At 42.5% G+C, this 144,179-nt stretch overlaps 2 protein-coding genes across 3 annotated transcripts; both read right to left on the reverse strand.

Annotated features, from left to right (window-relative positions):
• Positions 1–2,697: 2,697 nt before the first annotated feature.
• Positions 2,698–19,049, reverse strand: FAM8A1 (family with sequence similarity 8 member A1). Its single transcript, XM_050941639.1, has 5 exons — positions 18,630–19,049; positions 15,299–15,419; positions 5,307–5,430; positions 4,106–4,245; positions 2,698–3,565 (listed from the first exon to the last, which is right to left on the reverse strand). Exons 1-5 carry the CDS (start codon positions 19,000–19,002, stop codon positions 3,421–3,423), a joined length of 903 nt encoding a protein of 300 aa, XP_050797596.1. The 5' UTR covers positions 19,003–19,049; the 3' UTR covers positions 2,698–3,420.
• An 8,221-nt stretch (positions 19,050–27,270) lies between these two features.
• CAP2 (cyclase associated actin cytoskeleton regulatory protein 2) lies at positions 27,271–118,898 on the reverse strand. 2 transcript variants are annotated; one of them, XM_050941603.1, is made up of 13 exons: positions 118,623–118,898; positions 107,624–107,748; positions 103,936–104,036; positions 79,130–79,207; positions 57,708–57,851; positions 57,123–57,208; positions 55,011–55,116; positions 36,828–37,017; positions 35,637–35,812; positions 34,112–34,235; positions 33,807–33,889; positions 31,011–31,151; positions 27,271–29,091 (listed from the first exon to the last, which is right to left on the reverse strand). In XM_050941603.1, exons 2-13 carry the CDS (start codon positions 107,745–107,747, stop codon positions 29,008–29,010), a joined length of 1,437 nt encoding a protein of 478 aa, XP_050797560.1. In that variant the 5' UTR covers position 107,748; positions 118,623–118,898; the 3' UTR covers positions 27,271–29,007. The 2 variants fall into 2 exon arrangements, with proteins under 2 accessions (XP_050797560.1, XP_050797561.1); XM_050941604.1 differs by lacking the exon at positions 118,623–118,898 and adding an exon at positions 118,519–118,609.
• Positions 118,899–144,179: the final 25,281 nt, after the last annotated feature.

Here is a 144,179-nt window from a genome sequence, read left to right on the forward strand (position 1 = left end):
AATTCATTTTTGAAGGAAAAGCATGTGCAAAATACACTTTTTAATGCTAATGATTTTTCCCCCCTAAAATAGCAAGCCTATCACCATTTGTTTGCAACGACTATAGTGTAAGATAAACCTATTACTTTTTAAATCTTGTCGTCTTAGATTGTAATTTCTCTGGACAGGGATCATTGGACTATTTGCACAGTGCCATTATAATTTGGGGGGCAGGAGGAGAGCTGCTCTTTCGATAGGTCAAGGTTTGGAAGCTGGGTCTCCAACTGAAAAAGGTTTGGTCAGTGTCCTGATTTTAGATACAGGTAGAAGGCTGCCCGTCAAGTCAAATAGCCACCCCATATCGCAGGGATGGGCAAACCCTTTGGCCTGAGAGCCACAGCTGGGTGGGGAAATTGTATGCAGGGCCATGAACATAGGGCTGGGGCAGGAGGGGTTGGGGTGTGCAGGAAGGGGCTCAGGGCAAGGGGTTGGGGTGCAGAGTGCAGGGGGAGGCTCAACATAGGGGGGTAAGGGGCTCAGACATGTGGGTACCGCCCCCAAAGCTCTCATTGGCTGGGAACAGGGAACCATGACCAATGGGAGCTGCAGGGGGCGGTGCCTGCAGTGCACAGAGCCTTCTGCCCTACATGGACCTGGTGCTGGCTGCTTCTGGGAGCCGCACAGGGCCAGGGCAGACAAGGAGGCTGCCTTAGCCCCGCTGCACCATGAGGCTGGCAATCCCACAGGCCAGACTGAAAGCCCTGACGCACCAGATCCTGCCCGCAGACCATACTTTACTATATCTGTACTGAAAAGCAATGGCCTAAGCAAACTTAGCCCATCATCTCTATCTAGCAGTAGTTCATATTCACTGTTACTGTATGCAAACCTGTCATTCTCCCAAAACCATTTAATTTACTAGTATGACTAACTCAGCTATTTGAGTTTGTGGTGTAGGCTCATCTTTGTTGTCTAACCTATTCACGCTAGTATTGTATCTAAATGTCTGTGCTTACAGCATGTGCAGAACAGGAACTGCTTATGAAGGGAAGGGGCGGGGGGCGCACCACACACCCTGTGTTGGTGAAACCTGCCGCCCTACCACACAGTGAAGCCAGAAAGGAAAGCAAAATATGGTAGTCTTTATACTGTGGCTGAACGTAGTGTTTACTTCATTAGCTCTAGGAATGAGTATTAGCTGAGGTTCAAATTTTATACAGTGGCTCTGCAGTTTAACAAGTCAGCAGCTTCTAATCTGATCTGCAGTTAGTAGGCAATACTTTAAAATTACCATGTGTAAGTGGAAAACAAGTTTACAAGAAGCAGTGAGCTCACTCCTGCCAGGGGTGGGGGGAAAGGGGGGAGGAGAGAGAGAGAGAGACAGTGTGTGTGTGTGTGTGTGGGGGGGGATCTAATCATGCAATGGTACATCTCTCTAAAGCAGACATTCAACCTTTTGCTAGTAACCAAAAAAACAGATTAAACACCATTGTAGTGAAAATCAGTTTAGCTTCATGCTTCCTTAGATCAGAATACTCCCTCAGGAACACTCCAATACTTAGCCCTAATGATACACCACTTGTTAAAATGCTAAATTATTGGGAAAGAGAAATAATTTAGGAACTATCAGTAAAAATGCTCATTCTATGTTTAAACTGCACATTTTAGAATACCCTCCCACAACACCCTTTGCACAAAGTAGATGATAGTCAAGAGTAACTGCTGCAACCACTTGTCAATATTTAGTCCTAAAACAACTACAGACAGTAATGTGGAATTCCAATTCATTTAAAAAAAAACCTGACACATTTAATCAGGTTTTAACAAAGAGTTGGCACTGTTCTTCAGAAGCTTTCACAGTCAATATTACATGAAGAATAAATATAAGTTATCAAAGCTATGTAATCATGCAAAATATTAGGTTTCTTTATTCATCAGTAGGTATCCAACTTATTCTGCATATAGCAGTGATTAGGCAGAATTTTAAAATATAAAGTGAAAAATAATTTTTGAACTTATCTATAAAGTTAGCCATAATTTGTGTTCTGGTTGATATTTTCTACATGCTGCATATAAACTCCATCTATCAGTTTCCATAGTCTATATGCAACAATTTGAGGGAAGTAAAAACTTTCCTTCCCCAACAAACGGAAGCAACCATATTCACTTTTTGTTACCATGATCTATATACTGTCAGGGCCGACTGCGGGGGGCAAGAGGGGGCACAAGTGGGGCAATTTGCCCCGGGGCCCTGCAGGGGCCCCCACAAGAGTTTTTGGGGGCCCCTGGAGCAGGGTCCTTCACTCGCTCCAGGGGTCCCAGAAAACTCTCGGGGGGCCCAGGCCCCCACAAGAGTTTTTGGGGGCCCCTGGAGCAGGGTCCTTCACTCGCTCCAGGGGCCCCAGAAAACTCTCGGGGGGCCCAGGCCCCCACAAGAGTTTTTGGGGGCCCCTGGAGCAGGGTCCTTCACTCGCTCCAGGGGCCCCAGAAAACTCTCATGGGGCCCGGGCCCCCACAGCTTCCTCCACTCTGGGTCTTCAGCAGCAATTTGGCAGCGTGAGGTCCTTCCACCACAGGACCTGCCGCCAAAGTGCCGGGTCTTTGGCAGCAATTCAGGGGCGGGGGCCCCCGCTGCCAAAGACCCCAGGCCCCCTGAATCCTCTGGACAGCCCTGTATACTGTTAATTTTATAGCTCTGAAGTTATTTACACAAACCTATTTCACAAATACCACAGTAATTTATTCTTCCCACAAAGTAGTAAACTTATTTATTTCATTAGGATAGACAAATAGTAAGTGACTTAATGCTTAACACAGTCATGCAAAAAACCTGTCACAATACATGTTTAGGTAATACATTTAAAAAGTGGTAAAGGAATACAATTCTTGAAGTGAAGGAGTTCACTAAGCCTTTAAGGGGTTGATAATACCCAACCACCGCACAATGCATCAGTTTAATAGAAACACATTAGCTATATTTTTGCCTCCATCCCCCCAAGAAATACTGCAATCCCTTCTAAGGGATAGTTTCTGTAATGTGTTTTGTAAACACCAGCGTAGACCACAACTACATTCTCCAACATATTTTTCCCATAAAATAATCAAGTTGTAGAACTAGTACTTCTTACGATGGCAATATTTCCAGGTATCTCCTTTCTGGAGATGGAGAGAAACTTTCCGTTATGGCGAAATATAACCAGTTTCCTTCCTGTCAATCTAATGTTAATACTTTCAAATTGAATATACTATTTCTCTGAAATGTCTTTGGCATTTAAGAAAAAGCAACACTTTCAAGATAATCACTGGCACCATACTGGAATGACTCATTGTTTAACATCTGAATCTGTCTCCAGTTAATTTGGGCAACCAATACTGATGGTCTTCTTTACTTTGTTTTTTAGGAGTTAAAAAAAAGTTTGGTAATCTGGGCTTCTGTTGGTATCATCTGACTACATTTCTTCTTACCACAATAGTTCCTGCTACGATGTCATAGGCTGTTCTGTTATGCTGAAAAAATAGCAGCGTAATGAATGCAGGAAAAAAGGAAGCAATAGAAAAATTCTTGATCAAGGCTCGTATTGTAGACCTAGAATGAGAAGGAAATTAGTTTGTTTTAATTTTCAGTCACTGCCCAGAGAAGTTTTGCCACTGATCCAGTACCTCAAATTTATGCAGCATAAAGTGAAACATCTGGATTTAGAAATCAAGTATTTTAACATGCAAAGCTAAAATATGCCTCTCTGTTTAAGTGATTAAATAGTCAGGACATGATTCTTGGGTCACTGCAGGATTCTGTCTGATAAGACTCAGTGCCAAAGAGAGACAAACTTTAAAGCCAGAAAGGACCATCGTGATCCTTTAGGCTGACTTCCTGCACATTGCAGACTACAGAACCTTGCCCACCCACTCCTATAATAGACCCATATTTCAGAAGAAATAGATCCCCTCAATTCTTTACTGTTAACAGACCCCTTGCTACAAAGTATGCACTGAGAGATCTGATTGTACATGACGGTTTTAATAAGAAAACAAATTAGCAAAATGCTGACAAAGTAATCTTATTTCAAATCATGTACTTTCACCCCTATTAGTTTGCGAGTGATACAATTAAGTGAAGAATACCTACGTTGTTATGCTAACATTAGAGGATGGAATCACTAACACACGATTTGGTGCAATAAGTACAGATGTATCACACGTCACAACTCGAAGGCCAAGCAGAAACTTCCCTGGGGTTGCCCCACCAGCTCCCCAAATACAGATAATCTGCAAGAGAAATCAACTATTTTATTTCTGCAATCCATCACTGTTGGTTGCCCAAAACATATATAATTTTAATAAGTCTGATCTATAAATAAGAGCAATCCAAATGGCACAGAAGTATAAGTCTTAATAATCTTAATACATTGAATATTTAATTTACATTTATTCTCATGTAGTAAGTTTACATTTATAGTTTTAAAATTAAAAGGTTTAAAGTTCGTTTATCTTGGGTAAGAATTACATGTGTGTTTAGTAAACTGTGTAAAAAGCTAAATCAAATGTAACCAAACCTTGAAAAATAATTGGTTCAAATGCTAAAAAAATGCAACATCTAACAAGACAAGTTTTGGGAGAAGGCTATTTTTGAAATATGGCTAAGAGAGAAGCCTCTGAAAAAACCCTGGTTCTTACAGACAAAAGGGTTGTGATGAATTTATATTTATATTTCATATATCTTAAAATATGGGCCCTTGTAAAGAGATAAAAGACCAGCTTTTACATTGATACATTCAAAGAAAAAGGCCCAGACTGCCCTATCCGGTCTTAGCCAAGGTCGATGGAAAGCCAAGAGAAGAGCAGTCCCAGACAGCCAAAAATTGATTCTTAGCTGAAGTAAGCAATAGGCAATGACATCACTTGTTTGTTATACTGTATAAAAAAAACAACATGTTTGCTAAGGGTAGTTGTCATTCCTATCTGATCAAGCTGATGGCAGTCAGGATGAGAGAGATGTCCCTAGGATGGGCCTTTTGAAAGTGTACTGATCAACTTATGTTTGCTATTGTATAGATGTACTGATTGCTTATTGTTATTTAGGTTTTTAGAGCAACTGTACAATTTGGCCTTTGGATTTAATAAAGGTATTTATGGTTAAATGAATTTCTAGTAGTATCCTATCTTAGTAATTCCAACAACTTCATGGATCAGACACCAGTTGGTGTACTAGTGTTAGATTTCTTAACAAGTTAATGAATCAGTTTTCAAATACTTCTGATAGTCATGGAACAACATTTGACTTGGATATCCAGTTGATAAGTTAGGATTTAATATTCATGACTAGTTACCTCATAGAAGCAGACTAACAACCTGTAGATAAGGGCCACTATCATCATTTTCTGCAAGTCTTCCATGGATGTGTCTTCATCTATTTCTTCTATTATATAATGCATAGCAAACTTGGAAATGTCCCTGTACAAAAGAAGACTTCACTTTAACAAGTGAGCCATTCCACAAGGCTACTGCATTTGACCATTATGGTATTGCCATACCTGCAGCCACCCCTTTGGAACCTAGGCCTGGCCTACACTGAAAGGTTATATTGGCATAGCTATGTCCATCAGAGATGTGAAAAACACACTCCCTTGACAGACTAGCTATGCCAGCATAATCCCTAGTGCAGATGCAGCTTGCTGACTCAGCCTCATAACCCAGTTCTACACTACAAATTATGTCTACCTAATTTACATGGACATGCAGCCACCACAATTGTGTGCACACATTTGGCTCCATGCGTCAGCAGTGCACATTCTTACCAGGAGTGCATGGACTACATTGTCAGGGTGGGACATTGTGGGGCGGCTCCTGGAGGTCAGCAACAGTCAACATAAGCAATGCAGTGTCTACACTGACATTGCATCGACCTAAGTACATCGACCATGACAATGCCGCTTGGGGAAAGTGGCACAGAGAAGCACATTGGCGGGAGCCAAATTTAAGTGAAGACACTTCCACAGCTAGGTCAACGCAAGGCTGCATAGGACTTAACTGTAGGACAGACCAGGCCACAGGCTTCAAGGCTAGAAGGGACCATCATGAACATCTAGTCTGACCTCCTGCATGTTGCAGGCCACAGAACCTCATCCACCCACTCCCTGAATAGGCCCCTAACCTCTGGTTGAGTTACTGAAGTCCTCAAATCATGATTTAAAGACTTCAAGTTACAAACAATCCACCATTTACTCTTGTTTAAAGCTGCAAGTGACCAATGCCCCATCCTGCAGAGGAAGGCGAAAAACCCCCAAGGTCTCTGCCAATTTGACCTAAGGGAAAATTCCTTCCCAACCCCAAATATGGTGGTCAATTGGACCCTGAGCATGTCAGCAAGACCCAGACACCTTGGTAAGAATTCCTTGTAACTCCACAGCTAGTGTCTCATCACCAGCCGTTGGGGATATTTGCTACTAGGAGTCGCAGCTTGGCTACATGCCATTGTAAACAGTCTCACCATATCATCCCCTCCATAAACATATCAAGCTCAGTCTTGAAGCCAGCTAGGTTTTATGCCTTCATTGCTCCCCTTGTGAAGTTGTTTTGGAAATTCACTCCAATGGTTAAAAACAGGGCCGGCTTTAGGCTGATTGAGCCGATTCCCCGGAATCAGGCCCCGCACCTTAAGGGCCTTTTAATTTTTTTTTTTTTTTTTTTTTTTTTTAAACTTACCCCTGCTGCAGTCTGCTCCGAGGTCTTCCATGGCCCCGCTCCCGTGACCAAAGCGCCGGCGGGAGCGCGGCTGCCCCACAGCCTGGCTCTCCCAGCTGGAGCCCCGGCTGGAGCGGGGCAAGCGGCCCCGGCGGAGCAGGGCAAGTCCTACCCTGCAGCCCTGCTCTCCCGGCTGGAGCTCTGGGCCCTTTAAATAGCCCCCAAAGTCCTGGGATAGCAGGGGGCTATGGGGGCTATTTAAAGGGCCGGGGCTCCAGCTGCCTCTGCCACCCCGGTCCTTTAAATAGCCACCGGAGCCTCCCCGCCCCCATGTATTTTCCAGGGCTCCTGCGGCTATTTAAAAGGTCCGGTGCGGGTAGAAGCAGGGGAGCCCCAGGCCCTTTAAATAACCCCCCAAGCCCTGGGATAGCGGGAGCCTTGGGGGCTATTTAAAGGTCGGGGGCTCCAGCTGCCTCTGCTGCACCCCCTGCCCTGCCCGCACCAGCCCTGCACCCCCTGCCTGCAGCCAGCTCTGCAACCCGTGCCCGCAGCCAGCCCCTGCCAAACCCCCTGCCTTGTCTCCAGCCAACCCCTGCCACACACCTCTGTAGCCCTGCTCAAAGCAGCCAGCCCCACACACAGCCCTGCCCGCACCAGCCATGCACCCCCTGCCCACACCCAGCCCCGCACCCCCTGCCCTGTCTCCAGCCAATCCCTGCTGCACTCCCCTGCCTAAAGCCAGCCAGTTCCGCACTCAGCTCTGTCTCCAGCCCTCTCAACCCCTGCTGTATCCCCCTGCGGCCCTGCCTGAAGCCATCCCACCCCACCCCCCGTCTCCAGCCAGCCCTGCACCCCTTGCCCTGCCTGCAGCTAGACCCTACCTCCAGTCAGGCCCCTGCCCTGCCTCCAACCAGCCTCATGTCCACTGCTGCCCTGCAGTTCCCAGGGCAGTAACCCTGCACACCTGCTTCAATGAGGGGGGCAGGAAGCAGCTGGGCACAGACATGTGCACACCCGCAGGGAGTGGCAGGGACCCACACATGTGAAATGGCGGTCATTAATAAGCAATCAACAGCATATATGATGCAAAGTACATAATATATAATTGTATAATTTATATAGTTATGGAAAGTAAATAATACATGGAAGAAATAAAAGGCTTTTTTTTTTTTTTTAAACATGTTTTTGCTTTTTTAGTCATCTCTGCCAGGGCCCTGCCAAAAATGTTCGAATTGGGCCCCGCACTTCCTAAAGCCAGCCCTGGTTAAAAACCTTTGTCTAATTTCAAGCTTAAACTTGTTGATGGCCAGTTTATATTCATTTGTTCTTGTGTCAACATTGGCACCTAACTTAAATAACTTCTCTCCCTCCCTGGTATTTATCCCTCTGATATATTTAGAGAGAGCAATCATATCTCCCCTCAGCCTTTGTTTGGTAAGGCTAACCAAGCCAAGCTCTGAGTCGCCCTTGCATAAGGTAGGTTTTCCATTCCTCTCAACATCCTAGCAGCCCTTTTCTGCATCTTCTCCAGTTTGACTTCATCTTTCTTAAATCTGGGAGACTAGAACTGCACACAGTATTCCAGATGAGGTCTCACCAGTGCCTTGTATAATGGTACTAACACCTCCCCCTCTCTACTCGAAATACCTCACCTAATGCATTCTAGGACTACAATAGCCTTTTTCACAGCTGCCTCACATTGGCAGTTCATAGTCATCCTGTAACCAACCAGTGCACCCAGGTCTTTCTCCTCCTCTGTCATTTCAAACTGATTAAGTTCCCAGCTTATAGCAAAAATTCTTTTGTTTGTCTCTCCTGCATGCCTTTGCACTACTAAATTTCATCCCATTTCTATTACTCCAGTTTTCAAAGTCATCCAGATCTAGCTCAGTGGTTTGAGCATTGGCCTGCTAAACCCAGGGTTGTGAGTTCAATCCTTGAGAGGGCCATTTAGGGAACTGGGGTAAAAATCTGTCTGGGGATTGGTCCTGCTTTGAGCAGGGGGCTGGACTAGATCTCCTGAGGTCCCTTCCAACCCTGATATTCTATGATTCTTGTATGATAATCTCAATATGGAGGAGGACCGAAATAGCTCTCATCTTTTTGTCATCTACAAATTTTATTAGCACACTCCCACTCTGTGTGTCAGTCATTAATACAAATGTTAAATTAGATTGGTTCCAAGACCGATCCCTCAGGAATTTCACTAATAACTTCCCTCCAGTCTGACAATTCACTATTCAATATGACCGCCTCTAGTCTTCCATTTAACCAGTTCTTTATCCATCTTTCAATTCTCACTAATCCACATCTTCTCCAATTTAATAATTTTCCCCACCTGGAAATGTATCAAATGCCTTACTGAAACTAGGCAGATTAGATCTACTTCATTTTCTGTGTCTAAAAAGATCAGTTATCTTTTCAAAGAAAGATCAGGTTCGTCTGGCACGATCTACCTTTTGTAAAACCATGTTGCATTTTATCTCAATTACCTTTTCACCTCTGTCCTTAACTATTTTCTCTTTCTCAAAATCTGTTCCGAAACCTTGCATACAACTGAGGTCAAACTAACAGGCCTGTAGTTTCCTGGATCATTTTCATTCTTCCTTAAAAATAGGTAGTACGGTGACTTCTCACTTAACATTGTACTTATGTTCCTGAAAAATGCTACTTTAAGCAAAATGACATTAAGTGAATCCAATTTCCCCATAAGAATTAATGTACATGGGGGCGGGGGTAGATTCCAGGGAATTTTTTTCGCCAGACAAAAGATTATATATCTATACATACACACACACACACACACACACAGTGTAAGTTTTAAACAAACAATTTAATACTATACACAGCAATAATGATTGGGAAGCTTGGTTGAGGTAATGCAGTCAGAGGGTGGGATATTTCCCAGGGAATGCCTTACTGCTAAATGATGAACTAGCACTCGGCTGAGCCCTCAAGGGTTAACACTTTGTTAATGTAGCCTCACACTGTACAAGGCCGCAGGAATGGAGGAAGAAGACAACAGACGCATGGCAGTGGCTGCAAACATTCCCTGCAGAAACCTGAAAGTGATGATGAACCCACGCTATCTCATTGGAGCGCACCACTCCCTCCACTTTCCAAAGTGCCATGCGAGAGAGAGATGCACTGCCCCTTTAAGTATGCTGACCACACTCTTAAGTATATTGCTTTTTTAAGTAGATCAGCAAGCTGAGGCAGCAGCTGCTGCCAGCAAGCTACCTCCGTCCTAAGCCCTGTCGTGTCCATCCCCTGCTCTGTGGAGATGGGGTACAAGGAGCAGGGGGACACCCTGACATCAGCACCTCTTCCCCCCAGCCCAGCAAGCAGGAGGCTCCCGGGAACAGCTCCAACACAGAAGGCAGGAGCAGCACACGACAGTGGGGGAAGGGACACCTAAACTGCCTGGCAATTGACAGCCTGTTGGCCGGCTGCCACACAGGGATGTTAGGGGAGCTGATATGGGGGCTGCTGGCCCACTCTGGTTCCAAGCCTCCACCAGCTAGCTCCAACAGGCTGCTCTTCCTGCAAGCAGTGGACAAAGCAGGCGGCTGCCGAACAACATAAGGGAGCATTGCGCAACTTTAAACAAGCACGTTCTCTAATAGATCAGCAACGAAACAACATTAACCTGGACGACATTAAGTGAAGAGTTACGGCACCATATAGTTAAGCGGTATAACTCCTAGTAGGGACATAGTTACAGCAATGTAAAGATGCAATATACTGATATAGCTATTCCCATACAGGAAGGAGAATAAGGGCTTGACTACTCTTGCGAGTTACAGCGCATTACAGGAGCCCCGGGCACACTAGCTCACTACCTGTTCACACTGGCAAGACACATAGAGCGTTCTGACTCAGTGGCTAGAGCGCTCCTGGTACTCCACCCCTGCAAGTAGAATAATATTTGCTGTGCCCCTGCTGGAGCGCCGCAGCACCAGTGTGAATGAGGTGTTGCATTACTGCACTCTGATTGGCCTCCAGAAACATCCCATAATCCCCTTAAGTCGAGTGGCCACTCCTGTCTTTGTTTTGAATCGCAGCAGAAATGTAGATGTGCCCTTTGAAAGCTCCGTTTCTGACAGCCAGCTGCTTATCTGCCCCAAGACAAAAACAACCATTACTGTGGAATGCTGTGAGAGAGAGAAGCAGGGGGGAGAGGTGAGGGGTCTGCTGCTCTCTGAACTTACAAGAAAGCATGCTGACATGCTCTCAGCCCCCCAAAACCCCACTCTCTCCCTCCATGTACACACAACACACTCCCTGTCACACTCCAACCTCCCCTCCATTTGAAAAGCACATTGCAGTCACTTGCATGCTGGGATAGCTGCCCAGAATGCACTGCTCCCAATACCACTGCAAGTGCAGCAAATGTGGCCACGCCAGCGCACTTGAAGCTGTCAGTGTGGACAGACTGCAGCGTCTTCCCTACTGCACTCTACAATGGCTGGTTTAACTCAAAGCGCTCTACATCTGCAAGTGTAGCCATGCCCTAAGCTATACCAGTATAGGGCACATTTACACTGGTTTAACCATTTAAAAGAAGCCACACCCCTAAATGAAATAGTCATACATGCCTAACTGTCAAACTTGCATACTTCAGTCACATGTATCTAATATACAACTGTGTTGTAAAGTCTAATAATTTAAGTTACAAGGCATTATAAAAAAGCATTTCTCCCCCAAAGACTGCTTAAATTAGGTCATCAAGAGTAGGTGGTTCAAACAACACTGATCCCAACATTCCATGCAGACTGAGGGCTTGGCTACATTTGCACTTTATAGCGCAATAAAGCCTCCCAGAGTGCTCTACCTTACTCCCCGTCCACACTGCCAAGGCACGGAGAGCACTCTGACTCCCTGCCTAGAGCGGTCTTGGTCCTCCACCTCCCCAAGAGGATTAACAGCTGTTGCATACTGGGCGAGATGCTGCAGCGCCAGTGTAAATGAGGACTAACGTTATTATACACGGATTGACCTCCAGAAATGCCCCATAATCCTCTTAACTGAAGTGGTCTCTCTTGTCTTTGTTGTGAACTTGGGACGTGGAAGTGCCCTTTCAAAGCTCCAGTTCTGAGACGGGCTGCTTATCTGGTATGAGAAAAAAACAAACAGGTAATGTTTGCCTTTGAGTATGTGCGATAGAGGCAGGGGAGCTCCGTTTGGACCGAGAGAAAAAAAATCAGCTACTGTTTGCTTTGAGTGAGTGAGAGAGAGGTGGGGGAGTGAGAGGGGTCTGAACTTACAAGACAGCATTCTGATACTCAGCACCCCAAAAACCCACTCTCTCCTCCCCTACACTCCTTGTCACACTCCACCCCACCCCCCTTTGAAAAGCATGTTGCAGCCTCTTGAATGCTGGGATAGCTGCCCACAATGCACCGCTCCCAATGCAGCTGCAAGCCCTACAAATGTGACCACGCCAGTGCACTTTCAGCTCTCAGTGTGGACAGACTGGAGCAATTTCCCTAATGCACTCTACGAAGGCCACTTTAACTTAAAGCGCTACAGCAGAGTAGAAAAAAGTTTTTCCATGCTTAGGATAGCAGTAGTCCCTACAGCTCCTAATCAAAATCAAACCCTATTGTGCTACATGCTGTGCAAATATGTAGCTAGAAAGCCTCTGCCCTGAACAGTTTACTTTGAGAAAAATTTCAAAGAGGCAAGAATAGGACAAGAGTAAAAAACTGGATCATGTGGTTACACAGGGTAGCTATGTTGCAGCCTTGTGAATCCAATTATTCTATTTCAGATTAACTCACCTTTCCCATAACTGCTACACACACAGACATCATTGGTTGGCTCTCTTTTTAGTATCACGGCAGAAATGAATCTGTAGAGAGCAGTAATCTTATGGGTTAATTCAGTGTTCCAAGCATAAGGGCACATATAGAAAGAACAGAGATGTTTGCAAAAGCAGACAAATCAGCCTTAAAAATCTGCATCATTTGTGCAGTAGATAGGGGAACAAACTGAGTTAGAAAGGGCTTTGAAGTTGAGAAAAAGCAGTCATCTGTAGCAGATTCCCTCCATTCCCTCTTTTCAACCAAGGAACAGAACCACTTTGACCTCTTAACAGGCCACTTCTAGGCCACTGCACTAGGTTCATTATGCCTCCTTCATTATTCTAGATTAGCTCTTAGTTTTATTAAAGTAGATCCTTCCTCTGTATACACACTTGCAGGATCTGGTGCCCCAGGTGTTGAGTTGAGGCACTGTCTTGAAAAGCAATATCCTTTGAGGGGTGCACAAGAGATTTTACAGGAAGGAAGCTTCATCACCCAACTCTGTATAAGGGAGAGGAGCCTCAACTACCTCAGCTCCTTCTCTGCTGCCACAGATAGCAAATGGTACTTGCCTTCTTGTCCTAAGGCTAGATCTTCCCTTACTCTAGATTATTTTCATATAATGAGTTAGTGCACAGTACAGGATAGTTTGAGTACACAGACTGCCCTTGTCCTGGGGAACAACTGACTCTCTGCTGTAACCAAGTCCCAAGCTCTTCAAGATGTGCACCTCCTGACTGATCATACCTTACACATCCAGTACCTTCTACGTCTGGATTATCAAGTGGGTCTCGCACACACTTTCACTCCCTCCCACCCACACTAGAAGGGGGAAACACTTGAGGCTCAAGGCTCATCTGGTTTTTCCATGGCTGCAGCCTGATATTCAGATGGGACCACTGAGGGAACTAAGACTAGCCTCTGTGCCAAGGTCCTCTGACACAGGACCCAAGACAGATATTGCCATTCTGGCCTTAGGTCCAAAACTGGAATGTTTTCAGCCTTATACCAGGAGCAAATCCCTTATCCAGCATTATTAGCACCAGCTAAATCAGAAGTGGCACGGAAGACCAAACCATCAATGTCTACTGAGGCTCTAAATGTCTTGGTGACTATGCAGGAAAAACTCATCTCAGCACCTACTCCTCATTTGGCACCAACTTTGGACCTATCTTCCAGTGCCAGTACCTTTGCAGTGATACTGCAAGTCCACGCAGATGCCCGTCAGGGAAAAGAAAGTAGACCTTTCCACAAGAAGGGCAGAGTCATCCCTTTTCTCCTTTTTATTATGAACCAGTATTTGGGGATCTTGATGGATGATCAGCTGAACATAAGGTCCAGGTGAGATGCTGTGGCCAAAAGGGCTAAAGCAATCCTTGGATGTATAGACATAGGAATATCAAGTAGGATTAGGGAGAATGCATTATCTCTATTTGGCACTGGTGCAACACCCACTGGAATACTATTTTCAGTTCTGATACCCACAATTCAGGAAGGATGTTGATAAATTGGAGAGGGTTCAGAGAAGAACCACAAGAATGATTAAATGATTGGAAAACATGCCTTATAGTGAAACGCTCAAGGAGCTCAATCTTTTAGCTTCATCAAGAGAAGGTTAAGGGGTGACTTCATCAGTCTATAACTGCCTGCATGGGAAACAAATTCAATAGAAAGAACAGGAGTACTTGTGGCACCTTAGAGACTAACAAATTTATTTCAGCATAAGCTTTCATGGGCTACAGCTCACTTCTTCGGATGCATAGAATGGAACACACAGACAGAAGATATTTATACATACAGAGAACATGAAAAGCTCATACTGAAATAAATTTGTTAGTCTCTAAGGTGCCACAAGTACTCCTGTTCTTTTTGCGGATACAGACTAACACGGCTGCTACTCTAAAAAAAAAAAAATCAATAGAGGGCTCCTCAATCTAGCAAAGGTATAACAAGATCTGAAGCTAGACAATTCAGACTAAAAGGCACAAGGGACAAGTTTTAAAACAGCAAAGGTAATAAGCATAGGCACTTACAAGGGCCACAGTGGATTCTCCATCATTGACAATTTTTAAATCAAGATTTGATGTTTTTTCTAATTTTTCTAGTTCAAACACAAATTAATTCAGGAGGTCATGCTAGATGATCCCAGTGGTCTCTTCCGACTTTATAATCTATTAATGTTCTCAAGTAGCATTTAAAATTACATTTTATACAAGGAGTAAAGAGAACAGTCAAGGCTGACAGGTTCCACATCTGACTTATCATACCCCCTACCCATACTAAAGAATGGCAAACAAGTGTTTTGTTTAGTAAATGCTACTTAGCCCTTTTCTTTAAAATAAATAAAAATTCCACACCAACCATGTAATTTGTGTAGAACAACTGATGGAGGAAAAAACCCTCCAATATATCAGCTTTCAAAGTTTTTCCAAATAGGGCACGTGAGATTTTTGAAAAACCCTAATAGCATCTTTTAAAAGTACAAGCAAGTTTAAAATGTTTTCTCAACTGTTCATACTCAGAAATTTCATTTTTATACAAATTGTGAGTGCCAACTACTAAGCTTAACCAAAAAAAGTAAACATTTGAGAGCATTTCTAGGCATGTACAGTAACTTTTTATAATACACACACCTGTATAATGTATCATTTTAATAAAGATCTATTTTTAAAGACAAAGTATGCTTGAAAGGAGCCTCTTAACAGTTAGGGTTCTGTCATGTGCAACCCTAGCTACTCCAAAATGCACGCGCACACACATATTATATATATTTTCTTTAATCACAAGAGTGAAAAGCTTTATATAATAATGCCTTAAATGGTTTAACTTACTTTATTCCACTGAGATGCATAATACTTAAGACAATGGTTGCCTTTATAAAGAAAAGAATAAAGAAATCCACCATCTCTGCTATAAACCTGTGTGCCAAGGATGGGATAATGTACTCCCGACCTGTAACAAAAACAGTTAATTACCCAAAATTTTACTGTGCTAAAGCATTTTATAACTTAGACTTGAACGTACATTAGTTTGCGCCATACAGAATAAGAGGCAATATTAAAATCGTATTCCACATTGTCCCACTGCAGGGAACATTTTAAAATCCTTATTCTGACCCAAGGAAGCCCATATTCTTTTTATTCAATTATCTCCTTAAAATGTACTTTGATACAATGGGAATTGGATGACAAGTTAACTAAGCATGTACCTAAACCAAGTTAACATATTTTTGCTGTTGCTCTTCCTCTTCCTCATCCCATCCCCTCCCTGCTCCCTTTGAGTCACATATTACACCTAAGTAACTAGACATGGTCTCACCCTTGAAGAGCTTACTTTTTGTAGTGTACCATTTTTGCAGTCTATTATATTTACAAGGAACTTGATACAGAATGTTTTCCTGCAGTTTAATTTTTTATCTGGGATTAAAACTGCCTCCTTCCCACCACTCACTCATTCTACCTTAGAAGAAGACTTTAGAAAGAGCTGAGCACCAGCCCTGTGAAAATCAGGCAGGGTCCTTTTAGATATCTCAAGTCAGGTTCCTGAAAATCAGGTATTCCAAATGCCTAGCCACTTTTAGCACCAATTTTTTTTTTTTTTAAATAGAACCAAAGACCAAGAAGTTGTCTATTTTTTTTAAACTTCAGGAGAAGTAGACAGGTGGTGATAGTAATAAGAGAAAGTTTAAAAATAAAAAAACCAAAAAGACAGGTGTCATATAAAAGAATTGTAGCTAGGCTGATTCTCCACATTGTATTTCCTCAGCAGCACTTACAGGCGTGCCTGTATGAAAATTATATTCTAACAACTACAATTTAAAATATTCATCCCACCTGACTTAATATAACCATATTTGTTAAAATTCACATAAGTATATTTTGGAAGGGAGAAGGAACCCTTTACTATTCCACTTCTTCCCCCACAAAAAACTTCACCACAATAACCTCTCCTACCTAAAAAGCCATCTTCACAAGGCATCTACAGAAGCTGCACAAATGGCACTCTGAATACTAGCCTCAACAAGTTGCTTGAGAGCAGCACAAAGCTCTCAGCCTCTGTGTTCTTGCTTTAAAATGGCAAATACAGTTAGAAGAATGGTTAGGAAAGAAGGGCACCTTCTTAATATTTGCTTCTGTGCATCTTCCTTTTATATCTGCTTATCTCACAGACAAAGTCACTCATTAATGCTAAAGAATAGCAAAACAGATTCAATTCTCATTCTTGCATTGTCATAGTTGTCAAATTCTAATTGTACAACCTTTAACCAAAGATGACGCAAGAATGTGAAGAACACAGCTTAACTTCCTCACATCAAGTTGAGCATGCAGTACCAGAAGATAGAAATCAAATGAACTTTCTAAAATGAGCATGTTTAATATGAAAGTTAGTGATATGGAACCTCTGATTTTATTCTTGTATGGCCACGCTAATATAGTAAATGCAGCAACAACTGGTTAAGATGAAAGGTAAGTGTTAAGACCATGAAAGTCACGACTTAAATATGACACACTTGTTAAAGTGTCGAATTCTTAAATCTATTAACATGGATGGTGCTACTAATATAATACTGCATATGCTATTCTTTGAGGATAACTGTCTATGCTGCATTAATAAGAATTACTGCTTCCATGAAATTCTGACTGTGGTCATAACTATCCTTGACATTCAAAATCACTTTCAGATGCCAGAAGACACAAAGTACCAAGTATCCCTCATTCCACATTTTGTCCCCTGGCACAGCAGATTAGTGTACTAATTTCTGAAGACAAGGATAAAATTGTTGATTCAAGAATAAAATTTTGATTGTATTTAGTATTTGGATCACCACCATTTCTTTCATTAGGCAGCTAAAGGGGTTGTCATGCACCCAAGTTCAGAGGCACTAAACAATCCCAATAATATTTGAGGGGTAGCCGTGTTAGTCTGGATCTGTAAAAGCAGCAAAGAATCCTGTGGCACCTTACAGACTAACATGTTAGGGCTTGTCTACATCACAAAGTTGCAGCGCTGGTGAGGGGGTTACAGCGCTGCAACTTAGGAGGTGTACACATCTGCAGGGCATCACCAGCGCTGCAACTCCCTGTTTGCAGCGCTGGCCGTACTCCCGTTTTGTCTCGGGTGTAGAGGATCCAGCGCTGGTGATCCAGCGCTGGTAATCAAGTGTAGACACTTACCAGCGCTTTTCTTGACCTCCGTGGAATAAGCAGGTATCCCGGCATACCTGAGGAAGCCTCTGGTAATCAAGCAGGTCTCCTTCCCCGGTTTGCTCTCGCGTTCCCCGAACCCCCGAGCAAGCAGGTCTCCTTCCCTGCGGTTTGCAGGGGGGTTCGCGGAACGCGAGAGCAAACCGCGGCGAAGCTGGTCTCCTTTCCCGGTTTGCTCTCGCGTTCCCCGAAACCCCTTGAAGCCGCCCAACAGCGCTGCAGTGTGGCCACATCTAACACCACTTGCAGCGCTGGTTGCTGTAAGTGTGGCCACTCTGCAGCGCTGGCCCTATACAGCTGTACTAATACAGCTGTAACAACCAGCGCTGCAAAATTGTAGATGTAGACATACCCTGAGTCTATAAGGTGCCACAGGATTCTTTGCTGCCAATAATATTTGTGCTTCTACAAAGAAAGCCCTTTGAGGATTTTGAGAAGGGTGGCAATCTTAACATCTAAAGCTCATCAGTCATAGTTCCCTGTAGTAAGGTGAAGAAATTGAAGCACAGAGATGAAGTTTGCCTACACACCATAAGCCAGTGGCAGGGCCTGGAATGAAATACAGACGCTCCCATTCCCAGGCCAACCACCACGCTACGCGTCGAAAATATAAAATGCTAAATATCAGAGCCGAAGAAGTGCTCGGTGTAGCTTGTCTCTCTCCCCAACAGCCGTCAGGCCAAGAGAAGATAGCACCTCCCCCACCCAATCCATAGCAGCAAAGCCCCACCACCGACAAGCCTGGCGACCAGGCGTGGGATGGGCGGCACGAGCAGCGCGTTGGGCGCTCACAGCACTGGGGAGACAGGAATCCCAGGACACCCCGGCCAGGCAGCTCCCAGATCCCGCCGAGGCCACCCGCTCGAGCCAGAACACGAGTTAGGAGGCTCCTTCCCCCGCTGCCCCTGAGGCTCCACCTCGGCCCGGGTCTCTCGTCAGCCACGCCCCTCGGTCTCACCTGCTGGCCGGCCGCTCTCCCTGGGGGCGCTGCTGGCGGCGGGGCCGGGCCGGGGCACAGCGGCCAGGCGGGCGGCTCCCGGCCAGGCGGGCGGCGCGCGGGGCGGCGGCGCGGCCGCGGCCAGGAGGTAGCAGGGGGCGTAGTAGGCGGGCGGCGGGGGGCAGCCGGCGGCGGGCGGGCCTGGGCTGCCGTAGGGGGCGGCGGCGGCCAGGAGCGCGGGGAGGCCGCTCTGCCAGCTCCAGTAGCCGCAGTACGAGTCCCAGAGCCACTGGTGCACGCGCCGCGCGTACTCCCCCGCGCTCAGCGCCTTGGCCTCGGGGCCCTCGGCCGCCAGCGCCGCGGGCTCGCCCGGGGCTGCCGCGACCTCCGCCATAGCCCCGTCCCCTCCTCTACCTGCCCTGTGACGCACAAACGCTCCCTGACCTCTCTCCCTCACTGCGCAGGCGCGGGGAGCCGCTCCAGCCAATCCACCCGCAGGGGGGTGGGCGGCGTGAGAGAAACGGAAGCGCTCCCCTGTCCCCTACCGCGGTGAGATGGTATCGTCCAGGGTTGAGCTGATAAAGCAGGAGCTCCTGGGCCCGCGAGGGCGGAGTCTGGGACTTTGCGGTCCCGGGAATGGAATTGTGGGGGTCGCGGCGAGGCAGTCGCATCCCTTTCCGTCCGGCCAGGTTCAGTGCAATAGGGACACCCCTAAAGCAGGTGACACAGCTGGGACTGGGAGGATGGTCCCTAATTCTGAGCGTTTCAGTGTCACCAGGGGTGGGCGGGGCTAGGGAAATCACTCCCCAAAATGCAGCAAAGAATCCTGTGGCACCTTGTAGACTAACAGACGTTTTCCCAATTCATGGAGAGTCCCCAGGAGACTTCCCTGCCCTGCCCATCCGGTGAGAGAAAGAAGAGAGATTCCCCGCACCTCCTACACCCCTAAAGACCCCCGCCACTGCTCTCAGAGGTGGGTCGGACCTGCTTGGCAGTGGGTTTTGTCACCTGTGTCCTTCTGTCATTGCTGACCCTTTGTGGTCCAGAGGCAGGTGCACATGGTCCCCTCAGCTTTCTCTCTCCTTTTTCCAGTTTGGCCTCATTGCTTTTTGAGGAGAAGTCTTTAATGATGTCCGCTGATTTGAGAAAAATACCCTTCTCATGCTTCCTCATAGTGAGTACATGAGAATGGCCATAGTGGGTCAGATCAATGGTCTGTCTAGCCCAGTATCCTGTCTTCTGACAGTGGCCAGTGACAGGTGCTTTAGAGACAGTGAACAGAAAAGGGCAACAATCCAGTGATTGATCCTGTCCACTCCCAGCTTCTGGCAGTCAGAGGCTAGGGATGCTCAGAATGTAAGGTTCCATCCCTGACCATCTTGGCTCATAGCCATTGATGGACCTATCCTCCTTGAGTAAAAAGTGTTCTCTGCTCCCCACTAGGTTTAGACTGCTTGTGCCGCCTCCTTTCTGCCTCTAGGTTATGGTCACTGTACTTGGTTAGCGTTCACGGGAGTCTTAACACATTTCACTGCAGTGTGAGGTAGTCTTTTTGTCTGGGATCAGTAGTCTGGCAGCTAAAGATACGGGGAAATGACCACAGGAATTTCCACTGTAAATCATTTAAGAAAACAAAATAATGCCACTAATGCTGGTGAGAGCCCAGAGTGCAGCAAATGTGATGGTGAGAGCACTGCTGAAAGATTTCTCAACAGAAATCTGTGTAGCTGAGTACTGATTTCTTTATCAAATGTCTTAGTATTCAGAGTTTCTGAGAGAGACAGCTTCACACTCTAAGCTCCTTTAATATCTTCTCAAATGCCCTCCTGCATTGCAAGCCACAGAGACCATGTGCACGAAGATTTTTTTTTTAATGTGAGAATGTTAACCTCTAGCTGAAACACGTGTAGACAGACCCTCCATTCCCAAAGGCCTTCAGCTCTGTTCCTTAGTTAACAAGTTTCTTTAGTCAATGAGAAACATTTGGGGCTCCGCTGTTGATAAGCAAGCATGACTTTGTTTCATTATTCCTATAATTTAAGGTATTTCCATCCCAGTGCTGTCCTCCATCACACTCATGCAATTCTACTGAAGTCAGTGGTGTTACATGGGGTGTAAAAGATAGAGTGGGTCTTTTGTACAAACCCCATTACCATGTTGAAATTCAGAACTGAGTTTAAGATGGTATAACAGATGTGCTAAGGGGGCAGGGCATGTTACCACTTCAGCTTTCCATAAACTTACCTCTGAATTTGGTCGGCATCACTGATGAATTACCAACAGCTACCTTGTCGTGCCAATAAAGCTTCTGAAATGATTAAAATGTACTCTCACCCTACTGCTACATTTCTGAGCAGATGTAGCTGGATAAATTGAATTTTCTCTGTTCTTGCTATTGCCCATCTGCTTTCAGCTTTTTTTTGGCCTCTGGCTACTTTCAAATCACTTTCTATTCTGTAAACTGAATTAGGTTTGCAGTTGCATTTTCTAAACTGAAATTAGCTAGAGGCCACAGAATTAGCTAGAGGCATCAAGGCGCAGGAGGATAAGAGGTAGCTAAACGTTGCCATTTTTCTATATATCCTAGTTGTTTCCAAGGCACTTGTCACCTTGGTATCTAGTGATGGCTTTCCTCTGAAGAGCCACCTTCAATAGAGCTGGCGGCAGTACATCAAAGAAAAACCATATCTTCACGCTGCCCGAGTTATGGTGCTCAGCAACATTGGAGAAGCAGCTGTCTATATTTCCTACAAACCTCACAGGGATTAAACCATATTGATTGTAAAGTCAATCTAGTTACTTTGTTGCAAGCCCCAATACAGATGGATTGAAACACATTTAAATCATGCTTAAACTGATTTAACTGAGTGGGACAGACATATTAGCTAAATGAGTTTAAGCACATCTGTAGTTAGAAGATCCACACTAGTGCATGTTTTCTAATATAGCCCAGATGAAAAGTAAAGATCAGATTAGGTAGATGAATTGAGACCTTCTTATACTGCAAAGTCTGGCATAATGGGGAAAGATAAGAGGAGAAGAGGGTAATGCATTAAGTGGTCGGGAAAAAGTGTTTGTGTGGGTCTAATATTTTCTGGTCATCTGGTCACCCTACTCTTGGGGTTCTTTGCCTGTCTCTCCTAGGCTCAGGGGCTGCAGTGGGGTCCCCTCTCCCCTTTCCAAGCTGGGGGGAGGCAGCTCCAGGGGCTCTTCACTCCCATACACTTTCCATTCAAAACCCATTTGTTGCGGGGTGGGGAGGAGGTCCATGAACCATCCCATGGGTCACAGGAGGGAAAGAGGGAGTGGAGCTACCCTGCGTTTTTTGTGCTCCCTCCAGTGAGAAGGGCTTTGGCTCCTGAAAGGAAGAGGAGAGAAAACAGCTTGTTTCCTGCAGCAGCTCTGATCGAGTGGCCCCAGGAGATGGGCAAGAGAGGAAAGCAGGGCATATTCCCCTCTTTCCCTCCCCCTGCCTTCCCAGGCAGTGCTGAAATGTCACCCTGCTTGAGTTTTAGAAATTTTATTTCTGGGCCTCTAACCCAGTGCACTTTAATCACTGAGAGAGGGAAAGGAGAAAAGATAAGAAAGGCGGTAAAGAAGACAAGAACTGCACCATGTGATTCATGTAAGGTAACCTTTTGGATGGAAGACCGTGAGATCAGGAACTCTTACAGTAGAGAGCTGCTCTGCTGCTGAATGACGATGGCAAGCCCAGGGATATTTTTAAGAGATCCTGAAGTGGATTATTAATCCTTAAATGGAGATCTATTCTGGAAAGGGACTGTAAAACTGGTATCATGGGGCTCCTTGTTCATTACTTTTCACTGATTTTTATATTAACTGTACTTTTTAAAAATTTTGCTTTAAATAGGTTTTCTAACTTCCAGCCCTGCAAATTCAACTAGCCTCCAGAAGTCCAACTTAGCTCTTTCCTTCCTGGGCATTACCACTTGTATACAGAGTTCTGAAGGCCAAATTAGACCTCCAGTTACATCTGTGCAACCTCCCAGGCTTCAGGTATGCCCTCAGTGACACCTGTGCAATCCCATTGTCCCCAGGGGTTTTACACGGGTGTAACTGGTTGGAATTTAGTATGTAATTCTGCTCTTGAGGCACAACATGAAAGAGAATCCAGCTCCCTTTCCCACAGCTGTGTTGATTCTGGGGCTGACAAATTTTATTGAAAAAGCAGCTACAAACATCCTCTTGTTATGTAAGTGATCAAACAGGATTGTGAATACACACGGAGAACAGATCTGTTGCATAAGAAGGTGCTATTTTTACATAGTCGCTTTTCAGAATAGGACTGCACTAATTCCTTGTGAAGTTAATGGAGCTTGGTGAAAGTATGTAATTCACCTCCAGTGTGGGGTGCACACAATCAGGTGCACTCTGAGTGTTGTGAGTTATTAATATGAAGTAATTTTATTCCCCTGGAACACTTTTGTAATGCTCAGCTTGGTCTTTGGATTCTCAGGCACCAATCCTGTAAACTTGGGTGCTTAACTTTAGTACTGTGAATACTGATTGAAATCACTATTCACGATGCTAAAGTTAAACACATATGCACTTGCAGGATTGGGACCCAACCCCTTATCCATAAATAACAGAGTAAATCCATTGTCTAAGGGTTAGCTATACTCTCTTGTGAAGGAAAATCAAAAGGGGGAAGTGGTCTCTGGTAGCCCAACCTGCCATTTGAAGAGAAATAGGAGGGGATGGCCTTTAACAGCTTATTATTTTCTTCTCTAGAGCTGAGACCTAGAAGAAAGCTATCAGTCTCTGTCTTCCTCAGGGCAGCAATAGCTAAGGAGTGGAAGTCTCTCACACTAGGTTCTACCTATCTTAAATACTTATACGATCCTCATTACTATAGTTTCTGAGTACCTCTTTTATGTATTTCTCCTCACAACATCCCTGTGAGGCTGGGCAATATAATTATCTCCATTGTACAGATGGGGGAGCTGAGGCATGGAGAATGGACTCTTTCCCTAGAGATCTGTAGTAACTCATCTGGGGTGGCACTTGAGGCACATAAAACACCACTTGAATGCAATTAAGGACAAGGTAAGAAAAACATTTTAAATGCTTTCATTTCCTTTTATGACAGACTAATTTTTTTAGTCGGTGGAAGAACTCCAACGTAGAAAGGAGTAGTAGTGTCTGTGTAGAAAGAGGGCTGAATACATAGTGCTAGTTATGCCTCTGCTATTAATAATGGTATCTGTGACTTCTATAACGTTTTATATGGTCAAAATACTTCACAGACATCAGCTTATTAATCATAACTAAATAGACCAAATAACAAATGCTACTATCTACTCCAATCTCTCTCTCTTATTATGTGGGTGCAGAGAACCTTGGATTGAGCTGAGTGGCTGAACATAGTAGCTGTTTGTGGATAGCCTGGGCCAGACCAGAGAACCCCTTGCCCTCTGGATTCTCTACACCTTCTCCCTGCATCCTGCTAAGTAATCAGAGGGCATTAGAGGCTGGAGTAATAGTCACAGTCTTTCTTACCACCATGTGGATCTTCCATTCATCCCCATCCTCTGCAGGTGCAAGGGATATGGAGAGAAATCCTGTCCCCATTGAAGTCAATGGTACCAGCATTTCACCCATGTAGGCTATTTAGCTCTTAGGCTGGAGATCTCCATTGACTTCATGATATTGGCTGATGTTTGGGAGTAGAATTTGGGGTTTCAGGTGTAGGTATTTCTGGGATATGTATATATTACAATGGCACTAAATTAAATACTGAATGCAAGGTCTACAGGGCATGTGACTTGTACAAAGCCGAGCACCCTAACCACACTTAACAATTAAAAATAACAAGAATGCTTTGGTTGAACACACTGGAAAGATTTCTGTATTTCAAATGCAGACTGGAAATGATTTCCCCTGTCACCTTCTTTAATAACCCTGCTCACTAGACTTCAGTGTTCTAAGCCAACTAGGTATTTCCTGTTGCATGTCTTTTTAAAAATGGTTATTATAGAAGGTTAGCTGAAAATGGATGAGCTGAATTATTCGCTGATACCTAGAACTGGATGTTCTCTCCCCCCACCCACCGCCCCCTCGGCACTTTCTTAAAAAAATAAATCCTTTTATAACTCTGGATTTACTCAAATGATCGTTTTCAGAATCAATATTTCTTGTTTTTAACAGTGTTAATTTTGCCTTGTTTTTGGAGTGTAAACTTTCCTAATTCCTGGATTAGCTGCAATTTTAAATTAATACATGCATTCTATGTAAATAGTATAGTTCCTACATTGTCTGATTACCAACAAAGCTTGGAATTGCTTGCACCATAATAGTTTTCTGCCACCCGGTGGATATATAGGGTCAGTACCTCAATACTTACAATCTCTTATGTTTTCCTATATTTTTAATGACAAGTTATGATTAATTAAATCAGGATTTTTACAGAGTTTCCTTTTTAAGATAATAAGAAACAAAGGGCCAGTTCACCATTTCTTGATAACAGTTAGGGAATTATTGCATTTACTACCTGAGTTTCTGCTTTTAGGGATATGCCCTGTCATCAGTCTGTATCAAAAATTGGCCCAGATTCTATTATATAATGTTGGGATTATTTCTAGAATTGCATATCCCTTAAAGTACTTAAGGTGTGATCCTGATCCCATTAAACTCCATAGCAAAACTCATGTTTTTAATTTGGCAAGAGCAGGTTCTCTAGGCCCAAATACTACACAAAATGCAAGGCAGTAGAGACAAAGGCTAAGTGTCAACAAAGGGTGATGAACTTCATATGGGATGTTGCCCCACAGTATCAAGCAATGAAACCTTTATTTTGTGGCTTTCTACACACTTGATCATTCTAACACCATGATATGCAAACTTTTAATTATTTTCATTATTTGGCAACACACATTGCATGTGTCTTTTTGGCCACATACTTACAGTATCACTGAAATGCAGTAACCTCTGGAGTGGATGGCAGTGGCCAGCCAGCCAACAAATGGCACAACAGTGTGGAGAAGGCAGGGCTGTCCTTATCCATGCACAAAGTATGCAGCTGCATAGGGCACCAGGAAACTTGGGGCACCAAATTTCCTGGTGCCCTGCACAGCTGAGGCCGCTCCAGCCCCTGCCCTGCCTCTTCCCCATGGCCCCCAGCCCTGCCTCCACTCCACCCCTTCCCCAAAGCCCCTGCCCTGCTCCGCCTCAGCCCTGCCTCTTCCCACCCCTGAGAACTGCAGCAGGGCTGGGCCTGCACTCATTGGTGGCGGGAAGTGCAGGGACCCAGCCACAGCTGTGCCACTGGTGAGTGCTGGGGGGTGGTTCACCCCAAGCCAGCCTCCCGCCAGCGGAGGCCTGGGACCAGCCCCACACAACCTGTGGAGGCCTAGGGCCCCCCCCACACCCCCTGTGGGGGGGCTGCACTGGGCCCCAGAATAGCTAGGGACGGCCCTGGGAGAAGGGACACTTTTGGCTAAGAACCAATGAAGCAACCCCCTACTTTGTGGAAAGTGTCATAAGATCTCTAACATCCAAGCAAACAGGCCCTCAGGGAAGGTATGATAATAATAAAAAAGAATCTACACAGTAAACAACTTATGGTGCTGTTTATACACCTTGGAAGGATAAAGAGTGGAATTGATGCCAGAAGGATTTTAACCTGTGGTTCCAGAGTCTAGATATTGTCTCTATTAGTACAATGATGATGATCACATTTATCTATAATTACACTGATGAAAAGAAGTTGAGATGTGTTCACAAGATACAACCTTGTGTCCTGTATTTATTACCTTGGATACAAGGCTGACTCTTCACTCCAAAAGCTACAACTCTTCAGCCACTGAAACTAGAAGCTGCTATTTTGGCCACCTCATAACTCCCATCTCTTTCCATTAACAAACAAAAATATACAGACAATGACAACATTGAGAATAAAGGCTTTAAAGTTCAAAAGGGCCTGTTCTCTGTATTATTTCCAATATTTAAATGTTTTGCTTCAGCAGTCCAAAGGTTTGGTTGGCATCATATTGCTGAGTGATGACATACATAGTATCAATATCAGATGTAGGATTAGAAGAGAAGTCGGTGGCTGAGGTTTAAAATGTTCTTTGTGTGATTGTTTTATGGCAGAAATGATTAGTGTTCTTAATGTTAATAAACTGTTCTGTCATGACATACACCAGCCGCCTGTTTTCTTTAGGTATGTGCTCTACATCCAGGTGAAATATATTGCACAACTAGTGGATGATGCTATGCTGTGCATCTCTGACAATCAGCCCAAAAGGGACAAGCCCAAGGGCCCACATTGAGTTATTGGCAGAGCTTAGACTAGAAACAAAGTTTCAGCGACTCCAACTTGAATATGGTCATTTCCAGGACATACCCTATAGCACATACAGGTGCACCAAAAAGAGTGATGTTGTACAATGCAATTATTTAAAATGAGGGCCTCTGAAGTTCTGTGGTTGCTACTAAGGCTTTAATTTTGAAACTATAAGTCTGCCCATTATCAGTAATACATTATATCCAAGCTGGGAGAGGGAAGGGTTGGATATGATGTACAAGAGACACTCGGTCAACAGCAGGGAGTCAGAGCTGCCTCTCCTCATTCAAACCTTTTGAAATGGCATTTAGGAAAATGGATGAAAACACTTAAATGAAGTACACTTTGAACTCGCTGTATTTAAACCAAGTACAGACTCCTTTTTTACTTCAGAATAGGTTTACTGTTCAAAAATGGTATGTACTAAAGCCACAACATTATACATACAGATAAAAACATCAGATAATAAAAGCACTATTGGTTCTGGTACAATCAGATACTTTAAAACTGAAGGAATTTATGTACTCTGAAAAGGTGCAGTAGGCACAATGTATATCCTGTAACTAGCTTTGCAAGCATATAACCATGATTTCACTCTTACAAAATATTACAAGTGATCAAAAATGAATGCTGAATTTTGACTACTACCTACTGAAATTGTAAAACGTATAGCACACTCCACCTTAGTGTTAAAAAAGCATGTAAATAAGAACTGTAACGTAGAATCAAGGGTCTTAAACAAGAAATAGTCCCTTTAATTTGGGTTCAGAATTCAGATGGAATACATCTATGGCTTTTATTTATGGACATGTTTGAAGATTAGTATGCAAATCTTGGAAGTGGCTAAAAAAACTCCTGGGACTACATCCCCAACAGAACACTTATACAATAGAATACTTTAGAGAAACAAAATCAGCAAGGAAACCAGGTATAGGGCACCTGACACTTAGGGTTGTTTTATGATTTGGGGCACATACTATCTCAAGCTATGTCTACACTACCATGGAAAGTCGACCTACATTATGCAACTCCAGCTACACGTAGCTGGAGTCGATGTACCTTAGGTCGAGTTACAGCGGGGTCTACACCACGGGGGGTCGATGGAAGAAACTCTCCCATCGACTTACCTTACTCTTCTTGTTGGGGATAAGGTACAGGGGTCGACTGGAGAATGATTTGCTGTTGATTTGGTGGGTCTTCATTAGACCCGCTAAATCGACCGCCAGTGAATTGATCTCAGAGCATTGATCCTGGCTGTAGTGTAGACCTGCCCTCAGTTTTCAGAGCAGGCTGTGACGTACTGTGTGAAGAAAAAAAATTCCCCTCCCCTCGTAGGCCCAAATAAAGGAACGCAAGAGAAATTAGAGAAGTGAAAAACCTTCAGATGATATGCTGAACATTAAGTAATGTTTTCTAGAAGATATTAAGATTAATAATTTACAACCAAAAGGGATACAACAGGTCTGTGTAAACTGAAAGCTGAGGGATACTCTACATATACATATTAGAAAAATGTTTGATTAAAATATCCTGTTTTTATATTCCACTGGCAAAATGTATTGCTGAAAATTGTACTTTTGCGTCTTAAAAACCCCCATGATGATTAGAACAGAACTACAAGAATCACACACTTCCTAGGGGTACATGTTCATCACATCATACATGAATTGTCTAAAAGGTAAAATAAACATCTTAACTGTTTTAAGATTATTTTTGACTAGCAGAAACGTAAAAAAGAATGCACTGAAACATGGTAGCAAAGTATATCATGCAATATTTTTGGCTTATTGTGTGCAGTGTAATAGCCAATAATGTGAATGGAGGTTTTTTTTTTTTAAATCCCTTACGTTCACATGACATCATGTAGAATCAAAACCATAAATGAAGGCAAACTATGTGGAAACTTTAAAAATATCAGAATGCCTAATAAAAGCGTGCCAGACATGTCATTGTTTCTAGTGTACAGAGCTGCTGTTTGAAGACTGACTACAAAAGTATGAGCTACTGTTACTTCTAGTTCTTTATGTTGCTGTTTTATTTAGGCTGACCTTGGTCTGAGATTGTGGTCAGCAGGTGCTGTATGGCATTAGGAAGTTAACCTACAATCTCTGCAGGTTCAGTGACCAACTTAGATCCATCCCATGCTGTCTTGAACTGTTCAGGAACAGGAAATTCTTTCTGGTAAATGGAAAGAGCAACAACCAGTGTTAGATAAACAGTGGCTATCTTATAAAAACTAATGGAGTACTATTAGTGCTGCATGATTGACAAGGCATTTGTAACTCAGACATGCCTGGATTACAAAGAGGCCTTCTTCATTGCCTGCAGGAAACTGTTTGTTTCAATGCCACGCAGAAAACAAGCTCATTACTACCATAATTCACATAGTTTTGTTCATGTGCTAGTTTGTAACAGTCTCCTTTCCTCATTATTTGGGCAAACTACGTCAATGTACACCTCTATCCCGATATAACGCAACCCGATATAACACAAATTCGGATATAACGAGGTAAAGCGGTGCTCCGGGGAGGCCGGGCTGCGCACTCCAGTGGATCAAAGCAAGTTCAATATAATGCAGTTTCACCTATAACACAGTAAGATTTTTTGGCTCCTGAGGACAGCGTTATACCGAGGTAGAGGTGTACCTTCTTTCAGAAAAGACTATGGACTCCATTAGCAGGCAGCCAAGCTAACTGGATGGGAATGAAGAAAAGAAGGACTTAAACCTGGTAAGGTAGTGACAAGACTAACAGGAATTTTAAAGAGAACAGTGATATCCTACAGAGCAAAACCCATGGTCAATCCCCAGAATTCGGTGGCAGATTTAATCTCAGATCTCAAGATAACTGTTCACCATTCTTAGGTGGATGAACAAAGGAGCATGTAACAAAAACACTGTCATGTTACCTCTTTAACAGTGAAGCATTCCAAAAGACACAATATGTACAGTCAATGATGCAGGACTTCACAGGAGTCCTTAGCTCATTCAGTGTACACCTGTGAAGGTGGCCAGGGACTCTGTTGGAGCCCTGGCCTCAGGTTCTGCACAGCCTGTATGGTAAAAATTGTGTGATGCTCCTAAGATGTGGAAGAGAGGGCTCCTTTCTTCATACCCTGCGAAGGCATTTCAGTAGATTTACATTTTCTTAAATGACTAGTGATTTTGGGTACCCAGCTCGAGACACGTTTAAAGGGGCCTGATTTACAGAAAATGAGGCCCTTTTAAGGTGTCTGAAGTTGGGCACCCAGGACCACTAGCCACTGCTGAACATTTAGGGTATAGTGTCTAGCTTTTTTTTTTTTAAATTAACAAAGCTCCCCAGTCGAATTGGAGCAGAAAAATATTAAGAGAACGTTAAGGTAGCCTGATTAAGCCCTCAGTAAAGTTGCATACACAACTTTAACCCTGCCCCTTTGTGTGTATGTATTACAACACAGTCTAACTATATGATAACCTGCTGCTGTACTGCATGCAGTGAATGAGACACAGTTCCACGGGAGGTGCTGAGATACTGCAGTCCTAAGTGCAGTATGAGAACCTCAGTAGAGGAGTCAGAGCCCTTGCTTCAGGTAACGTGCACCTTCTCTATGAATAGCTTTCCTGGACTCTGTCTGGCACACGCAGAAAGTACTACAAGATACTATACGTGTACAAAAAGCTTGTATTTAAAAATACATTGTATTATTTGAGAATTAATATGGGATTATGTTGACCTTAACACTATCATTTCCTGTCTTTTGAGTTAATGTTTTTATAATGTGTGTCAGGAAATTATAGTTAGAAATCTGTTTCACACTGGCTAGAGACTAAATTGACATAGGAGACACTGAATTATTTTCCATCACAATGGAAAGGGGTAAAGGCTTTATTAATGTACGAAATTTCCTTGCACCCCAGGAAAAGGTGTTCTTTGATGGACTATAGCTGAGACTATTGGTGTATGAAAGAGGGTTTATTTTTATGATTTGAATCACACTTTGCTAGGGTGGAAATTGTGGCACTTTATAACTTCTACTTGCCTAGTAATATGAAAGGCTAATCACTGCACAGATTAAAAGAGGGAGAAAAATTGAGGCTTTAAAAATATTCCACTTACATAATCTCCATTTAGGGGGATGAGAATGTTCATTTCAGATGACTTGGCACTCACAATCTCACAGTCTAACGAATCTTCACTGAGGTATATGTGGCAGCCTTCTGTCTTGTTAATCGAAATGGTTGGCACTTTCCCCATTACCTGAAGAACAATAAATGCACCTAATACCAAATGCCACTGTGACAGTGAAAGTAACAGTTAATAACAAAACTCCCATCCACCTTCTGATCCTGACTTTGGCCACCAACCTCTGATGTATGGCAGCTGTATTTACATTTGGGGATTTAAACAGACTAGCATTGATCAATTAATAGATGGTGGGAAGGCTGCTACTGTTTAACTGTATTAAATGTTATTCTCTAGCCCAGAAGTTCTAAAATATCAACTTTTAAACAACAAGCTTCTACTCCTCTCTCTCTCTCTCACACACACACACAAAGTCTCCACCCCTTGGCACTCTTTACCGAAGGGGATAAGATCATGGGATCCACACACACACACTCCCACCAGTACTAGTGCATAACTTGCATGTAAGTCAGTGGGACTTATGGGGAAACAGATCCCCCCACCTCCCCTACAGACATACAAAGTGACTGACTGCAAATACTTCTTCACTGGAGAGATGGTCTATAAGTTTCTGCATAAAACATTCTGCAGCCTGAAGGGTGTCTGAGGTATTGCAGCACATAGTAAGAAATAATTTTTTTTTTCCCCTGCCAGCTATGGTACAGCTCTAAAAGTGTATTGAAATTGATTACAATTTAAATTAAACAGACATTTCTTTAAGTCAGTTTGAAAGCAAGTGCAAGATTTTTTTGAGGCGAGAAGAGGAAACAAGCCAACTCCTCTTTGCATCTGTGGGGTTGTAAACAACTCCACAGGACAAAGTGGCAGAGTCACTATTTGTCAGTAAGAATCCCCTTCTCTGCCCTGCCTCACTCCCCACCCCCCCCAAAGCAGTAACTAGAGCCACATGGTATATGGTCGCCAAGGTGTCAAAAGGACAGAGGTTAGTTAGGGTCATAAAACAGCAGCAGCAGGGGGAAATATAATCTTCAAATGTAAATAAAAAGGAGCGTTTGCTCACATCATTCACGTTAATACATTTCAGATTCAGTTCCCGAACAACATGCTGATAAACAGAGTGTTAAGTGATCATGGCCTTGATTCTATGGCTAGTCTGTGCAAGTGGAGCACTGTGTCTAGGTTGATTTTAATAGAGCTCCACTGAGGCGAAAGTATGCTCCTATATGGATCATATGGTATGACTGGGGATATTTTATTTGATTAAATATTAACCCACCAGGAAAAAAAATCAGTAAATAGTTATACTGGTGGGGGTGAAGGGCTAAGAGCATTGCACTACTATTGCTATTTATGGTAAGATCTGCTTATGAATTCCAGTGATCTGTTACATTAACATATCATTCATATGACCAAACCTGCAAAGTGCTGACAGAATTCAGGTGCTCAGCACCTTGCAGGATCAAACCCTTAAAAAGAAGACAGCAGCCTGCTTGAAACAGCTGTTATTCAGCCTGACTCATACTTTTCTTTAAGTGCAAGACCAGCCATGCTATAAGGCACTGAAATCTTATGCAACATTCATGAAGCCTGAATCATCAAAGGCATTTTGATTTTAGCAAATATATTTCCCTCTTACTTGAAGTTTAACAAGATGTGGCATTCCTATTCATTATGTATAGATTTTTCAGCTTTTGTGAATAGATCTAGTGCAAACAAACAAAATCCTCTGTTTATTGAAAAAGAGATCACTGTGTCCTAAATAATCATGCCCTTTTCTCTCTCCCAACAGCCTCTTTCCCACAAAAGGAAATTTAGTCATTACCTATGAAGTTACTGGTTAATGTTCAGAAGTAGACACGTAGCTAGTAGTAATGGCATCCACTTGTTCAATATTTAAAAGATACAAAATATCTTCCTGTTCCTCTCCCTGTGATGGCTTTGACCCACATTTCTGAAGCATGGTACACTATTCTTTATTAATGTCACTCACTCTGCTGTATCAGCCCATCGACATGTAAGTAGAAGACCCCACTGATTTCAGTGAGGAAGGTGAACCTTGAGACCAATAGCAGGATATGAGCTGATGAATGTTTCAAGGGTTTTATTTTTTATTGATATTTTAAAGAAAAGCCATTGTCTGCTCTTCTCCCAACGAAGCCGGAGAAGCCATTTCAATTCCATTCTGTTGCTAACAGGGTAGACTTTCAAGGGCGCAGCACCTAGCTCTCAACTGAAGGAATTGAGAGTTAGGTGCCATTTGAAAATCTACCCCAACATCCTCAGTGGGCAAATGGAGAAAATTAGCCAAGCCTCACAACCACCCTCTTGACTTTAGCACCAGTTAGGCAAACGAGTGGCACTATGCCATGAAGCTTTGCCAAACTCCGGCACTGATGGACCAGGATTCATGGAGTCCAAAGCTTGAGGGCCATTCATTGAGAGAACCTGACCACCATTCCTCAGAAGTGACAGTTCCCAGACTATCAGAAAATACCTCTTCTGATCTCAACTACGGCACTAGAACATTAAGGAAAGGTGTTCTTGAAAGGGAGCCTTAATCAGTGGCACTTCAAAACTCAAAGGCAAAAACAATAGTAACTTTCTATCTTTTTCTAGACAAGTTAGAAGAATTTAGTGCATCTAAAAGCTAACTTTTGGAAATATAGAATTTTTTTATATACTCCAGGGAAGCTGCAATCATCTCAAGTAGCTGAATACCACTTTGAAGTTGTTGGTTCTTTTCTTCTTCTTTTCTAATTGGATGTTTACCTGAATCTGAATATCCCTGGAATTGATCACTTCCACGATACCCACGACGTTGTCAAACACAAGGCCAAACTTTCTGCAGTTGTCTACAAACAAACAAACCCCAAACAAATGAAGGCAAAATAAAAAGATGTCTTTTAAAAAAAAATTACATGACCACATTAAAAACTAGAATGCTTCAACCCTTCAATGACTTACATGTGTGAGTACCTTTACACAGGATTACTCACGTCCATAAAGTTAACTGCATGTGCAAATCTTTCCAAGACTTACTGCCCCAAAGCTCATATGTGAGACTGTTCACTCACCAATTGTAATGGAATTTATTTTTCCTTTCATTTGTAGTGTAGATTTGTTGCATTTAAAAATGTAAGCCACTTGCTTGAGTTCAGTATCAGTAATAACAAGGTCGTTCTTATCCTCTTGGTATTCCTGTTTTAAAAAATGCATATAGTGGTTTCATTATCTTTAATAAGGCAGCAATAAGGTAGACTTTAAGCACAACTTATTCCAGTCACTGCATCTTCACATAGAAAGAGAAGGGGGGAAAAAAAGATTCTCACTTATCTCAGCCTGTGAGAAGTCTAACTGATTGGGTTTATGAGGGCACATATTCAGTGTTGTGCGTGCATGATTTAGAGCTGAAATGTCTGTGTTGTGAAGATCTTAACACTGACCAAGACAAAAAAATGTTTATTTTGGTACTAGGTTCTTATACTCAACTATTTAAAACTATTCCAGAGAAGTTGTTGCTTGGTTACCACTCAGTTTTAGAACAAGAAGGCTCCTTCAGGAATAGAACAAGTTGTTGGTGCCATACTGTTATATAATTCATTAGGGTTAGGTGTGAGCAAGGCAGTATCCAACAAGGGGTAGCGCATGAAGACCTTCCCTTCTGTCTGTAAGACACTGAGGGCCCATTTTGTGCTCAAGACTTCCAATTGATTTCAATGGGAGACTTGAGGTACGTAAGCTACACACTGCCTGTCCCAGCATGGTAAAACAGAATTCATAGCAAAACGCTGGTCTACTTAGCATGTACACAGGGGCTCTCCCATGTTTTGCCTTTACTGCACTTTCCTGTCTCAGTGAGAATATTCCAAGTACTATATCACTAGCATAGCACAACCCAGACAATGGCTGTCCCTCATGCACACTGTGACTCATGCAAACAAGGGCCTATGGAAGCTACCAACTGACTAAATCATGTCTTGTCTCCCCCCCACCCCTTATAAACAACATAACTTCCCATTTAATAAGTTCTTTGCATGCATATGCAACACCTGCCCCCCACCCCCCAAAAAACCCCCAAACAAACAAAAATCCCACCTTTGATTAGTTTAATCTATTCGTTCTATGGGCTGGGAAAGAAGATGGAACACAATCGTTCTCTCTATTTGTAAATACTATGATATCGTGATGATATGAGTACCTAGACAGGTGCTTTCACTGGCTAATAAATGAAGAGAACTTCCGTTGCGTCACAACAACTATATCTCTCATATGTAAGAGTGGCTTGCACGATGGGACCTTACTCCCTCTGGGTTTCCTGCTGAGGGACTTTTTGACTGAGTTAAGAACTAAAGTATTGGTTCTGAACTTTATAACAGTATTTTCCAGTTCAGGTAAATTATTATACTAATCTCACCAACAAATGAACAAGTTATAAATCCCACAAGAATATTAAGGACTAAGCTGTGGCTAGATGGGACAGTGCAGAGCCACTGTGCCCCCAGAGGAGCACTGGAAAGATTGTGCTTCAGGCAGGTACAATTCCTCTGGGGATATTCCAGGTACAAGTACACGTGTATGTGAGATGTGAGCTGAACTTACCACTCTCCATTTCTTTCCCTCTAGTTCTAACAAAGGAGAATGAATCTGCTGAGGAGAATTTTTGGGAGAAGTGGGGCTTGGAGTATGGCTTTTTGTAGGAGAACGAACTGGAGGACCCTGAGCACGTAGATTGGGATTCTTATGGGTCTTCTGGTCATCTGAGACATGTCGTAGCCCTAAAAAAAACAAACAAAAATAAACAAAGAGGTGTTAATATGCCTAAGAGTCTCTCTCACAGCATTAGACCCCTAGGGAGGTTAATATTAAAACAGGGAAGAGAATACCATAGCTAGTTTTATTACAATTGTATTCAAATGTCCAACATGCTTTTATGCTGCTTTAGGTATTTAGCCAAAAAGGAACGGTCTGGCCTCATACTTTTATTTAAAAGTTCTTTGACTGTGAATGGACTGGCATTATGTCTTCACAGCTAAGCTCAGCAATGTCTATTGGCATCTCTCTGTACATAGATCTAAAGGTTCACTATATTTGTCATGATCTGTGCATGGTGCCACTCCATTAATTTTATAGGTTCATCTGTGAAAATTAGATTCTCTATCTAATCTGATTGTAATGCACCCATCCTCAGAATACCTAGGGCCAAAGACTGAACTTTACCGTACTGAGTATATTTTAACTCAAAGCTGTGTACACTAATTAAGACTGTCCAGTCTTCTTGAGAAAAGCTTAATAGCTTTATCTAGGTATACTTACAACAACATTATACAGTGGTATAGCAATCGGTACCTGCTTATCTAAACCAATGTCTCAGTACAAATCAGTGTACTGGGTGTGAAAATGCAGAGTGGACAAATTCTGGTCTCAGTGACATTTGGGCACTGCCACTGAAGTCAACAGGACCCAAAGTGTCAAACTTGGGGGTCTATAATAAGGTGCCCAAATTCACACCGAGGGATCTAAATAAGTGGTCTGAATTTCAAAGGTGCTGAGCACCTATGAGATCCTACTTATTCAATGGGAGCTGCCAGTGCTCAATATCTCTGAAAATCAGGCTATTTATTTGGGTGCCTCAGTATGAATTTAGATGCCTAAATTTAGGCTTCCAAGCTTAAAAATATACTGGCTTTGGGCTGTATGGGTGTGACTGAAGGGAGAATTTGGCTAAGTACGTTTAGCAGTAGCTAGTATCAGTTGGCTGAAGAGTGACAAGTTGAACTATTTCCCTCTAACCTTTGGTAATTGCTTCTCCCTGGTTAAGCTGGGCAAACAAGGCTGAGCGAGATGTGGTTGCTTCATCCTTTCCACTTTCTGTATCGAAGACAGGAGGAGGTCCTGGAGGCAGCGGTGGAGGTGGGGGTGGTGGGAGGCACTGCCCACTTGTTAGAGTGGACAACACAGATGCTGTTGATGCAGTTGGACCCTATGTGTGAGAAAGATGAAAAATATGTTTAATACAGTTTTTCAGAAAACCCTCTGTTATGGAATCTCTTACTACTTTTCATCCTTGAATGCTGCTGGGAGCTGGACTTCGGCCAGCAGTGGACTTGGAAAAAATTGATGGTACCAATGAATGAACTTGCATATTAAGAAAGATTCATAGGTAAGGAAGAAGGTTTCTTCTTTCCCCAAATATCCAGATAAAATAAAACCCAGAATGATGCACATTCAATATAGGCCAGACAAATAAAAAAGCATTTCACTTTAATTTCCAGTGATAACACAATGAATAATAGGGTGGAACTTGGCCAGCCAGTTATACACATGCAAAGTGGGTATAAAATGCTACCATTCAGATTTTGCATATACTTTGCAACATGGTGTAAGACTGTGGTGACTCAGGCTGTTAAATTCAACACTATATTTCAGAATTCTGATTTGACTGCTTTTTATTTTTTTTAAATTTCTGTGTTTCTAACACAATTGCTCCAGGTGCATTCATAATACAAGTTAGACACATACTGTAATGAGGGACATGGATATAGTGTGAATAAACTAATCTTTCTAGCAATATATTTGTATAATCAGCAGTATACGGTATTGGTCTGTCTGAATTATATGTCTATGCCAGTGCACTATGAAAAGAAACAGAACGGCTTTATTAGTAAAAAATCAGATTCAGATCTTAGATTTCTAATTTGCCTGACTCACAGGAAAGTCAGGAAGGATCAAAGGAATTGGGATTCTTTTTTCTGTCTGACCACTCACTGAGGGTCACTTTGATTTGACAACTCACTGAGTGTCACTTTGATTCCAAGAATCCCTCATCTGGAGAGCACCTCTGCAGAGGAGGACAAAGACTATATTTGATAGGATCCATTATGGAAGATCAGACATTTGGAATCTATACCTGAAAACCTCATTGTTTCAGGCATAACTACCACCTAGCAGCAGCAGTCCAGGCTGGTTATATGGAAGTAGCATGAGGCCCTCTGCCCCAATTATATCCTGCATGGGGGCTGCACAGGCGGGTTGCTAGGAGAACGGATGCATAAGAGTGCCTGGCATCTGTGTGGGTCCAGCACAATCCAATGGGGAAAGCGACTATGGAATGAGGCTTCAGGAAAGGCCATAGGTTCACATGTGAGCAGAGTCCCTGAATTATTCCAGCCCATAGACTAGAATAGCAGTCAAGAGGGTGAAGGCTAGGCTGGGCTTCACAAAACCTGAGATGGGAAGGTGGATTTTACCTCCAGAGCTACTCCACTCCCATAGAGCACAGATACTTGAGCCAGATGGGTAAATTTCTCCATTAGAGAAAAGAGAACTTTTTGTGTGGTTTTGGGATCATTTTTCCCCCATGCTGCCCAACTGCCTCACATCCTATTACAGGCCTGGTCAAAAGCCCATTGCAGTCAATGGGAGTCTTTCATTTGAGTTCAGCAGGCTTTGGATCAGGCTCTATAACAATAAGGAAGCATTCTGGCAATTGTGTCAGAAGTAAAAAGCATGGCAGTAATTGACAAAAATAGGCTAATAATATATTCAACCAACAGTACCTCTGTAATGTACTTTCCCACCGTTTCAGTCTGGGGTCAGATCGTTGCATACAAGTTATGACTCATGTAGTGAGTAAAGGATCAGAACTCTAAACACTGTAAAACCATCAGTGTTTTGTATTCCTCCTGCTCTGTGGGCTAAATAAACAATAGAGGTTACAAAAATCATTATACTTCCACTATTCTCCTAGAATTCATAGCAGCTCTCACTTAGCCATCAAAGATTGAATGGTAAACAAGCTGCATTTTTCTCTTGTTTCTTACTTTTATGCACATTTAGGTGGCTAGGGAAGGGGAGAAGAGAAAATAACAATCAATTTTGTAACAGAAATCAAGGAAGTTCAAGAGTTAAGTTGAACTTCTGTTGCAAACTTTTTTCCTGTGTGCCAAATTCTCTTCTCAGTTACAGCCAAGCAATATAGACAGAATATCAGCAGACCGCAGATAAATTGATCTGCACAACAGCCTGGAGTACAATCATAGGTTTTGAAAGAAGGCTATAAAAGTTGCTGACATCAAATAGAGAAGTGTCTAGAACAGTGGTTTTCAACCTTTTCTCATTTGTGGACCCCTAAAAATGGAGGTGCAGATCCTTTTGGAAATCTTAAGCAGTCTGTGGACCCCAGGTAAAAACCACTGGTCTAGAAAGAAGAAGAGTTACAGCCAAGTAATCTTATAAAAATCAACAGAATAACATGGGTGTATGTGAGAGCAGAATTTGTCCCTGTATTTATGCATAGGAAGAGATTCTCAAAACCTAGTCCCACTTTTTAACCTGTCATGAGTTTCAGTCATAATTTAGGCCAATGAGACATCTAAAAACAAACCTAAAGTAATAAGATTGCTGAGCTATAACTCAGGACTGAGTTTGCTTCAGTGTACGTACACATCTCAAGGCATGAGGGACTCAGATGAAGTTACCAAACAAACCCAGTAAGTACACCTGGGATAGAATGACAAGAGAAAAGACAGACAAATTTAAATAATTAGGAGGCATACAGAAACATACTGCAAACACTGGTGCTGCTGTTGTCAACTGTCTGTCTCTGTGTCTACTGTGTCTCTCTCTCTTTCTTTTAACCTGTGCAATATTGAGTTGACCAATTGAGATCAAGTAAATATTCATGCTGCATGAAGTTCATTCCATGGAGGAGGACCCATGTGTAGCACAGAGGCTCCTTGGCCAAGAGTCTCCTGTTCTTTTAAAACAAATCTCACCTCAAACCTGACAATCTCACTACACCAAGCACATGTCTTACAGGATATTTAGCCATAAAGAGCCAAATGTAAGGTATCTACCAAAAGCTTATAACCAGACATGCCAAAACCTGGGGGGAAAAACGCAGAAATTTGGCTTGTTTTTGGCTTAATTGGCTTGTGAGTTGCTTGTTGACTAGTTTTTTGGCTTGTAGCTTGTTGTGGCTTGTTGCTTCTATTTTTTTGATCGGCTCCCGGCAAGCTGGGGCAAAAGGGGGAGAGAGCTGGGGTGCACAGCAGGCCCACCACAGTCCCCCACTGCACGCTGGGGGGATCTAGTCACAGAGCATTGGGGTTCTTAGGGATTGGTTGTTTTGGCCTTGTTTTGAAATGGGATTAGCTTGATTTTTGGCTTATTGTGAAAGTCAGGGTGCTTATTTACCACATGAAAGTTGGCAGCTGGGCTTCTAACTTGTCAAGACTCATAGTCTTTGCAAGATATATATGGCTAATATTTAAGGAATAATGTATTTTATATTGAAATTAGGCTTTATCAATTTGGAGCAAAAGTTAGTCACCAGGGTAGTCTTGGTGATGACCTATTCAAGCAGGCGTTGTCACCTCTCCCTAGTCAGCTCGTGAGGTAATGCAAGATTCTATTGTCTACCATTGCCACATTGCAGAACAGTCAATGGAAAACCATCAAAGACAAATGCCAACAATCAAAACCACTTGGAGGTGGAAAAGAACATTTTAGCAGGCAGGAGATTACCCTGGCTATGAATAAAAACAAAACATTGTTTCAGTATAACAAAGTGTAGGAAAGGTGCTCTGGACCCATTCACTGAGGAAACCCGTTAACAAGGGGGCTTTCATGAATGTTTGGATCCTGGTTCTTGGGAAACCAGCCAGCTCTGCAACAAGCTGAACTTTGGGGGAAGCCTACTTTATTGTATAGGAAAGGTAACTATTGGTAAGCATATACCCAGGTTTGTGTTTTACAATTGTTTTGTGTTTGTAACCAGTTGTTTCCATCCCTTTCTCTCTAGTTAACTTAAACGTAAATCTTTATTCTTTCTTAAATAAACCTACTTTTGGTTTTTTGTAAGTGTTCACAAGTGCTGTGTGGTTTACAGGAGTGGTGGTTTAAGGTAAAACTTGTAAACTGGGGTACACTGTACCTCTGGGTGCTGAGAATCTGGAATTTCTGTGAGTAGCTAGTGTCTGGGGCTAGATGTCACAAGAGAATGATTTAAAGGGACTCAGGGCTTGGGGTGCACCTATTGTTAACCTGCAAAGTGAAGACGGGGCTGACGTAGCCCAGAGGAGAGTGCTTGAGTGGCTGACCGGTGTCACCTCCCTGACACCACCAGCCTAGTTACCAGAAGGAAGACTCCCTCTTGCTGGAGGCAGGGGTAAGAGAGATAACTCACAGTCCTGGGTACCCCGAGAACCATCACACCATGAAATGCCCTCATGCTGTGGAATCCCTGAGATTCCTCTTGGCAAGGGGACAGGGAGCAGGCAAGCAGACTGGATGTGCAGGAAAGTCTCTGCATCCCTACCCTGCCAGGGCAATGGGTTTTGTGCTGCTTCCAAATACGCTGGTATGGAGGGCAGTTTTGGAGTGGGCTGGGTTAGGGGGTCCACTGGATCCATAAATTGCTCTAATACTTAGGAATGGCTGCATAGAGATGACAGTGGTGCAGGAATCATCATACAAGCTGGAGTAGTAGCTATGTAAGGGGTATTTTACGGTTGGGTGACCTGTCCCTGAATTGGGGTGAATTCCATTCCTGTCCAATTTCCACTGAGTTCCCTTCACAAAGCCCATTTATTTGTGCTTTGTATTGCGTGGTGTGTGTATGCGTGAGCCCCTGGGAATAGGAAAAACAGCACATTATACGCTCATAAAAGTTCATCTTTTCTAGTACAGCAGGTGCTTAAAAGGCTTGCTATTTGCAAACAACTCTTTACATTAACTTTGAGCAGATGTCCACAACAATGTATCTTTACGCAAAGAGTATTTAAGAGCCATTTGAGTAGCGAGTGCTGTTATCTGCAAGCCCGTCTTCTGTTTTCATTTCAGCTGTTCTCCTTGGTAACAGCTGCTCTCCTCAGTTCTCTGGTTTACATACATCCACTCAAGTTATGCTCAGGGATGTCTGTTCCCACTTGCATCTTTGGGTGGTCATTTTCCATTTGTAATTAAGATCTTGTTGAAATGGTGTCATCACTTGCAAACGTGCCCCTTGTAAGAAATATTAGGGAAGTGACTGACTTCAGCACTAGCTAGCTAAAATGACAATTTTATACAAATACAGGAAGACATCTGAGAAGAAGGGAATGTATCAATAACTTTAAACCCATATATGTTTCATCATACAGTACTAGCAATCTCAATGTGGTTTAAAAGCTTGCTTTAGTGAAGATTTATATAACTGGACAAGGAATTCTTTGTAGCTGTCTGAGTAAGATCCTATGAACATTAGAAAGGCTAGAACCTAGCTCTAAGTGGAAATAGCTGTGTAGTGGACAGTAAACTCCACAGGATTATCTTCATGGTGTTTCCTCTGCAGCCTTCCACTGGGATCAGGGTTTGACCCTGTGTAGGACAGAGGCCTTGTGCCTCCATACTGACTCTGGCTCCCCAGCAGCTCCCTGTACCTCAGTGACACTGTTCCAGTGGAGTCATGCTTATAAAGCTCCAGCAGCTTGTGCATGCCCCAAGAGTCTCTGTAAAAGGGGAATGCTGCTGTGGAAGGGGTGTACGAATGTAATAAAGTCTGTGGCTGTATTATTTCTCCACGCTTAGCTCCACAGAGATACGACATGTTCCTCCTGACCTACCTCTTTTCCCCCACTGGTGAAGGAGTAGAAGGTGAAGGAGTAGAATGTTGCATGGAAGAAGTTGATACCCTCACACCATGCTGGAGGGGTGATATCAAATGTGAAGATCAGTGGGAAGGGGTGTTTGGACCCAAACTCCTTTATTCTGAGTAGCTTCTATATGGTAGCTCTTGGAGCGTAGTTTAAGCCAAGTAATGTGCTTGAGATAACCTGGCCATTCCAAGTACAATGGCATCAGGCACAGAGGGCCAAATTTATTCCTGCGGCAACTCCTTTGATTCAGTGAAATGACATGAAAGATGAATTTGGCCCAGTGCCTGTAGGAGTCTGGGTCTTGATTATGAGAACTTTCTCTACTTGGGCAAAAGTACCTATTGCTTCATCTAGAACACAAAGCAACAGCCCATCTCTTGAGTCACGTTGAATGCTGTATGCACATACCATCAGTGCTCCACATGCTGCCCTGGCACTACCTGTTTGTTGCTACAGGCAATTCCAGGTGTTAGTTATGACCTCTTTAGATCTAAATCATGTCTTATCTTGTTTATTTTTTTATTTTTATGTCCCAGCACAGGCATTACAACCTACCCAGTCACTCTTGCTGCTACTTCCCAAGGTTAAGTTCCTAGGAAGTTTCTGTAGGGCTTGAAGCAGAAACGATTCACTTCTGTCACTCACTGAGTTCAAATTAAGTGAGTCACAGAAAGGTATCTGCCCTTATGGTAGCATCCAGATGCCACAATGAGAAGTGAGGCCTTATTGCGCTAGGTGATGTACAAACACACAGAAAGACATGGGTGTGCCTTTCTTTTTGTTCAAGCTTTTGGTGATCTTTTTTTTTTTTTTTTTCATAACCAAGGGCCTATTTACTGAGTAGGCTGGAAGCTCAGCAGGAAATACTGCAGGGTTTTATGTGTAATAACAAGGAAGATGCGAGGATGAGGGTTCCAGTGTTGTGTGAGATTGCTGCGGAACATTTAAATGGGAACACATCTCATTTTGTAGTCTACTGATTGCTTTTAGTGAGGAAAGACATTGGGTATAATTAGACATTTCTAAATGATACATACAATTATATTCTATATAACTAACTGACATAAGTTAGAAATAAAATGTATCCCTGTATATCTATTTCATGATGCAAGTATCTACCTGAGGATGAGACAAGTGGTTTTGGGGGGCATAACGCCCCAAAATTCATTGAACACTTTCCTTTTCAAGGCAACAGATGAATAGGACTCCCAATGGGGAGGTTCACTTTCTCCTCATAAAAGGATACCCCACTCCTCTTTTTATAATCCTAGTTACATGCCTGAAATGATTACTGCTCTGTGTTGTTCTCCTCATACACATGCAGGCACAAAGATGAGGATCGCAGAGCTCAAAATATCATGTAACCGTCTCTGGGAACAGGTGGACTGTGACACAGAGACATAGATCTTTTGTTAAGGTGTTTCTTCTGTAAAAGTGGCTTAATGTTATGGCCCTATTAACTACAACATGTTAGGCCACCTGTCTGCAAGCATTCATGCTGCCCAATGATATGGAAGTTATAAGATGAAACAGCTGATGTGCAGGGGCTGCAGTCTTTGTGAATTAAAAAAAAAATCCTTTCTCGGCAGGATTATTTATCTGTCTGGCTCTCCAGCTCTGAAGCCGCTTTTATGCATTTGTGCCATTTATCACCTGTTCAGGATTTAACATAGGGCCTATGTCGCCACAGAGCAATGGTACCATTCAATCATGCAATCAGAGATGCTTTACAACGTCTGGGTTCTCTAAATCACCCTGGAGCTGAATGGTGATGTACTATCTTTAAGTAATTTGTTTAATGGGCCTATTTAAGCTGCTTCTTTTTTAAAAGTAAGAAAATGTGGAAATTTTTTGTAATCTAATAAATAGATTAGTAGACATCTTTCTCTCCTTTTCCCTCTATGTATGTTCAGTGCTCCCATTCCATCCCCCTGCTTCTGGAACCTATGGCTGTGTTTATACTACAGCTCAAGCTGCACTTGATGGTTGGTGTCAAACAAGCCATCCCAGGGTTCTCCTTAACCAGGGCTGAATAACGTTCGGCCACTGTTGTGGATAGGGTCAAATTAGTATACAGTGTTGCCAAACTCTGCTAGAAGCAGGGAGCAAGGACACTTACTAAGAAAGTGTGTTGGATATAACCGACCCTATCTACACCAGTGGAGAAACTGATTTCAGCCCTGGGTGGTGTTCTGCCATATTCGCAGGGGCGGCTCTAGGCATTTTGCCGCCCCAAGAACGGCAGGCAAGTTGCCTTCGGTGGACCTCCCGCAAGCCACGGGACCAGCGGACCCTCCGCAGGCAAGTTGCCAAAGGCAGCCTGCCTGCTGCCCTCACGGTGACTGGCAGAGCGCCCCCCTGGCTTGCCATCCCAAGCACGCACTTGGCATGCTGATGCCTGGAGCTGCCCCTGCATATTTACATTGAATGTCCAGCATGGCAGTTTCTAACATTAGTGTCTCAGTGGTGAGACTCTGTCTTACAAGGGAAAGGTAACGGCTGAAGCTTTCTGCAGGAACCTCTGCCAGGCACTCTCCAGCTTGGCACTGCACCAGCAACAGTCTCGGAGCACAGCATGTTCTGTGAAATGGAAGTGGCTAACATTAAAGTGATACAAGCTGGTCAGCAAAATGAGTGAGAGGGAAATACAACATGAGGCAGAAGGGTGTCCCAGAAAAGATTTTTTTTTTTTTTTTTTTTTGCAGGGCAGAGGCCAGGGGGAAGGGCAGGGCAAGCTATATTCTCTTACCAAGACCTAGAGAATTAAAACACTATGTCCAGACTCTGCCCTTACTTATATTTGTGCAGTCCCGTTGAGGTGAGTGGAGTTGCACTGCTATAACTTGGGGTGGAATTTAGCCTGATCATGTTAAGCCCTTGTTTTATGAAAGATGAATGTTGCTAGCAATGGTGGGTGCATCGTTTATTTTCTAAAGTTCTTGTTGGAAATATGGAATTGCATCAGGTGTGTGTTTATACCTTCCCAACGTCTCTTCTTTTGAGAGGGTGGTCAGAAAAGAAATATGAACTGTACTCTACATAAGAACGCAAAACTTATAATTCCCCCTGGACGTGGCTATGTGGATCCTTGATAAAGAGGTCAAACTAAACATAGCATGACAGATATACTATAAAGATAGCATGAGGTTGCTGGTTGCAAAAATCAGCCTTTGCAGCCTCCTCATCTGAGCATGCAGATGGTAGGCATGAGACAAAGTTCTATGGGAAAATGTTGAGGTGTTAAAGGAAATGGTGGAGATTCCATGAGAGAATGTCTAGAGGAGGCTTACGTAGCTGGGAATGAAATGCCAAATTATTGTATTGGGACTAATATACAGGCAGACTGGCATGCTAATTTATGGGCTGCAGTACTTACCACTGTTTGATCTATCTCTGGTTCTCATTGAAGATGCTTATGGAAGTTTTAATCAACATTTCAGTTTTTTAAAGAACATTTAAAATATTATGTATTCCATTATTAATATTTTAGAAAAATATGCGTTAGGAGGTAAGACTTGCAGACATGAATAAAACTCTCATTGGCTTCAATGGGAGTAGAATCGGGCCACTGTAAATAAATCTCAGTTTTGAAACTGTTGGTAAATTGAAGATTTTCTCCCAGTTATCTGTGTTTGATTTATAAACGGGGAAAATGTTTAGTGTTTCCTTGAGATTGTGTTTAAAGAGAACATTATCACTAAATTCACTACTATTTTGAGACTATTTCATCAAATTGAAAACTGGCCAATTTTGTCCCAAATGACCACGGTCTACAGAAAATAATTTATCCCAGCTCTACACAAGTAACTTGAGATGAATGTTTTGGAAAATAATCCTCAAGCAATATTTGTTTGTTAACACTGATTTGAGGTACAGTTAGCTACAGCAAACTTGCCTTATTGCCAGTTGTTTTCAAGTCATAAAGTAAACCTGCATGAATAGGAGCAGAAGTGTTTCCCTGGTCCCTCCCAAGACACTCAACCCTTCCAGCAAACTAAAACTTTTATGAGACATTCCTGATAGCTTATACTACAGCTGTTCAGTCCTTTTCTCAAAAAAGAGGGGGGAAAAGTGGGGCAGGGGGAGGGAGAGAAAGATAGTTTAGTAGTCTCTTGCATTTCCCTAGTGACAACTGAAAGGAACACTTTATTACTACAGCTGTAGATTTCGTCTAGAGTTCAAAAAGTGGTAACAAGGAAACATGGTTGCAACTGTCACAAAACAGAGCAGTTGTTGTGTGGGGGAAATGCTATGCTGATCATTTTCAACAGTCTCTTCTGACATCTGAAAATGTCCAAACATTAATTAATTAAATTTTACAGAGCTCTATTAGGTAAGTAAATATTATTATCCCCATTATACAGAGAGGTATATTGAGGCACAACACTTAGTGACTTACCTAAGGTCACATAGGAAATGTGTAGTAGAACCAGGTATCATGACTCCCACCCTTTCACGTGATTTCTGAAACTTCACACATTACAATCAATTCAATGAATCCCAGAAACTTTAGGGAAATGATTTCAGATTTAATTATTTTGGATCATACTGGCAAGAACAGCCTCTTTGAGTTGCACAAACACAGTTCTGTTAACATTCATTGAAGTTTATGCTTGCATATCATGATGAAAAGATAATTCTATATTTTATTCTATGGGTGTCAATGGGGCTGAGCAGTGGGTGGCCTGTATGCACTGGTCAATTACCAAGTTGCAGTCAGGAGATGAGTCGGGGTCAAACTGGGTAAGGATACAGGGAGTCAGGGTCAGGCACCAAGTTACAGCCAGCAGGCAAAGAGCAGAGTCTGGGACAAACCAGGGTCAGAAGCCAGAGTCTAGGGTCCACAGCAAGGCAAAGTCTGGAGAAGAAGGAAGCAGGCAGTCTATATCATTGCTCAGACAATTCCTCATGATGGCTTCCTGGTTTATATACCAGCATGAGATAATCAGTGGGCTATGAGGGGCTGCCACTCAGACCCTGTTAGGCAGTATTTCCTGCAGTGCCTAGCTTCACAGGGCACTCCAGTGAAAACCTGGCTTAAGCTTCTGATGACAATGTTGAATTGTTAGCAGCCCAGAATTCTCGTGGTCCAGGTTCTAGTGTCCCCCCCCCACCAGTTCTGGGTTGAGTTCTACTTGAGTGTTGGGGGTGGTTCCAGAGCATGAGGTGTGGTGGTGCCCAGGCTGTACCTCCCCTACTGGCCCTGGTCATTTCCTGAGCTGGAGAGGAGGCAAGCGGGAGTTCTGGTCCCACACAGTAAAAACAGAGCTTCACTGCTGTCTGTTTTCTCCTGAGGCCGGGTGTTGGTGACCCTTGTTGACCTATATGGATTCAGGACTGGGTCCTACAGGCTTTGGTGTAGAGGGTGGACATGGGGGAATCCAGCCACCCCTCACTTCCTCCTGTTACTCACACAGCTGAGAGTTGATGTGAGTTCAATAGAGGCCTGTAGGCAGGTGGGGCAGGCTCGCTCATCTTTCATATACTCAGTGAGCGCCACTGGAATTGATGTAGTTGGGCAGCATCATTCCATTGGACATCTGCTTCACACTGATGGAAATGCCAACATAGTGGCTGGCCCTTGCTCCTGGGGAAGCTTCCAGAGGGCAGCCTCTGCAGAGCAGCCACAATGTGGGTCATCAAAGATGGTTGAGAAGGCTTGCAAGAAGGAGTCCCAGTCAGAGACCATGGGCCTGCTCTGCTCCAACAGGGGGGAAGCCCAATTGAATGCTTCACAGGCAATCAGGCTGACTATTAGCTCCACTTTTGTCTGGTCTGTGGGGTACATTGGGGGCACAGCAGGAAGAGAAGCCTGCTTTGGTTCAGGAACCCCTGGAATTTCCAACAATCCCTGTCAAACTGTTTGGGCAGTGGCACCGCAGGTGTTGGTTGAGGCAATGGGTGATCTGTCAGGCACATAGTGTAGCTGCTTCACCTGTAAGCATGCCAGCTGTTCGTGTAGGGTTGTACTTTGGCAGTGAGCTGCATTGCTTGGGTCTGTAGTATGAGGTTCTCCGCCTGCAGGTTGGTGACTTGGTCTTGCAGGTTCCAGGCCCTCGGGGAGCTACTGGTTGGAGGGCAGCCCACCCCTTCCATCATCTGAGGAGGGGTTGGATGGGCTTAGGGGGTGACGGTGATCTGGGCAAACTGTCAGGGCTGGGCTGTGGGTAGCCTGTGTGCATGGTCAGTTACTAAATTGCAGGCAGGAGAAGTGTAGCAGGGTTGGGGTCCAGCCATGTCAGGATTCCAAGACGTCCGGGTCACGCACCAGGCAAGTAGCAGGGTCAGAGTCAAGCTGGGTTGGGATACCAAGGAATCAGGGACCAAGTTACAGACAGCAGGTAAATAATGGAGACAGGGACAAACCAGGGTCAGAAGTTGGAGTCTAGGGTCCAGAGCAAGGCAAGGTCTGGAGCAGAAGCAAGCAGGCAGTCTGTGTCATTGCTCAGACAGCTCCTCATGGTGGCTTCCTTGTTTATATACCAGCATGAGCCAATCAGTGGGCTGTGAGGGGCAGCTACTTCAGGCTCTGCTGAGAGGTAGTTCCTCCAATGTCTATCTTCACAAGGTCCTCCAGAGGAAACCCAGCTTAAGTGTCCAATGGCAATGTGGAAGTATCAGCAGCCCAGAACCTGCCATCATCCTAGTCCCTCACATTCTTCCAATGGGAGCCAGTCTTGTGAATAGTTTTTTCCATGAGCAACGTGCCCAGAAATGCACTAACCCTATTTATTATTTGTTAAAAAATCTGCAAATACAGGTGGCTCATTTCTGCCACCTGTATGCACGTTGAGAAGTAAAGTACTCTTCAGATAATTACTCACATTTCAGTGGGATTGCTCGAGGAATAAGGTATTACTCAACAGGGTGGCAGAATCAAGACCAAAGTAAATAAGGGTGACAGAAGAGGGCACATTATCAAAATCTTTCAGTCTGTTCAGATCTGTATTTATCAGTGAAAGCACAATAATAAAAGCTGTTAGAGTTCCTGTGATTATATTATGAGGGCTGATTGCTTATGTGTGCTTTCACCCTTATGGGCACTGTACTAGTGCCTCTATATTGTACTCCATTAAGACCTATCTTAACCCTTCCTCTTAAAGCATCCAGAACTGGCCAGTGCCAGAGACAGAGATACAGTTCTTGATGCCCTAATGATCTGATCTAATTTGGTAACTCCTATCCTGATTTTGTACATTTTCCCAACATATTTGCAAACTGCTTGGAAAAAAGTAGTACTGTAATTTGCTAATCATTTTCCAAGACACTTTTCTCTCTTTAAAACCCCCCAAAACACCGATCTATTTATTTTATTTGTGTGTATGTGTGATTTCTAGCATTCCTTGTCCAGTTTTATAAATACCGAAGGCAAATTATTTGTATGACATAGTACTTATAAATATGCATTCAAGTTGTTCAAAAGTTTTTTTCTATACACAATAGCAATTCTGTACCAACATTTTCTTTTCATAAGCATTCCTCTTTCTCAGTGCCTAGCCAACCTACCAGGTTTTCCTTTTATGCACATAAGCGGATGCTATTCCTTGCAAGGATTAACAATTTTGTTTGTAATAGTCCCACAGTACCTATCTAAGACCCTGATCCTGCAAACACCTGGGTATGTGCCCGACTTTATGCACTGTGGGTCTGGTCCTGACCTGTTGAAGTCAATGGCAAAGATCCCACTGACTTCAATAGTGCAGGATTAGGCCTTGTGAATAGTTCCACTGATTTTATTGGGAGTTACACATGTGCTAAATTGGTCAAAAGTTCCCTTTTAAATGCAATATCTTTATGATACAGTCTCTTTATGCCTGGCCAAAACTCTTAGGTGTATCAATTTTGAAAGCCTGAGTATATACTCAGGGATTCACTGAAAACTATCCAAAAACATTGATATGTGACTGTTTAATTCTGACTTTAAAAAGTAAAAGAAAAATCAAATTACCATTTTAATAACTCATGGATTTGTTACAGGTGTTTGGTAGAAAATATCTAAAAAGAGAAGATACATGCTAATTTATTAAACTTCTGACTTTGTAAGGTTCACTTGATGGTATGTCAAAAGAATTACATATCACATCAATAAGAAAATATGTTTAGAACTTGACATCTCAGTCCCAGGTCATCTGACATTTAATTGAACCATACTTTCAGGATAACCCACTTCAGATATGAGTACATACTTCAAGTGAGTGAAACTAATACACCTCTACCCCGATATAACGTGACCTGATATAACACGAGTTCACATACAACGCAGTAAAGATCTGACACGCTGCTCTGAGCAGTGTGTTAAGGGTGCCAGGCTGGGGCAGAGGGTCTCAGGGGCAGTCAGAAGCTCCTCCAGCCCAGGGGGAGCAATTTTGGGGCACTGCAGTCCCAGAGTGGCCTGGAGCATTAGTGGGGGGCAGAGAGCAGCCCGCTCTGCTTCCGTCACCCCGGCAGGTGAGTGTGGGACCTTTCCCCAACCCCCGCCCCCCGCAGCAACATCGTGGCTTCCTGGGGCTCCCAGCCGCAGTGCTCTGCTTCCTGCCGTCGGTGAGTACGGGGGACATCTTTTTCCCAACCTCCTCACACTCACCAGCGGCGGGAAGCGGAGCACCACGGCTGGGAGCTGGCAGAGTGGAGTGGGATGGGGCCACATTGCTCCACTTCCCGCCGCTGCTAGTGAGTGCCTGTCAGGGAGCGGAGTGTGTGGATAGGGGTCGGAGCAGTCAGGGGTCAGGGAGCAGGGAGGTTGGGTAGGGGGTGGGGTCCTGGGGGTTATTAGGGACAGGGGTCTCTGGAGAGGGCGGTCAGGGAACAAGGAACAGAAGGGGCCAAAGCAAGTTCAATATAACACAGTCTCACCTATAACACGGTGAAATTTTTTTGTCTCCTGAGGACCGCGTTATATTGTGGTACAGGTGTAATACTGTGGATGAAGTAAATCGTCTTTAACCAACTGTGATGGATTGAGTACTGTCTGTGGAGAAGTTATATTTGATATGACCAAATAGTGGGTCTCGGTCTGTTTGCATACAGCACTCTGACTGACAATTAAACCAAAGGAAACAGAGAGACCCTAGGTGAGAGGTTGAGATGCTGTCTTACAACCTGTCAAATGTATCCTGCAATAGCTACTATTCTGAGAAAGATTGTAAGTGCCCAGAAAGCTAAAAATGACTCCTATTTGACAAAATGCAAATGAGATAGCTTTGTCTTATAATATTAGTTCCATACCTGTAAAGTTCCATTATGTGAAATAAAATTATTTATTTTATATATTAGCAGATATAAAATTGGCCCTTATTCTGATGCTCATTCTGCTAACAGGGTAAGAAGAGTTCCTTAGCCCTGTCTTATAATCATTTCAAAATGGGTAATTCTTCTCACACCCACTGACTGGATTAAAATAGATTAGGATGCAGCAAGGGTGTAATTTTATACTAAACACTGAGAAAGAAACTGAAGTTTAATATTTTAAGCCTTTGCTAAATAAAGAACCTCACAAAAAGCAGCTAATTTCTCAGACACCTCAAAAAAGTTTAATATTTTACTTTGGTTCAGATCAAAAAGTACACACATTTCAACAAATGCTAGTTTCTTCTTTGAACTGGATCTTGCACTTGCACTTGCACTTGCTATGCTGCAGGGTCTTGCATGGTGCTCAGGGAAGAGTGCAAAGTTGTAGTCCAGTGCAAATCTGAGCAAAGGCTATCGCTGGGCACAAGTAACATGATGTACATGTTTTCCCTGAACAGAAGTAAGTTGCAAACCTCTTGAGCGCAAAGCATGTGCAGTGAATGTATGTGTCTAAAGAGACATGTCAAGTGTGATCCTTGGCATGCTAATACGTGTTTCTTTCTCTGGGCCAACGTAACTCCTATTAAAGTCAGTGGAAAGACTCCCATTGACTACAATAATAGTTGCATCAGGGCCTTTATCCTGACTCCTACTATTAGGCTGTAGTGATTTGGCAACCATGGGTTTGTAATATTAGAATAAGTCTCAGAAGAGGTGGCTTAGTGGTTAGGACGCAGGCATCAGTGGTTAGAAATAGATGCAGTTTACCACACGGATCTCACCTCTACATATGTGTCATATATATTGGGGGCAGGGGAGAGAGGTATCCTCTTCATAGTTGAAGTTAAAGCTAGTTTCCATTATAAAACACTATTTTAGCTCCTCTATGTCTTTGGATTGGAAAACTGTTTTGGCCTGGAACTGTAACATTCTGGTGAGTTGTCCCTTCCCACTTAATTACAAATTTTAAAACAGTCTTTATTTGCTTACACAAAAGAAACTATGAACAATATTATATGTGTGTGCTTTTTAAAAAAAAATTAGGGCACTCCAAAACCAAAAACCTGTTAATGATATTTCAGGGCCTAAGACATTTTGACTCACATCAAGAATTCCTCTAACTAGATCCCAAGATGTAAGAGTCTAAGATTCTTCTTGGGATTTTAAAGAATGTACATTCTTTAAAATCCCAGGAAGAATCTTAGACTCTTACATTTTTATATTGACAGGGGATCAAAATCCTTGCATGTGTGTAAAACACAGCAAATTCTTTAAGAATAAAGTTTAACTTTATTTAAGAGAAGAATAGACAACAGAGTGCCAGATGGTCATCACATCATAGCTGTAACACAATGAAAATGTACTTATATTGTATATATGTACACACAATATATACACACAGCATGGAGCTCAATAATTATTTATATTTGTATAACATAATAAAATAAAATTATCTATACTATAATGTGGTACGTGTCCGTTGTATTTCTTTTTCTCATTATTAAACCTCCCTCTTCTCTGTCTTTCCCTCGCATTCTTTCACCTTTCAATCTCTCCTTAATTTTTATCCCCTTCTTAATCTTTCTTCTGCTCTCTATCCCCCCCAGCAATGGCACACCGGACCTGGAGAATCTAATTTTCCTACTCCTCCCTCATTGCTGCTGAGAACTAGGAGCCCAAAGAATTTCTCCACCTCCCCAAATGTCTAAGCCACAATTGTCCTGAAGCATCGTTCCATCCATCTTTCACACGTTTCACCTGTTCTCAGAAGAGAGCAAAAACAATGTCACTTCTGATACTGGCTAAGAACAGTGAGCTGTGACTGTTGCCTGCTCTGCCCTGGAGAAGCACAGTTGTGCAGCAATACAGCCAGCACTATTTTGTCTCTGATTTCTGTAAGATATAAAATTTCTGGGGAGGCTTCACTTCCCTAGGGCCCATCAGTCATGATGCTTTGGCAGAGTGAAAGGAAAGATGAGGGTAGAGATGGCACCAGGACCGGTGCCAGGGTTTCTCGTGCCCTAGGCGCATGGCCATTTCACCGCCCCCAGCGATGATCCCACGGCTCCGGGGGAGCTGCTGCAGGTATTCCTGCAGAGAGTCCGTTGGTCCGTGGCTCCGGGGGAGCTGCCGCAGGCATGCCTGCAGGAGGTCCACCGGAGCCGCGGGAGCAGCCGACTGCCCGCAGGCATGCCTGCGGCAGGTCAACTGGAGCTGCCTGCCGCCCCCCCCCGGCAAAATGCCACCCCCCCCCAATAATCCTGGCGCCCTAGGCGATTGCCTAGGCTGCCTAAATAGTAGCACCGGCCCTGGATGGCACTACCCACAAATGCAGATTAAAGAAAGAAAAGTCCTGCAGCCAGCATGCATTGAGCCTAGTTTGTTCATGTCTGATGACTATTTGATTAGGATGTCCACCTCTGCCCGCTGAGGTCTCCATTTTATTTTATCAATGCACCCAACCCACTTTAGATCTTTCATACTAGGAGACTAAGGCTTTGTCTACACCAGCACTTTTGTCAGCAAAACTTTTGTCAGTCAGGAGTGTGAAAAAACACACCCCTGACCAACATCAGTTCCGCTGACAAAAGTGCCAATGTAGATAGTGCTATGTCAGTGGGAGACACTCTCATGCCAACATAGCTACCACTGCTCATTGGGGATGGTTTAATTATGCCAGCAGGAGAGCTCTCTCCTGCCGGCTCAGAGCAGCTATACAGGAGACCTTACAGCTGCATGGTACAGCTGTGGTGCTGTAAGGTCTGTAGTGTAGACATAGCCTAAAAAGCTATTTAACTACAACATTCACTATTTTGCACTGTCAGCTTTTGTTTTGAATCTTCTTCCTGTGTCACATTGGTCTTATCCCCTTCTCAAAATATTTTGAGAATTTTAAATATAGAAATGTCTTGTCTTGTCTTGTTTTGTTTATCCTTTCCTCTCCCAGAGATAATGTTTGGGCTTGCTGCAGTAATGCCAGAATCTGGTAAAGGCAGAATCAGCCAGTGTTGTTTCACTGTTAGAACAGGAAAAGGGGAAAAGCACTCACTGTTTTACTCCAGGTGAGGCCTGTGGTATGATGCTCTTTGATGTAAGCTTGAAGTTCAGTCCAGATGTTCAAGTATGATTTCACCCAATCAACATGACGTAAGTCACTGTAAGGGGAAAAAAAAAGGGAAATATTTCTATGTATGATTTATAGTGTTTAAATATAGATACTTGCTACCCTGTATTTAAAGCAGACTAGATACTGCATCTGTCACTGGCCACAGACAATTAAGTCAGAAGACCGCTGACAGACAGGCAGCCCAGCAAACGGTGAGGCCCAGCAGACTGATAAGCCTTGCAGAGGAGAGATAAGGGAACAAGAGGGCTCCAAGACAGAATGCTTCCTGCCCAGGCTCAAAGTGAACCAGGGCAGTAATAAAGCAAGATGGGGCCTTGTGCCAGGAATTTCAAACCTGGTTCCCCTCAGTGTTTTGATTTTTAGAAAATTAAAGATCAGCATATTCTGTAAAATGTCCTGGCTTCTGAGTCCAAAGGTAGCTTGTTGCTCTCCTTTACACCTCTCAACCCAGCATGTGCTTTGCTACCCTTTCCCCTTGGAACTTTTTAACCAGCACCTTATAAACTCTTAAATACAACCAAAATATTAATCTCAAAAGAAAAGGAGAAGTCATAAATTAAGGCTGGTCAGGAAGCAACGGTTATATGTATCTTTAGGCTAGATAATATGGTGTCACATTATAATTTCGGTTAGACTCATATTTATAAGCCAAGATTTTAAAAAATAAGTTAGGTTCCCAAATTATTATTTAGGCACCTAAATAAGTGGCCTAATTTTCCTAAACTCCAAGCACCCGAATGGCTATCATTGACTGCAATGGGACAATGAGTGGAAGTAAGAATATGCACAGGAGTAACTGTTTGTAGGATGGAGCCCTTAATGGTGAAAGTCTAGTTAAAGATAATAACAGTGATCACTAAAAGCCTGATCCACAGCCTGTTGGAATCAATGGAAAGACTCCCATTGATTCCATTGCTTGGCAGTGGGATCAGGTCTTAAAGTAAATGAAGCCTCAGAGGAAAATCTCCACACTTAAATCCTGTGTCTTGCTTGTTTATTTTTATATAACTTTTCCAGCTCCAATACTCAGAAATATCTTGGTGTGAAATACTAAACAAACATCACCCCTAAAAATCATGCACATAGTTTAGTCCTTTTAAAAAGGCGCACTTTCCCAACTGATGCTTATGCCCCTTCAAAAAGTACATTCTAAAATGGAGCAAAGAATTACCCAGTGTAGATAATTTGGGGCTCCAGCAGGCAATTCATAACTATAATTAAAAGAACTTTCACAAAAATTCAGATCTGCAGATTAATTTTTACTTGGGTAAAAGATTAAATTACTTGAGAGCTGCTTCACTTCTGCTGACCAGTGTGGATGAAAATGTGTATCAACAGCCCTGATATAAGGACTTAAATCAGGTATGTTCTATAAAAGAACAAAAATGCATTTTGAATCAGTCTAATTTGTCATGGAAGATGATGGCGAAGGGGAAAAAAAAAAAAATTTGCAGGTATTGTATTTTAGTAATAATATGGTACTAACGGCTAAAAACTGACCCTTCTGCAAAGGCCAAGAGAATAGGATTTGTGCCAGGGTTCTCCAAAGGCGCTCAGAAAAGGAGTCATCCTCTTCCTATCTCAGGCCACAGAACACCAGTATCACTGCACCGTATCTGCTGCTGCAACCACATGCCTCCCTGTGCCCATACCCTTAAGACCCCATGCATTGGTGCAAACAAAGGCCCTTTGGAAACACAGCATCAAGGGGCAGTGAAGTCTCAACTGCATGGAGCCGGACTCCAGGTGACCGAGCCAAAGTGCAATTTTTCAAGCAGAAAAGCAAGATGGGCAGTCAGGGAATTCCATCTCTGCAGCAGTGTATCAGTCAGACAGGGTAGTGCTGTAGTTGCCTCTGTGTGTGTGTGTGTGGGGGGGGGGGGGGGGATAAGTTCATGTGTTGAATGCTTTTCAATTTTCAAAACACTTTCTTGTGATGTTTTTGCAAATAATACAGTACTCTCTAGCACCTCAGTAAAGCTAGTTCTAGGCTATCAACAGAGAAAGTGTGGACATTAACACCAGGCAACATACCTGTTTTTGTAGTCCTTTAACACCCTGTTAGTATAAAAGGTAGCAGCATCATTCATCTCCTTGACATAAGGGCCTGGTTTAGGAGACTAAGAGAACAGCACCATCACCCAAGTATAGCAAGAAAAAAATAAAAGAGAAGATTTAAAACATTAGTCAAAACCGCCCACCAGTATTTTAGACTAAGGGCTTGACTTCACTACAGGGGAGATCAACGAGGCTGCGAGCGATGCAGTGGGGGAACAGTCTAGTGAAGACCCGCTAAATCGACGACAGAGCGCTCTTCGGTCGACTCCGGTACCCCAGCTCTCCAAGAAGAGTAAGGGAAGTCGACTGGAGAGCATCTCCCATCGACACAGTGCAGTGAACATACTGGGGTAAGTCGACCTAAGCTACATTATTCACATAGCTGGAATAGCGTAACTTAGGTCGACTTACTCCCCTAATGTAGACAAGGCCTGAGTGTAGAGATAAGGAGATGGGAATGCAGAGTTAAATAATATTAGGGACTGCTCTGATTTGATTATTTGTTTATGGAATATCATTAAGAAGTGTGTCTAAAAATGCCCTAGTCTGTGTGTAACTCACCACTGTTATCCACCCAAGTGCAGGAATGCTTTCGCTGACAGCTGAAAGGTGGTTGAACATTTTACTTCCTCGGTTTCTCTCTCTGAAGGTCTGGATTTCCTGGATCTTGTCAGATATTGGTTTGAGTAGCACGGCCATCTCACTCTGCAGTAAAACATGAAACTATTGTTACCACTGGAAGACTGGAAGCACTCTGTGCTCAGTACTTCTCTGCGTAGTGCCATCGATTTAGGGAAGGAATAAAGGTCAAAGTCTTGTATCACTTGTAAGCTCACCACACAACTTCATTTGCCCTACTCCAATTACAACAGCAAAACATCCACCCATTAAATACTGATGTGCATTTCAACGTAAATTACAGCCAGCACCGGCAGTGTCTGAGATATGTGCAACCTATATAACAGGGCTGGCCAAACTGTGGCTTGCGAGCCCACATCCTCCCCCATTCTCTGCTTACCAGACTGGGAGGGAGCTCAGGACCTCTGCCCTGCAGTGGGGTGGTGGGGTAGGGGCTTCTGTCCAGCAGAGAGGGAGGGGTCTTGGGGCTTCACCCCTGTAGGGCGCACTTGCCGGGGCTCGGGGCTTCAGCAAGAGCGAGGCTGACGCCCCAAGCCCCAGCTCCTGCCAGGTGTGCTCCAGTTCTCGAACTTCTGAAGATTTTTGTATGTGGCTCACAGGGCCAGTAAGTTTGGCCACCCCGCTACATAGTTAAACAGGGACCTGTGCTTCCTGAGACCTGTGATGCTCCACAAAGGTACCCAGGGTTGTGAGGCACCTCACCACTACCTGCCCTTAGCAGACACAGACAAGACTCCATCCTACTGTGGATCAGCTCCCTGAAACCAATGGCCTCTGGCAGTACAAGCACTGACTTCCAGGCCTCTGTAGGCTTCACTCCCGCTGAGCAGGTTGGCACACACCAGCGGCCAGGCTCTCTCTGAGCATTCTCTGTTTTGTCCAGCCTCATATGCACTAAACACTCAGAGAAATACCAGGACACAAAGAACACTCCCACTTGGGAAAACACATACAGAGAAAACAAACAGACACATGAGCGTACACCATCTTGTAAGATTCAGCTCAGGACCAGCATTTGCTTAACATCAGTGCATTGAGATATATTTATAGTGAAAACAAGAATAAGTTTATTATCAAATAGTAGATATTCAGGAGATAGTGAGTAAGGATACTGGAAACATGGTTATGTATGAAACAATATAACATACTTTCTAGAGACAGATTAACCTCCTGTCTAAAGATTTTCAGCATTTTCAACCAAAGCTAGCTGAGATCCCATTTTCATGAATATAAACACATCCATTTACTTCCTAGGTACAAGATGAAGGGGTTGTGATGTTGCACTCCATATGTTTTATGGAAATATGCTTATGAGTCTGAATATGATGTAACTGGAATTTATGCAAAAGGCCCTTTATGCAAAAGGTCTCTTGTATGGTATCATCAGAAAGCTTGTAATCTACGGAGTGTGTTCATCCTAGTTGTTTGCATGTATTATTTCTATGTCTGGAGTTAGGAGAATAAGATATAAACTTGTATTACTGATGTAAACATGTTAAGTGGAAGCCATTAAGGGTGCTTCAGAATCAATGAACTGTGAATGGGTTTATTTACCTGCAAGCCTTCCTGTGTACGTGTGGGCCAGCCCGTGGGTAATGAAGAATGAGGTCTCACAGGACATGAGACCATGTCACCTGATACTGAAATCCACCTTAAATCTTGTACTTTTCCATTTAGAAGGAGGGGTGGGGGCCAAGCACAGACAAAAGATCTCTGCCTTGTGCCAAAGCTATAAAAGAGGGTGGAGCAAGGCAAAGGGGGCTGCTAGTCATGAGAGAGCCCCTGCTTAGCATCTGAGATGTCTGCTGGAACTAACAAAGACTGTGACAGAGGAAAGGATTGGGCCCAGACTCAGAAGGAGTCTAGTCTGTGAAAGAAGCTTATTGGAACATCTCTGCAGGTGAGATATTACCTGTAATCAGTTTCTTCATGTATTAGGTTTAGACTTGCATGTTTTGCTTTATTTTGCTTGGTGACTTACTTTGTTCTGTCTGTTATTACTCGAAACCACTTAAATCCTACTTTTTATGCTTAATAAAATCACTTTGGTTTATTAATAAACCCAGAGTAAGTGATTAATACCTGGGGGAGCAAACAGCTGTGCATATCTCTCTATCAGTGTTATAGACGGCAGACGCTTTCTGAGTTGACCCTGTATAAGCTTTATATAGAGTAAAACTGATTTAGTTGGGGTTTGGATCCCATTGGGAACTGGGTGTCTGGGTGCTGGAGAGGTAACCTGCTGAGCTGTTTTTGGTTAAAGTCTGCAGCTTTGGGGGCATGGCACAAACCCTGAGTATGTGTTGCAGCAGGCTAGCGTGTCTGGCTCAACAAGGCAGGGTTCTGGAGTCTCAAGCTGGCAGGGAAAACAGACTCAAGAGGTAATTTCAGCACAACAGGTGACAATCCCAAGGGGGGTCTCTATGGCCAAACCCATCACAGGGGTATCTTCTTTGTCTTCTAGATATACCCCTGAAGTTCATGGTCTTTACTCACAGACAGTATAACCTCCCACAGATTGTCTTTTTTCCTGTGTGCCCCTTCCGTGTTTGCTTCACATCTCTTCATTAATATTTGACTTCATATGTGTTTACAATCCTTAATTTACATCCCGACAGAGAGAGAGACATATTTCTTACCTCTCGTTTGGAGGAAAACCTGTTTTTCACTTTTGCTGGTGACAAATATCTTGATACAGACTTAAACATATTTTCAGTGTATATATACATAACTTCTTCACACATTTGACTATGATAATAATGACCAGTGTGACACTGACTTTAACTTGAGACCTCATGGGACATTCTTTGGTGAACCAAAATGTACCTAGAATCAGGATATGCCCATAACCTTATCAGCCGGCATTAAGTGATTCTTGGGTCATAGGACCCCACTCCTAAAATGACTATACATCTTGGAGTTACTGTGACAGTTAGTTTTTCATATGATATTCCAGAAACTTCTTTAGGACATTTGGAATGCTCTGGGTTTTCATTTTATCTATCAAAATGTATTTTATGTCTGATTTTGTTTTTTAGAATTACAAAATATTTGTTTTGATATATTGCTATACTAAGGAGAATTTGCTCTGTGTTTACCAGCATCAAACAGTCCAAGAGAATGAGTACTCGGTGCGATGAACGGCGTTTGGAATGAAGAGAAAAGCTGGATGAGCACGGATCTTATTTAAGCCATTCTTTTATTCAGCATGAATATTAATCACACTTGTCCAGTGTATCAAATAAACTCATTCAGAACATTAAGTTGTTGGAAAATTTACCACATTCAGTAATATACACATGTTGCTGCACATTGAGAATCTATCAGCATCTTCTTGTCTGTAATATAAACTATCTTGCGACCCTAAAATATGTTGCCACAAAAGTGGCTCAGTTTTTGATTTTGAAAGTTCAGTCACCTTACCCATGCCACACACTGATATGTGACCGACTTGAGAGAGCACCATTCCTCAGTGCCCACGCTCTTTCCTCAAATATAACCAGGGGGAGAAGTTGGCACTAGTATTTACAAAGTTGTCTGAGACGGATATTTCTTTTCACTTTTCCTAAGAGTGTAACTGTTTGACTGACTTAACTGTTTATTGGAGAAAATTCATTTTTCAGAATACTTTGAGGACCAGCATTACCATGCCACATTATTGTACAATTACCTGCCCAGTCTAGGTGCAGGTCCATTCTGTAATAAGAAATTGGTATATCAGAGTGCTTAAGTACTACAGTGATGGATGCTATACAATTCCTAAAATAGGTAGGTAGTGTAACAGAGAGATTAATTATCAGAAAGACTTTCCAGTCAGCAAAGAAAGACTGATTGTAAGTGGCTTCATTTGCAAAAGATGTATCCAAAAGTGGGATGAGTGGAAAAGGTGAAAGCTCCTAAATGGCCTCTTGAGAGCTACACATTCTTCTTTTCTGTGTTGGGAGAGAGTTGTAACACAGAGTTCAAATGTTCCCCAGATCAGTGGGGAAAACCTTTACAGGATGACCTTCTTCCTCCCTTGCCATTAAAATATCTCATGACTTCTGATTGGGTAACAATATCTCATGACTTCTGATGGCTGTAAAAAAAAAATAACACAGCAGTAAGCTTTGCTTGTTTATTTCCCTCCCCTTTAACATGTGTTTCAAGCCATTCCGCATGACTTAAGCTTCTTAAAATATTCCCCCTACTTAAAATAAATGCATCAAAGTTACCATAAGTCAACATATGGTCAAAAGGCTTTCCCAGCAACAGGGGAAAGATCAGGGTTTCAAAAATCTTAAAGGAGTCAGTCTCGAACATTATTACTATGACATTGAGGAAGACCAGTGCATCTGGAAAGTTGGTAATATCTGGCCTGCCTCCACAAAGGGAAAAAATATGATATTTACAATATTAAGTGGATCAGAAAGGATTCTTGTTTATCTCTGTCTCCCCAACTACGAGTCATTAAGTCTGAAAAGACCCTGCGATCTCTTAAAAATTGGTTGTGTGACCATAATATTATCAAGTTTGGGAAAGTTCTTGTTTTGGTTTTGTTTGTTTACAATTTTTATTTTTTCATATAACACTCAGGAATCTGAGTATAATAGCGGTTAGCAAAAATGAAATTAAAAAAAAAAGTATTTGCCCTGCTTTTGTGTTGTGCCAATTTGTTCTTAGAGTATAAGGAATGTTTACAGTCTCTAGCTCATCATGAACCTTCATGGACCAGATCCAAACAACCCAAGAGAATGTCAGGAGTAGAACATGTAGCTCCAGAAAGGCCTTGCATATCAAGGCAGCATGGTTATGAGGATAGGGCACAGGATTGGTAGTTAGGAAACCTCAGTTCTCTTCCAGGCTCTGCCACTGACTTATTGTGTGACTTTTGGAAAGTCACTTCAGTTCCCTGTGCCTCAGTTCCCTATATGTAAAATGGGGCTAATGATGCTTATCATCATTTGTAAAATGCTTTGGGAGCCAAGGATAAAAAGCCCTAAATAAGAGATAAGTATTATTATTACTGCGGGCAGCCAGGGCCCGCTCCAGGGTTTTTGCCGCCCCAAGCAGCAAAAAGAAAAAAAGAAAGGGAAAAAAAGCCGCGATCATGATCTGCTGCTCTACCGCTGCCGCTTCAGTTTTCGGTGGCAATTCAGCAGCTGGTCCTTCGCTCCAAGAGGGACCCGCTGCCAAATTGCCGCCAAAGACCCGGACGTGCCGGCCCTCACTGTTGGCCACCCCAAGCAGCTGCTTGCTGGGCTGGTGCCAGGAGCCGACCCTGGGGGCAGCGGACTCAGTCCCGCTTTGAAAATTTGAAAATTTTAGCTTTAACTTAAAAACAAAAGTAAGTTTCTACCTCTGCCCCCCTCCTCCCCTGAAGTAGTTGTGGAGCAAAGCTTGAAAATGTGAATCGTAAACCACAAGGCAAATAAAAAGAAGGCAATGTATTACTTTTAGTCTCATAACTTTAAGCCAATGTCATAGTGTTTTGGGGCTTGACTCATTTTTAAAAAATAAATGCTTGGAGTTGACAATACTTAGGGTATATCTACCCAGCAACTGGGAGGGTGTTCCCCAGCAGGGATCGACAGACACGTGCTAGCTCTGCTTGAGCTAGTACACTAAAAATAACCTCATAGCCAGTGGTAGCACAGGAGGCGGGTCAGGCTAGCCACCCAACTATATACCCGTGGGGTTGGGTGTGATTGTATTCAGGCGGAAGTCTGAGCCACTGCCCGTCTGCTAAGGGACACTGTTATTTTTTTTAGCACATTAGCTCTAGCAGAGTTAGCGTGTGTCTATATGCCTGTGCTTGGAGCAACAGTTAGCTTGAGTTAGTACATTCCAGTTACAGTATCCAGGTTACCTGACTTTCGAGTGAGAGCAGAGAGTGGTCACACTGCAAAACAATGCTGGAGCTACACAAAGTGATTGGATTAGCATCTGATGAGTTGTAACCTGAGATGCTGCATCCTCACAGCTATCTGGTCATCCTAGATCCTTCCCATCTCGGATTCCAAGTTAGAATAATTCCCTGCACCTCCACCAAGCAGTACAGTGTATCTTTGGGCTGGTCTACACTACAAGGGAAAATCGATCTTAGATATGCAACTTCAGCTACGTGAATAACGTAGCTGAAGTCGAAGTATCTAAGATCGAATTACTCATTGTCCTCAAGGCGCGGGATCGATGCCCGCGGCTCCCCGTCGATTCCGCAACTCCGTTCGGGTTGGTGGAGTTACGGAATCAATATAAGCGCGTTCAGGGATCGATATATCGCGTCTAGATGAGACGCGATATATCGATCCCCAAGCAATCGATTGCTACCCACCGATACGGAGGGTAGTGAAGACGTACCCTTTCACTGTGAATTGTGTATGGCCATAAGGTAGGCCAGAGTTAGTGATATCACTGTGTATTGAAGAGTAAGGCATTGTAGTTTCTGTTATCACTGATGAGATGAAACTCTTTTATAGATGGATAAAATCATCTAAGAGTTTCTGGCCTAACTACAGTTGCAGAGTTTATGTGCATTAACTGTGTTTTTCCATACTTTCAAATGTTTGTGTTTCTTTTAAAGGAAATCTGTAAAGAGCATTTTTTTAAATTGGACTTGGACCCTTCTTTTATTATGCATAAGGAAGACATGAAAGGTTGTTTTGTTTTTGATATTCAAGAATGTCAGCACTGTGATGAAATAATTTTTCTATTTTATTAACAATCTGAACTCAACTGAGATGGTGCTTGTGTTAGGCTGACAAATGATTTTCACAGCTGAATCTAAATAAAACCAAAACAAGCTGCTAAACAGCCTTGAAACTCCAGGGCTTGCTTGGGAAATATCTGGATTGAATGGTTACAATTTTCTATTTATTTATTTCTTAACAAAAATGTATCCAGCTTTCAAAGGCAGCTGCCGGACTGTTCCTTTTTCACACTCCTCCTCCTCCATGGGACGAGATGATTCATCCCTCCTTGCACAAATGGGCTTTGTCTTATGCGAGGTTTGAGTGGGAAGAAATTTCAGCCCTTCTGCATCTGCTACTTCAGCCTATGGGCCAGAATAGCATCTTCCGCCCTGTGCAGTGGGGAGCAAGTAGGTTACTGCTAAATATGTGCAGCTGCAGCTTCAGTAGAACTTCCCCCACCCTGGGCCTATAGGCCCTCACCACACCAGCTTATTCAAGATCAGTACAGAGATCCGTCTTTAGAGATCACTCTGTGTGATCAATCCACTCACACCTCCCTCAGGGAGGGCTAGAGCAATATTTCTATGCAGGGGCCCTTGTGCAGACTCTCCATACATAAGTGAATTTTCTGATTTCCTTAAATTAAATGCATCGCCGACAAAATTGTACATTTAGGGCTTGTTTCTGCATTCACAGAAGTCAATGGCAAAGCTCTGATTGACTTTAATAGTGCAGGACGAGGGCCTTAACAAGGTGCAACAAAAGTGTGGGGAAAAATTCCTGGTCTTACCAAGTCAGTTGTCTATTGACAGAAGCATGTAATTCAGCATAGATTCATAGACTCTAGGACTGGAAGGGACCTCGAGAGGTCATCGAGTCCAGTCCCCTGCCCTCATGGCAGGACCAAATACCGTCTAGACCATTCCTGATAGACATTTATCTAACCTACTCTTAAATATCTCCAGAGATGGAGATTCCACAACCTCCCTAGGAAATCCATTCCAGTGTTTAACCCCCTGACAGTTAGGAACTTTTTCCTAATGTCCAACCTAAACCTCCCTTGCTGCAGTTTAAGCCCCCTGCTTCTTGTTCTATCCTAGAGGCTAAAGTGAACAAGTTTTCTCTTTCCTGATGACACCCTTTTAGATACCTGAAAACTGCTATCATGTCCCCTCTCAGTCTTCTCTTTTCCAAACTAAACAAACCCAATTCTGAACCTTTAATCATTCTTGTTGCTCTTTTCTGGACCCTCTCCAATTGCCCCACATCCTTCTCAAAATGCAGTTACCAGAACTGGACACAATACTCCAGCTGAAGTCTAACCAGCACAGAGTAGAGCGGAAGAATGACTTCTCATGTCTTGCTCACAACACATCTGTTAATGCATCCCAGAATCATGTTTGCTTTTTTTTGTAACAGCATCACACTGTTGACTCATATTTAGCTTGTGGTCCACTATAACACCTAGATCCGTTTCTGCCGTACTCCTTCCTAGACAGTCTCTTCTCATTCTATATGTGTGAAACTGATTGTTCCTTCCTAAGTGGAGCACTTTGCATTTGTCTTTGCTAAACTTCATCCTGTTTACCTCAGACCATTTCTCCAATTTGTCCAGATCATTTTGAATTATGACCCTATCCTCCAAAGCAGTTGCAATCCCTCCCAGTTTGGTATCATCTGCAAACTTAATAAACGTACTTTCTATGCCAATAGCTAGGTCGTTGATGAAGATATTGAACACAGCCGGTCCCAAAACAGACCCCTGCAGAACTCCACTTGTTATACCTTTCCAGCAGGATTGGGAACCATTAATAACTACTCTCTGAGTACAGTTATCCAGCCAGTTATGCACCCACCTTATAGTAGCCCCATCTAAGTTGTATTTGCCTAGTTTATTGATAAGAATATCATGTGAGACCATATCAAATGCCTTACTAAAGTCTAGTTATACCACATCCACCGCTTCTCCCTTATCCACAAGACTCATTATCCTATCAAAGAAAGCTATCAGATTGGTTTATCTGATGTATTTCTCTTAAAAACTACAGCAATCCCAACCTAATAACTAGTAGGTGTTCTGTCAAAACTGACAAATTACTATTTTAGTCACTTGTGGTTTTTATTTTTATGTATAAAATATTAGGAAAGTAAACAGCCAGGGACAAGAAAGAGAAATAGCTTCCTAATCCCTGAAGAAACCTGGGGCTGGTGTAAATTTCAGTGGAGCTGTGCCAAGTTACACCAACAGAGAATCAGGCCCAATATATTTATCCTGGGAGCCTGGATTTAGTCTGACAATGTTTATAATTAGAATTGCATGCTACTGCACACCGTGTTACCCTCTGCAGCCATTCTGGCCAGGCAGCGCTCTGTACAGCCAACAAAGAAATATTCCTAAGGTCAGACAAACTGTGCAGACCCATCTGGGTGTTCTGCTACCCCAGGCAAACTGAACCGATTCCACTCCTAACTGTGGGCTGCTACTCAGGCAAGAGCAGTTATCAAGCTTTTGATTTGCTCTTAATTTTTGCTGCTTGAGGTAATGCTGGGTTCTGTTTGTTAGGTGGTATGCCCTACGTTGTATGTTCTAGCAATACACTGAAGCAAATTTCATGACAGATAGTGGCTGTATGAGGGCACGTGCACTAACTGAAAACACAGAAGTACGCAGGAAGACTGAGCTGACTAGCTATATAAGCTTCTCGGGTTTTAAAATGCAATCACATGCTGTAGTACCGCTCCAACATGGGCATTCATGGACACTCCAGCTTTAAGAAGGACAATCATTCTTCTCTAAACACTGCCACCTGTAAAATCCACTAACCGGATTCATCCTGTGTTTATGATGGCAAAAACTCCAGTCCCAGGTCACTAGTGGTAGCAAATTTGCCAGAGGTGGAGATTGCAGCAGTGCTCAATCGCCATGTTGTCTCTCCTGCCAGCAGGTGTAGTGGGGGTGAGTGCAGCCCCAAAGTGCTGGGAAGTGGGTGGACATGCTGGCCAAGGGAGTGAGCTACCTCAGTTTTGGGTGTGCAAAAAATGAAGAATATGGTCCCTAGTGGATTAGGGATTCTTCCAGAATGCTTACATCAAAATGGTTTCATGTAAGCTTATCTGGCTCAACGACTTGAGTATGAGCATTGCTGCAGGGATAGAAAACTGGCTGAAGGACTGTGGAGAAAGGATAAATGTTAAAAGGAAATGTTTCAGGCAGGTATCCAGTAAGGTGCTACAGGGATTTTGTTGTTGTGCCCAGAGGCATTTACTATTTCACTCATGATCCTTGAGAGGCAATTAATAGCATATCCGTTAAAAGGGTAAGATGGTGCTCAGCTGCTGCATGGATGTGCTAGAGGGTCAAAGACGGAAGAAGCCTCTCTCTTACTTGTGTCTGGCCCCTGCATGCGTACATGATGACAGTGCTCACACTGAGAAGTGCAAGGTCTGTGAGAGGCTAGTGCTGGTGGTGGTGTCTGCCCCTCAAAAGGGTGTGAAGAAGCAGGACCGTAGCCCCACTCATCTTCTGCACTGGCCAGAAAAGCTGGTAGGGTACAGAGAATGGACTTCCTCAATGGCAGCACAACAATCACAGTCTATCTGTACTCCCTGGAGCTCCAGGTGGCATTATGCCTGCCCGAGGCTAAGTGCCCTACCTGCAAAGCAGGGCGGTGTCTTAAACACCTCAAACCATCGAATTGCAGAAGACATTAATTTGGGAGGTTGTGCCAATGAGGAAAGAGAAACCATACAAGGGGATCTAGAGAGGTTAGCTATGTGGGCAGGAAATAAAATGAGTCTGAAGCTGGTAAAGTGCAGTAGGAGAAAAAAAGTGAGAAATATGCAGTCAATGGCGGGTAGCTATTTGGAAAACAATAATACTTACCAAAAAACAACCAAGGATGGTGGTGGACAACTGGACGTAAGTCTGCAATGCTGACCTAAAAAAGAGCCCATGCTTTTTTGGGCTGCATATAAAGAGGCATCATATGAAGGAGCAGGGAACTGTGTGCTGCCTGTGGACCCTCTTTATATGGCATTAATGAGACCACAGGCATCACACAGTGCTAGACTTATTCATACCTCAAACATGCTGACAATTAGGAAGGAATTCAGAGAACCAGGGGAGGGTGTGTGGGGGGTGGGTGGGCAGGGGGAGAAAAAAAGTCTAATGATGCAAGGTACTGAGTGCCTCCTATTAGGTGCTCAGCACTCTCAACTCTCATTCACTTCAACCTCCACACTTTTTACAAGATTGTGCCCTAAGGGTCTAGAAAGATTTAAGAAAGAAGAAAACATAATTGGACCAAATTCTACTTCTAGTTACAAGGGTGCGGCCTTGCTGAAGTCAACCAAATGAGTAAAACGACAGCAGATCTTGACCTAAAATGTTTAGTTTGGCTGAGCAATAACTGAAGAAGAAAGGATGTATTTAGAAAATAGGTGGTCCATGGGTAGTATATCTAGGAGCAATCAGTAATGGAATGACAATCAACAAAGAGAAATTCTACATAAGTAATCGGAAAAATCTCCTACTTGAGGCAGTAGTCTCCCATGGGGAGACTATCACTGGGGTCATTTAAAAATAGGTTAGTTCCCATGCTGCTGCTTGGAGAGTATAGAGGGCACCGAACAAGTTATATGCCTCCATAATGTCTTGTCCTGAGCCAAATCTGGTGGGTTACTGGATTAGATGCCTATGAGCAACAGGTTTCTGTTGATACTATCCAGCCATTGTGTTTTAGGTCTTCCAAGGGGTCTTTTCTATCCTGCTTTCATTGGATAAAATTGAAAATAGTTCTCTCAGGGGAAGCTGGTGGACATTAGAAGCAAATGACCATACCACTTTAGAGAATGTTGGGTGACCGTCCAATAGAGTGGGACCTGTTTAGTTGGAAGATAGGTTTCTTCAATTGACTTGAATTCATACCATTTGATGTTTTCGAACGTTTCTGAGATGCTAGCTTCATCTGAATGGTGTTCAACTTCTTTTCAATCTGAACAAAATAGACTGGAGAAAAATGTAAGAATATGATGCTGCGAACAATCCTGCACTTGCAGGAACTAGCTGGCTAGAAACATTCATCTCTATTTCTATAGACTAAATTTTGACACATTTATTCAGTCTCTACTCCAGGCAAATTCCCACTGACTTTAATAGAAGTCATGCCTGAATAAAGGGCCCTTTAAAACCTCAGACTTTGCTTCTACAATTCTACTCTAACTTCCCTAGTTTTTGTGGGGTTTTGAGTACAGGTTATTGTGATTTATTTTTTTTTCTAGGTGAGCCCTTCCCATCTCCCACCCCCAAATTGGTTATAGCAGAGGTTCTCAAACTGTGGTCTGCAAACCACTAGTGGTCCACAAGCACCATTCAGGTGGTGAACGCACATGAGAGAATGTGGGGTCACCCACCTAATTAGTGGAACCACGCAGGCCTGGCTCCACTAATTAGGTGCCTGGACCCTGGAGAAGATGCACATGTAAGGTGAGATGGTGGCCTTGGGGGGAATAGGGGGGTAGGTGAGAGGGGGCAGTGGGGTGAGAAGAGGGGGTGGGGGGAATTTGGGACTTGCAGGGCTGCAGCGACCAGAGAAAGTGGCAACTTTCCCCACCTCCAGGACTGCGGCTGCTGGGGAGAGACGGCCCTCCTTCCCAGCCTCAACTTGGGGCCTGCTGTGCCAGGGGAGAGAGGGAGAGATTCTGCTCCTTCCCAGCCCCAGCTCAGGGGCTGCCGCAGTGGGGTAGAGAGGGCATATCCATCGCATTAGACTACTGATATTAAAATATGAGTTGTGTGCTTTTATTTGTAGAATTAAAAAAAGGTTTATTATTATTAATTTTTTTATATATAGCGCTTTTATCCAAAGTGCTTTACAATCATTAGCTAATGGTACAAACAACATTTGGAAAGGTCATTAAGTGGTCCGCTGAGACCCTCAGCAATTTTCAAGTGGTCCACGAAAAAAAAAGTTTGAGAACCACTGGGTTATAGTATCTGCACATTAAAGGCAGGTATTTGAGCTGAATGTTTGTCTACAGAATGTTAAAATCAGACCAGCTGGGGACTGGCAGACATCAATTCAATCAGCACTTTTTGTGTATGTGTGTGTGTGAGGAATTATATTCTAGTACCATATATAATCTGAACTGCATCTGTCATCTGAATCTAGTTGTGATAATCTCTTATGACCAGTTACATTTCTAGCTGTGCCTATTTGTATGGACATTAAATTTTGAATGTAAAGGGCTTTACCTCAGAAGTGCTGTGGTATAATTTTAAATGAATGGACTTAATGGCAAGTCCATTCATTACATCATGAAAAAAGCAGCCTCTGTCTCCCACAACATATCTGAGGAATAAACTTTAATATGAGAGGTTCCTGATAAAATGGGCTGCAACATCTCAGTCCAGTACTATCTGCAGCAGTGCGTTTGACACAGATCTAAAGCTGATACTGCTTATACTTATAATAATTAATGGGCAAATTTATTGTATTAATGATCCCCTTTGAGGGAACAGCGGTACAAATAGAAGACCAAACTGACAAAGCAGTTTCTTAAGATATTTAAACTCTTGAAGTGAAAAAAACAGTTGCTGAAGAAGCAGTGGCATAAAATTTATCATTCATAGAATATTTACTGTTATGACTTTGAATGGTACTATTCTGGAACAAGAATGCATTTCTTGAACATCACAAGTAAAAAATTATGTTGTTCAAAAGATAGTTACTCAAGGAAACAAATAACTTTAAATATGCCACAAAATAATATTCTGTTTGATTCAGAATTAGATTTGGAGTAGAATGTGTGGAATAGGAAATGCAGTTCAAAACTGTCAATGTTTTGTTATCTTAATTTTTTGAACAGCTCAAAAAACATATAAATCGAAGTACTCAAAATGCCTTTAAAATAATTTCTCACAGAACACAACACACTTACACCTCTTTTGCTCTCTTTTCACCCCTTCCATTCCCACATATAAATAATTTATGGTGGATAGGTTTACATTTTATAACACATTTTAAAATGCATAAGTGGATGAATATAAGAACTACAGCACTAGTTTGTACCCAGCAGCCACTAGTTGGGAGACAAACATTAATATAAAATGATAGTTTTGTCATGTGATCTTTTCCACTGCACCTCCAAATATAGAACATGACCATAAAAAGTAATGAGAACATGCACCCTGCTAAGTAATTTATTGCAGCTGATGCAGGATTGGTATGCCATCTGGAACAGCTATTTTCACATATACAGATGATAAAGGCTGTGCACCACAACAAGCTCCGAGAAGAAAAAATGTAGAAGCTAACCAATTGCGCCACTGGAGCATATTAAGAAACAAATCTGAACAAAAGCAAGCTAAATGAGTTTAACTATTAGAAGAGCACTTGATAGTAACACACTGACTAAAGAACTACATTAATTAGTGAACTCAGCATTTGAATAAAAGAAGAGAAAAAAAATCCCAGCTTCTACACATGTATTTCTATTTTCTGACCCTCAAAGTTATATTATCACCACAACAGGCATCTTTTTAATGCTGATTGCCTAATTCATTAGTTTCTTTAGCAAAGACAGCTGAGCTAATTTGTTTTTTCAGGGTTTTCTCTTTATTTTTTTTTTCTTAAAAAGTCACCATGTGCTACATCTCAACACCACAGGAACTCAGTAAATCCTCTCAGTCTCCACACCGCTGTCTCTGAATATCTACAAAGCTACTATGCCATAATTGCAACTCACTGGCTCATTCACAGCTTTACATTACTAAAGCAAACAGTCTAGACAGCTGAATGACAGAATTACTCGCTTTTCTCTTGCATTTACAGATACCCTGTTATCTTCATTTGCTTTTCTCTGCCCTGTGCATTCCGATACACTAATGATTAGCTTTCCTGTTTGGATTCCACACTGACTTTGTAGCTTTAGGCTATAAATACAAGCAGATCCAGATGACATCACATTGATATAGTCATGGGGGGTCTCCCCTTCCTTCCTTCTCTTGGGCTATTCTATGCGCACCAGTTTTCATATGTGGTGCAGAAAACAAACTGCAAACCCATTAATCTGTGTAGAATTATTAACACAGTTTTTTTTTTCTGCCACTGACATGGAGATGTGAAAAGACAGAGTAGTGCCTGAGGCTCTGCAATGGAAAATACTATTCAAGCTGCTGCCATGCAAACTACATTTTGCACAGAATAAGCAGCAGTCAGCAGTGTTCAGGTCTGCCCACAGGATAGCTGAGTGTAAAGCTATGCAAAGAACTGGGTCTGAAAAAAAATCAGAATGAACAGCAATATCTTTTTTACGGAGGCACACCAAAATAAATGTGTATATCAGCAATGCTGTCTAATGCTCTTGATATTAAAACCAACAAATGCGCTGGGCCTGGTCTCACTCAAAAGTGATCAGAAAACAAACCTTATTGATTTTTCAATACTTATGACATTTTTAACTTTCCAATGGTGTTCGCCTACACACTATGCCTATGTGGACCTCCGTCTATAGCTATAACATTCCAGCCTTGACCTTGTAAGTCCTAGTGTAGGTTTCAACAAGGTAAACAAAACTGTGTCACGGCAGCCAAAGTGCAAGTAAAATTATGCACCACGTTGCCAAGTCTTGTGATTGTATTGTAAGTTCTGCAATATGTGGTGCGTTCCTTAAAGTCCCAGCTCCTGGAAAGCACTGATTTACATGAGAATCTGAATCTGAGGGTTTTTGTTTGTTTTTTAACTGAAAGTTTCTAGCTCTCATGGTTGCTGAGAAAAGCCTGAAAATGTGACTCAATTATGCTAAAAGCTCAGAAACAAGACAACAAACCAAAAGAACCCACAAATCCATTATTTTTTAAAGCCAATCATGAACTTTTGGGCAAGCATGACTGATCATTTTTCAGGTTAGCAATACTGCACGCCTAGTGCTTAACCTATTGTGACCCAGGAAACTCTTGATTGGCAATCGACCAATTGGCAGAGGGCAAAGGGGGTTCATAGAGTTTTACAGGAATTCTGTATATTAGTTATATGGATAATAATGGGCCAAAGAATGTCATGTACGGTCTCTACTGAAAGCCTGTCTCACACTGTTCATCACAATCACGGCAAATATATTACAGATAATATGGAAGGGATAATGTGTGTGTATATATACTGAAAACTGCATTCCCAAGGTATGTAAGACAGGTCACCAAAAGGTGATAAACAGCTTCTGTTCAGACAAGGGATAGGAGACACTTATTTCCCTGGCTGACCATTGTGTATTGGGAGTCTTACAATGCAAGTTAGACGTTAATGGACACCATTAATGATTGCTCCTTGGAGCAGCTAGTCCTGGAACCCACAAGGGGAGAGGCAATTCTTGATTTCATCCTAAGTGGCGCACAGGATCTGGTCCAAGAGTGAATAGAGCTGAACCACTGAGGAATAGCAAGCATAATGCAATTAAATTTAACATCTTTGTTAGGGTGACCAGATATCCCAATTTTATAGGGACGGTCCTGATATTTGGGGCTTTTTCTTATATACCTTCTATTACCCCCCACCCCCATTCTGATTTTTCACACTTGCTATCTGGTCACTCTAATCCTTATAGGGGAGGAAATTCCCGAACCCCACCACCGTAGCATTTAACTTCAAAAGGAGAACTACACAAAAATGAGGAAGTTACATAAATGGAAATTAAAATGAACAGTCAGCAGAGTGAAATGCCTGCAAGGAAATTTTTTAGAACATCATACTATATGTATACCTCAAACAGTAAAAGGACCAAAAAAATAGCTAAATGAGAGAGTAAAAGAGGCAGTTAGAGAGAAAAGGACATGAAGTCAAATAGAAGGGAACATAAACTCTGGCAAGTCAAGTGGAAAAGTATAAATAGGCAGGCCAAAAAATAATTCGAAGAGCAACTAGCAGAAGACACAAAAACTAACAGCACATTTTTAAAAAGTACATCAGAAGCACAAAGCCTGCTAAACAATCCATGGTGCTAGAGAAGCAGTCAAGGAAGACAAGGTTTTTGCAGAGAAGCTAAACGAATTCCTTACGTTGGTCTTAACTGCAGACAACGTGAGGGAGATTCCCACACGTGAGCCATTATTTTTAGGTGACAAATCTGAGGAACTGTCCCAGATTGAGGAGTCAGGAAAGGTGGTTTTGGACAGTAATAAGTTAACAAGGCCAGATGGTATTCACCCAAGAGTTCTGCAATTTCATATTTGAGTTCCTTCAGAACTAATAACTGCGATACGTAACCTATCACTTAAATCAGCCTCTGTATCACATCACTGGTGGATAGCTAATGTAATGCTGATTTTTTAAAAAGGCTTCACAGCGATCCTGGCACTTACAGGCCAATAAGCCTAACTTCAGTACCAGGCAAAAGTAAAGACCAGATTTATCAGACACATAGATGACCACGATATGTTTGGGAAGAGTCAACACAGCTTTGTAAAGATAGCCTTACTAATCTATTAGAATTCCTTGAGGGGGCCAACAAACATGTGGACAAGGTTGACCCTGGGGATACAGCATACTTGGACTTTCAGAAAGCCTTTGACAAGGTCCTCACCAAAGGCTCTTATGCAAAGTAGACAGTCATGGGATCGGGGTGGCTCTATGTATTTTGCCGCCCCAAGCACAGCAGTCAGGCGGCTTTCGGCGGCATGCCTGTGGAAGGTCCGCCAGTAACGCGGATTAGTACCTGCCACTGAAACCGCAGGACTGGCGGACCTCCCGCAGGCGTGCTGCCGAAGGCAGGCTGACTGCCGTCCTCACGGCGACCAGCAGGCTGCCCCCCGTGGTTTGCCGCCCCAGGCATGCACTTGGTGCACTGGTGCCTGGAGCTGCCCCTGCATGGGATGAAACAGAAGGTCCTCTCAGGGGTCAGTAACTGGTTAAAAGATAGGAAATAAGGGGGAATAATAAATGGTCACACTGGAGGGAGGCAAATACCAGGACCCCCAGGATCTGTACTGAGACCATATTCATATTCAACATATTCATAAATGATCTGGAAAAAGGGGGTAAACAGTGAGGTGGAAAAGTTTGTAGACTATATAAAATGACTCAAAATAGGTATGTCCAGCACTGACTGAGAAGAGTTACAAAGGATCTCACAAAATGAGGTGACTGGGCAACAAAATGGTAGATGAAATTTAATGTTGATAAATGCAAAGTAATGTGCGTTGGAAAACATAATCCCAACAATACATAGAAAACGAGGGGGTCTAAATTAGCTGTTAACAATCAAGAGAGAGTTCTTTGAGTGATTATGGCCAGTACTCTGTAAACATTTGCTCAATGTGCAGCAGAAGTAAAAAAACCTAGCAGAATGTTAGGAACCATTAGGAAAGGGATAGATAATAAGGCAGAAAACATCATAATGCTACTATATGAGTCCATGGTACACCACACCTTGAATACTGTGTGCAGTTCTGGTTGCCCCATCTCAAAAAAGATATATTAGAACTGGAAAAAAAGAAGGGCAACAAAAATGATTTGGGGTATTGAATGGCTTCCATATGAGGAGAGATTAAAAACACTGGGACTGTTCATCTTACACAAGAGATGACTAAGGGAGGATATGACAGAGGTCTATAAAAGCATGAGTGGTATGGAGAAGGTGAATAAGGAAGTATTATTTACCCCTTCACATAACACAAGAACCAGGGATCACCCAATGAAATCAGTAGGCAGCATGTTTAATAAAAAACAAAAGGAAGTATTTCTTCACACAACTTTGTTGTCAGGGAATATTGTGAAGACCAAAAGTATAACTGAGTTAAAAAAAGAATTAGATAAGTTTATGGAGGATAAGTCCATCAGTGGCTATTAGCCAAGACAGTCGGGGATGCAACCTCATGCTCTGGGTGTCCCTAAACCTCTGACTGTCAGAAGCTGGGACTGGATGACAGGGGATGGATCACTGGATAAATTGCCCTGTTCTGTTCATTCCTTCTGAAGCATCTGGCACTGGCCACTGTTGGAAGACAGAATACTGGGTTAGATGGATCATTGATCTGACCCAGTATGGCTGTTCTTATGAAGTCTGTTTGCATATGGAATCACCAGCTAATCAAGATTGCGAAATTGACAAGAGATCACAAAATCTACAGGAAGGAACGCACAGCAGGAGGGTGTCCAGTTTATGGCCATGAATTAGTTTGGGACATCAGGAGAATGTAAGGAGGCACAAAAGTTATTTCACCTAGGAAGTAAGCTGACAATGAGCTTGCTTCATGAACATACAATCACAGCCAAACCTGGCTGTAATACACTGGTAGGATTTTGGGTGAACTTTTTCTTATTAGTTAAATTTAGCCTCTAGCAGGCGTGTTATGATTTTATTTTACATGTAACCCTTTGTTTCTAATATTTCTCCTTGCTATTACTGGAACCTCTGTACTCTGTTAAATAAACTTATACCTGCTTTCTCTATAAACAGATCTAAGTGCCGGGTGTTAAGTGGAGCTGTGATCAAATGTGTAATGGGTACACTGGGGTGTACTGTTCCCTTGGGAGCAGAGGATTTAGGATTTCTGTGAGTGCCCAGTGTATCAGGGCCTGGATACTGCACGGAGATGCTCAGAGGACTCGAGGATTGGCGTGTGCCTATCTATTGCTAACCCACAGAGGGGACAGTGTAGCCTGCGTGGCCTGAGAGGGGAGGATGTGTGCTACCTGTGGCTGGTGGTTTCAGGGAGCTGACCCCTGACAGGCACAGACAAGGATTCCTCAAGCAAAGTGCAGATGCTAATGAGGTCACACCTACCTCGGAAAGGTACCTACCCCTTGGAAAGGGTCACACCTACCTCGGTTGTTATATAGCATCTCCCACTATAGTTTCCATGTCCTTTATACTACACGGAAATTAGTCTCAAGTCCATTGCATACCTGTCTCCTTATTCACAAGAGCACAAGGTAAGAAAAAATAGAAGTCCAAAGTTTATGCACGAGCTGAATGTATCTTGTCAGTATGTGTCAGGCTGATTTGTATAAACTGTATGGCTCTGACTTCAGTAAAAAGCTTTTAAAAGTGAAATAAGAGTTAATGAAGGCCATGGGCAGGTTTAATCTTTAGGGCTCTTCAGGATGGTACAGCACTATAGAGCACTGCCTGAAAGTTGTTATGGCTCAGTGTAGGGAAAGGCCACCACAGCTCTCACTAGCAAAGCACGGAGAAAATAATTCTGACACCGCGACATCTAAAAAGGCAAACAATAGCAATCCTAAATAATCAACTTTTTACTCCTGTCAGAGATGTCTATATAACAAAAATGAATTGGAATCTGTCTATTGTAAAGGGTTGATCTACCTGTGAGTTTCTATAGCTTTGTGCAGGGCTGGACTTGCAAGCAGGACAAATGATTTCTTGAGGCCATGCCCCAATGGGAATCATGACCCACTTCTACCCTCTGAGCCCAGGGCCAGATGGGGATACAATTCACAGCCTGATTCCTTCTTGCTCTGGATTGGGTAAATCAAAGGTCTGGCCTGGAGTTTGCATGTGTCAAGGTTCGGCCCTGTTTTCCTCCTGGAGTGCCCACACCATTAAAAAGTACTGATTCAAATATCTTTTTATTTGTATCTGTAGGAATGTCAGCAACAGCAGAACCTTGCTAATTCAGACTAGTGACTAGAAGCCCTGCTGAGGGATTACTGGATTATACACTTTATCGAGCAAGGAGCCAAAACAAGGCGGTTGAGATTGCAGGCCACGGACAGACTGTGCACAGGGACATGCATGCTCCATGAAGGAGGATTTGAGGGTGGGCCTGTGGAGAGACTGGGATATTTGATACAGGCAGATCAAAGCCCAGTGTATTACAGAATCTGCAATGCAGGCTCCACGGCAAGTAAGCAAGTACATGGCTGCTCCAAACCTTAGCTTCAAATTGTGAAGAAGGATTCAAATAACTTCCCTTTAAAAAAATAATCATCCTGACAGAGAAATGTTTCTTCCTTCTCCCCATAATACTACCTCCTCATAGTATTTTCCTCCCATAATTCATTTAATCTGGGCCTTAGGCAGGGCATGAGTAACCCTTGGCCAATAATAATTTTTCTATACATAAAAAATGTTGTGACTTTCAAGTCTGTTACCTAGTGTCCCTGCAGGGCTAGAAATGGGAGTTTTATTCCACGGGAAACAGGAGGTTTTCAGCTTCCCAATGAGATACACAGCACTCACTTCCAGTCCCAGAAGGTCCAAAGGTCCCGTTAGTATTGTGAGACTTTTAGGCATGGGAAAACTGTTTTAGGGAATTTGGTGGATATTATGACTTACTCTGATCCCTGTGCAATGGAATTTCTAGCTACTAAGGTACCTTGCTTTACAAGTGGAGGGCTGCAAAAACTAGTCCTAGGAAGAAAGTTCTAAAACTCTCTAAAATATTTTTTAAATGTTCTGTCATATGTGTGACAAACAGCATAAATAATAGTGTGGTTATATCAGCGCTCACTTAAGAGTAGCCATATGACCCACTTCTAGTTTTGCCATGGTACTGCTCCCATCCCAAACTCATGTGAGTACAGCATTTATACCACACCTTCAAACATTTGCTCTAAATACAGAGCAGTGAATGCACCAGAGCTTGAGTGCTGCCATTTATACATACACAGACATTCTAGCAGGTTGCCTCTCAAAATGTTATACTGATTTTCTTACCTCTTGAGGTTCTTGATATTGAGATACTAACAACAGGAAGGCTCTCTGTGCTTGGAAAGCAGCACGTACCATTTCTGCCTATAAGAAGAGGAGGAAAACAAATTAAATTTTAATCTTGGAAGGAAAATAATTGTGAATAGTAACATTAAGCTCATCTTTTTAGTATTAACAATTATTCTGTTCCTTCTTTATGCCCTAGTTCCCCCCTACAGCCTTCCTTCTTCTAGTTGGTACCTCCAAGTCAAGTGTTATGACTTAATTCTCTCTTTCTGTTTCTAGTCTAACTCCCTGCAGCAGTACAGACTAACCACAAGACAGTGGCAGTAGGGGAGTCCAGCACCTTACAGGTACTGCTAGCAATGGGTCTTCTGTGTTTTTGAACATGCACAAACAAGCACAAAACTTGACATGGGCTAGAATGTACCATCTAATCCTCATTCAACTGCAGATCAGGAGAATCCAATACAGGCATAGAAGATAACCATTCATAAATACATATAGCTACATTTTCAAACAAGCATATCTGTGTTTTCTCCTAGCCAGGGTGGGCAAACTTTTTGTCCTGAGGGCCACATCTGAGTATGGAAATGTTATGGCGGGCCACGAATGCTCACAAAATTGGGGGTTGGGATGCAAGAGGGGCTGAGGGCTCTGGCTGGGGGTGCAGGTTCTGGGGCCAGAAATGAGGAGTTCAGGGTGCAGGAGGGGGCTCTTGGCTGGGGCAGGGGGTTGGGTGTGGGGGAGGGGGCTCCTGGCTGGGGCTGAGGGGTCTGGAATGTGCTGGGGCTGTGCAGGAGGTGGGGTCTGGAATGGGGAGGGGGCTCCGGGCTGGGGCTGAGGGGTCTGGGACTCATGGGGTGGGGTGAGGGCTCCAGCTGAGGGTGCAGGCTCTGGGCTGGGGCTGAGGGATTTGGGGTGTAGGATAGTGCTCCGGGCTGGGACCAAGGGGTTCGGAGCGCAGGAGGGGGATCAGGGCTGAGGCAGAGGGTCAGGGCACAGGAGAAGGTCGGGGTATAGGCTTCAGGCGGCGCTTACCTCAAGCAGCTCCTGGAAGCAGCAGCATGTCCTCCTATGTAGAGACATAGCCAGGCGGCTCTGGGCACTGCCCTGTCAGCTGGAGCTGCCCCTGCAGCTCCCGTTGGCTGCGGTTCCCAGCCAATGAGAGCTGGAGAGCCCCCTGGCTGCCCCTACATGGTGTTGCTTCTGAAAGCCGCGTGGAGTCACGGACACGCGGAGCGGGGCAAGCCCCTGACCCTGCTCCCTGGTGGGAACTCAAAGGCTGGTTTAAAAGGTTTGACGGGCTGTACGTGGCCCGTGGGCCATAGTTTGCCCACCCCTGTCCTACGCAGTCTCTCATGCTTGGGAGGAGCTCCCATAAACATCCACAAAGCTATCTCATTATCCACCTTCAAACTCTCCTTTACTATCAAGCCTTCAGAAAGCTTGACAACAGCTAGGCTGTTGGTGTGCTGAAACCATTGTGTATAATGCTGACTAATACTTCTCTCATTGTTTCCTTGTACTCCCCAGTTGGTCTGTCTGCATACAGCCGTTGTCTCTGTAACCTCTCTGTGGGGTAGGGACCATCTTATGGCACCTAGCACAATGGGATCTTGGTTTCTGAATTTGGTTCTTGGGCACTATGATAATACAACTGAGTAATAATATCAATAAATGAAAAACAGGATGACTATGTTAAATTAACCTAATAACTGTAGCTTCAAATGGGAATGTACATATTGGTCTTTTTGCTTTTCCCCATTGTCTTTCCTCTATTTATCTGCCCCCCCCCCATCTAAAAATATAACAAGGAAATTAAAAAAGCCCATGGGAATATAACTTTTGATTGAGATTTTAAATATATGAGTCAGGAAATTCAAAGTTATAGCAACAGTAAACCGGACACATTTGCACACATGAATGTTACCTTCAATATCATACCTAGTAACCTCACATACTTTGTGAGCCAATTCATGTCTGTGGTGTAATGTTGCTGATTTCCTGTATACCAGGAATTAATCTGGCTTTAGATACTACAGGCTGCTGTGGGTACCAGAATGCTCATATTCCTGGCATGAGTATTTAAATCTTGACTGAAAGGTTGCGTTAACATAGCCTTTGCAATTAATATAGTATAATTTTATAAGGCCTTTTATTGTCACTGTTTCCTTCCTTCTCCTGGCAATAATATTTAAAGATGATCCTACTTGAGTTCTACTGCATATCAATGTTTCTGGGGGTGTGCTGATTTCATTCCCTCATGTCCCTGCAAAGTAACACAAATGCTTCTTCACATTGAGAATGCAGTGTCATTGGCTGTAATCTACCACTGCACTTCCTTTTTCAATCACCTCACAGACTTGGAACTCTATTTTACAGATTTCATTGTCACCTACCTGATGAGCCCTGCAAATCCGTGGATATCCACTTGATATCCGCGGACCATTTTTGCAGCTCGTGGATTGGATGTGGACACACATTTTGTATCCACACAGGGCTCTACCTACCTGGTTCTAACAAACTAGTTATTTATCTAAACAGATACATTTATTTTTACAAAGAGCTGGTCCTTGAACTGGATTCTTTATTCAATGGGCAGCCAGTGTAGTGACAGTGAGCACAGGGGTGATGTGTTTACAGTGACTTTTGTGGCTGCGCAGATGGGCTGCTGCATTTTGTATCAGCTGAAGCTTTTAAAGTTTTATTTGGCTTCCTTCCCAGTTATGAAATGCAGTCTGGAGGTCATAAATGCATGGGTAAACATGGCTAGATTTGTGTCCTACAGGACGAGCCATAACTTCTGGCTATCTGCGGATGCCAAGGAGCATATTTGCAGCCATCGCTCTCTGGGCATGCAAAATCTTTGGGAGTCCTTTTAGTCTGTTCAAGGCTGTGCACAGATTTCACAATTAGTGGGCAGGTGCCTTCAGTTGAGGTGTATGTTACAGAGAAAGAAGGTTCATCAAAGCACTTCCCTCTTCCTAGCAATCTGCCGTACAAGCGTTCAAAAACACTTCATAGCAAGAGGTGAGGCAACATGATTAACAGATTATGGGCCAGGATGCCAAAGTCTGCCTATATTCTAATCCTGGCTCTGACGTGAGTCCTTAGGCAAGGCACTTAACTTTTCTGCCTCAGTTTCCCCGAGAATAAAATGGGGATGATGACACATTATATTATTACTTACCAACCTGAGGGTGTGTTGTATGGAATAATTAGTTGATGATTATGCAGTGCTCTGAAGATGAAAATTGCTACAACGACAAGTATCATTAAAAACAAACTATGAAGCCAATTCCTTTCCTATGGAAGTTTATAGTGCAGGGGTAGGCAACCTATGGCACGCATGTCGATAGTGGTATGCGAGCTGATTTTCAGTGGCACCCACACTGCCCAGGTCCTGGCCACTGGTCCAGGGGGTTCTGCATTTTAATTTAATTTTAAATGAAGCTTCTTAAACATTTAAAAACCTTATTTACTTTACATACAACAATAGTTTAGTTATATATTATAGACTTAGAGAAAAAGACATTCTAAAAATGTTAAAATGTATGACTGGCACACGAAACCTTAAATCAGAGTGAATAAATGAAGACTCAGCACACCACTTCTGAGAGGATGCCGACCCCTTCTATAGTGCTTCCATTGACTATAATCAGATAAGGAATGGGTCCTTCTGTACGTTCTCAGTAACATTTATCAATACCCAGATCTTGTGATAGTGATGCACAGGTCACCGTGAACACCTCCCCCCTATGCGCCACTCACTATGCTGGCTGCACATTGAATAAAGAATCCAATTCATGGACCAGCTCCCTGTAAAAAGAATGCTGTCTGTTTAGGTAGATAACACATAGGTAACAGTGAAATGTGTGAAACAGTCCCAAAGGCTGTGAGGTGTTTAAAAAGGAAGAGCAATGGCATATTACAGACAGTGACACTGCATTTGTCCTACAAAAGGTCACTACAGAATTCTGGCTAGATTGCTGTACAGGCACATTATACATAGAACCAGATGTTCAAAATAGCTCAGCACCCAATAGCTCCCATTTAAGATCCTAAATAAGAGGCTGGATTTTAAAAAGGACTCAGCTCCTAACGGCTGTAAATGGGAGCTGCTGAGCTCTTAGCAGTTTTGAAAATCTGCTCCATAATGTACAAGTACAGTAGAGTAAACTATACATCTAAAAAGCACTGTGCCCTAGTTCTGGCCAGAATTTCCCCTTCTCTGGAGAAAGCATGATGAAAAACAGCATACCTGTATCATCCTAGCTGCCATAGCATACACTTAGCTCTGTGCATGACAGCTGACTAAAGAGATTAAATAAACTATATGGTGTGTGTGTGTTAAACGGTTTTGAAGCTAAAATTCAGGCTTTAGCGAAGGCTGTCATCAGTACATATGTTTGCAACATCTGGAGGATACATGTATTTTCACAGTGGCTGGTGGTGGCGTGTTCTCAGCAGAGGGATCTTGATTCAGGATTTCACTTCATTCCCTTATCCAGCCAAGTAAGGCCTTGTCTATTCTAGAGAATGTTACTGTTCAAAGAACATTTAGTTTCCCTAGCAAACTTGTAAAATATCTCATGTCCACATATAAAAGTGCTCCGAATGGTTAAACTTCCATTTTGGATTAAATTTCCTGTTAGCCAGTCTAAACTACTGCATTGTTTTAGTGCCAGTGTAGATGGAGACCACTGCCCTAATCGTAGTGGTTCAAACCACTCTCCCACAGTGCACCCTCATGCTGGGGTCTAAATTAGCTATTACCACTTGTGACAGACCCAGACCAGTGGGGTACAGGAGGCTGGTAGAGGGCAAATATACTGGTCACTGGATGAGTAGTTTTCTGTTCCCTGAGTGACCTGAGCAGGGGCTGCACTAGAGTAATCAGGAACCTGCTAGAACCAATTAAGGCAGACAGGCTGATTAGATCACCTGCAGCCAATCAAGGCAGGCTAATCAGGGCACCTGGGTTTAAAAAGGAGCTCACTCCAGTCAGGTGAGGAGGAGCCAGAGGAGAGGAAGTGCATGTGAGGAGCTGGGAGCAAGAGCGTGAGCGCTGCTGGAGGACTAAGGAGTACAAGCGTTATCAGACACCAGGAGGGAGGTCCTGTGGTGAGGATAAAGAAGGTGCTTGGAGGAGGCCATGGGGAAGTAGCCCATGGAGTTGTAGCTGTCATGCAGCTGTTACAAGAGGCACTATAGACAGCTGCAATCCACAGGGCCCTGGGCTGGAACCCGGAATAGAGGGTGGGCCCGGGTTCCCCCTAAACCTCCCAACTCCTGATTCAACACAGAAGTTGATCCAGACTCTGGGAAAGGTCACTGAGGTGAGCAAATCTGCCAATAAGCACAGGACCCACCAAGGTAGAGGAGGAACTTTGTCACACACTCAAGAAAGAGATCTTGGAGTCATCATAGTTCTCTGAAAGAAGGGTGACCAGATGTCCTGTTTTTATAGGGACAGTCCCATTTTTTGGTACTTTTTCTTATATAGATGCCTATTACCCCATCCCATTTTTTCACAGTTGCTATCTGGTCACTCTATCTGAAAGCATCTGCTCAATGTCAACCAGCAGTCAAAAAAATTAACAGAATATTAGGAGCCATTAGGAAAGTGATAGATAATAAGACAGTAAATATCACAATATCACTATATAAATTCCTGGTACACCCACACTTTGAATAGTGCATGCAGTTCTGCATGTAGTTACTCTATCTCAAAAATATATATATTAGAATTGGAAAAAGTACACAGAAAGGCAACAAAAATGATTAGGGGTTTGGAACAGATTCCCTATGAGGAGAGATTAAGAAGACTGGGACTATCTGAAAAGAGATGGCTAAGGAGAGATGTGACAGAAGTCTACACAATTATGAATGGTGTGGAGAAAGTGAATAAGGAAGTGTTATTTACCCCTTCACATAAACATAAGAACCAAGGGTCACCCAATGAAATTAATAGGCAGCAGGTTTAAAACAAATAAAAGGAAGTACTTCTGCACATAATGCAAAGACAACCTGTGGAACTCCTTGCCCCTAAGCCTCTGACTGCCAGATGCTGGGACTAGATGACAGGGCATGGATCACTCAATAATTGCCCTATTCTGTTCATTCACTCTGAAGAATCTGGCACTGGCCACTGTCAGAAGACTGGACCAATAGTCTGATCTGGCATGGCCTTTTTTATATTTGTCCACCACTGGCTTTTTAACATCTCCCTGAATGCACTGCTCTAGTAGTGGTGCCAGGAGCTCTGGGAGTGATGCCTAGGGAGTATACTGCAATCGAACTGTTTAGAATAGTGCTAGTTTGGACACTGGGCAAAGCTTCACTGGTTCAGAATGTGAACTGATAGGGTCATACTGAGCCATTTGTGCTTGAACCAATTCAGTTAGGAACAGTTCAGTTCTGTAGTGCAGACATGGCCCTAGGGAATGGTAAGTCCATCCCTTCTCTCTGGCTTTGGGGGTGGTGGTGGTAATTCACTTTGGTTTTGGGCAATGTTTCTTCTTTATTATCTTTGCAAACTATGAATTCTGTATCTGTATACATTTCACACCGGCACCCTGAGTTTGGGAATACAAGTGCTGTAGGCTGGTAGACTGTTCCAGCAGCCAGGAAAGGGAAGTAAACTCCATGCCCCAGTCCCTGCATGGTAGATTGTTTATAACAAAGCAGGTAAAAAACACAAAATAACAACTCAGCTGAAAAATGCTGCTCACCATCCCCAGGCTTTTCCATGCCTCAACCAGCCAAGGAGAAAGAGGCCACAGTCTTCTTCCCCTATGACCTAGTTTTTATTTCCTTATATATCCTGTCTGGCCAGGGACAGCAAGGATCCTGTTATAGGATGACTGGCTCTGTTAAGAGGGAGTGGTTACAGTTCACCTGTGATTAATTAGCTGCCTTTCAATGGGGCCTCATAGAGAATCCCTGGCCTTTATAAAGAGCCTTGCAGTAGTTAGGACAGTGTATGCATGTGTGTACATGTGTACTCATGGAAGCTCTCTGGGAGAGCTGCACGGTGCTTCCCAGAGTCGCCTGGTGAGGGAAGCAGTAGAGAGCTACTGGGGACAAGGATCAGGGAATTATCCTGGAGCCTGCTCTCCTGTACAAGGGACAGGGTCCTGGGGAAGGACTAGGAGTTTAAGCCCAGGCGAGGGAGGGCAGACACTGATTGCCTGGGAGTTTTGTTTAGGCCCAGGATGTCTGGACGCTATTTATTCAGCTTCATCATTTGGGGGCCTTGACAGAGGTAGATTAAGATTTATTGGAGCCCTGAGCACAAATAACATTGCTCCCCCCCCACACCACACTATGGAGCTCTGTCCCATGCTCCTCCCCGTCCCCACAACGCCCTGCCTCCTGGTCTGGCCAGAAGCCAGGCTGTGGTAAGAGCTGCCCAGGGAGCCTGGACTGCTATGGGGAGCCCTGGACCCGCCACCTGTCCTGGACAGCGCACCCTGGGAGGCCGGGACATGGGCTGGGGGCTGCTCTCAGGCACCCCAGCTCCTTGCCCAGGGCAGGTGGCGGGTCCGGGGTTCCCCACAGCTACCCAGGCTCCTTGGGCAGCTTTTATTACATTCTAGGGTGACCATATGTCTCATTTTGGCCAGGACAGTCCCCTTTTAAAGCCCTGCCCTGGATGTCCTGACTTTTTTTTATTTTGCAAAACTGGGCATGTGTCCATCATTGGTTGGCAAGAGCAAATGGGATAAATGCCCAGCTTTGCCAAGAAGGGACTTGGGGCGGGAGCAGCTCCATGCGGGGGGGGGGGAAGAGGGACTTGTGGGGGCCCCTAGAAGGGAAGGTCTGTATTCTAATGCAGGGAGCAAAGAAGCAGTGTGTATATATGTTTAAAAGAGAGGAAATTTTGGCTGTCTAAAAGGCCTATTCAAATAGGAAAGGAATGACAAGTGGCAAACACTTGACTGGGGGAACAGTGAGGCAATTGATTGCTGTCAAGTCTTGGAGTGGTGAGAAACAAGGAGTTCAAACCCTCCCAAAACAATTCAAATAGCCTGTGCCTCTGTTCACTAGGGAGAATGAGAAAACCAGAGCCAAAAGTCTCAACTCTTCCTGGGCCCCTAACACTCAGGTCCTCTCCTAGTTCTTGACCACAAAATGTCCCTTGCACAATAGTAATCTGCAGATCTCTCCACCTCCAGCCCCCTCAACTTGTACAATGTAATTTTAAATTGTCCATACAAAAATCTGCAACACATCGATAAATGACAACTCTAGAGCAGCAAACAAAACAAATTAAATTTAATTTTGAAAATAAATGGCCCAGGGGATCCTTACATAATTAAGATTCATATTCACTTTTTAAGTGTTTTTAAAAAAATACCCTCTATTTTTCAATTTGTTTGAAAATGCTGCACAATTTAAGTGTGCTCTTTAAGTTCAGCATCATGCATGCTGCAGGAGCCTGGTTACAAGATTTAGATTCATCTCGCTGCAGAGTACAAGGGTGCAGATCCTCACCTCTTGTAAACTGTTGTAGTTCAGTTTAAGCCAATGAAGGTATGACAATTTACACCAGCTCAGGTTCTGACTAATGAAGCTAACTTACTGAGGTACTATTTTGGTTGATATATTCCAAGTTAATTCTTGACATTGCAGAAGGTTGTGCTCTGAAAATCACATTATACAATGTATAATTTCTGATGATCATAAAACTGAACGTGATGGCAACAGCTAGAGTCACTTATAGTGCTTCCCCACACAGTACAAGAGATTGCTTCACTACTAATATACACTATCCTGCCATTCTAGTCCTCAGTCTTTCCTAACTAAAGAAAGTCTGTCTATCATGGCAAGTAATATGAGTTTTGTGATATGGATAAGGGCAAATAGCTATTTCATTCGTGACCCACCTATGATTTGATACCAAGATTCATGAGGAGAAATGTTAATGCTATAGAATAGTGACCACCGAGAACAGCATGTGATTTTCCACGCAGAAATCATTTAACAAAGTGCCTTTGAAGGAATAACCTCCAACCCCATGTCTAAGGTTATAGGGAGTAAACATCACACCAGTGTGATTTGTTTGGAATCACTCCTGAGGATAGCAGGTAGAAAAGGATGGATGGACAGATGTATCACAGCCTGCAAATACATCAACAGAGCAGCATAGACAGCATCTTGGGAAAGGTTATGTCTCTCTTCCTTCTGACTGGATGTTGTGGTCTAGAATGGCAGCTAGTTCAGTGAAAGGGGAATAAAGGGAGGAAAAAAACTACCACTACCCCAAGAGGTCAATAAGGAATGGAAACTGCTGTACCCAATGCCTTCTTATTTCCCCCAAATATTCAAATAGTTTAATATATAACATTACAGGGACCCAAATTCCATCCCCACATGCAAGCATGCAGTTCCCACTGAAGTGAATGAAAATCATGTGCATGCAGTGGACAGATTAAATGCAAGTCATTAAAAAAAAAAAAAAACCCATTCAGCCCCAGTTCCAAGCAGCTCAAAGACTTTAAGCAGAAGGAATGAGCATCATTAACTCTGGTTCACTTCCCCATAGAAACCTGAGTGCAGATGTCTATTTTCTCTTTTGAGGGCCTGATTGTCCTGTATTAGGGAATTACTCATGTAGGGAATTGAAAACCCTATGAGCTTTTCCTCATAATGTGTATGGGGTATCCTTCCCAGGGGCTGGACTTACCCCTGCAGAATGAACAGGGGCATAGACCCCAAAACTAGCAGATCACCTGAGATCCACAGAGATCTCAGAGAAACCAAAAGGTCTAGAGTCATCCGCACAGAGACCCTGTGCTCTGCACTGGTTCATTCTTCCACTCTGCTCCATGCTGGTTAGGCCTCAACTGGAGTATTGTGTCTAGTTCTGGACACCACATTTCAGGAAAGATGTGGATGAATTGGAGAAAATTCAGAGCATAGCAACAAAAATGATTAAAGGTCTATAAAACATGACCTGTGAGGAGGGAAGACTGGGTTTGTTTAGTCTGGAGAAGAGAAGACTGAGAGGGGACATGATAGCAGTTTTCAAGTACATAACAGGTGTTACAAGGAGGAGGGAGAAAAAATTATTCTCCTTAACCTCTGCGGATAGGACAAGAAGCAATGGGCTTAAATTGCAGCAAGAGAGGTTTAGGTTGGACATTATGAAAAACTTTCTAACTGTCAGCGTGGTTAAACACTGGAATAAATTGCCTATGGTGATTCTGAAATCTCCATCATTGGAGAGTTTTAAGAGCAGGTTAGACAAACACATGTCAGGAATGGTCTAGATAATACTTAGTTCTGCCATGAGCGCAGGGGACTGGACTAGATGGCCTCTTGAGAGACCTTCCAGTTCTGTGATTTTATGGCTCTCATCATTTCCTGGCAGGTTAGCTTCCACAAGAACTGTGCTGCTATGTAATCCCTCACCAGCCACTACCCCAGAAACCTTTCTAAGAGAAGATTCCAACCTGTAGAGGAGAAACTCAGGAGAGGTAATGTTAATGTGAAGAGCAGCCATTCCTCTGTTCTATGCGCTCTCACCTCCAGCCTGCTCCTTTCCAACACATTCAGGCCCTGGCCTACTCCCTGTAGCCTGGGATTAATCTAGGGTATAATGTGCATCTATCACAAACAACAAGTTCTTTGTTAAGGTGGCTACTTAGAGTTAGTTAAGAAGATGAAATTAGTGAAGCACACATGGGAACTTTGAGCTTTAGTTAATATATACAAATATAATGGAAATAATAGAAAAATCAATGCACAAAAGAATAAGTACAGTAAAGTGTGCACAATGTTACATTGTGCACACTTACAACCTTATGGAGACCATTAGAAACAAAGATGGAAGAAACCATCATTGGAGCTCTCCACAAGAGGATGGTGCTGGGCCAGGCTTCCTATCCAGTTAGCACATGTGATCATCCTGGTGTCCCAGCTATGGATAAGTTTGACAACCTTTCCTATACCTTTTTCAATTCCCCCCCCCCCCACACACATATATCCGGGACTACATCTCATTAAGGCTCAGACTCCTATGCATATTTGATATTCCAGTTGACCCTAAGCCATTAGCTCTTATTGCAAAAAGCCCCTAAAATGCTATCATATATTCTTTTGCAGTTTACCTGTTTGTTATACAATACATTGCTACCTATCACAAGATACATATTGCTAAATTTCATGACCTTCTGGAAAGCACATAATAGCAACTTCTACTAGGCTTCACTCTAAATCTCTAACACTAAATGCTTAAAATCTATAGCCAAGTCTATTTTTAGTACATATATTTTAGTTCTTCTACTTGCTATTACAGCTTCAGTAACCTCCATTATTATTTCTAGAAGCTTCCTTAGCAAATAAATATTTCACTCAAACCTACAGACCCTTCAAGATGAGGTCAACAGTCAACACTCCTGTGGAGGGGCTTCAATGAGTTTTGGAGGCAGGTGGGAAATGATATGCAATAGCAGTGGCACTTCCTCCTCTGCTTCCAAAATTAATTGGTTTCTCTGAAATGCAATATTAGATGATTTGCAAACACTTGTATTTGTAGTTTAACATGTCTTTGTGAGAAGACTTAGTCAAAAGAAGTTCTGTGAACTTCAGCTATTATGTGTGTAAAGTTGAAAGGTTACAACATTCTTTGAGGTTTCTCTTCGTAAATATTCTTTTTGCTACCTTCACTGGGCTTCCTGATCTCTAAAGGCCAAAGGCCCAACTGAAAGACAACATACAGGGGATGAGGTTTTCTCTATTTAATCACAAATCTGTCAAAATGCCTCAGTACAAAGATTAGATAATTGCTCATTTTTTCTTGTTTGTATTATCTTCAGAAAGAAGTCCATGACAAATGAATTCTTATGTTGTTCAGTCATGTGTACGTTATATTTTCTGTACACCTAGGTCTAGATTCTGACACCTTTACCCATCTTTCTCTGTAAGTTGTCCTACTGAAATCAGTGATACCATTCAAAGTGAGTTATGGTGTCAGAATCCTGGCTCCGTTGTATTTGACTTCCATTTATATGGTTTTGGAAGACTCCCGGGCCAAAATTTACAAACGTAGGTGTTTAAAGTTAAGGCTTTAAACCTATATTTAGGTACCCTTCTGCTAAAGAGTGGCCTGACTTTTAGAGGTGCTGTGTACCGAGGGTTCTCATTGACTTGGATTTGTGGGTGCCTAGGATCTCTGAAAAGCACTAAAGCAGGCCAGTTATCTAGGGCCAGGTTGACACTACAAACTTACTTAGGTATAACTACATTGCTCAGGGGTGTGAAAAATCTACACCCCTGAGCAACATAGTTATATTGACCTTAACACCCCTGTGTAGATAGCACTATGTCAGTGGGAGAGCTTCTCCTGACATAGCTACTGCCTCTCACAGAGGTGGAGTTTTTAAGTCAATGGGAGAGCTCTCTCCTGTCAGCTTAGAGCAGGGGTCACCAACCTTTCAGAAATGGGGTGCTGAGTCTTCATTTATTCACTCTGATTTAAGGTTTCATGTGCCAGTAATACATTTTAATGTTTTTAGAAGGTTTCTTTCTCTAAATCTATAATATATAACTAAACTATTGTTGTATGTAAAGTAAATAAGGTTTTTAAAATGTTTAAGACGCTTCATTTAAAATTAAATTAAAATGCAGAGCCCCCCGGACTGGTAGCCAGGACCATGCAGTGTGAGTGCCACTGAAAATGAGCTCGTGTGCCGCCTTTGGCATGCATGGCATAGGTTGCCTACCTCTGGCTTAGAGTGTCTTCACCAGAAGTGCTACAACAGTGCAGCTGCAACAATGTAGACCAGCCCTAGGTATTTAAATATGAATGTAGGGGTCTACTTTCAGGTACCATGTTTGAATATTTTGGGCTCTGATTTAATTTTTAGTATCGATTGCAAAGAAAAGTATTAAATACGCAGTTTCTGCAACCACCCTTGGTCTCTGTTAAACAGGTATTTTATAAGAATAAGCTCATATGACTAAATTCTGTCCTCAGTTATACCGGATGTAAATTCAAAGTAACTCCACTGAATTAAATTGATTTATTCCAGGTTAACAGTGATATAACTGAAAGCAGAATTTGGCCTCTGGTCATTCTTTAAATAGGAGGCTATAAAAAGATTTCAGACTTAATTACAGATTTCAAGACCCTGCACCCGTCTATTTTAGTGCACCTCTAGGAGTTGGGGAGAAATGTGAAATTTAAATCTGTAAATAACTGAATAAATTCTGGCATTACCCAATGGTGTTTTTGTGTGCACGTGTGCATAATTCCGATTGATTATGAAGTGACAGTTTAGTTTATGATGTCATATGATAACAGAAGATAGAAACAACAGGATTGTTCTACCCAAATTAACTCTCCAGCATTCATGAAACAGGACATACTGATAATATGCTTCAATCTGAACAAAGGGGCAAAGGCACATTTACAACACCAGTCGCTCCCCCCTTTCACAACATCACTCCCAGCTTATTTAAAACAACATTCAAACTGCACATCAGTTTCTCTTGTGCCTTGTTAATGCTCATTATTCCCTGAACTCCTTTTTTCTAGAAACTGACTGAAGAGCCAGATTCTGAACTCATTGTTTGCATATCTGCTGACTGCAATGAATAACCCCCAGTTTCCAAACCCAGCATTTCTATGCGACTCAAACAGTTGCAGCCACTAACTACAAAAAAAAAAGGGAGAGGAGAGGAGGGGAGAGGAGTTATGCAGGGCAGTGAGGGCACATGGTTCCTGGAGAAAATGAGATTGAAAATTATGAAAAAGCTTGTTCACAGCCTGTAAACAAATAACTCCAATCAAGCATAAGAGAGGGGAACCACTAGTTAGCATCAGAGGAAAAGCTGTAAAAATGGACACTGAGAGGTATATTATTCTCAACTTGAAAAACTGGGCTCAGTACTGTAGCACAACAGCTCTGAAATGAAAAAAAAATATATATTCTCCTTCACTGTGAGAGAAATTAAAACGATTGGAGAGATTCGATGGTGCAAGAAGCTGTCAACTACAGCTTGATGCGGGGAGTTCGCCGCAATGGGGAGGGCAGGTAATACTGATTCTGTAATTTTCCCTCAGATTTTCTGCTGGATCAGGGCAGCTTCTATTTTGGCAAGGACTCCATAGGAGTCTGCTAGCACTGTGACAGGCACAGAACTTCCATCCTAGAAGGATGGGTGGCTATGGCGGCTTTAACCCACCTTTGCTCTCTCCCAATCTTGGGCTGTCTGGGGCTGACGAGGTCCCCAGCATAAGTTAGCCTTGGGGCTGTCTAAGGTATGGCCTCTCAGGACTTATTATTTATTTTACCATAGCTCCTAGGAGCCCAAGTCATGCACAAGGACCCCACTACGCTAGGTGCTGTACAAACACAGGGAAAAAAAGATGCCCCAAGGAATTTATAATCAATCAAGAAACAAGCAATAGGTACATGCAGACAGATAGGGGAGTGCAAGGAAACAATGAGACAGTATTGGTCAGCATGATACGCAGTGGTCTCAGAACACGAAGAAGCCTCACCATTGTCAATTTTTTTTTTTACAGGCAAAGGAGAGCTTCAAGGAGAATTGCCCTACAGCAGTGGCTCCCAAACTATGGGCCGTGACCTCTAGTAGGGTCACTCCGTTAGCAATCCTGAGTGTGTGGGATTGTAAATGGAATCCTCCATACAGCATGACCTTGGTGTGTGTGAGATCACACTCCATGGTGGACACCATTGGTTCGTAGAACAAAATGGCATCCTACATGCAGCCTGATCTTGCACCTACAAGGTGATGCTGTTCAAGGACACTGTTTTAAAATGGCATCCCTCAGACTGTCTGGGGTTATAGGAAAAAATACATCTGAAAATGGGGTCATGCAGGGAAAAGGTTTGGGAACCGTTGTCCTAATGGCTGTGAACTTCCAAAGTCTGCCTGCTGCAGTGCCACCCCTGACAAGCCCCCTATCCTGGGGCTTAGAATGGGCTCCTTGGAAGGCAACTCTACAGCTGTCTTCTGCAGTGCGTGTGCCAAAGGAACCCTCCCCTAGCTGCAACCAGGGCTTTTAGGACCCCTTTTTGACATTCAGACCCTTTAACCAAGCAAAAAGAAGATGGAGCTGGGTTGAGGATGCCACCTCTATAATTAAGAATGCAGAAAAGGCTCAAATTATAACACCATAATCTCACCCAATTCCTATTTTTACTCACTTGTGACTTCCCCCAAAATTCTTCTTATGGGCTAATATTTTACATGCTTGGTTTCTGCACAGAAGACGTTTGTTTTAAACTGAAGCTGATTATGTTCAGCAGTTTTGGGACTTACCAAAAAAAAAAACCCTCAACAATATTATTTTCTATTCTCATCCCAATTTTTATCATAAGAGATACCTCAAAAATTTGAAAGTTCAAATGTTGATTTAGAGACTTCAGGTGACTGAAAATCCACCACATCCCTCCTAAATTTTTCCAGGGTTAATTACCCTCACTGTTACCTGCACCTTTTTCTAGTCTGAATTTGTCTACTTCAGCTTCCAGTCACCTTTTAACCTTCTCTTGGATAAACTGCACAGATGAAGCTTCTTTAATCTCTTACTGTAAAGCAGATTTTTCCAGATCTCAAATCATTCTTGTAACTCTTTTCTGAACCCAGTGGTGGATTAGCCAACAGGCCGATGGGGCCCATGTCCAGGGGCTCCAGCCAATTGGGGGGCCTTCCCCAGGAGACATCTGCCGTGGGGCAGCAGAAGCCCGGAGCCCTGACAACAGCACCGGGCGCGGTGGGGGAAGCCCCCACACCCCAACCACACTCTCTGGCAGAAGCACAAGGCGGTGGGGGAAGCCCCAGCACCCAGACTCCAGCAGATACCACAGGGCAGATGGGGCAGGGGAAGCCCCAACACCCCAACCCTAATCCCCAGCAGAAGAAGCGCCCAGCACCCAGATACTGACTGCAGCCCCGAGATGGAGGAGCTCTGACTTCCTGCTGCAACCTCAGGGCTGGGGGAGTTCTCACTCCCCACTGCGGCCCCAGGGCCATGGCGGGGGAACGGAGCTTCTCCAGCCTTGGAGCCACAGTGGGGGGTGGCAGAAAGGAGCAAACAGGGGCTGCAGTGGGCAGGGCAATATGGTGTGGGGCTTGGGGCGGGGCCACAAGCAGAAGGAGCGGAACGGGGGCAGGAGCATTGGGAGGGCCCTCCCACTTGCTCTGGCCAGGGCCCCACAAAACCTTAATCTGCCTCTGTCTGAACCTTCCCTATTTTGTCCATATCCATTTTGAGATAAGGATCCCACAATATCCAGTGCTGTACAAACAGAAGAAGACACTGTCCCTGCCCTGAGAGGCTTACAATTTAAGGTTGTGATCCTGCAAATGCTTATGCATGTGCTTAACTTTACTGCCTCCCTCAAGCAGTCCCAGTGGTTTCAGTGGGACAATCTACATGCTTAAGCATGTGTGTAAATTTATGCAGAATCCAAGCCCAAAGAAGCAGGCTGTTGTATCGAATTGTTGATAGATTGACTGTTTTTGGTTTTGGGTTCTTAATGTTCTGACTTGACTTAAATGCATTCTGGAGCACTCCCAGTAGAATTTTTTCCCCCTTAAAACTTACAGTTGCATGCTTCTGGTGCCAGCAATGCACAGCTAGGTATACTGGGCACCATTTCCCAAGATTTTAAGCAGTGTCTGTTGGACTTTTTTTCTCTTCCTTTTTAAGATACAGCTGGCATTACTGCAATATGAAGGTTAAGAAACAAAGAACTCAATCCAATTTGTATTACAATCAACAGAAAGATTTTGATTGACTTCCATGGGAGCTGTTTCCAAGCAATCAAAAATCAGGACATTCCAAAAGTTAATGTGGGTATTGCATTGGTAATTTGGTCACATTGCACATATATAATATCTTGTATTCCTGTCTGTCTTCTTAACCAGTAATACATTAAGATTTCAATTTATATTATGTAATATTTTATGGTACAGATATAGGATGTGCCATATAGCTAAGTCAGGATTACTAAAGCAACTTTAACTTTGAGAATTTCTGGTTTTTTTGAATATTTAATATTTTCCAATCAACATTACATTAAGACTATTTTTTATTTAATTTTATCTTTATTTTATGAAAGTATATTTTGGATATTTTAAAAATACTTTTGCTTCATTATTTTTTATTTTGCTCTGTTGTTTCCCTGCCCTGCTAACAGTTCTACCTAGTGTTTGCTTTCAACAGCTGAGAGAGAGCCCAGCTGCATGCTTCTCATTGGGCAGACTGACATCATTCTGTACTTTGAGTCCTGACTCAACTTTTAGCACAATGCCTGAAACCACACAGCCTGTGGGCACAGCAAGATCAACATGAGAGTACACGTGTGCATTTTGATGCCCTGTAAGCACATTGCCTTGTTAATGAGGAATCAGCCAAATAATAGGTTTGATAGTGCATGGTTAAATTAGGCAATATAAATTGTAACAGTGTTTTCTGCCCATCATAGAGAGGAGATCCTGTTGAAAAATCATGACCATGAAAGTCCATTGTCTACTTCTACACATTTCCCTGTAAAGGACAGATGATTTGAGTACAGGGAGTGTTACATCTTTCAGTAAAATGCTTGTCATGAACAGATGTAGATTATTACTTATTTTGTTTATAGTCGTTACCAACATGAAGACACAGATAGCTACCTTCCCTTAGTCTAATTATTATTAATGATTTGGAAACTTGATCAATTCCACATGTGCTGTGTTTAGTCCATTTGCAAATGGTGGGGCAAAATTCCCAATATCAAAATCCTGAATCACTGGCAGATGTCTGGCATTCAAATATGCTCATAAATGCTCAGCTGCGTTAGTCTGGGCATCTTGTTCTATTGCCAACTTGAGAATACTTAGGACCATATTTTATGGTCATCTAATGCAAAATACCTGTTCTTGTGGTGGCCAAAGAAATGATATAAAGACACACTGAAGTCAAATGTGAAAGTATATCAGGTTGACTCCAACAACTGGGAAGCAACAGCCCCCAACAGAGCAAGGTGGCTGCAGAAATGTCATGTCACCATTAACTGCTTTGAAGCAAGGCGCATTAATACGTTCTGTGAAAAATGTGAACAGCACAAAGCAAGGATACAATAGCTTGCAAAGATCATGGACAACCTCGTCTGTCTCCCACATAACTATGTTTCTTGCATTAGTCTGACCTCGCATGTACATGTTCACCTATAGCATTTGCTGAATCTTGGTACATGGATACTGACATGAGATTCCATCATTAATGATCTGCACAGGCACCGGCGTTTTCCTCTGCCTGGGGGTGCTCAACCCCCATTCAGCCCAGGACCTGCCCTCACTCCACTCTACTCCACTCCTTCCTCCCAAGCTCCCACCCGCCCCTTCCTGCCCCAACTCTGCTCAGGCCTTGCCCCCACTACTCCCCTTCCCCTAAGACCCCACCCCAACCCACTTCTTCTCGCCCCGTCCCGCCCCCTTCCCCGAGCCTGCCTTGTTCCTGCTCCTCCCCACCAGCGCCTCCTGCACGCCGTGGAACAGCTGCTCATGGTGGCAGGTGGCACTGGGAGAGAGGGGGAGGAGTTGATTGGCAGGGCGGATGAGAGGTGCTGGGGGTAAAGGGAGATCTGACTGCTAGTGAGTGCTGAGCACCCACTAATTTTTTCCATGGGTGCTCCAGGGCTGGCGCCTATGATGATTTGCATTACAGTAGTGCTTAGCGGCCTCTGTTGAGATTGGGGACCCATTGTGCTAAGTGCTGTGTATATGCAGAGCACGAGAAAGTCCCTGCCTGAACCATCTAAAATCTAAACGGAGAAAGTATGTGGGGGAGAAGGATTATTATCCCCATTTTACAGATGAGGAACAGAGATTAAGGCCAAGATCTTTAAAGGTATGTAGGCACCTAACTCCCATTTATTTTTATTGGGCACCTAAATACCTTTGAGAATCTGGGCCTAAGTGACTTACCCAAGGTCATGCAGAAAGTCTCTGGAAGAGCTAGGAACTGCACCCAGATCTCCTAAGTCCCAGGCCAGTATCTTAACTACAAGACCTTCTTAGAACATAAGAACGGCTAGACGGGATCAGACCAATGGTCAACCTAGCCCAGTAGCCTGTCTTCCGACGATGGCCAATGCCAGGTACTTCAGAGGGAATGAACAGAACAGACCATCATCGAGTGATCCATCATCGAGTGATCCATCCACTGTCCATTCCTAGCTTCTGGCAGTCAAAGGCTAGGGACACCTAGGGCATGGGGTTGCATCACTGACTATCTTGGCTAACTGCTATTGATGGACCTATCTTCTATGAACTTATCTGATTCTTTTTTTAATCCCATTATAGTTTTGGCCTTCACAACACCCCCTGGCAACAAGTTTCACAGGCTGACTCTGTGCTGTATGAAGAATTAGTTCCTTTTGTTTTAAACCTTCTGTCTATTAATTTCACTGGATGACCCCTAGTTCTTGTGTGATGTGGAGTAAATAACACTTCCTGATTCATCTTCTCCATGCCATTCATGATTTTATAGACCTTGGATATATATCCCCTTCATCGTCTCTTTTCCAAAGTGAACAGTTCCAGTCTTTGTAATCTCTCCTTATATGGAAACTGTTCCATATCCGTAATCATTTTTGTTGCCCTTCTCTGTACCTTTTCTAATTCTAGTAGATCTTTTTTGAGATGAGACAACCAGAACTGCATGCAGTATTCAAGATGTGGGCATACCATGGATTTATATAGAGGCATTATGATATTTTCTGTGTTATTATTTATCCCTTTCCTAACAATTCCTAACATTGGTAGCTTTTTTGGCTGCCACTGCACATGAAGTGGATATTTTCAGAGGACTATCCATAATGACTCCAAGATCTTCTCAAGAAACTACATAGAAACCCAATTTAAATGTTAAACACAATATACAGGAGGGTTGATTAATTTCTTCTGGTGTATGTGTGTATAAAAATCACCCCATCCCCTCCCCAGCGCGCCAACAGGGACAGCTTCATTCCAGGGGTACTGCCAAGGGAAGGCAGCTTTGAAGGACAGCCAGGGCTCCATAGGAGCTCTACAAGCAGGCACTGCTCAAAGGATTGGCTAAATCAGCACAGCCTGTGGGCACCCTCCATGCCTCTTCCGGGAAAAGCCACCTTTGGCTGGCTCCAGAACCCCTGCTAGAGTCGGGGGGAGAAAGTGTCTTGAGACACTGCAACCACTTTCCAGATACACTTGTGCCACCAGGGACTGCAGACTGTTTCTCTGGCAGAAATAGTAGAACCTGGAAGTGTAGAGAGACCAGTAACCTTTTCCTCTATGGAGTAAATAAGTTGGAATGTGAGGAAAGGGAACTATAATTAGAGTTAACCAGACAACCAATTCTTTGATTACAGTAACACATATCACGTAATTCTTTTCCATCATGTGTCCTACAAAATATTGTCATATGCCAATCTTACAATATGCACACCTTACCTCAGAAGACTTCTCTACTGTATGTTCTATTCTTATCATTACATTGTACATCTTATCTTGTACATCATTATTCTAACTTGCTTGAGCCAAAGCATCCTGTAGTCTCTGATATCAGACTCCCACATAACCAACATAAACTGACTCATACTGAACACTTGACAAAGCCAGGTTCTTGGCCCCTTTGTACCGCTTGACCAGTCTCCTCAATGTAACAATCACTAGGTAGAACAGATCTAGCATAGCTGGCTCTTTGTCAGAGGCGGCTCTAGTCATTTTGCCGCCCCAAGCACAGCAGGGAGGCTGCCTTCAGCGGCTTGCCTGTGGAGGGTCTGCTGGTCTGCCAAAGCCGCAGGATCAGCGGACACTCCGCAGGCAAGCCGCCGAAGGCAGCCTGCCTGCTGCCCTCGCGGCGACCGGTAGAGCGCCCCCAGTGGCTTGCCGCCCTAGGCACGCGCTTGGCGTGCTGGGGCCTGGAGCCGCCCCTCCTCTTTGTCACCCTCATCACAGTCTTGGGAGGAGGCGATATGGCCAAGCAAAAGGGGATGTAGCTGATGCACCTCTGTTCCAGCTATCTGTGACTGCTGGAATATCCCTATGGGTGCAATTTAAACCAGAAGGCCACCTTTGCACTCCCCTGATTCCTTGGACCTTTTCAGCCTTGGATGAAACTCAAGTTAGAGCAGCCTCACTATGTCAGGGGTTCTGAGAGGACTGGATTAAATACCCAGATAGCCAGTTACGTGAGTTTTGTGGCCAATATGCATCACCCTAGGGACACAGCAAAGCCAAAGATTTGGCCGTAAATGTTTAATATAGCTTGTTTTCAATAGACTATATAAATATCTTCATTTTTGGTTTTTAATGTGGTTAGCTATTTTAATGCAGTTGACCTCCCAAAAGAATCATCACTAGACATGCTATAGTTTGAATTCAAAACCATTCTACCACAAATTGACTTGGGTCTATGCCAAACTCTTCTTTAGTGAACTAATCTTTCTGAAATCCACTGCGCTGTTAGGTTCAGCAGTGCTTACAAAAGCTAGTTATCAGTCCTCTTTTTTATTTTGTTCTGTTTCCAAAGACTAGCATACAGTAAGCTCAGAAAAACAGAGCAGGGCACTGCAGCAAACATTAGATGTAGCTGTACTCGTCCTTTCATCAGAAACACAAACCAGACGTTCTTACAGCAATCAACATGAAATGCATCATGTTAAATCCCTTATTTCTTTAGCATAATATAACATCCCCTATGAGCACTCTCTCTTATTACCATCCTGATCAATCAGGTATGTGAGGTTTTCTAGGCAACAGGTGTTTTTTGAAACAAAATACAACCTTCCCTTCAGCTCATTATGTGAAAGAGACAGCAGCTGCAAGCATAATGCTTAGGACACATGGTCTATAAGACACCCAGAAGAAAAACACTCTTCATTCTGCTTATTAAGGTAAAGCACAGATGTTGTTGCAGCAGCAAGTAAAAACATAAGGCAACTATGGTCTGTGTTTCATATTGTAAATTCAGAGACTAAAATTTCAGAATATTTTAATAGGTTGCAGACAGAATCCCATTTTCTTTATATGATGGAAAGTTGCTAATAGTTTCTGTAGCTCTGAACAAACATTCTTTATTATTATTTTATTTGTATTGCAGTAACACCCACAACATGCCAGCATTGCCCACACATTCAGAAAGATTAAATCTTTTCATTTAAGTATTCTTTTAAGTGGACTAAATTGTGTACATCAAACGGTGGCCAGATTAGAGTGGATTTACTCAATTAGCAGAGTTCTGCAGCTGGATTTGGGATTCCATATGTAAATTAGCCCATGTCATTGTTTCGTTTGTTTGTTAGGAACGCAATACTAGGTTTTCCTATTTATCATGGGGTTTTATACTGCTGCTCGTCAATTGCAATAGTAAAGTTCACAGTGAATTTCATGGTGGCTCTGGCACTTCTCTATTTTTGAGGTCAAATCTCTGCTTAGGGCCTGGTTTTTGTTTTTAAAAATATTTTATTATTATTTTATAATTTGTATTCCCATAGCACCTAGGAGTCCCCTCCCTTTTTTTCTTGTTTTGTTTTATTTTTTGCTGGTAGGGGGTTCAGGCTAGAAGTGTTGGGAGTGTCATTCTTATGGTAGGAAGGCTTTTTCGAAGAGCAAAGTTTTGCAGCAATTTCTAAAGATAGTCAGACTCTGGATCCACCTGATCTCCTGACCCATTCCAATATGCTAGAGCTTCCTGACCGAAGCACTCTAACCCTGTTGGACAATAATATATAAAACCATACAAGAGATCCAGTTCAGAGAACAACCTCAGAACTCTTGTTCCTTGAGCAGACTGGGTGCAAGGGTCTTTTGAAGATGATGCTCTCAGCCACTAAGGTGAGGGTAAAGTAGATACCCTTGCTTTGCAAACTCAGTGGAGGTTGCATGTTTTCCTTGCTGCAGGGTTTGTGGGGTAGAGTAGCACCAGCAATGAATTAGGCAAGGATTAATACATATGGTGAAAAGCGTGGATGCACAGCTCTATGGAGATGAGATAAAATCCCTGACACTCTTTCACCCCCAACTCAGATCAGCTAACTGACTTTGAGCGATAAGCCTCCCATTTGCATGTAGCTTTATGACATTACCAGGATAGACAGGATGTTGCAAGCTGTGATCAGATGAATCCATCCTTTGTCCCTCTGCCACAGAAAAGATAGTATACTCCTGATTATCCAAACAGTGTGGGGGACACAGATTTTATCTCAGTAATTAGGAGTTCAGATAATCAAGGGCAGGACCCATTCAGTCATTCGGCAGCAGGGTGGTCTCCCCCAGGACCGGGAGCTCCCTGCACTAGCTCCCTGCACTGCCATGGCCGGTGACACTTGATCCCTGCAGGTGCAAGGTGAGGGAGGGAGGCTGCGCTCTTGGTGGGGCACAGCAGAGATCCCCGTACAGAACTCTGCCCTGCCCTGCCAAGACCGCAGCCTACCCTGTACCTTGCATCTCCAGGACTCGGGTGTCACTGGCCCTGCAGCTGCACAGGGAGCCCTCTGCAGCGCTGCTCACTCAATCCCATGACAGCAGGGCTGCAGAGGGCTCCCCTCTCTCCCATTCAGCAGCAGGGTAGCCTCCCCATGCCTGGGGTCTCCTCCTCCTGCTCTTCCTCGCAGTCGTGGCCAGGGGTCTCTGTGCTGTTATCAGAACCTCCTCATTATCCAAATCCCTTCCTTGTCCCCCAGCATGAGATACATGCTACAGAGAGTTATGTATCTCATGCTGGGGGACCAGGAGGAATTAAGATAATGTGGAGGTTTGGATAATAGGGTTCAGATAAATGGGAGTATATTGTCGCTGAATTTTAGAAAAGACAGCTTAAAAAATTTAAAAACCCAGATCACAAAAGGGAAGTGTCAGCACATAACATGATCACATTCAATATGAACTAATTTTGTCTTTATAAAAATTCCTTGTTACAAAATTTATTGCAAAAGAAAAAAGAAACAGGTGTAGATATAAAAAACTGGTCATATTAAAAACAATTTAATAATTTAAAACAAAATAGGCAAAAGTCCTGAAAATAAAGAAAGTAGATGAGGATTAAAATAAAAAAAACAACAAAACTTAAGATCTGCAACCAAGTTGTGCACATTAATACCCTCTGTACTCATGTGATCTTACTGGTGCTGGATCCTCCTTATTTCATATTGCTTTTTACTCACTTGTTGCACCTTGTCTTTAATTAGGCCCCAATCCTGCAAATATTCATGCTCTTGCTGAACTGTATGCAATGGGACTACTCATATTGTGTACGCTAGCGCATACGTGTTAGGTTGTTTTTTTTCGACATCAGTGGCTTGGATTGTAAACTCTCTGGGACAGGGACTGTATCATATTTTGTGTTCATAGAACCACTAGCATAGGGGTCCCCAACACGGTGCCGGCACCTAAATGCACCCGCGTCCTGGCTGGCAGTCAAGCATCCGCCGAAATGCCGCCGAATTTCTGCGGCATTTCGGCGGCAATGCCTCTAGATGACGCCACTTGCCGCTGACAAGCGACATCATCAAGAGGTGTCACCACCGAAATGCTGCAGAAATTTGGCGGTACTTCGGCAGATGCTCGACCGCTGCCACAGTCCTTCGTCTGGTGCTCGCCAGACTAAAAGGTTGGTGACCACTGTACCAGCACAATGTGGATCTATCTGACTGAGATCTCTGGGAACTACTATTAATAATAATTAAAGCAACAGCAATGAGAATTCCATCGCCCTCTCCACAATCAAGACTGGTAGAGGAGGTTTTGTGTATTTACAGACAAACCATAGTTATATTGGGGGGAAATGGGAAAATACTCACATGTAGCTTCACATCACCTTCAAGGATCTTGCTATTCCTGAGAAACTCAGCCACACTCCCATTTAACAGTCTGTCAAAGGCTTCTACATATGGTGCTACACCTTTAGGAGAAAGGCATTTCATTACAACCGGTTCATAAAGTCAGTATTTTGTAATACTGTCTTTTGCTGCTGGAGGGAAAAATTCTGTAGAAATGGGAAAATATTGTTGTAATATTTTGCCATATTCATTGACTTGTAAAATCAGTAAAATTAATGTATAAGCATTATTTCCAGCAACAACCAAACAATATTGCTCCCAGCGGAACCTGGCTAGCCACGTGAAAATAATGTAATCTATATACTGTATGTGGCTAGCTGCCTTTGTGCTAAAATAACAGGTGATAAAATAAATATTCTTCAATATTGCAAAGTCAGAATGGACAGATAAGCATGATTTAGACCTTTTTATTAACACAGTGCTATTAATATACATAAAACAAGTGTCATCCCCCTAAAGGAATCTATACTGAACCACTGCTATGTTTATTCCACACACCCATTCCTGAAGCTTTATAAATTGTTTGGCAGACATTAAAAAACAATAAGTCAATTTCTAGGAAGATGGGACTTCAATATGGCAACAGTGCAATTCTACGATATGAGGAAACTAGTTCCTAAGCGATCAGTATACTGAAGCACAGCATTGGAATCTACTTGCTTTGTTGTCTGAGTTTGCAAAACTGCAAATTCTGTTAATGATAAAAGCTCCTCCAGTCACTGGAAAAAAATCTAACTTTACTAAATTATTAATCTCAATGACTATGTAACCGTTAACATACCAAGCTGATGAGTACAAGCATGATTTTTCATATAGAGTATACTACTGTATCCTGATACAATGGATACTATTTAAACTGGACGTGGATTGTCTTGACTATTGGGAAACCCAGGTAAGAATCAGTTTCTTACACCAAACTGGCTTTCTGAATAGCCGTATATATCACTTAAGCCAGAGAAAGTAATCTTTTCTTGGATATTTTCCAGTCCCTTTTTCACTCCCTGATATGCTGTCTATATATCCTCTCTTTGGAAATGTATCACCTCTATGGCCCTCATCCAGCACGTGTAAATTTAAGCCACTCAAGTGCTTTGCAGAATCAGGGTCAAAATTCTTTCCTTCCTCTCTCCCTGAGCTTCTCCTCTACTTGGTAAAAAGTAAAACCTGTTCTGAAGGGACATCAGGCTTTGCCCAATGCTGTCTTAACCAGTTGGCACTGCACTACTGCAGAACCCTGATTAATAACGATGAAAGCTCTTTTTGCAGTAACAGCATTTTGGCCCTTCGACAGAAAACACTAGCTTTGACAATGAGGACTAGGAATTGCCTGTGTTTAGCATTCTGTGCTTAAGCTGCTTGATGGAATGCCTAGGCTGTCCTGTTCTCCTTATGTCACTTACTTTTCCTCTCATCTTTAATTCCTCTCACCTTTAATTCTAAGGAATTCCTAGGCTTTCATAAATGTTTACGTGTAAGTTTCTTGTGGGATCTACCGCACAAAGTTTTTTATGGTGGAGTCGGAGAATAAAATGTTTTCCAAAGCCCATTTATATTCTTTGTAAAAATCCATGCCAGTCCAAGACACTCATTTTAAGTTTTTATTCTGAAGCACAGAGACTCAAAGAGCAGCCCATCAACTGCACTAACACTGTAGAAAGTCAGAACACAGCTACACCTGTTTTTAGGAAGCAAAGCTGCTGATTTCTGAGACCATATCCTAGAGTTTGCTGTGGACCTTTCTGTAATTCAGAAACTGCATGTTTTTCCTGCAAGCCTGCCACCACATGATCTTCAGGAACAAAATGTGTACTCTTCTCCTCTGTGCCATGTATGATAAAAATATTAACCAGCTAAGATGGAATACAATATACATTCAAGCCTAACTGATCACACATATATTCTGAAGTAAGCAATGGTAAATTATTTGGGTCATTGCTATGAAAGAACACATACTCTTTTACATAAGTTCTTGTTTTAAAGGAAATAAAGACACATTCCCTTCTTATAAGACAGATGCAACTGTAAAGCTCTAAGACTACTGAGCGGTAACGTTGCTTAAAACATGGTATGCCCAGAGCCTCCATTTTTGAGGGACACCGTTAAGGAAAGTGACGTGAATAAATACAGACGGGGAACTTTATGTGTCATGTTACTGAGCCACATTCATCCTGGTGAGGAACTTGGGCCATCATGTTTAGCCATAGAGACTATTTGGAATGTGAGAACCTGCCCTGAAACATACCTTCACAGGCATATAACGTATAGCTGTGCTCATGGCACCACACACGTAACAATGGCCTAAAATGAACACTATTGCTAGAACTGATACCATCTCTCCAAACTCATGGATTGGTTGAGTGTGACACTGCACATGATGTGGGCTCTATGCACTCTGTCAGCACAGCCTAGGTTCTGGGCTCACATCTGTGGTAATTGCCTATGGCAAGAGTACCATATAGGGAACATCCTGTAGCCCTTGCTCCTCCAGGAAACTTGGGACTGACAGATGCAGCCTCCAGAACAGGCAGGGCCAGACCAGTTGGGAGATGTGTTGATTTACAACCTCTCACAGACAGGCTTTGCTGGTTGAGTTCCTGTGTAGCTCAGCCAGGATTTAAAAGCACCACTTTCCGTAGTGGTGAATCTCCCACCTGATGTAGCTGGCCCCATAGGCACAGGGATGTGTAAATGTAATGGGTAAATGTGGCTTTGCAATTAAAATAATCAGAACAGGGACCTTAGTGACAATGGCTCCAATCTGCAGTGAGCTTTCTGTGGATGCAGGGGTCTTCCCCCCGTGGAGCTCATTGCAGGACTGAAGCCTATGTTTTGAAAATACCTATTCTTAATAGTTACTTATTTTCCCAGCTTCTGTGTGGGTCATGTGTTCTCGCTGACTATTTGCATGCAGTTTTGCTTAACCTGGAAATGTCAAGGACAACCAAAAGTCTAACTTAAGATCTGCGCAGTGTGAGTAAGTATGGCTTGGCAACATGGTACAGACAAGCGTGGGTAGATTGTAATCCTAGCCTTCCTTCCTCTGTTCCAAACTCTAGGGCTTTGGAGATACACTTCTGGGGGCAGAGGATGAAAGAGAGTGTAAAATAAGGCCAATGCTGCAATGGTGGCAGCAATTAGTGAGCAAATGCTTATGAACAAGTTCAGCTGTGATTAAGGGGATCAAACTATTAAATGCAGTGTTTCCGCACAGTGAAATCCAATTCAGGAGCTGGAAAATAAATCCTGATTGCTGATTTCTTCAGTAAAATGTATGTTCTGAATTTTCAGGAACACTCATGTCTTCTGCTAATTAGCCTCAGCAGACATTTTCAACTGGCGAGTGCTCTGTAACAATATAAACAGTAAAACAGAGCCATAAAGCTTGAAATATGGATTATATATTTAAGACTAGTTCAAATCTTGAATTTTCTAGGGCATGCTAATGTAAGATTATGATTAAGATTAAGGTTGCCTTCTGACATTTTCCAACTGTTCTACAAAAAGAAAAAAATTGCTTTCTGCTAATGTGCAGCTCTCAAGGGGCTGGGATTGTTCTTTCTCTCTTGGAACAAAAAACATGCTCCACTTACAAGCTATATATCTGGCATTCCAAAAAAAGACATGCAGTTCTTGAAAGAGCCACTCTTACCTCCATTGACGCCATTTACAGCTCCACACTCCATTCCAATGGATCTGTGTGAATCTGAAAACAATGATTCAAGTCGAATTACAGATTTTTCCAGCCTCTCCATCAACATCTGTGTCTCCGCCATTCTGAAAGACACAAGCAATGTTAGACATTTGCATATGAGCACAGGGTTTACAGCACTATCATTCTTCTGTAATTTTTGGTGATTTTAACTTTCATCAATTTCTAGGATAAGGACAGGTTTACTGATCTCCCTTATAAAAACTACTTAGCTTGCATCATCGCAATATTAGAAAAACCATCTCCACTCTCTTCCCCAGTAAATTTGTTATATTTTAAGGGATGGGTTTCCAAAAGTGATCTCTATTTTTACATCTCCAAATGACAGGTACAAATGACTGTCAGTGCAATTTTGGTTACTTGCACAGCCTGACGGCACCTGCAAATTAGGGACTTGGATATCCTAGTGACTGAAATATAGTTGTAAATAATTGTTGGCATAAGGTTGTGCCTGCAGTCATTTGTACCTGCTATTTACAGATACAATATGGAACGCAGTTAAGTCTGGACTAAAAGTTGGATTGTGAATGTACATTCTCTCCTTGGATTTCCTAGATCTTTCCAATCATTGTATATACTGTGGTAAGATTCTGTCTTGGTTGTTTTTACTAATAACTATACTGTTTCAATTCAAGAAACAAAGAAGGTCTTGTATTTGCTTCTTTAAGATCTGACCTCTCATCAGTTATGTTGTCTTCTTTCTCTTCTAAAAGTACATGAAGTGAACAAATCAAATAAACAGCTAGCTTTCAAAGCATGGAACCCCTTCTCCTTCATCATTTACTTAACAGGTTTCATGCACACATGCTCCATTTAAGGTTGTGAACATTTTATTCTAGCAAGTGACATCCAGGGTATGCGTATGTTATTTCCTAATAAACATAATCGCTAAAAGTGTTAATCCCTTAAAGATACCACATGTGTAATACTAGATTCCAATAAACTATGTATTATTAAACTACCCTAGCAACCAGAACAAAATTTGCAAAATTTAATCTGCATATTCAGTGAGTGGGGTGGTCATAAACATTCCAAAAATTGTTTGTTTTTTAACATACCGAGTATTTTGTCTGAATGAAATAAGATAGAAGGCACCATGAGAGATTCCACAATGTGCAAGATTTTATGAAAACATAAGAACTTTTTTTAAAAATGAGTATTGTTTACCCCTAAAAAAAACTACAGACTCTCTTCCTTCCACATTCTACACAAATCTCATGTGCTAAGGTCTAAAAGTGAAGTTGTAAAATACTCTAAAGTGCGGTTGGGCTGACTCATCATCTTGAAATAAGGACCATCTACAGTCTACAGACAACTATCTGATGTAAAAAACACAGCTTTCTTTTACTTCCTAGTAAAGACATAGCCTACCTGAGCCTGGAAAAAGCCTGGAACAATATCTCTGAACGGTGCTCACTAGGGTGTTAACTCAGATGCCCAATGATGATAATTAAATACCAATGCTATTAATTATTTCATGCATGTAAGAAAGGAGAGGGGATCATGGACCTGCACAATTTACTGTGATATCTCATTTTGGTGTCAGAGTGCGTGGTGTTGGCGCGGGGTCACCATTTATTTTTAATCGAAGCCCAAGGAGCCTAGCACAGCCTATGGAGACATGGGCAGAGCATATTTTATAGGCAGACCTTAAAACAGAATCACTATTCCTTCCACTACCCCCATCTGACCTCCATCTACAAATATACTTATGTGTATAACCTAGGAAAGAACAAAACTGCAGAATAACTTCTCTTGACATGCTTCACCTCAAATATTTGCCAACCTAGCAGACAAAGAAAGAGCAGCACAAACGGGCCTGCTCCTGCCATCATTCTGTATGGCTGATGGGAGAAACCCATATTGCTTTGTCTCAAGCAGAAACAAGCTATAATGAGTTCATGAGGGTAAGTAGCACAGTGACTTAAGAAAATAAAAAAGTGAAAAAATATGACGACAATCAGAAGAGCAAAGATTCCAGTTTTGAACAGAAGAAAGGTTGTCCTCTCTTAAGTGTAGTTTTACTCTGAAAAGTAACTGTAAAAATAGTATCATAGGGTTCCATGTTTAGTGGGGCTTTTTGATTCCTTAGTATATTCACTCAGTTTAAAATTACAAAGATTTTTTTTCCCCTAGCTGCCAGCCCCTTCAAAATCAGCCTGGGATCTGAAAGTCAAGCTGGGTCCTTTCTTTCTCACATATTTCCACCACACTAGAGATAGTGCAGGGCAAATTCTGCCCTCAGTTGTTTCTGTGCAACCTCATGAGATGCAATTTGGAAGTTTTGTTACTAAATCCCTTACACTGCTTGGAGAAATCACTATCGTAGTCTTCAAATTATAGTGGCCCATGTAGCATTTGCTCTCTGATAAGATGGAACTGCACTACAAACTATACAAAAATCAAGCCTCCAGTATTCTAAAAAGGTAGCATCTTAAAGCCAACCACAAAGGTATTACAGGTTTAGAGTAGTATGTAGCAATCTATATCAGGAAGGCTTGTTTCATCTGCTAGCTAAGAAAGCAGTACAGCATATTCTAAGTTAGGAGAAACATGCCAACATGTTCCTGGAATTCTTCTCAAACTGGAGAAGCATCCAATCATAGTTTAACTGTCATAAAACACAGCCAATGTAAGCTGAAATGCAAATAATAGCTACTTTCCCCTGTAATTGACATGTAACCTCCTTTAAATTGTTACAGGTGTGTTGGCATTTCCTGGTGAGGAACCCAAATCTTTGCTACTCCCCCCACTCAGGTTGTTCATAAAATGAGACCCCACTATGCCAGCCAATGTCTTATCGTTTTAGGGATTAATTCCCGGTGGGGGGGGGAGAAGGGGAGAGGAAGAATAGGACTAATTAAGTGCAGCAGAACCTATTTACTTTCATCACCTTAAAAGGAGTGGGAGGGAAGAGGAGTAGGAGGAAGAAAAGGAAAAAGAGTATGGGTGGTGAGTTTGCTCCATCATAAAGCATAAATGGAAGGAGGAGGCAAAATGGGAATTTCTCTCATAGAAGACAGTGTGATAAGAACAGTGTGTTTGCCAGCAGCACACATATGGCATGTTAGAGAAACAGAAGTGCTACCTTGTATGGTTAGTATTTTGTTTTTATGTTAACTCCATGGAAAGAATGTAGCTAGAGACATGCCAAATTAATGTCAATTTAGATTAAACAAGAATCTCTGCAATAAAACCCTACCTAGAGAGAGGGTAACTTTGTACTCAAACCTGAGTCTTTGGTGAGCTTTCTTCTCATTTTGTTCTTAGCCCTGCTGCAGGTTGTTTTATGAACAGTGCTACTAAGTGTAGAGGAGAGCTGTCTGTTCTAAATATTTAAAAAAAAATTAATGCAATGCTTTTGCATTTTTATGGCAAAAAAAAAATCAAAATGCTAACATTTTGATTAGCTTTAACTGCCTTGGAAAAAACTAGGCAAAAAGTGTGCACGGGAGGGGCGGGGTTGGTTGGTTAAAATTTGAAATGGAAAAAATTGTCAGTGTTTTGAAGCTTTTGACTGGTTCTAGTATGGTACAAAGGAACTTTCATATCTGTCTCTTGATGGATACAGATGATGGAAACTGATATTCTATTAATAAAAAAATGGGTCCTTTTAGTATAATATTCTAGGCATAAAGGATGGTATCCAAAGGGTTTTTTTCCTGTGAGCTACACTCTTCAGGTACAGTGTTAAGTCTTAAAAGCCTTTTTATCAGAAGAGACCTCTATGGAGAAGGGAAAATCCTGACCTTTCCTTGTTTTTGCCTGCTTATTCCCAAGCTTTTTTCCTTTGTTTGATTTCATAGAGTTGGTATGCAAATTGACTAGCACTGCAGAGCCTACCTACTGTGTGTTTGGTTTTTCTGTCACTCTTCCTCTTTCCTGTGTTTTGTCCAATAGACTAAAGTTTAAAAAAAAATTGAAGAGGACAGTGTGGCATTTTATATTTTGACTATTTTATATTGGGAGAGCTTACATTTAAAAAAAAATCCCATCCAGCAAAACAGAGACTAAGATTAGAAACACATCTTAAATTTCTTATCATATCCCAATTTAGTCTCATATAATTACAGGTAAGCAATAGCACATGCCAGGATAATTATTCAAGAATCTGTGCATGCACACACTGAGTGTGCTGAGGTCTTTGAAATATTTTACTGATTGACATTTTTGAATACAGTATGTGCATATATATTTAGTATGCCTTGAAATAGCAGTTCATTCTCTAATTACACATGAATATCCAGTTTTAAAAAAACAAAAAACACTCCCATCAACAGCTGAATAATTCTTAATGCTTTATCAATGGTGATGACAAAGAAAAGTTCATTATTTAATCATCTATTCTAGCAATCAAGGATTGCTAATTTGATGGACTTAAAATAACCAAGGCAACCCATTTCCTAGTACACCCTCAATCACTTATGCTTCCCTTTACGTCACTGTGTTCCCAGTCCTCTCCTTATCTTTTGTCTGGCTTTACTTGCATCTCTTCGTGACAACGGAGTGTAAGATTTTAAGCATTTTTCCCATCAATAGATGTACTGTGTTCTTAGGCACCCATTTGCCATCTATTAGCACAATACTTTTCAAGTAATCAAGCATTCTATAGGGCTTGCAAGCCACTTAATTACATGCCACAAGTCTGATTACTGTATGCAAACAAACTTCACTGCTGAACTTGAGAATATACTACATGTGGCCACAGATGTTGGAGCTGGTGAAGTATGGCAACCTCACCCAATAAGATTGAATGGTAAAATCCTTAACTAAATTAGAATTCTATCTGAGTTGTGCTTTTAAAACACATTTGTTCTATTTAAAAGAGTATGCTCCCCAATGCAAAGAAGCTGCCAGTGTTTCACTTCTTTGACCAGCCAGAATTATGGTAACTTACAACAACAAAAAATCATGGCAGGAAAGAAGACAATAGTCTCTAGGCAAAACTTCCAGAACTGGCAACCATTAAGTTGCTGTTACTACCACTTAGGGCAAACTTGATCGTTTCTCTATAGTATTCCCAAGCTCTTGAGAATGTCCATACTCTGCCAAATCCTGCATTCCTCATTCAATTTTGTTTTATTTAGACAAAATGTGCTGTCAATGGGTAATCTTTTCATCACATTCTCCCACTCAAATCTGAGTGAGTGAGTGTTACTCCAGATTTAAGAGAAACCAGGCAGGAATCCTCCTGCAAGTTCAGGAGGTATGTAGGGATGAGTAAGTAGTTACTCTGCTGCTATTAATACTGCACTCCATGGGCTGTATCAGCTGTGGCTTCACAATGCCTGATTCAACTCCCACTAAAGTCAGTGGAAAGACTCCAATTCTCTTCTAAGAGATTTACATAAAGTTCTAAGTGAGGCCTGTGGCATACTAACTGACCACACTCTCTTAGCCCACTTTCCACCACACCCAAATCCTCTTTCATGCTACCACAGAGAAACATACCATGGATTTGTGGAGCACTCCTCTGTACTACCCCTGCTATCCTAGTACTTAAGGATGGGGAAGGAACCTTTCTGCAAAATGAGGTAGAATAACATCATCTGAACCTGACTTAATGAGAATTGGTCCATTTCTGTAAGAGAGCTAGGGTAGACCCCTGGGCTGCCTGCCGGTGGCGGCGCGCTAATACTAGTGGACTGAGAAAGGAGGATGGAAAACAATTACCATGTATATACTACATGATCCAATAAATTTCACAATCAGAAAATGAGGACAGTTCAGCCAATCATAATTATAAAATCCATCACTCATGGACCACATTAAGTCTGAACATTATAAGCATAGGAAGCACTTCATTCAATATGGGAATGCAGCCTCTTCTGGTGTGACGTATAGCATTAGTCTAACAACTCACAGGAGTTTAGAACAAGTGAAGAATACTGCCAAATCCTGTTTAAACTACAAAAGAAAGGGCAGTTGGAGGAATGTCTGGAATAGGGCTAGGACAAGGTGGGTACCATTATTACTCTTGCAAAAAGCGCTGATTGATCACAAGTAATCAGGTCCTTTTTTCATGTCTCATTCCAAAGACAAAGGCTCTAATACCACCGTGTCTCCAGAACTATGCTGGGGCATGTGTTCGCTTCTGACACAGAATGAAGAGCGCCACCTACTGAATTACCAACAACATTTCTTATAGCACCTTGGTTTCTATCTGAAGAGCTTCCCTTTTAATAGTGACCAAGCTCAACCTTATTCCATTTTTGAGAACTATATCCGAGGGTGACAGAGTTGTACACAACTTATCCCCTGTCAGAGTTTCAATATGTGGAATTATTGACTCCAGAAGACCAAGTTAGTCCTGATTAGGTCTTGTTTAACTTGACCATTTGTACAGTTAACCTCTTCTAACATGGCTGTTCTGATGACATGAAATCTTCATATGGTTGAATTGTTCTTTTCCCTAAATCACTGGTGGTTAAGTGCAGAATGTGTCGAATCATTGATTGTCTTGCTTCAGAAAAGTAGCACATTTAATATGTAGTTACATTGATGGAAAAACTGAACTGAAATATTACAAATCGTATGCTGTAATAGGATTTGAACTCACTGCCTTGGAACTAAATCAGATACTTTAACCAATTATGTAGTTGGCCACTTATCTACCTTTTAACTAGGCCACAAACCTTATTCATCGAACCAGTGATTTCTAATGCACAGTAGTACCTGCACATCAGGCTTTTATAATTCGTACTCCTGCCTGTTCTGGCCAGCCTAAGTCTTGAGATGCTGAAGACCACCAGCCACCACTAGCTCAACATCTCACAAGAGTGGGTCACTCTCGTGTATGTGTGTTAACACTTGATGGAACGTCCTCCTGCAACCATAAGACTGAAGTCTTCAGCAGCCCAAGTGCCACTGTAAGGGTATGTCTACGCTACCCGCCGGATCCGCAGACAGCGATCGCTCCAGCAGGAATTGATTTATCACATCTAGTCTAGATGCAATAAATTGATCCCTGAGTGCTCTCCCATCGACTCCTGTACTCCACTGCCGCAAGAGGTGCAAGTGGAGTCAACGGGGGAGCAGCAGCAGTCGACTCACTGCAGTGACTAGGTCTAAGTACATCAACTTCAGCTACGTTATTCATGTAGCTGAAGTTGCGTAACTTAGATTGACCACCCCCCTCCAGTGTAGATCAGGCCTAAGTTAATATGTATAGATGAACTAGAAATACATGCAAAGACTTAGCGCCTGAACAAGCTCTCACTGATATCTATAGGAGCAGAGGCAGTGAAAGGAAGTTTCGCGCCCTAGGCAAAACTTCCACCTTGTGCCCCCCAGCCCTGCGGCAGCTCCGCCCTGAGGCGCCCCCCCCCACCCGCAGCAGCTCCCCCCCCTCGGGAGCCGTGCAGCACCTCCCCACCCCAGCTCACCTCTGCTCCAGAAGCCGTGCTGTCACGCCCGTTGCCAGGCTCGTGCCACGTGCACTAAGCAGAGCTCTGCCCAGCCGCCGGCGCCACCGCCAGCAATAAGAAGAATCACATGGGATGGAGCAGCCGCTGCGCTGGGAGGGAGAGGGAGTCTGAGCCGCCGGCAGGCAGCCAAGGGGTTCCCCTGGGTCAGCGCGCTGCCGGCAGCCCAAACCCCTGGGCTGCCTGCTGGCGGCAGAGCACTGATCCAGGGGAACCCCTGGGCTGCCTGCCGGCTGTGGAACGCTGACCCAGGGGAACCTCTGAGCTGCCTGCTGGCGGCTCAAACTCTCTCTCCCTCCCAGCACAGCGGCTGCTGAAACTCTTTAAAAATAAATTGGGGGTGCTGCTTTTTGGCACCCCCAAATCTTGGCACCCTAGGCAACTGCCTAGTTGGCCTAAATGGTAGCACCAGCCCTGTATAGGAGTCTGACTGGGCCCTTAGTCTGATAAGCTATTACCAGTTTTCCAAAAGATTTGGGAACTCTTGGCATAGACCAGACAGCTTTGGTTACCATTCATGGGAATTTATAACTGTTAAGTTAGCTATACAAAATAACTTGCCTTTTGCATTCCAAATACAAGAGAAACATCTAGAATTAAGAGGAAAGAATTTTTAAAAATTGAATAATGCAGCCAAACAAAGTCTCTTCCTTAGTTTGTTATAAGATCTACGTGCCTGAAAACTTAGTGCAAATCAGGGTTAACTTACTGTCTTGTTTGCCTAATAAATGTGAGAAGTAAAGGAATTTTCCCAATTTTTACTATAAAAGTGTCTTACTAAGACACACCTACTAAATTTATTTATTTATTTATTTTTGCATATGATTTTTAGGGCAATGAAGTCTGCGCAAAAGCACAATGACGATTTCATTAAAGGTACTTGGTATGCCAGCATTTTTCCTCTATGGATCTCAAAGCATTTTACTAAGGTGGGTAAATGTCCTTATTCCTTAAAGACTGTAAACTGAAGTACAGCAAAAATAAATGACTTGCATCAAGTCACACTAAAAGCCAGTGGTAAAACCAGGAACAAAATATGGGTCTCCCGACTTCCAGTCATCCTGCCCACTCCACTGGGCCACATTCTTTCTCCAGTGTATGATAATTTAGGGTAAAATCCCAGATTCCCATGAAATATAGTCCTGTATAGATGGTAATTTTAGTGTTCTATCAGGATTTTCAGTATTACTCTTGCAAGAGAGATTTAGGTGAGTTACAGTTTGGAATGTGGAAGTCTGATATGAACATAGGTAAACAAATATTTCTTTGTTTATACTTTAGTTAATATAGGATCTTAATATACCAAGATCACTCACCATTAGCTATAGGACTGAGGATACTAAGCATTTTTTTTCACTGAAGTATTTGCCATTGTCTACAATGGATGACTAAGCCATGTAATGTGTTAGACCTACTGTAGTAAATAACGCACACCTTTTTCATTTTTATTTAACAGAGAAAACATATTTTATTCATTACACTTGGAGTTCTGCCTGTGCATCATCTAGATCTGAGCAGTGCTCACTTTCTTGAGGGAGAAGAGGCTGATGAATCACAGAAATATTCTAAGGACCTTGTAACATTTTATTACAACAAAGATCTAAAATGTCATATTATTCTACACACCTTGCTTCCCTACAGAAAAAGCACTGTTCATAGTATTACATTGTTTAAAAGCTTCCCCTGTTCTCCCCCACTTTCAATTTTGTTATGAAATTCTTGTTTTAAAGTTTATAGTGTTAAACAAAAGCTAAAGGAAACTTTACTGTTCTGTGAGCTGTAAACAAAAGAAAAACCTGCTTCAATATGTCTGAGGCATAAAAATTAGGATGTGAAAATATTCACTTTGCTAATGTATTATGCAATAATGACATCTTTGAGAAACAGTATTTAACAGCTTGCAATTTTGTCGGGTGGTTCTAACTGCCCCCATCATCTACAATATACTTTTAAAAATACCACTCACTCCCTGAAATATAAATGGTTTCCAGATAATTATTTCATAGAACAATGAAGCATGGTACCTACTGAACCAAACACCACTTTTGTCTTTATATCCTGCAGCATTTTTAAAAAACACAGTAGTCCCCTTTTTTAAACAACTGTTAATATAGCTGCCTTTAGATCAATGTTTAAAGAAAAAAATATATGCTATAATTGTATTAGTAGAACACATTTAGATAATGGAACTTCAGAAATCATTTCTTCAAAAGTTCTTTAATTTTTTTTTACTGATTATGATTAAATTTGGTCTGATTTAATATAAGCCATTAGTTATGTTCATCTATTGCAAACATATGGCTCGAAATTCCCAGTCATTAAAAAAATAATTTATTTTATAGTCTTTCAGGTGGGCTCATGATCAGTTCTACTCTGCTATTGTGCAAAATTAATCTGTTGAGAGTATTCCTTTTAAAATGTTCATTTTTTTCAAAATGCAAGGTGTAGGCTTTGAGTTCCTTGATTCTTCTCTCTTGACCTCCTCCCCCCCACCTTCCTCCTTTGGTTTTGTAGCATCCCTATAAGTAGAATTTCTCTGTAAATTGCTCTTTAACCCTTTGCTTCCCAAGCAGCTATACCTGTAGGCTAATCACTAACCTAAATCTTTTGCTACCAAAAATTTTGCTTCTGTGGCTCTAGGTGTTCTCTGGCACATTTTAAGCCTAGCCACCATCAAACAGCCCTGGCTCCTGAGCAAAATTAGCCAATCTTAGTCTTGCACTGACCGAATTAGCAGGGCATCACTTGACACCATCAGATCTAAATGAACAACCAGACGGTTTCCGATAATCTCTTAGAAAGACAGGGTGATGCGCGTGTGGGGTTTCTAATCCAGCAAACCTTACGGCTATCTACCCTCAACAAGTCAAATCCTGCAGTGCTGCTCTCAGGGGCTGTCACACACCTTCCCCCCTCCTCCTCTGCTGAATACGAGGTTGAAAAGCAGAATATGCCGGTACAGCTGTAATAATACAAGCCCTGGTTCTGTGGAGGCGCCTCTCTGGTGCTGCGTGCAGCTGTCAGCCTGGCTTCATTGGGGGTCGGGGGGGGGGGTGATGTTGGGGCTTTTCGGGGGCTGAGCCGAAAGTTGCAAAGCGGGCCCGGGCCCGGGCCCTGGCCAGCAGCAGGCCACCGCCCACAGCATGTGGGGGAGGCAGCACCAGTGTGCAGAGCTGACCCAGATACAGGAGGCAAAGGCAGCTCTGTCGCTATGCAGCCCCGCCCCCGAAGCCCGCAAGGGCAGCAGCGCTTGGGGATCATGGCCCAATAAACCCCCTATCTCACCTCTCAGCACCCCCCCCCCTTCCCCCAAGACGTCCTCTGCAGGCAGCAGCCGCTTGGCAACGCAGGGCCCCTCGCCACGGCCCCTCGGCAGCCGCCGCTCAGCCTCGCGCGCGTACACACACATACCGCGCCGCTCCGGATCGCCCCGCAAGGCTGCCCCCACCCCAGCCCTCCTGCGGCACCTCCACAGCGGGCTCCCCCCGGCCCGCCGCGGGCTGCTCTGCAATTACCTGGCTGGAGGAGCCCCGTGCTCGCTGCGGGGACAGTCCCTGGCCGCGGCCGCCTCCTCCCTCCCCTCCCCTCCGGGGGAGCTGGTGTCAGTCCGGCCGGCAGAGAGACACGCACCGCGGCTTCCGGGAGCGCCAAATAAAGCCAAGTCCAGCCAGAGAGAGATGGAGAAAGAGAGCACAGGGGGTGAGGGGCTGTGTGACAATGGAGAGGGAACGAGAGCTGCCTCTCAGCAGCTCCACCAACCGCCCTGTGTAACAGGCGGAGAGGAAATAGAAATCTTAGCACATCACTAGGGAGCCGGCAGCCTGGGAGGAGGCTGGGAAAAGTGGGCTCGCTGAGGCCAAGGGGAAAGACAGCAGGTGGGGTGGGGGGAGTAATGGAGCAGGCGTGGGACGCAAGGATCTGGGGTAATACCTTGTCCTTGGTGAAAAGCTGGGTGAGAAAAGGAAATCTACTCTGGCTGGCTACCCAGGGCAGCCCTGTCTGGTCTTCCCTCTCTAATATGGAGACAGGGTGAGTGTGAGGTAATAATACCTTTATTGGACCAACTTCTGTTGGTGAGACAAGAAGCAAGCTTTGGAGCTCTTCTTCAAGTGGAGAAAAATGCTCTCTGGAGTGCCAGAGTTTGTCTCTTCTCTCCCTCCAACTGAAGTTGGTCCAATATAAGATGTCACCTCGCTTACCTTGTCTCTCTCATATCCTGGGACCGGCATGGGTGACTGTAACAACACTGCAGGTTTACTGAGATACACGGCCAGGACAGTGCCTTTTATTGTCTCTCAAACATAAGGGCAGGTTCAATCCAGGTAGAATTCTGCTGAAGTCAATGGAATTAGGCGTGGTCTATGCTAGAAGAGTTATAAGGGTATAATAAATACGTTGGTTAGTGCCATGGGGTTTTTCATTTGTTTTTGTTTTACTGTAAAAGCCATAGTGTGGATGCAGTTATATCAGTATAGCTTATTTTGATTCCTGAAATGGAATAAGCTATAACAGCACTTTTATAATGATAACTGCATCCACACTGGGATGGGGGTTACTGCTATAACTATATTGGTATAATTAAAGCATCAAAATTTTCTAGTGTAGATAAGCCCTTGTGCTAGGGATGAAGTTGTGTTCTTTAGGCTAAATGCAAAATGCTATTACTCAGCACATGGATAGCATTTGTCATCAGAGGATCTCATATTACTTATGTCCATCATCCTGTGATCTGCTCTATCTGTAGGTCTCAGTAAGTTAAACATCTGCAGTTAAATGTAGAGGGGGGGAAAAGCAGAATGTTTTTAAATTCAGGAGGTCTAGAAAAGGCAGTTTGCCTCTAAAAGGAAAATAATTGCCTAACTAAAAAAATATTTATTTTTATATAGACAACCACACAGTTGGGATGTGTGGCAGTTTCCCCTGTTGTAGGTACATATATATTTTAAAAGTCCTTCTGTAACAATGTGGATGATTTTCTAGAAGTCAGTGTTAACACTGTAAAATATGGAAAATAAAATGTTTGTTTTGAATTATATAAGTGTTAATTGGGATTGAGGAAACTATACGTTAATGAAGTACTGTCTAACCAATTCAGCAGAGTTATATACACCTCTACCTCAATATAACGTGATGTGATATAACAGGAATTTGGATATAATTTGCTGTCAAATTGGGGGGGTCATACCTGCAGGGGCCAGTCCTGGGTCCGATAGTCTTCAGTATTTTCATTAATGACTTGGATAATAGAGTGAAGAATATGCTTATAAAAGCTGGGAGGGGTTGCTAGCACTTTGGAGAGAACATTAGAATTCAAAATGACCGTGACAAATTGGTCTGAATTCAACAAGATGAAATTCAATGAAGGCAAGAACAAAGTATTTCACTTAGGAAGGAAACATCAAATGCACAGTTACAAAATGGGGAATAACTGTTGAGGTATTCCAGTACTGCTGGAAAGGATCTGGGGGTTATAGTGGACCACAAACTGAATATGAGTCATCAATGTGATGCAGCTGCAAAAAAGGCTAACATGATTCTGGGGTGTATTAACAGGAGTGTTGTATGTAAGACAAAGGAGGTAATTGTCCCATTTTACTCAGCACTGGTGAGGCCCCAGCTGGAATATTGTGTCCAATTCTTGGCATCACAATTTAGAGGATGTGGACAAATTGGAAAGAGTTCAGAGGAAAGCATCAAAAATGATGAAAACCTGACCTATGAGGAAAGGTTGAAAAAACTCGCCATGTTTAGTGTTGAGAAAAGAAGAATGAAGGGCGACCTGATAACAGTCTTCCACTATGTTAAGGGCTGTTATAAAGAGGCTGAAGATCAATTGTTCTCCATGTTCACTGAAGATAGGATAAGAAATAATGGGCTTAATCTGCAGCAGGGGAGATTTAGGTTAAATATTAGGAGAAACTTTCTAACTATAAGGGTAGTTAAGCTATAGAATAGGCTTCCTAGAGGGATCGTGGAGTCCCCATCACTGGAAGCTTTTAAAAACAAGCTGGAAAAACACCTGTCAGGAATGGTGCTAGGGGCTGGACTTGATAACTTCTTGAGGTCCCTCCCAGCCCTACATTTCTATGATTCTATAAGCAAAAATACAATACATCTAGCCAAGCACTATGGTTATAAACATCACCCATTTGTATTATAGACTCATAGAAATTAGAGATGGAAAAGACCTAATAGGTCAATTCCTTTGGCAGAGTAGGACTGTTCACTTGATTACCAAGATCATAGATGCCCTATAAATATCAAAGATAGATATATAGTTCCCTACAATATATTTTCTAGCACTTTGTTTATTCTGGTTTCAAACATCTTAAACAGGAGTTACAGCTATCAATAAAACAAAATAAATGAGAATCGGCATCCATAACTTCCTTTAAGAGAGGCCTTGTCTACGCTATGGAAGATTGATCTAAGTTACGCAACTTAAGTTTCATGAATAACGTAGCTGAATTCAACATAGTTGGATCTACTTACCACAAGGTACACACTATCTGATGTCGACTGGAAACACTCTCCCATCAGCTCCCCTTACTCTTCTCATTCAGGTGGTGTACAGAAGTAGACAGGAGAGTGATTGGCAGTTGGTTTAGTGGGTCTAGACCCACTAAATCAACCGCTGATGCATCAATTGCCTCACGTTGAACCCCCAGTAAGTATAGACAAACCCAGGGTATTGGATGACATCAACAGCAAAGAGAATAGCAACACACGGTAAATTCAATAAGAGGAGAAAATGAATATGATATTGTAAATGACCTTGAAGTACAGAGGAAACCTAGTAGGAACAAAAGACCTAGAAAACAGGTATAGTCAAAATATACAGTCTTAAGAGCCATGTCCACTTCTGTTGCTATATAAATAATAAAAATAATATTAAAAGACAATACCAGGAAATAGAATTCTTATTAATGGTTTTCTAAAAAGTAAAAAAGGATAAAAAACCTGCAAAATAAGTCTTATGAGCCTATTTGTAGTTTACAGAATACTGTATATGCAAAGGTAATGAACCAATGACTTATGATAAACCATTTCAACCTCTCAAGAAAAAAAGACAAGCTTTGGATCGCAATAGAGCAGGTGATATGAAACTATATGATACTGACTTCAAATGGAAATATGTGTGTACGTAAGGATTGCAGGATCAGGCTATAATGGCTGAGCACTCTGCCCATGATCCAGCAAAACATTTATCCAGATGCTTAACTTTATGCACATGAGTTGTCCCATTGATATCAATAATAAATAATAATGATTACCTTTCAGCATGTGCTTAATTATTTTTCTGGATTGTCAGTGTGTACAGTCGCTTTCAGGATAAAACCCTAAATCTTCAGAGAGACTTTCAATACTACTTATTAATTTATGGAGGTCCGACCTACAATTCTTACTCAAGCAAAACTCCCATTGAAATTAACAGGAGCTTTGACTGAGTTAAAAACTGCAGTAGTAATCTCTTGCTAGAGAATTTCTGAGATTAAATTTTAATGCTGCATGAAGTGTGTTGTGTTGTATTTTAATGGATCATGTTTAATATACCTTTTGGTTGTATCATTTTTTCATTTTGCTTTTTGATTTTCACACAGATTGTTGCTGCACCCAGGGCTTACATACTTTAGTTCCTTTTCTGGAAGAAAGAGTAGTTCTGAAATTCTGAACAGATCCCACAATGAACTACAGAGTCTGCTACAGAGATATTCTATGTCAAGCTCTATAAAATAGTAGAATTATATTCTATTAAAAATACTATGATGCTTTTTTTTACCTGCATACTCATTTTTACAGAGAAGAAAACTGAGGAAAATGTTAAAAATCCTCTCCTCAATCCCTATAATAATGCACTGGGAATAAAATTACAAAGCATATGTTTGAATTTGTACTGTTGAAAATTTTTACCAATGACATAAGCCATATCTGAATGATAGATGAAACTTGGAAACAAATAAATATGGTTATTAGTTACCTTGATTTTATAAAGGCTATTTTGTTGAGGCATTGCAGAACAAAATACCATTGATTGATATTAACTAGATATTGATTTCAAGCCAATATATGTATATAACACAAATAGGAATAGCTTATTGAGAACATCTTGGCAGTTTGAATTGCGAGACATACCTATCTCATATTCCAATCTATTCAGGACATATCTTGGTATCTTTCATCTATAAAATCTGCATCTTAACCTATTGAACCAAGTACATACATATAATTAATTAATTGAATGGAGCATTTTGTAGACACTTTTGCCTGTATCAGATATCAAGATATGCAATGAATGAAACAGATACTATCAAGAAAAAGAAGAAATATAAGCAAACTAGTTAAAAACAAGGGGAGAATCTGTCTTCATCCAATTTGGCCACCTGTAAGAAAAGGTTAGAGTAGATTCAGATTACATGTAGTCTCAGATAGGGTATTATACTGCTTCTTTTTGGTCTCATTTACTTGTTATGTCTTATCTTTTAGATTGTAAGCTCTCTGGGGCAGTTACTGTTATTTAATGTATATTTGTACAGGGCCTAGCCCAAGAGGGTTGTGAGCTGGCTGACCTTTAAGTACGACCACATACAAATGTTAAATAATAAACACATGGTTAGCTTTAAGCATGTGAATAATCCTTTCCCTATTTAGCGCAGCACATAAGAATTCCACATGTGTTTGGATATATCTACATAGCAAAAGACATACCCAAACATGGGCTAGCCTTGAATCCAGCTAGCATGAGTAAAAATAGAGTGAAGACAGCATAGCATGGAATTCAGAAAGGGTTAGCAAGCCAGGTATATACCCGGGTCCTTACTAGGCTTGGACTGCCCACAATGTGTTGTCTTCACTGATATTGTTACCTGTCCTAGCTGGATTCAAATTAGGGCTAGCCTGCCTGATCTGTGCACAGCTTTTGCTTAAGTGATTTGCTAATCAGAGATGGAATTACTCATACACTTCAAGTTCAGTAGATGCTTAAGTGTTTTGCTGAATCAGGGCCTTAATTTAAAAAAAAAAATAAACAGGTGTAATCTAGTGTCCTGAGCACTTTACTAACATAAATAAAGTTTTTCATGTGTCCGTTTCATTAAGTTCAGGGGACAGTTAACATGGGTAAAGCACAGAATAGGGCCCTAAATGTGCTCAGTTTTTGCATCACGTTACTCCATCTCTGTGACGAAAGAATGGGTAATGATTTAGTGTTACAATATACAGGTATTCATTCTATTGCTAAAAGAAAAAGTCGTTCCCTACAATATTGCTTTTCTGAATCAGTGTCAAATGAAGTTCTATGTTTTCAATACAAAATAAATAAAAACACAACAAACACACACACAAAACCCCAAGTATTTTCAAGCAGGATTACTTATCTGAGAACCAAGAAAAGCAACAAAGAAAAAACAAATTCAGTTTTCATGAAAGCCAACACAGTGTTGCTCTGTGTGGATTTACAGCAGTGTCCCTCACCAGAGAACTTTACATTTACAGGTGCAGCACACACTAACCCAGACCAACTTTTTGATGCACTTCTGTCTCATTAGTCTATAAGCACCAATGAAACAATAACTCCAAAGGAATTGTGTACTCTTAGCCATAATGGGCAATTAACTTTTTCAGAGTCCTATTGATCTCCCCATGCTTTTGGCTTTCCATTCTTTTCATTATCCTTTTCACCCACACAGATTGGGTTCCTTTAAGAGATTGTCCATATGTCTTAGTTGTATTGCAGTTGGATGGAATGAGGCACTACCTCCAGCATAGTAATTGAATGCATTGCCTCTGCTTTATGACAAACTCCAGCACTGGGCCACCTCAAATGCAAGTTATGATGCAGTAGGGTAATTACAGCTAGTTAAGTGACAATGCTGGAAACCTAGCTGTTGCTCAAGGCTTTGTAATTCATCTGTGTCTAGGGAGCAGATGTGAAAACCTGCTGCTTCCTGCATTTGAGAACCAATACCAAACGTTCCACCTCTCTTCTCCAGACCACTTATTCACCCTTGTTGGACTCATTCAAAGTGCCTTATCCAGGAGCTCCAATCATCCTCTGGCCTTGTATGTGGTTCAGGCCTAAGAGTGTAAGGAGGGTTCTTACCCTCCCGTAAATGGGCTTCTACTGCGAGTCACAATCTAGCCATAAATAAATATCTCCTGTAGACAGACTGAGTAATCTTAGCACAATGAATGGCCATTTCAATATTATTATTTAGGTGATAGCACTCATGAAAGGTACTGAACCAAACTAACCCATATTTTTTTCCCCCACAGAACAGGATCAGGGCAGCCACAGTGTGAGCTTTCCCCAAACTCCATTACCTCTGTGCTGCAACCAAGAACTTGAAGAATCACATCTAGGATGCAGGATATCTCAGTCTCTGTGTCCTTCTCTTTCCTCTTAAATGAGAGTCATGACATGGATGCCAAGGTACATTACATTATATGAATTGTTCAGTTTAGTCTATCTGAATCAATATCTTTTACAAATGATGGTTCTTTCTGCAGGATTTGTTATTGCTGAAGCCTTTTTTTCGAAAAAGAAATCAAATGTAGCCTTACTGTTTTGTGGTCTTTGTAGTGGTGATTCATATTGGTCCTAGCCTTCAAAATGGCATTGTACCCAACATAAGTGTGTTTAGTGTCCTAATCAGCACAGTATGAGACTAGGGACAGTGCCTTTAAGGGCTGAGCTTCCCAGGCAGAGAATCTGCATGAGGTGCTATGAAGCATCTTGTTATGCACAGCCAGTTGGAACTTGTTAACAGAGACAGAATAAAGCAGAGCTCTTGAAATCACCTAAAACATTGAATGATCAATGACAACCACACAGTGATTCTCAAACTGTGGTCTGAGAACTCCCTAACAACCTGTGAAAAGCTGGATGGGGCTAACTCACCTTGTTTCCACCAGATAAGATAAAATGAAAAGAAAATTAAAATAACATTAAATACGTTTCTAATATTAATTTTCCACATCATTGATTGATGTAGTTGCTACAGTAATGTCATGAATGTGAGAGAAGTATCTGCGAGACAATTGTTCTGCTACAGTGTGATCCAAGCTATGAAATCTAGGGTGTATTGTAAAATACTGGTGAAAAAAGTAAAGGACATCCTGCAGACTTGACTCAGGCACGATTTTCATTCAGGTCAGTGAGCAAGGACTGCCTGATTGGTGTAGGTATGCTCAGTCTTTCCATTATGATACTCCATCACTGTGAAGAAAGACTTGTACCTTTTTAATTTTTACAATTTTCAAAGGGTTCTTTTATGGTCAAAATGAACTTCATCTGCTGTCTATGCTTTTGCTATTTAATTTCAGCAAAAGTTCATCTTTCTTTCAGTAAAAAAGGAATAATAATGTGTGTTCTCCCTTTGTAAGTACACCTCTACCTCGATATAACGTCCTCAGGAGCCAAAAAAATCTTACTGTGTTACAGGCGAAACCGCGTTATATCGAACTTGCTTTGATCCACTGGAGTGCGCAGCCCCGCCCACCCCGGAGCACTGCTTTACCACGTTATGTGTGAATTCATGTTATATCAGGTCATGTTATATCGAGGTAGACGTGTATTGCAGTCTGAGGGTCTTAACAGACACAGTTTTCTTCTGGTACCTTGGTTTTTGAATTGTGCTCATCTGTGGATGATTTTCTACAATGAAAATACAGTACACATAAAAAATGAAGAGGGAGGGAGGCTTTAAGATGAATGTTGGAACTGAAAGGCTCTCATTCCATTTGCCAAATTTTGCTTTAAAAATGTAGCAAACAATTAATTCATATTGATGCATGAAAAATGGACTAGAATGATCTGTAAATGCTTCAGGCTCTAGAGGTGAAATCCCAGTCCCATTGAAGTCAATGGGAGTTTTGCCACAGCCTTCAAAGGGTTCAGAATTTCACTCCAAGTTCCAAGACTAAAGATAGGCTAAAAATATTTATGTAGGAAAGTTCAATACCATGTGTCAGAAATATTTTTCTTTTTATTTCCAAACCATTCCTTCATTTAATACCTCTCTTTCTCACACACACCCCCATCCCTGTATTTACACTAGCTCTATACCATATATAAAAAGGCGATAATTTTCCTTGGAAAAGGAATTGTTTGTTCTGCTAAATATTTCCTCTTTGAAGTTCTCTGATTAATTCCCCATCAAATATTCCATTCCAACATCTTTCAGAGAGAAAAGAAATGAACAAAACATTCTAAAGCTGATTTATGAATTAAAACATGAACAGAAAAAACCCATAAAGAGTCATTACAAATTAGTACTTCAGGCCAGATTCTGATTTCAGTTACACCTATGTAAATCTGGAATAAGTTCACTGACTGCAGGTTTTGATCTGTGTAACGAAGATCAGAATTGGGTTCTTTACATTGTTTGAAAAATAAGCATAAGAGAGAGGATTTGAAGGAAATTTGGTATTTATTCCTGGAACAATATAGTGAATGATATACAAGAGATTTTTTGGGAAAAGATATTAGTTTGTATAATGGTTAGATATCAGAATGAACATAATACAAACACCGCAGTAGACAGAATATGGTTTGTAATGTGTGCATATGCAACTGCTTCCTTTATCACTTTTCTTCCCAAATATTTTGGTAAACTACAAATACTTTAAAAAGAAAGGAAAAAAACCATAGTGTAGTCACTAAAAAACTGTGGCACAGAGTTACACCACATGTTTAATCTTTCACTTTACCTACTAATTTATATTAAATTCATAAATGAGATCAGTGAAGCGGCATTTTGGCAGCACGCACAAAGGTTCAATTGGAGCCTGTCAGTCTCATCTGCAGAGGTCATCTAGCCCAGCTGTTGAGTTGGAGTATCTCCAAGCATTTGTTGAAAGGGGACCCAAGCTAACTATACTTTTGTCTGTACAAGAAGGGTTCTCACCTAGCATCTTACACTGAAGTGTTGTTTCCAAGTCCTATAGCTCATGGACTCTCATAAAACAATGAGGGATAATAACCAGAACAGTTTTATAGTATCTCCTTGAAGAAAGTGTAAAAAAATCTTCAAGGTCAAGATCATATTAAAGACACATGTTGGTTCCACATCATTTAGACATATTAAAAATATATAAAAGACTGTTAAATTACATCTCAGCTGTGCAATCCTGAAATCTCAACCTCTCTCAGTTTCTTCAGAAAATATGTCTTCCTAGTCCACTTGGCTCATGACAACCAGGAGAACTGGTTTTCCATTTCTATAATCGGTTGTCTCCACATGCAGTGCTCCATATCTTGATCACAACTGTCTTCTGGGCAACCCCTTGTAGTCCGTTGGGGAGAGTGGCTCCTCCTCCTCCGGGTCTGTGGGCGGCCAATCTGTCCCACTACATCTTTGGAGGTCACTTGACGTGGGGAATCAGCGGGGCAGCAAAGAATCTCACACTCAGGCCTGCACTCTGGCTGAGCAGCCAACAGTCAGTTAGCCCAGGCCCTTGATCAGGGTGGGGCAGTAATGAGTCTAAGGGCTTAGGCTTGCATTCTGGCTGAGCAGCAAACAGTCAATCAGCCTAGGCTCTGGTTCAGAGCAGAGCAGTAAACAAAGTCACTCCGCTCCAACCTGCACTCAGGAGGGGGCTGCAAACAAAGTCAGTTAACTCAGGCTTTCCTTCAGCTAGCCTGAGGGAGGGGGAGACTGCCACCCACTGCTTGGGTGGCAGGGGTGACGCAGGCCCCCCCACTCCACTGCGTCCTGACCCAGGGCCCTAAGGGTGGCGGAGGGGTCTGCCGCTGCTTCAGCGGGGATCCAAGCTGCAACACGCTGACTCACCCTCTGCCAGTGTTGTAGTCAGACAGGGGTCTACTACCCCTGGGACACTTTCACACTACCCATCAAAGAGTACTTGCTGGTCCAGTGAGGTAAGGTGATCGGTGGGGGCCTCAGTTGCCAGCTGAAGCTCTGCTGGGGTTGGGCCAGCCAGCGGTCTGGGCCAGCTGTCTGTCTCCTGTGGAGTCGGGTCATCCCAGGATCTGGGTGGTCTGGGCCAGTCGTCTGCTTCCCGTGGGGTCAGATTATCCAGGAGTCCGGGTGGTCCGGGCCAGTCATCTGATTCCCCTGGGGTCCGGATCAGTTGTCCGCATTCTGCGGGTCTCCAGCCACCTCCCAGCGCAAGTGCTCAGGGGACGCATCTGTCCCCTCCAGTGACTGGGCCCCTACTGAGCTTCCAGGTCTTGCCTTGATACTTCTGGCCCTACCCCCTGACTTAAGGGGGCGGAGCTAGGGGTTAGGGCTCCACCCACAAGGGGGTGGAGTCACCATCTTCCTCTGTGTCTGGAGAGTGCCAGTCCACCTCACTACGCCCTCCATGATTAACGAGCAAGGCCATGGACCACACTGTAGGACTCAATGGTCACATTTAATCTGTGCTCCAGACTATAACCCCTCCTGTTGTGTACACAGAGGACAGTGAGCAGTGGACCGCTGAGAGTCTTTGTGTGCAGCACTAAATGAGACAAAATTAAAAAGGGATTAAGGAAGGGGTAGACTGAATTGTCATTTGGAAAAGAAAAGAAAAAGTCCCCATGTTAAAATATTCTGCAGGTAGATCTACAGTATCAGTCACAGTGAGCAACATGTACAATATCTTGATTTATAAGCCATCAGTAAAAGTTTATAGTCATTCGTCATGGCTAGGGTGACCAGATGCCCCATTTTTAAAGGGATAGTCTCGTATTTAAGCCCTCCCGCAGGACTCCCGACTTTTTCTTAAAAACGGGCAAATCGTCCTGTATTTACTGTCTCCCCTGCATCAGTACTAGCAGGTTCTGCTACTGGCTGGATCCCTGCTTGCCAGCCGCCCGCCCATCAGAGGTGAGTGTGGGGAAGTGGGTTCTGTGGCTGACAATGGCGGTCGGTGTGCAAGGCTGGTGGTGAGGCAAAACTGCAGGTCACAGAGCCGGCTGCTCTTCCTGCTGGTCCTTCAGTGCAGCTCCTGCTGTGTGCCGGCTCTGGGCCAGCAGGGCCCTGCCCTCCGTCTCGTTTCCAGCCAGCACTGACTGCACGCTGCAAGCTGCAGTGGCTGGTGCCTCACCTGCTCACCCATTGGCCCTTCACGTGATCCCTTTCTGTGTGTCCTCTCCTTGCTTTGCCCTTCACACACACCCCAGCCCCACTACTTTATATCTCCCCCAACTGGGCGCATCCCACTCCCAGTGTTGTGCCGAGAACCAGTCCCTGGTTGGAGTGCTCAGCTCACCAACAGCCTAGCTTTAAGGCTCATTCCTTCCCTCACTGCCTTGGGCTGGGTTGGTGCCCTGGGAAAGCCCAAGACCCTCCAGCCTGGGGCACTGCCCAGGAGGAGCCGAGCCCCACGTGTGCCAAAGCCCTGCACAGCACTGGCACAGGCTATCCCCTGTGCCCCACAGCTAAATTCTGGAGTGGCCGGGAGAGCAATTTCCAGCTTTTTCATGCTCCAACCCTGCAGGCTCCACAGCAGTGCCTGGGGCAGGGGCTTAGAATTTTCTTCACCTGTCCCATCCCGTCCCAGGGAGTGTGAGGCTGCTCCATCTCTTAGGCACCCTCCTCTGCAGAGCCTCCTCTCTGGCCAGGTTCATTGAATCCCCTACAGTCAAGTTCCCTGGGCCTGGTACATCCTTAGAGCCTAACCCATCCCTGCCCACGCTGTCGCTGGGGCACAGGAGGCGGCCAGGTTATGTTGGTGGCCAGCAGCAGCCTGGAGGTGTTAGCTGCCTTTCGACACTGTGCAGGCAGGGAGTGACAAGCTGCTTCCAGCCATGAGAGGGGCCGGGGGAAGAGATGAGCTTTGCAAAAACACAGGCCAGGTCATCCCTCCCCCCACTCCCCTGTGGTTGGAAGCAGCTCCCATCCCTTCCCTCCCATATAGTGTCGAAAGGCTGCTGCTGGCCACATTCTGGTGTGAACCCTGGCAGAAATTTGGGGAGGGGGGCACATGACTCTGCGTGTCCCCCCCTCCCGTGTTGCTTCGGGAAGACGCAGTGCCAGGTACTAGGAGAGGCAAGTCTGTCATAGGGGCCAAGCCAGACATGGAGGACGAAGAGCACCAGGCAGGGAGGGTCGCTCATCCCCCCGAATGAGAGAGGTGTATGGGAGTGTAGGTGTGTCACTTCTCCCTCTGTGAACCCTAAAGCCTTAAAGATAAGGTAAATAAAAAGAATCCAACTACACAGTATTTCTTTTTAACAGGGGCTCAGTCAACTTGATGTTAATTTGAACGTTTATACTGCACAGGGTGGGATCTGAGTTACTACAGAGAATTCTTTCCTGGGTGTCTGGCTGGTGAGTCTTGCCCACATGCTCAGGGTTTAGCTGATCGCCATATTTGGGGTTGGGAAGGAATTTTCCTCCAGGGCAGATTGGCAGAGGCCCTGGGGTTTTTTTTTGCCTTCCTCTGCAGCATGGGGCACAGGTCACTTGCTGGAGGATTCTCTGCACCTTGAAGTCTTTAAACCACAAGTTGAGGAATTCAATAGCTTAGACAAGGTCAGTGGTTTGTTACAGGAGTGGGTGGGTGAGATTCTGTGGCCTGAGTTGTGCAGGAGGTCAGACTAGAAGATCATACTGGTCCCTTCTGCCCTTAAAGTCTATGAGTCTATGATTGCCATTGAACTCGCTTGAATACGAGTAATTTTACCAGGTGTCCCGTATTCAGCATAGGGAAATATGGTCACCCTAATCATGGCTGACATGACAACATTTAAACCAGATGAAGTATGGTTAAGGTTCACAACTTTCCCCTGAAGTTTCTGAGCATTCCCAGAAACACTTTCTTGCATCTTTTTTCAATGTCAGTGCACAAGTCTGTCAGAGAATCCAATATTTCATGGCATTCCATATAGTACTTGGAACCATGTTTTTTTAAATACCCCAGTGTCCCAACCAAAACATTGTAGTCCTTTTGTATGGGCTTGGTCACTCTCCCATTTCAGTATTGTTTGGACAGCTGTGGGAGCTATGAATATGTCTTTGCTCTTACTAATTCTAATATTTATTAGCACTAAATTTTCTCTGCTGTTGTCATTCCTGTGACATCGGTTCTAAGAAATGATTAGTCACTACTCTGCGCTTAACATGACTCATAATACCGTGTTTTTCAAGAAGTGCAAAGTTCATGTTATAAGTAATAAACTAAGCTAAGATTTAAATTGACCAAGACTGATTTCTGATTGGTTGCACGCCAACAAATTACAGCAGTTAAAAAATTAGCTTCACATAATCATATTAAAAGAAGTGGTGATTATTTTTCATTTTTAGGGTCTGATCCTGCACCATTGGAAGGTTAGCCATTGAAGTCAATGGGTGCAGCCACAGGCCCTTAGATCCCAATCCAACACCAGTTGAAGTCAATAGGGGCCTTTGGTCTAATATGAGCATTAATATAAAAGCATAGTGGACAGTGACATGTACAGCCACATCAGGTACTATAGTTCAGAGTACAGCTAGCCAAAAAATATTCAAAATTTTAAAAAAAGATTATGTAAAAAAGGGACACACGTTTTACAAAAATGTTTGTGAAAAATGGTCCCAAAAGCATAAAGGAGGATGAGTTATTATTTTATATTTTGATGAGGAAGTGTGCCCCACTGGTTAGGGTGTTAGCTCTGGACTTGGGGGATGTGAGTTCAAGTCCTTGCTCTGTCTCAGGCTTCTTCTATGACCTTCAGAAAGTCATTTAATTTTACTGTTGGTTAGTTCCCCATCTGTAAAATGGGGACAGTGGCATTTCCCTTCCTCACTGGGCTGTTGTGAGGATTAGTACATTAAAGATTGTGAAGTGCTCAGATATTAAGGTGATGGGGAATATATAATACCTAAAATAGGTAGATAGGTAGGTAGATTATAGTAAGACCAAAAGGCTCCAGATGAGATCAGGCCACACTCTGCTAGGCACTGTATACATGTTATAAAAGACAGTCCCTTTCCCAAATAGATAAGACCGACAAAGGGTGTGAGAAAGGGACTATTATTATCCTCATTTTACAGATAGGGAATGGAGGCACAGGGAGGTCTGTACCAGAGTCAAGAGTTGAAACCAGAGTTCTGTGGCTTACCCTTCCTCTCTGGAGTTCAGTAAATATTGTGCTCCTGAACCTTTGCAAAGCTGAGTCACCTGCAGTTTTGGAGGACACTGTTCACTCTCAGACACCATAAAGTTATAGAGTAGAACAGCAACAGTGTGCGTGTGTGTGTATGTCCAGCAGTCACCATTCACTGGTGGAGGGTTTCACCAGTCACACTCTGTCTCCATAGGGACTGATTACTCAGTTCTATGCAGCTGCAGTGGATTTCACCTGGAATGAATACCTAATCAAAAGGCATTTACCCTGCATGTCCTCACTTTTAAAAAACACCAAAAAACTTAACGTAGATGCTAGGATGAAAGTCAGTGGCCAAATTCTGAGTTCAGGCACAGCTTTATGACCTCATATAACTGAACAGTACCAGATCTGGAGGGGGCTGCCTCTCACTATGTGTATATGGAGCCCCAAGCACAATAAGGCCCTGATCTATGTTGGAACATCTAGGTGCTACTATAATAAAATTAAATAATACCATATGTGTTCTTGTTACATACATTGTTTTAAATACAATGTGCTACTTCAAAAACACAGTGGACCAGAAACTAAAAAGAAATTCCATCCCCCCCCACACCAAATCCTTTCCTTCATTGATACTTTTTTGATTTGTACCCTGGATTTTTTTTAAAGATAGATGTTTATTCTGCTGTTCTTTTAGTTTTCCATGACTTACCTGATTTTCTACATCCATAGTGAATGCACTCATGTGGAAAATGAAAGTCTTTTATTTAACATCTTTCATCCAAAAGAATGATGAGATTCCAAGGCAGTGCAAACCATCATACTTATTTGACATTGAGGGTGTTAAGCTGATTTACACCATTTGAGAATCTGGTCTCTTTTGAATTGTTCTAAGTTCTTTTTCTATATTTAAAGCCTTCTACTTGTTCAAAGAGCTGGTTTGGTCACTCCATATCTGAGCCACACACCTTGAAAAACTGAAAGGCTTTACACACCTAATTTAGAATTTAGTCTAATATTAATGCTTAACCTTTTATTTTGTTCTAACTTCCAAAGTATCCTTGCACTTAGAGTGTCATTGTACTCTAGTTTTTTGTTTGTTTAGCAAATCTGTTTAATATAAAATGTAGTGAGTTAGAATCAGATTCCCTAAATAATTAATTTTAGGGCAAGTTAGATAACTAATTGGATAGGGCACAAAATGGAAGCAACAATCATAAATATGTAGCTGGCTCATTTTCTTCCACCAATAGTCATTGTAAAAAAAGAAAAAAAAATCTGTCTCTTGAAAAGTGTGTGTAGTGCAGTGAAGAGAATCAGGCTGGTACCACTGTAACCTAAAGTCCTTCATTTATCCATAGAACAGAGACAACTCAGACAGCAGCAAATCAAGCTTCCTCACGTTATCTTGCCAATGTCCTTCAACCCTTGACTTAGTGAGTGTAGTATAGCCTTTATGTCCATAGTGTCCTTCACTCCTCTGCTGAGATTTTTAGCAATGGTTACAGTTACAGCTATTTGCTTTGATGTTTTTTTTATGTGGACACTGTTAAATGGACTGATCCCACCAACTGATTTCACCTAAGAAACGGCAAAGATTTGAAAAACAATCTCTCATTGATTTCTGTCCTTTTAGGGCTTGATGATGATCTAGCCTAAAATATCCACAGCCTTCTGAGCGGCAGAATCCCTGGAAGGTTGGGGAACCTGATTCCATGACAGGCTGACCTTTTCTGAGGAAAGATCAGCCTGCCACACACAGACCAGCCAAATCTATTGCTTTTCACAGTAGACTAATGCTTTTGGTCCCTTTCTACAGGTCTGTTATGAAGCTTGACTAGCCTACCTCTTTTTGTGATTTTGGGCACACTGGGAGTGGGAGGGGGATTTTGTATTAAATCAGAACGATTTGTGTGTGTGCTGGAAATAGACTTGACAATAAAAATGTTTAAAAGTCATTTTCTGACTCCCTGAATTATCTCCTAATATAGGTTTTATTATTTCAGACTCTCTAACAAAACAGAAATCTCACAAAATATTTTTTCTCTCTCATTTTCATGTCCATACTTCTTATTTCATCCCATTAAAGTTTGAAATGTATGTGTTCTTCTTGGAGTTACCTTGCAATTGTTCAAATTATTCTAGGGTCAGAAAGTGAACTCTCTGGCAAAGGAGAAAATGGGAAGGTGAGGTTTCTACTTTTATTTTATGGCTCCTTGACTTTCCAGTGTTAAATCTCAGCACATCATTGCCAGTTCTCCTGCGTACATTAGTACAAATGAATCACAAGCGACTTGACCTTTTTTGGCATCAGTTGATGAACAGATCAAGTGATAGTACTAAAGGCACTTGTTCTCCTCATCGTCCGCCTTTTCTTAGAATTTGTGGCGGTGAGGAAGCTAATAGGAATAATACTGGAAATATAGCAGAAGCTGAATAACAACATGATCTTCTTGTTCTAAGCCTTTTCCTTTCTCACCACATCCCCCCTACTGCTCTTTATCCCCACTCACTGTGTTGTGTCTAATATTAAATTGTAATCTCTTCAGGACAAGGAACCATGTCTTCATAAGATGATGTTATGTAAGATGCCTAGGATGCCTTTAGGCACTGTAAAGTAAAAAATAGAGAAATATCTTAGAAGTATATTGATTTGATTTTATATTTATATCAAGAACCTATAGTAATTACTCTGGGCCTGATTCTCCCTTGAAAGTCACCATAGCTGCATTGAAGTCAATGGAGCTACACTCATTTACACCAGTTAAGATCTGGTCCTGTGTGCCCCATAATGCGTGTAATTATCTTCCCTTGGGGTTTTGTTAGAATGTAATTTCAAAATAGGAAGGTGCATACTTCTGGTAGTTTGCGCTTAAATTTATATGCAAATTTGCAAACCATTGCTTTTTTGTTATAGGATGTTGTCAGGTCTTCATGGAAGTCCAAAAATAGAAATAATAACAGTAATTTTAAAAAGTAGCTCTCTGGCTGCAGATTGTGAAGCCACCCAGAAAGTCAGATAGGATAATATCTACTGTGTTTCACAATGCTTGTTTAGGGGTCCTCTAACCTTCCCTTCCCAGCTGTAAATCAAACCATAGTCACTCCCTAACTCTCCTGTGTCAACAAATAAGGCAGACAGGTTCAGTCATCAGAGGCTGGGAGTGATGGGTTCCTTGTGGTTGCCTTTTTAATTTTTCCCCCTAAAACTTTAATAGACGAATAGTTCAGCATTTCTTTTTTATTTCCTCTTCTGTTCTTCCCCAATCACCTTTTAAAAAACAAAGACATTAAAGTTAAAAGAAAATTAATGTGATTTTAAGTTTGAAAAAACAGTCAACAGTTAGAAAATTCCTTAAATTAAGGTTGCTCTTATAATTTTAACTGAGCAATATTGCACATTTCTAGTATTTGACATTCCTGTTTTCTTCATTAACTATGATTCTTAAAGCATTTGTCTTTTCACAGAGACTGGTTATGGATAGGAGTGTGGACGCAGTTGTTTGGAATATGTCCATCCTACATTCAAACCTTTATATCAAACCACGACATCATGTATTTAGTTCTCATTCTCCCCCTTCAATATATGGGTCCCCGTAAAAAATTATGGGTTGAGGAGATTGCATTTGGCTCTAATTTAGATTTCCAAGTTCAAAGCCAAATCAGGATTAAGGTTTGTGATTGGATTAGATGATATCAAAATGCCACAAGCTGTTCTCACAAAGGTTTGGTCCAAAAGGTTGAAATGAAGACAAATCAGCTGTTCTCATGATGTTCCAACCACATCCAAAGGGAGACTAGAAAACAGACACATTCCTACTTTTAGATTTAACACAGATTATCATATAATAGCAATAGAAGCATGGTGGAGATCCAAAGAGACTCAGAAAATTGTGGTGCTGGATAGTTGAGGGATGAAGAGTTAGGAGTCTATGTTCATAGGTCAACATACGAAAAATAGAGAACGATGGGGAGAAACTCAGTGAAAAGAGAGGGAGACACATAAACTTCTGGTTTTCTGGTAAATCTACAGGAAGTAGAAAGAAATTGCACCAAAATCTTTGCTATCTTGCAAGGAACTGTTCTGTGCCAACCAGCTTAATAAAAAATCATAACAGGCAACTGAAACAAGTTGTTGCACATCGTAACTTAAAGGAAAGACTCACACCATCAGATTACATTATACAGAAATTCAGAAAATTCTCAGTTAGATCAGCCAGGTCCCTCTGAATTAGGAGCTGTAACAAAAAGCTTAGTTTGTGAACGTGTTAGCAAGTTGCCCAAGATTGTATTTATTACAAAGAGGCTTAAGCTTTTTACTATCAAAAAAAATCAAAGAAATCCTGCCTTTGAATGAGTGCTCTTCAGGGAGCAGCAAGTTTTTTTCCGCACTTCTTCACTGGTTTGGGTGAACTGGGAAGTTGGAAATAAGAATGTTGGACTTGAAAGTAGGTGCTCTCAGACTGTGGTACTGATGGGTGTCTCATGCAAAGCATCACTGATATGTGTACTGGGCATCAGCATTTTGAAAAAAGATGTCACTTTATTAATTTCATTGACCATTTGGTAAGCCTCAATCCAGATGTTTACTAGTGGAGCAGAAGGAAAAAAAATCAAGTTCCTGAAAGTTGTAATGGAACCTTGGCTATCAAGAACAGTCCATTTTCAAATCATAGGAAATCAAAGGTAAATTAGGTGGTTGTGATTTACAGATTGTCCTGCTTGTAGTAAAGCTCCCTCTCAATTCCAGCAGTTAGAAATACATACTGGATCAGTAGGACTTGAAAGAGCACTATTACTTCTCAGTCACTTAGCAAGGATATAACTAGGTCAGTTTTGCAAAATGCATAAGTAATTTAGGGTATGTCTGCACTATGGAGCCTATATTGGCATAGCTATGCCGGCATAGCCCCCTAGTGTGGATGTATCTTAAACTGACAGAGTTTTTCTGTCAGTGTCGGAACATCGCCTTCCCGAACAACATTAGCTATGTGGACAGAAGCCCTCTTCCATTGACATAGCTACATCTATGGGTCTGTCTACACTACTGAATTATTCCGATTTTACATAAACAGGTTTTGTAAAACAGATTGTATAAAGTCGAGTGCACGCAGCCACACTAAGCACATTAATTTGGCTGTGTGCGTCCATGTACCGAGGCTAGCGTTGATTTCCGGAGAGTTGCACTGTGGGTAGCTATCCCATAGCTATCCCATAGTTCCCGCAGTCTCTTCTGCCCATTGGAATTCTGGGTTGAGATCCCAATGCAAAAACAGTGTCGCAGGTGATTCTGGGTAAATGTTGTCACTCAATCCTTCCTCCGTGAAAGCAATGGCAGACAATCATTTTGCGCCCTTTTTCCCTGGATTGCCCTGGCAGACGCCATAGCACGGCAACCATGGAGCCCGTTTTGCCTTTTGTCACTGTCACCGTATGTGTACTGGATGCTGCTGACAGACGCGGTACTGCAGTGCTACACAGCAGCATTCATTTGCCTTTGCAAGGTAGCAGAGATGATTCCCATCCCTATTGCACCATCTGGCATTGTAAATTAGCGATGAGATGACGGTTATCAGTCGTTTTGTACTGTCTGATACTGTCATGGGTGCTCCTGGCTGGCCTCGCTGAGGTCGGCCGGGGGCACATGGACAAAAATGGGAATGACTTCCCAGGTCATTCCCTGCTTTATGTTTTGTCTAAAAATAGAGTCAGTACTGCCTAGAGTATGGGGCAAGTGTACTAGAGAACCAGAGAGCACAGCTGCTCTGGGTCAGAGCCCCAGAGATCCCGCAGAAATGATGAGCTGCATGCTATTCTAGGGGGTGCCCCTGCAACAACCCCACTCGTTGCTTCCCTCCTCCCCCAACCCTCCTGGGCTACAGTAGCAATGTCCCCCCCATTTGTGTGATGAAGTAATAAAGAATGCAGGAATAAGAAATACTGACTTTTTAGTGAGATAAAATGAGGCAAAGAAAGCCTCCAGCTGCTATGATAGTCCAGGCAGGACATTAAAGGGTGGGGTGGGAGAGGAGCGCAGCCTCCTGCTGCTATGATAGTCCAGGCAGTACAGAATCTTTCCTTTAGACATGAAAGTGGGGGGCTGATAGAGCGCAGCCTCCAGTTGCTATGATGAGGACGGTTACCAGCCGTTTTGTACCATTTGCCGGGAATGACCGGGAGTCATTCCCATTTTTACCCAGGCGCCCCTGGCCGACCTCACTGAGACCAGCCAGGAGCACTCACAGGCTATTGATGATGATGGATAGCAGTCGTATTGTACCGTCTGCCACCGGGGAAGGGATGCTGGTGTTCAGCACTGCAGCACCCCGTCTACGAGCAGCATGCAGTAGACATAGGGTGACACTGAAAAAAGGCGAGAAACGTTTTTTTTTCCCTTTTCTTTTGGGGGAGGGGGGAAGGGTGTAAATTGACGACATATACCCTGAAACACCCAGGAAAATGTTTTTGACCCTTCAGGCACTGGGAGCTCAGCCAAGAATGCAAATGCTTTTCAGAGACTGCAGGGACTGTGGGATAGCTGGGGTCCTCTGTACCCCCTCCCTCCCTCCATGAGCGTCCGTTTCATTCTTTGGCTTTCCGTTATGCTTGTCACACAGCACTGTGCTGTGGACTCTGTATCATAGCCTGGAGATTTTTTCAAATGCTTTGGCATTTCGTCTTCTGTAACGGAGCTGTGATAGAACAGATTTGTCTCCCCATACAGCGATCAGATCCAGTACCTCCCGTACAGTCCATGCGGGAGCTCTTTTTGGATTTGGGACTGCGTCGCCACCCGTGCTGATCAGAGCTCCACGCTGGGCACACAGGAAATGAAATTCAAAAGTCGCAGGGCTTTTCCTGTCTACCTGGCCAGTGCATCTGAGTTCAGATTGCTTTCCAGAGCGGTCACAATGGTGCACTGTGGGATACCACCCAGAGGCCAATACCGTCAATTTGTGGCCACACTAACCCTAATCCAACATAGCAATACCGATTTCAGCGCTACTCCCCTCATCGGGGAGGAGTATAGAAATCAGTTTAAAGAGCCCTTTATATCGATATAAAGGGCTTTCTTGTATGGACGGATGCAGGGTTAAATTGGTTTAATGCTGCTAAATTCGGTTTAAACGCGTAGTTTTGACCAGGCCTATATTGGGGATTATGTTGGCACAGCTATGTTGATTGAGGTGATTTTTTTGCACCTCTGACTGATGTAGCTACACCAACATAACTTTTAAGTGTAGACCAAGCTTTAGTGTGTATCTATACTACAAGTGTTACAGTGGCACAGCTGCAGCTATCCTCCTGTAGCACTGGAGTAGAGACACTTACTTCAGCGATGAAAGGGGTTTTTCCATCACTGCAGTAAATCCACCCCCTCAAGAGACAATAGTTAGGTCAATGGAAGAATTCTTCTGTTGGAGTTTCACCAGGCAAGTAGGTGTTGGAACAGAGCAATAATTCTGAAGGTTTCTGTGGCTACTGATCCTCCTGTACAACCGCAAAAAGACAAGAAGAAAGTAATAAAGACCAGCTGTAGAATTCTAATGGACTCTACTCATGTTTCCATTAGGGAATCCACCTGAATATCAGTTGGATTTTGTTACTTTGTTTTCACTGTCATTGCCACTGAGTGCTGAGAACAAGAAATTCAAGACCACTTTAAAATTAGTATTTGGCATTTTTAATTCCTGTCAGGATAATATATTATCACTGATTACTGGAAAGAGCCTCATTGTTAAAGACCACAAATCAAAGCACATTTTACCAATGTTTCACCTTCTTTGATTAACTGAGTACACACTTTGTTGCCCAAAATGTATAGAAAGAGCTGTCTGAGAAGAAGTAATTCTTCCCTATTCTGGCCTGTTCTTTGGCAAAATATTAATTGCAGCATGTGACACTTGAAGGAGTGCTAAGTAGACCACATTCTCATGTATGTATGATCTGTTTAGACCAGCATTTCTCATCCAGTGGTTTGTGACCCCCAGAGGGGTCAGAAGAGGCAATCAGTGGGAGGAGGTGTTTGCAAGATGTTGAAAATGTTATTACAGTCTAAAGCAAAGAAAATCTCACTCTCCCACTCCCTGCACATCCCTGCACATCCTTACTCTTCAAGGTCAAGTATTCTCTGTCAGCTTCTCAAAACATACACAAATAAATTATACAGGCTTATCATTATTATCATTGATACAATTTTTACACTGGCTTTTATAGTAAATCTAACAAGGCACTTGGAAGAAGGAGTCACGAGCCTGAGAAGGTTGAGAAACACTGATTTATAGCTTAGTTCCTGATGTGTCTAAATAGCTTCTTCTTTAGTGATTTCATAGGGTCTCTTGTGTTATTTATGTTCTATGGCATTAGACCCAGCAAGAATTGTTTTGCAGTTTAAAAAAACAAATGTTATAAAGGCACGAAACAAGCAGGTAGTGTTTGGGTGCAGACTGTAAATTCTTTATAAGGGAGGTCAGTCTCTCTCGTGTATTTACAGAGAAGTTATTTGTAGTAAATATGTCTTATACAAATTTAGAATTATTTTCTCCCTTCCAGTTAATCACGTTTGGGAGATGGACAACAGTCCAGCTGTAACATAATATCCATAACAAACTGGTGATTCACCATATTTAGGCATTAGGAGATGCTGCTAATAAGAGAAATGAGCACATAGCAAATCTATTGCATACGCTACATTTTACAGTGTCACTAATTTGGCAGTTTCCATGTCAAAAATAAATAAACAAATGAGACTCCATCACATCCAGTGTTATTTCCCCCCCTAAATTGCTAGTTATTTGGATACCAGATGCAAGGGGCTTCATCGTACACAGTTGGGATTAAAAGATCAGACAATGAACTTTGTGCTGGACTTTATAGGAATAACGCTGCATTATCTTTGTATTTGAGAGTCTGAGGGATACCTGTTATTAAGGATGCAGGACTCTTCTGGTTGCAGTATAACTCAGTTTAGCATAAACGTGTTCACATTTATGTATTTCCCAAGGTATGTAACAAGTTCCATCCAATCAAGGCTGCATCCTGGTTATATATTTTTGATGGTTAAAGATGCAAACAGATAACTTGTGTCAAGGTCCATGGGAGAAGGCAAGGGAGTACATTTAAATCTGGTCTTCTGCAGGTTGATCTATGACAGTAATTGCATTTTCTTTTAAGTTCTGTCTGTTTCAGGAGGGTGACAGACCTGAGTTTGTGGGTGTCCTGTCCTTTGGTAGGCCTAGAGGAAAGCCAGTTATTAGACGGACAGAGAGGCATATTTGAGTCTGGCAGTGGTAGCAGTTATTTGGGCAAGTGTCAGAAGGGATGAACTGTGATTAGCAGATACTCACGTTGTGTGTGTTTAGTAGCAAACATTTGGTTGTCTCCATGAGTTGTATCCATAGACAGGATATCTTTGGTGAGTCAAGAGTCCAAAAAATGTGAGGTATTAATGGCAGAAATGCATAACACAGTGCTCTAATGTGTATTATTGCTGTGTTGCAATAATTGAAGGTATGTTAGCTTTTCCAGTATGATCCCCTAATTTTAGGGATTTGAAAGTCTGATGTAAAGATTCACCAAGAAGTGAAACTTTCTAGCAATTTTCAGATCACATGTGAATTTATTGTACAACTTTTAATATAGCCCCTCTCCCTTCAAATATTACTATTTTCCAATGATCTTATTAAACAATTACTCCATAACATGAGCCAATCCCATGCATTAATTTTGATAACAAAATTCACCTTTGAATCATACCTCTTTCTAGATTACCAGTCCTACTAGCGCTTTATATGTATTTTATATGTATTGTGTGCCTATCCCTTCAAATGGTGGACATGGGATAATTAATTTTGAAAAAAACCCGGTGTCTGTATTTTCCCAATAATTACTTTTCAGAGAACATTCCCAGTAGAAAATTATGGGACAAAATCATTGGGATTACACCAGGGTGAAACCTGTCTTACTGATTCCACAGTTATACCGTAGCTAATAAACCCCTCAAAAACATATTAATCATATTTCTTATAACACTACAGAGTTTACAGTCTGTGCCCAGATTAGAAATTTGTAAAGATCTGGACCATGAGGCACCTAAAATATCTGGAAACCATACATGGTCATCCTAGGCTATTTGCCACTTCATGATACTCCATTCTGTATGAGTTATCTGGTGATCCCATCTCCCATATTTCACAAATTCTATCTCAATGCACAGATGCATGCACACACATAACTACATCTAATAATAAGTGAGTGATCAAACTGATATTGTAGTGTGTACCATGTACAACATGGGATTTACTAATGCAGAGAGGATTTTAAAATAATTATATATTATGCATATAACCAAAATTTTTGTGCAAATTAACAGAAAATAATCCCATGTGGAAAAGACATATGTGTATTATACACATAATGGATTACATATTACATATGTGTGTAAGCATTTATATTAGTTCCTATCTGAGACCAAACTAGGAATATATTTAATATATAAATAGGTAAAACAGTGCACTATTTGTATTTGCATATTACCTATATATTTTTTCCATGTGGGAGAATAGAAAATGAGATATTTGTTAGTGTCTTTGAGATAACATTGCAAATGATCATTTGTATAAGACAGTGGATCTCAACCTTTCCAGATTATTGTACCTCTTTCAACAGTCTGATTTGTCTTGCATATCCCAAGTTTTACCTCACTTAAAAACTGCTTGCTTACAAAATCAGATATAAAAATACAGAAGTGTTACAGCACACTATTACTGAAAAATTGTTGACTTTCTCATTTTTACCATATCAATATAAAATAAATCAATTGGATTATAAATATTGTACTTTCATTTCAGTATATAGTATATAGAGCAGTATAAACAAGTCATTGTATGAAATTTTAGTTTGTACTGACTTCGCTAGTGCTTTTTATGTAGCCTATTGTAAAAATAGGTAAATATCTAGATGAGTTGATGTCCCCCCTGGAAAATCTCTGCGTACTCCAGGGGTACGTGTACCCCTGGTTGAGAACCACTGGTAT

The sequence above is a fragment of the Gopherus flavomarginatus genome, chromosome 2, assembly GCF_025201925.1.
Source record: "Gopherus flavomarginatus isolate rGopFla2 chromosome 2, rGopFla2.mat.asm, whole genome shotgun sequence".
Lineage (NCBI taxonomy): Eukaryota > Metazoa > Chordata > Testudines > Testudinidae > Gopherus > Gopherus flavomarginatus.

Bases quoted from the DNA above. Each gene is read 5' to 3' on its own strand.
- FAM8A1 (XM_050941639.1), bottom strand. From the start codon at position 19,002: ATGGCGGAGGTCGCGGCAGCCCCGGGCGAGCCCGCGGCGCTGGCGGCC. The intron at 5,431-15,298 runs GTAAGTTAAACC...TCTTTTGTACAG, and splicing joins ATGCATCTCAGTGGAATAAA to GGACATTTCCAAGTTTGCTA. The intron at 3,566-4,105 runs GTAGGTATTCTT...TTCTCATTCTAG, and splicing joins TCTAATGTTAGCATAACAAC to GTCTACAATACGAGCCTTGA.
- CAP2 (XM_050941603.1), bottom strand. From the start codon at position 107,747: ATGGCGGAGACACAGATGTTGATGGAGAGGCTGGAAAAATCTGTAATT. The intron at 104,037-107,623 runs GTAAGAGTGGCT...TTTCTCCTAAAG, and splicing joins TGTAAATGGCGTCAATGGAG to GTGTAGCACCATATGTAGAA. The intron at 55,117-57,122 runs GTATGTTGCCTG...TTCCCCTTACAG, and splicing joins TTAAAGGACTACAAAAACAG to TGACTTACGTCATGTTGATT.